At 38.2% G+C, this 144,179-nt stretch overlaps 9 protein-coding genes and 3 long non-coding RNA genes across 17 annotated transcripts; 5 read left to right on the top strand and 7 right to left on the bottom strand.

The window, feature by feature from the left end:
- Positions 1-11,307: 11,307 nt before the first annotated feature.
- LOC121763811 lies at positions 11,308-13,553 on the bottom strand. The gene is made up of 4 exons (XM_042159896.1): positions 13,397-13,553; positions 13,246-13,323; positions 11,910-11,972; positions 11,308-11,350 (listed from the first exon to the last, which is right to left on the bottom strand). Exons 1-4 carry the CDS (start codon positions 13,551-13,553, stop codon positions 11,346-11,348), a joined length of 303 nt encoding a protein of 100 aa, XP_042015830.1. The 3' UTR covers positions 11,308-11,345.
- On the top strand, positions 12,135-13,969 carry LOC121763813. Its single transcript, XR_006042502.1, has 2 exons — positions 12,135-13,365; positions 13,473-13,969. It is a non-coding gene; the product is annotated as an uncharacterized LOC121763813 (long non-coding RNA).
- A 3,567-nt stretch (positions 13,970-17,536) lies between these two features.
- LOC121763812 lies at positions 17,537-28,883 on the bottom strand. Its single transcript, XM_042159897.1, has 4 exons — positions 28,727-28,883; positions 28,576-28,653; positions 27,240-27,302; positions 17,537-17,595 (listed from the first exon to the last, which is right to left on the bottom strand). The coding sequence occupies exons 1-4, from the start codon at positions 28,881-28,883 to the stop codon at positions 17,591-17,593; spliced, it is 303 nt and encodes a 100-aa protein (XP_042015831.1). The 3' UTR covers positions 17,537-17,590.
- Positions 27,465-29,317, top strand: LOC121763814. Its single transcript, XR_006042503.1, has 2 exons — positions 27,465-28,695; positions 28,803-29,317. It is a non-coding gene; the product is annotated as an uncharacterized LOC121763814 (long non-coding RNA).
- Positions 29,318-33,990: 4,673 nt separating this feature from the next.
- Positions 33,991-36,922, bottom strand: LOC121765868 (root phototropism protein 2-like). Its single transcript, XM_042162143.1, has 5 exons — positions 36,823-36,922; positions 36,663-36,732; positions 36,012-36,389; positions 34,949-35,653; positions 33,991-34,589 (listed from the first exon to the last, which is right to left on the bottom strand). The coding sequence occupies exons 1-5, from the start codon at positions 36,864-36,866 to the stop codon at positions 34,116-34,118; spliced, it is 1,671 nt and encodes a 556-aa protein (XP_042018077.1). The 5' UTR covers positions 36,867-36,922; the 3' UTR covers positions 33,991-34,115.
- An 18,877-nt stretch (positions 36,923-55,799) lies between these two features.
- LOC121765491 (probable LRR receptor-like serine/threonine-protein kinase At1g06840) lies at positions 55,800-62,188 on the top strand. Of its 4 annotated transcripts, none has more exons than XM_042161669.1 (21): positions 55,800-56,226; positions 56,508-56,671; positions 56,868-57,018; positions 57,350-57,421; positions 57,511-57,582; positions 57,846-57,989; positions 58,090-58,161; positions 58,242-58,313; positions 58,455-58,529; positions 58,647-58,715; positions 58,845-58,913; positions 59,020-59,091; positions 59,216-59,302; positions 59,429-59,497; positions 59,580-60,079; positions 60,159-60,317; positions 60,462-60,745; positions 60,845-60,896; positions 60,978-61,228; positions 61,316-61,450; positions 61,589-62,188. In XM_042161669.1, exons 2-21 carry the CDS (start codon positions 56,551-56,553, stop codon positions 61,931-61,933), a joined length of 2,871 nt encoding a protein of 956 aa, XP_042017603.1. In that variant the 5' UTR covers positions 55,800-56,226; positions 56,508-56,550; the 3' UTR covers positions 61,934-62,188. The 4 variants fall into 4 exon arrangements, with proteins under 4 accessions (XP_042017603.1, XP_042017601.1, XP_042017604.1 ...); XM_042161667.1 differs by having other exon boundaries at positions 55,800-56,239; XM_042161670.1 differs by having other exon boundaries at positions 55,800-56,243.
- Positions 62,189-74,720: 12,532 nt separating this feature from the next.
- Positions 74,721-79,869, bottom strand: LOC121766096 (sister chromatid cohesion protein SCC4-like). 2 transcript variants are annotated; one of them, XM_042162436.1, is made up of 13 exons: positions 79,563-79,868; positions 79,144-79,295; positions 78,854-78,995; positions 78,590-78,706; positions 77,414-77,915; positions 77,117-77,155; positions 76,814-76,935; positions 76,370-76,516; positions 76,156-76,245; positions 75,950-76,074; positions 75,478-75,683; positions 75,237-75,361; positions 74,721-75,126 (listed from the first exon to the last, which is right to left on the bottom strand). In XM_042162436.1, the coding sequence occupies exons 1-13, from the start codon at positions 79,773-79,775 to the stop codon at positions 74,938-74,940; spliced, it is 2,169 nt and encodes a 722-aa protein (XP_042018370.1). In that variant the 5' UTR covers positions 79,776-79,868; the 3' UTR covers positions 74,721-74,937. The 2 variants fall into 2 exon arrangements, with proteins under 2 accessions (XP_042018370.1, XP_042018371.1); XM_042162437.1 differs by lacking the exon at positions 77,117-77,155 and having other exon boundaries at positions 79,563-79,869.
- A 631-nt stretch (positions 79,870-80,500) lies between these two features.
- Positions 80,501-82,176, top strand: LOC121764920 (reticulon-like protein B5). Its single transcript, XM_042160951.1, has 6 exons — positions 80,501-80,580; positions 80,752-80,984; positions 81,079-81,259; positions 81,508-81,649; positions 81,722-81,791; positions 81,874-82,176. Exons 2-6 carry the CDS (start codon positions 80,756-80,758, stop codon positions 82,044-82,046), a joined length of 795 nt encoding a protein of 264 aa, XP_042016885.1. The 5' UTR covers positions 80,501-80,580; positions 80,752-80,755; the 3' UTR covers positions 82,047-82,176.
- Positions 82,177-85,856: 3,680 nt separating this feature from the next.
- Positions 85,857-87,599, bottom strand: LOC121763329 (calcium uniporter protein 5, mitochondrial-like). Its single transcript, XM_042159328.1, has 2 exons — positions 87,018-87,599; positions 85,857-86,641 (listed from the first exon to the last, which is right to left on the bottom strand). Exons 1-2 carry the CDS (start codon positions 87,396-87,398, stop codon positions 86,156-86,158), a joined length of 867 nt encoding a protein of 288 aa, XP_042015262.1. The 5' UTR covers positions 87,399-87,599; the 3' UTR covers positions 85,857-86,155.
- Positions 87,600-90,657: 3,058 nt separating this feature from the next.
- On the bottom strand, positions 90,658-93,857 carry LOC121765862 (TLC domain-containing protein 4-B-like). 2 transcript variants are annotated; one of them, XM_042162136.1, is made up of 9 exons: positions 93,644-93,857; positions 93,330-93,454; positions 92,674-92,762; positions 92,462-92,597; positions 92,112-92,186; positions 91,792-91,913; positions 91,626-91,701; positions 91,142-91,201; positions 90,658-91,026 (listed from the first exon to the last, which is right to left on the bottom strand). In XM_042162136.1, the coding sequence occupies exons 2-9, from the start codon at positions 93,426-93,428 to the stop codon at positions 90,892-90,894; spliced, it is 792 nt and encodes a 263-aa protein (XP_042018070.1). In that variant the 5' UTR covers positions 93,429-93,454; positions 93,644-93,857; the 3' UTR covers positions 90,658-90,891. The 2 variants fall into 2 exon arrangements, with proteins under 2 accessions (XP_042018070.1, XP_042018071.1); XM_042162137.1 differs by lacking the exon at positions 93,644-93,857 and adding an exon at positions 93,532-93,609.
- A 26,592-nt stretch (positions 93,858-120,449) lies between these two features.
- Positions 120,450-127,597, top strand: LOC121765040 (auxilin-related protein 2-like). Its single transcript, XM_042161084.1, has 8 exons — positions 120,450-121,384; positions 123,511-125,137; positions 125,244-125,388; positions 125,485-125,582; positions 125,679-125,744; positions 126,467-126,556; positions 126,734-126,910; positions 127,102-127,597. The coding sequence occupies exons 1-8, from the start codon at positions 120,828-120,830 to the stop codon at positions 127,138-127,140; spliced, it is 2,799 nt and encodes a 932-aa protein (XP_042017018.1). The 5' UTR covers positions 120,450-120,827; the 3' UTR covers positions 127,141-127,597.
- Positions 127,598-128,410: 813 nt separating this feature from the next.
- Positions 128,411-142,538, bottom strand: LOC121764834. Its single transcript, XR_006042636.1, has 3 exons — positions 142,398-142,538; positions 141,665-141,669; positions 128,411-128,488 (listed from the first exon to the last, which is right to left on the bottom strand). It is a non-coding gene; the product is annotated as an uncharacterized LOC121764834 (long non-coding RNA).
- Positions 142,539-144,179: the final 1,641 nt, after the last annotated feature.

Raw genomic sequence — 144,179 nt, 5'->3', positions numbered from 1 at the left:
CAAAAAAAAACAAGTGGTCCGGGCAAACAAAAAAGGAGTGTAATACAAAAAGGTCTACGTTAAGGCAACAAAGAAATAAACAAAAAAATTCAAGAGATGCATCATATACAAACACAAGAACCCAATTTTTTATTTGCCAGTTTCTCATTAGTCTGTAAATAAAAATAATGCAATTGACCATATAATATGGACCTACTATATATATTAAAAATATTTAACATCCACCAAATTGAGCGCAGCGGAAATTGCAGACAAGAATAACAGATCTAGATTCATAATTACATTGTAAGTTGAGCACGTAACACACAACGGAACTAAATCTTACTTGTTGTTGTGTTTTCTTCTACGATTGTGTCCTGCAAGTTGAATCCACTACTATCGAGGTCCACGTGTATTCTGATCCGATGCAGGAACAATTCCTCGGTACAATCGCTCTATAGAGAAAGCTAGGAATTCTCTACAAAGCTTTACGTATTTTCTCTCTAATGTTACGATATTTCTCATCTCCCACAATGGAGAATAAATAACCATTATATAGACAAAGAGTCATTAGGGTTTCATGATTGTTGGGCTTATGGACTAATTATAATTGTAGCCCAACTATAATTATTTAATCCATATTAATCTAATCTAGCCCATATCCTTTCAATCTCCCACTTGGACTAGCATTAGATATAATACGCAGTTCCTTTGTACCCTTGAGCGGATCAAAATACACTTATAGTGTGACCCTTTAGGCCCTCATTATCGACGGCGATCTAATCGAAGTCTGCACAAAACTCCTAGACTGCGTTGGCAGCGTAGCTCGATATATGACGGACGTTTACGTGAATTCGGTAAACAAGCCTTTACACAAAGTTTATAGTAATATCCTTTCATTCACGAACCACCCGATTGAGCCTAAGATTTGTCATGTGTCATCCAAATAGCTCAATCACTTTATCTCATCTTTATTAAATGACCCATTCGATCATATTCAATTACTTTAATTGAATATATCTTTGCATTGGCCAATGAATTAATGGTCAAGTAATATAGAGAATTTGAGTGTTCTCTCGAAATTCTAATCGAGGAATGAATCTCATTCTTGGCTCAACTACCATTTCCATTTATCTTATGATGTACCCAACACAAGTCCGTATCTTAATCCTCCGAGGGGAGGCAAAGCGTTGGACAAGATCAAAGCACACCACTCAACAAACAAAATGTGTAATGACCTCAGATCCAAGGACTATTACATACTTCATGCACTAATAAACTGTAGACACTTAACAAAACAGTTTAATAGTAGGGTATACCAATACTCTCCAAAGTATACCATGTGTCCATCACGAGTATCTAATATCTCATAGTTGTGAGAACAACTACATTCTCGAAGAATGTGATGCAAACCACATGCTAACCTATAACATATCATCAATATCCCATTCTTGATGATCATTGGTTAGGGCTATTTTAGAATTATACTATATCATTAATATCTCACACCATTAACGACAGTCATAATTCAAGGGAACAAATATTTAGAATAAAATCAAACATTTAAAACAATTATTCCAATAAGTGCACAAAACCCATAGAAAATGAAATTTTCATATAATGTGATCAAGTAATATTGTCTCAACACAAAATGTTTCTAAGACATATAAAACTGTAACTCCCACTGATTCAAAGCCATCTACCAACATGCATAACACCTAAGCTCTCAAAGTGCTTGTTGTGTTTTGCTATACATAACGGTTTGGTGAAAGGATCAGCCAAGTTATCATCAGTGGGTACTCTTTCTAATTTTATGTCGCCTCTTTCAATTATTTCTCTGATTAGATGATATCTTCTGGGAACATGCTTGTTCCTGTTCGTAGCTCTGGGTTCTTTTGCTTGCGCAACAGCACCAGTGTTGTCACAATACAAAGGTATTGCACTATTGGCACTCGGAATGACACCCAGTTCTTTAACGAACTCTAACAAAGCAACAGCTTCTTTGGCAGCTTCAGATGCAGCAATATACTCGGCTTCGGTGGTGGAATCGGCAGTTGTACCTTGTTTGGAACTATTCCAACTCACTGCTCCACCATTGAGGACAAAAACATATCCAGACTGAGACTTATAGTCGTCATGGTCTGTTTGGAAACTAGCATCAGTGTACCCAGTAACTGATAACTCTGGTTGTCCACCATAGACTAAGAAATATTCTTTAGTCCTTCTAAGGTACTTAAGAATAGTCTTAACGGTTTTCCAATGTTCCTCACCGGGATTTTGCTGAAATCTGCCTGTCATGCTAAGCGCATAGGCCACATCTGGCCTAGTAGAAATCATGACATACATAATAGATCCTATAGCCGAAGCATACGGGATCCTTTTCATGTTGTCTCTTTCTTTGTCATTAGAAGGACAATCCTTCTTTGACAATACAATGCCAAGTCCCATAGGAAGAAAACCTTTCTTAGAATTCTCCATTGAGAAGCGCCTTAGCAACTTATCTATGTAAGTGGATTGTGATAATCCCAACATCCTATTCGGTCTATCTCGATAGATCTTGATTCCAAGGATGTAGGAAGCATCACCCAGATCCTTCATCATAAAGGAACTAGACAACCATTCTTTCACGGATTGCATCATGGAACGATCGCTTCCCATAATCAAGATGTCATCAACATATATGATAAGGAAGACAACGTTACCATTCTCGCGTTTACTATAAACACATGGGTCCTCTTTGCTTCTGACAAAACCAAACGATTTGATTGTTCTGTCAAAACAAATATTCCAACTCCTCGAAGCTTGCTTAAGTCCATAGATGGACTTCTTTAGCTTGCACACTGCATTCAGCCTTTCTTTCGATACAAAACCTTCTGGCTGTGTCATATAGACATCGCCTTCTAATTCTCCATTGAGAAATGCGGTTTTGACATCCATTTGCCAAAAGTCGAAATTGTAGTATGCAGCAATTGCAAGTAATATCCTAATGGACTTGATCTTAGCAACTGGCGAAAAGGTTTCATCATAGTCAATGCCTTCGCGCTGACTATAACCCTTTGCCACTAACCTAGCCTTGTAGGTTTGTACTTTGCCATCTGCATCTCTCTTCTTTTTGAAGATCCATTTGCAACCTATGGGGTAAACCCCATCTGGCAAGTCAACTAGTTCCCAGACTAAGTTGAAGTACATCGAGTCCATTTCAGATATCAAGGCTTCAAGCCACTTCTCTCGATCGGTGTCCGACACCGCCTCGGTATAGGTCTTAGGCTCATCATCATCTAAATCAACTTCATCATCTTGGTTCTCAACCATTAGATTCAGTCTCTCAGGTGCACGACGAATCCTTCTAGGCCTATTGAGTTGGTTTTCTTCTGGCTCGGGCTGTTCATTCTGATTGTGAGTATGCCCAGGAATATCACTATGATCTTCTTGAGGTAGAGGTGATGCAACTATTGTATCATCTTGTATTTGATGCATCTCATTGTCTTGAGGAGGTTCTTCGAGAGTCCCTCTAAGGTCTCCTCTAATAGTATTTTCCCCTCCCAATAGATCATCAAAAACTCCCACTGAGTTATTGTTCAAACCATTTGACAATACATCATCCTCATTGTTAACTTGTGGTTCTTGAATTTCTTCAAGATCTACTGTATTTTCACCTTGTTCCTTGCAGACATAACTGTCTTCAAGGAACGTCACATTCCTTGATGTTATCACCTTGTGATTTTCAGGACAGTAGAAATCGTATCCCCTAGTTTGTTTAGGATATCCCACAAAGTAACACTTCTCACTTTTAGATTCCAACTTATCAGTCATTTGTTTCTTAACAAAAGCTGGACAACCCCAGGTCTGCATATAGTTAAGACAAGGCTTTTTGCCATACCATAACTCATATGGTGTTTTCTCAACTGATTTAGATGGAACTCTATTCAGAATGTAAATAGCAGTCAATAAAGCATGACCCCAGAGAAATAAAGGAAGACTAGCTAAACTCATCATGGATCGAACCATATCTAATAATGTTCGGTTTCTCCTTTCAGATACTCCATTCATTTGTGGTGTACCAGGAGGTGTCCAGTCCGACTGAATTCCATGCGATTTCAAGTAATCAAGAAATTCTCGGCTCAAGTATTCCCCTCATCGATCTGATCAAAGAGTTTTTATACTTTTCCCAAGTTGTTTCTCAACTTCACACTTAAACTCTATAAATTTCTCAAAGGCCTCAGATTTGTGTTTCATAAGATACACATATCCATACCTTGTCAAATCATCAGTGAAAGTAATGAAGTACGAATAACCACCTTTTGCTTGAGTTGGAAACGGTCCGCACACATCTGTGTGGATCAACTCTAGCACATCATTAGCACACACCCCTTTCCCAGAAAGTGACTTATTAGTCATCTTTCCTTTGAGACAGAATTCACAAGCACCATATGATTCAAAATCAAATGAATTTAGATAGTCTAACTTTCTCAATCTCGCTATCCTTTTCTCATTGATATGACCAAGTCTACAATGCCAGAGATAAGTAGCATTATCCGTATTACATAGCTTAAGTCTTTTATTTTGCACATTGAGAATATCCCGTTTGCATTCAAGCATATATAATCCATTCTCTAAAGAGGCATTTCCATAAAACAATCCATTATTAGAAAACGAGCACCTGCTGTTTGCAAAATGGAAGGAAAAACCTTCGATGTCCAACATCGGAATGGAAATAATATTCTTTGAAATAACTGGAACGAAATAACAATTATGTAAATCTAGTCTATGTCCTGAGGGAAGATCTAATCTATAAGTTCCCACGCGTTCGGCAGCAACTTTTGCTCCATTTCCTACACGTAGGTCTACTTCCCCAGGCCTCACTTTCCTGCTGTCAATTAAACCTTGCACATTATTACAAATGTGTGAACCACAAGCGGTATCCAATACCCAGGATTGTGAGTTATTCATAGACATATTTATCTCAATGACAAACATAGCTGAGCTCCCACTCATTGCACCTTGTGCCTTGAGTTTTGGGCAGTCTCTCTGCCACTCCGTGAAATTTGACCTAGTCAATTTGTTTGTTTCCATCATACACTCATAAGATAAGTTTGACATATTATCTGAACAGAAAATAAAACGAAAAGCGAATTAGAAAAGCATACAAAGATCACAATCGCATCACTAATCAAACAAGGGTTTATTGTATTGATTAGCTCCCACTAATTTTAACATATATTATGTCCCCCAAACATAAAATACGAATTTATATCTAATATAAATTTTAGTGGTCCAAGATCCAAGTCTATATTATTGCAGCCTCTGCGAGGGCTGATGACTACAATAATATCACCAGGTAGGCCTCCAAGCCAATTGTAACAACAATTTTACAATTCTTGGTTTATTAATCTAATTAATATACGTCCATAAATTATTCTGGTTGCGAGGGCTACTCAAAATAATTTAAGCAAGTCAACCCCATCACACGATGCCAACCATGCATCTATGAATGAGCCTAAACCTTGTAGATTTAGAGTAAACGCGAGGGCGTAAAACTCGTGGTCGAAAAGACTAGGAACATCAAACAATTGTGATGGACGACGCGTTTGTTTCAAAACAAGACTTATATTTTGTGGGGAAAAGTGTGATACTAGTTCTGTGAATATAATATCCAATATTAAATTTCAAACAATTACTGGGCGCCGCCTACCCAGACATAGTATAACACGGACTACACATACTGGGCGCCGCCTACCCAGACATAGTATAACACGGACTACACATACTGGGCGCCGCCTACCCAGACAATAAACGGTCTCTAACTACTATAGTTGAAATAAATAAGCATAAAATCAAATAGCATGCTTATCACATAAGATATCAAATAATGCTCAACAAATAAAATCAAATTTTATTCTCTAATTAAATGTGGATTTCATTATATTAATTCTAAATTAATATAATTATACATATTTAATATTAATTCCAAATTAATATTGTGATGTGGAGTATATATTATCATTTCCAGATGATAACTATGTCCCAATTTGTTAATCAAATTAACGAAATTAATTCAATCTGTATTAATTCTAAATTAATAAATTTGTAAATCAAGTAATAACTCCAAATCATCATCAAGCACATATATTATTTATTATTCCAAAATAATAATATTAACAAATTCTTGCTCATTAATCCATTAATCCAATTAATAAATTTATCATCTAATCTATATCAATTCCCAACTAATATAAATAGATATTTAATATTAATTCTAAACTAATATTAAAAGCACATTTAGGGTACTTAATATTAATTCTAAATTAATAGATACCCTAAACTGGCACTATTAATAAATAATAATTTCTCGGCATGGATTTATCGGCGGAAGCATGATTTTCTTTTCCAAACGATTCAAAATTGTTTGAAGTCAAACTCCAAAATCAATTTGCAATTTTCGGTAATATCACAAAATTCTTTTGAAGGAATTGAAATCTAATTTCAATTACGGAACCAGTTCTTAAATTTTGAAATCAAATTCAAAACAGACCAAATACGCAACAGTCATGTTTAATACAATATGATACCCATGTAATCATTACTCCAATTCAAAGGTTACAAAATCAAATTGATATACATCCATTAAAGGATTGGAGTCAGCGTACATAAGTAAACAATACACATAATTAATATGTCATAAATTAGGAAACAAAATCCACAAAATACGCATTTACATGATTCGGCCTTCGATGTTGTATATACAATTGAAATCAAATTTTAATTCATTAAATTCCAAATTCAAGTTGCAAGATGTTGTATATACAATTGAGATCAAATTTCAATTAATTGAATTCCAAATTCAAGTTCCAATATCCAAAACCACTCATTGAAAATTGACGTAATTGAAATTCAATTTCAACTTTTTGTCGTTTCGTTAATTTTGGATTCCAAAATCATTCTTTGAAAAGTGATTGAAATTTCAATTCTAATTTCTCGTCGGCGGCTAAGATTGGATTCCAAAACCAATATTTTAAGCATAGTGGATGAAAACAATTTTCAACCTAATTTCCTTTCGAAATCCAATTTCAAAATTCTGATTTCGAAAATCAATCCACGTATAATTAAATTACAAAATAAATATGAATAAGCCCCGGGCTCTGATACCACTGTTAGGAATTCTTGTATTCATCTAATGAGCGCAGCGGAAATTGCAGACAAGAATAACAGATCTAGATTCATAATTACATTGTAAGTTGAGCACGTAACACACAACGGAACTAAATCTTACTTGTTGTTGTGTTTTCTTCTACGATTGTGTCCTGCAAGTTGAATCCACTACTATCGAGGTCCACGTGTATTCTGATCCGATGCAGGAACAATTCCTCGGTACAATCGCTCTATAGAGAAAGCTAGGAATTCTCTACAAAGCTTTACGTATTTTCTCTCTAATGTTACGATATTTCTCATCTCCCACAATGGAGAATAAATAACCATTATATAGACAAAGAGTCATTAGGGTTTCATGATTGTTGGGCTTATGGACTAATTATAATTGTAGCCCAACTATAATTATTTAATCCATATTAATCTAATCTAGCCCATATCCTTTCACCCACCATGTGTCAATGTTTCTTTATATAATATGAAAGAATATAACAATGTAGGAAAATGTAGAAAGCAAGGAATATAGTATGAAAGAATACTCTCCTACCACAAAATAACAATGGAGTTGAAACAGAATGAAATTTAATGTCCAACTACCAAGCTCAACCAAAAAAAACAAGTGGTCCGGGCAAACAAAAAAGGAGTGTAATACAAAAAGGTCTACGTTAAGGCAACAAAGAAATAAACAAAAAAATTCAAGAGATGCATCATATACAAACACAAGAACCCAATTTTTTATTTGCCAGTTTCTCATTAGTCTGTAAATAAAAATAATGCAATTGACCATATAATATGGACCTACTATATATATTAAAAATATTTAACATCCACCAAATTGACATGTCACAAAATATGGTCTTATCAGTACCTACTATGCTTTACATGAAACGTTACACATCATTATTATTTATGGATGAGAACATAATTCACGATCTGCAATTCTGCATCATGCACCTAAACTCTACTTATATATATATATGTAGGGGGCGCACTACGTCAATAAGTGAAATTCTATCAAAATCAAAGTGAATATCAGCTATTGGATTCTGGATGATTGTGATAAGCTATATTATTAGACTAAAATGCTACATTATTTTGCTAAAATAGTACATTATTAGTCAAGATACATTATTAGACTAATAATTACGTTATTAGATCATGTGGTATTAATCTGACTGTTAGATCACAAGATCCAATAGACTATAATTTTTTTGATTTTGAACACTATTTAGCTTATGAGTCTGAATACATCCCTCTCGTCCCTATTTATGTATATGCAAAATTCATTGTTGTTAGGATTATTTTTTAAAATGCGAATATTGGGGTATACAAGAACTAGATTCCAAAAAAACATCGAGAAAATATAAAATAGAAAACAGTCATCCATATACTCGTGAACTCACCATCTCTAACCCAATTCAATAGTAGAAAATTGGCGTCTGATTATTTGTTCCATTAAGTCGTGGGAGCAATATTATGGAAAAGTGGAAAATGGTTTGTCATTGCTATTTCTACTATGAAAGTTGAATATGGCATGCTTTGAGGCCAACGTTCATGAAAAGTGATTGCGAAATTTAATCTCGGGCTTGGGGTTGTTAACATTATAGCCAAGCGCTGAGAATTTATGGGATTATTTTCGCGGATACTTCTTTATAAAGAAAGATAAGTACATGTAAGGTAACAAACACATTAAGTTTAAGTACTTGTCTACAGAGGAAGAAGTATAGAAACATAAAGTGTCCGTTGAGCATATTAGGACAAGTATAATTGGAGCGGATCCGTTAAATAAAGGATTATCACCCAAATGTTTATTGGCCATGAAAAACATATGAGTATATAGAGAAAGTCTTGCTATGCAGTTATATTGTGCTCATAAGGTATAAGACATTTGGAATTCAATTAGAGTTATGTTTCTGTTTATTGAATATGTTATCATTAAAGTATGTGTATACACTTATGGTTTATGGATAACATATGATGATTGAGAATAAATGTTTTCTCAATGAAAAGATAAAATATAAAGTTGGAATTGGTTTGTGATACATGGAAGGGATCATATCGCATAATGATGTGTGACCGCCATGATTAAATCGATTCTAATTTTATTATGGTATTTAAAGGATTTATGAACTTGATATAAAAGTGCGCATTTTGGTTATTATACCGTCAAGACGACACAAAGGTCAAGTGAGAGAATGTAAGAATATTTATATTCTTATATGAACTATGTGTCTATCGGTTTAATTATAAGGATCAAATTTATATTAAATGATAAGGATTCTAATGTTAAAGACGATTCCGTGATGGATCGGTTTCGATTAGAGAATTAGAATCGGGTGTATTGATAACCCTCCTCTATTACTTTAATTATGATAATATATATGTACATTAGTGTAAGTTATATGTATATTCTATATGTATACGAGAGGACAGAGTATACATTTAAATTGATTATACATGTAAATATATATATGTGTGCTTACGTACATGAAAAGAAAATGCATTAGGATTAGCATTTCATGTGACGGTTACTTAAATATTAAAGTAACAGTTATATTTGTATACGCACACATTAAAGAAATGATTGTACATATAAATAACTGTAAGCGCGGTGAATATATGATATGGAGTATTTTATAAGCGGTTGGCTTTAATAAGAGAATGCAGTTCTCGATTTTAAGCAATCAGCGTATTTCATAAGTAAATGAACCGGCGTGACTTTTGGTTCATACCGTTTACGTGTGTATAAATATGTGCATATGGTACTGGCAAATACACACTGAAAATATACAGGATACTCCCATAAAAGATAGTCACGGCTATTATATATTCAGCATTTACAAATATAGTTTTAGATTCTTTGTCCCAATTTAAAGAGAATTAAATGCGTTACTGATTATGCTTATGGAGTTAATTAGCATATGATGATATGATGGAATAAAAATATGAATAACTACCAACTGGCAGCTGGAAAGATAATCAAGGCGTATGGAATTTTAATTTGACAGAATTAATTTTGTCATCTTGCCCTAAGAGCATCCACAATAGCAAGGACTTCCCCACGAACTAGTACTAGGACGTTTCAAAAACACTTTCTGCCACGTCATAAGGACTTTCCATCCCACTGCCACATCATTAAGACTTCCCACTGCACAATAGTGGACTAGCACTAGGACAAGCACTAGGACTTCCAAACAACACAATTTCACATTTTATATACGAAATTTAAATACAAAATTAAAATTTCTACACGAATACGGAGAAAATGCGAATATTTTATATAAATAAAAAAATACATAATTAAAAAAAATACATAGTGAAATAAAAAAAATACATAGTTCAAAGAGAAAAATTAAAAAAAAAACATCCCCAAGCTTCGACACACGCGGCCCCCCTCTCACTCCTCGTCGTCCCCTAGGCCAGTCGCGGCGGCGTCGGAGTCCCCAGATGCTCCCCCACTGCTGATGGGTGGGAGCCCAACATCACGCCTCATCAAGTCGATGACCCCTGTAGCATCTCCTTGTGTATGGGGTCATCGGTCGCTCTCCACTCCTTGATGGTTTCTATCATGTTCGTATGATGTTGGATATGGGCAATACGGGTGAACTCGGGGGTCGGCTGGAATGTTGTAGGGCTGCCGATTGGACCTCCTGGGACCCGCTGCTGGCGGCTCCCCTAGACGCCCGCATCGCCCTCTTTTGCTCAATCGGGCGGTGACGGCGGCGGTTAAACGAGGGAGGACTCGGGATATCTTCGGCATCGTCGGGGAGGTTGGTGGAGCCGGCGCTGCTGCTGTAGTCGCCGCTGGAGTTGATCTTCTGCCACTTCGGTGTCACGACCGCATTTTCTAAGGATAGAAAACACGGTTGATCTCGACTAGGGGAGGATTAAAGAAGCGGGGAAGAAAGGGGAAAACACAAATCGACCATAGCTCGAAACAAATGAGAATAGCTCGAAATAAAATCAGACATTGGTTGCGAGACATGACTAATTAAGTGCTGATACATAGAAGAAAGATACTCGATCATGAAGACTCGAGTAATTATTTAAAAAAAATTCAAAATATCAGAGTTTTGAACAAAATAGACCTGAGTCTTTTAAGATGCACAACGGAAGCAAATGAACGCGGTTCCATGTATGAAGACATGAACCTCCGAGAGTCAAAAGCTGACTGAATTAAATGTCTTGTCTCAATAGCACTTCCTCCACCACTTCGCTGCTCAACCTGCACATTTAGAAATATATGCAGGGCTGAGTACAAGTACTCAGTGAACACATTGCCGAAAATTACACATATACATTTGAAAATATTGTCAAGCCATCATCACAGTAACACTCGGGGTGTTGTTGAAAAGACCCAAGCTTACTAAAAATATCACATTGGGTTGCAACCCCTTTTTCCGGTACTTAGCCATATCTGATCACATTGTGCCGTCGAGATTGTGTTCTCGCGCGATCACCTTCTCCGCCCATCATGTCAGAGGTATTCTTGTGCCGGGAAGGTGGCCACCTTCCACGGTCACCTGCTCTGCCGTTCACGGTCAGAGGTAGCTTGTGTACACTAGTCCGAGCGGGGACACCACCCTCACTGGGACCCGAATTCGACTTATATCATCATTCATAATTCCTTTGGCCTTAGCCAAACAGATAGGCATCGTACTAAAACATTTATAGCAAGACAACATTTTTAAGAGTCACAAACATGTGTTCGTGTTTTCATAAAATATCACCTCAAAATAATTTGCTTTTTTATCCACATTAGTATGTAGGATAGGAAAGTTCACCTTGTTCGTTTAGTTTCTTTAACTTGAATTTTCCTGACTCCACCCTTAACTCACGAAGATAGCCTTTTGAAAACAAACAACGTACTAATAAGATTCGAGAAATTCACATACTTATAGGAATGCATGCCCCTACTTTATTTCTTTTATCATTTGTTCACTGTTAGAAAATTTTAGAAACTTGCATATTAATTAAATTGGGAAATTTAATCAATAGCACTTCTTTACTAAACTTAATTATTTCTGTGACTTGAGAACGTCGTCTCCCTCTTTCTTTCCATTTCCTTAGCGGCCGCCCGAGGCGTCGCGGGGCGATGCCGGTCGGCCCTTAGCATCGCCAACTTTAACATCTTCCATCTTTGGAAATTTAATACTTTATTCGGCAATTATTTAAATGAGCTCCAACTCATTCCTTGAATAAATTCCAACATATTCAATTCCAAGCTCTACAAAATAAATCTCGGCCCAACGATTAAAACCTTGACCCATACTAATTAATTTCTTGGCTCACATTCCAACATATGATTAGTGTAGTCCATAAGGTAATCGGCAAATTTTTTCCTTAACAACTCCTTTGAGTCCACCTTATTCCATTTTTAAAATACTAAGGTCCAACAACTTAAAATGGCCCCAAACTAAAATAATTCCTTGGCCCAAATTCTTCATTATTTAGTGTGGCCCAACTAAAATGAATAAGGACCCAATATACTCCTTCCCCCATACGTGACTTTCCCCCATTTCACTTCCTTCTCCAATTCCAATCCCTAATTGAAGAAGCGGGCATTGTCTCCTCTCCCTCATTCTCACGCCTCCTCTCGCTCGTCTCTCTCTCTTCTCTTCTCTCTTCACCGTCGCGCCGCCATCCTCACCGTCTTTCTCCCGTTCCGCCGCCACCGCTGTGCATGTGCAGCCGTCCCGGAAGCCCGCTGGTCTGCACGCTCCGTCCCTCTCTCTCCCAGTCGGCCTCTCTCTCTCGGTCGGTCTCTCTCTTTCCCTCGATTCGCCGCACCGCCACCGCCGCTGCGGATCCACCGCCGTCGCCGAGAACCGCTGCTGTAGCCGCTGTTGTCCCAGCCTGCCGGTCAGCCTCCGATTGACTCCGAGTCCACCCCGAACCGACACCGCGCAGCCCCGAACAACTCCGAACAGCCCCGAAACGTCCCGGAACTAACCCGTTCAGCCCCGAAAGATAAGTTCCCTTTACCAAGTTCTTTCGCATTTCGATTTAATCGTGGGAGTGTTCAATTGTGTTAATTGCTTGAGTTATGCGATTAGTTCGGATGATGGTATGTTTATGCATAAACTGATGATTAAAACTCGAAATTTGGAGGGAGTATACCTTCAATTGACAGATCGTGAAAACGAAGCAACTTGATGAATCCCTCTGTATCTATTTCAATTGCCAGTTCCTCCTCAACTGTGAATTCAAGAATTGGTATCATGGAATTAAAATATGGAGGTTCGTATTCATGGAATTGTGAAGAAATTACCTTTGTTGAATAGATAACCACAGATCAAAACCGGAGTCTTGAACTCACGGTTCCTCTCTATTTCTTTTCTTTCCAGATTGTTGGTAGAATTAGGAAACTGATTTGTGAAGGGCAGATTATAAAGGGAAGGTAGTTGATAGATTTGGGGAAGATTCATGGAGTGGTGGTGAAAAAGATTGTATATCTACATATATGTATAAAAGATGGCTGTGAAAGTGGCGTGGGTAGCAAGTTGTGCAGCAAGTTGCTAACATTCTTATCCCATCTTTCTTCTTCTTTTTATTTTATTTTATTTTATTTTATTATTTAAGTATTATATTTATTTACTTATTTGTTTAATTTGGTGTAGGAAAAACCCAGTTTAAGCTCGTGGCTTTGGTGTAGGAAAACAAATAACATCCATAGTCTTCCCTGACGATGTACCAGACTTTCTTGGAGTACGAGCACGACCGTTGAACGGGCTGCGTGAACTTTTCCCTAATTGTAATAGATAAGGATTTGATAAATTTGTATAATAGTAATTTAGCGGACTTCGGAGATATGTCGGACATTATAAATTTTTATTTGGTGTTACTTTTTTTTTTACTTGAAATATTCGTTCGAGAACGAAGCAACGATTATTTATAATTCCAAGATCAATTATTATACATGAAAATGGCAGATTTCGAATACTACAACGATCACTTATTATTTATCTTTAGGCTAATAATAATAATAAGGTACGAAAGTTCGGGTTGTTACATTCTACCCCCCTTAAAAGAAATTTCGTCCCGAAATTTAGGAAGTATTTTGACAAAAAGCTCGGGATATTTCTCGTTCATTTTCTTTTCTAGCTCCCATGTTGCTTCTTCTGGTCCGTGGTTTTTTTTCCACAAAACCTTCATTGTAGTAATCGACTTGTTCCTAAGCTGTTGCACCCTTCGGTCTAGTATTTCTACCGGCTTTTCTTCGTAACTCAGGTCAGGTTCTAAAGCGATTTCTTCGTGACGGATCACATGTTTCGGGTCGAACACGTACCTCCGAAGTTGGGAGACGTGGAACACGTTGTGCACATTCCAAAAATTGGGTGGTAATGCTAAACGATATGCTACCGGGCCCACTTCTTCCAGAATTTCATAGGGTCCAATAAATCGTGGTTTTAGATTACCCTTGAGTCCAAATCTGGTTATTCCTTTGGAAGGGGATACTTTCAAGAAGACCTTCTCCCCGATGTTAAATTTCAATTCCGTTCGACGCTCATCGGCGTAGGATTTTTACCGGTCTTGCGCTTCCTTGAGGGTCTCACGCGAGGAAATTTAGAGGTGGTCTAATAGTTTTTACTTTGATATGAACTGAATTTGGGACCCAAGAGAAATATTCGAATCGTTTTTGCTTTGGGTAGGCTCCAAGGTAACCATGAAAATAAAACGATTATAATTATTTCAATTACGTGTGTATTTGGTTCACCACAAACTCTCACCAGTTGCTTGCAACAAAGGTTTTCATGAAGTGCAAAGACTAGGCTCAATTGAGCTCATTATGCTCACTCCTAGAAAAGAAAAGATACAACTTCAAAGGGCTTGAGCTATACCCATAGAACTTGAGAATTTCATTGTGGGAAGAGCTTGCCAGATGGACTAAATAGCGAAAGTGAGGGTATGATGAATAGAATGTAGATGTCAACAATAGGTTGCCAATAATATAATCGAAATGAACAGTGAAGTAGAAAAGTTTCAAGTATCCCTAGATGATAACAGGAAGAACTGAGATGGTTGGTTACAAATGAATTTAAAAAGAATAGTAAAAACAAACAATTGCAATTTGTTCAACAACACTGTGATAGAAGATCATATCAACAAAATTTTTTTAGAGTTTATAAGAAATTCAGGGAAACTAACTAATAAAGAGGGCAACAAGAGGAAACTAGCAAAGGGAGACGCAAGGTGCCAGCTTTAACATGGAGCTTGCAGAAAAGTTCAAATCAAGAGACAACAGTCATATTTGAATTCAGAAGATGAGATTACTCATGTAAAACAAAGAGCTTGTCAATATGTCTGAAAACACAAAGGGTCGAATTAAAAGGTTTAAGGTCTCACCAGATGGCGACTCCAATATAGTAAGACTGAAAATGATTAGGCTCAAGTGGATTTGAGAAGAGGAATAACAAGCAACTACCCTTTTGGGTCAACAATATCGTGATACTATATCACGTAAATGAATTCACAAAGTTTATAACCAAATCACGGAAATTAACTAGTAGAGAAGACAACCAAAGCAAACTAGTTTGGGAAGAGAGCAAACTAGTTTGGGAAGAGAGCAAACTAGTTTGCACTTGGAGTTGCTAGAGCTCAAAGCATGATGGAATAATTATAGTGGGATTAAAAAGAAGTGGCTATTCTTTATAAATTAATGAGTGTCAGCAAGTACCTTTGAAAACACCAAAGGTCTACTAATGATATTTGAAGAATATTATCATTGAAGAGACAATAGTTTAGGAAAACATGTTCATTCTGATGGCTATAAATAAAGTAACTCCTAGTATAGGAGTTTGGTGGTAAGAATTCAGAGAGTCTAAATATTGCTTCTTCATAGAACGAGTAGAAACTGAAAACATGAGGGAGCAAGCTCAAAACTGAAAGTGATTCACAACCCTAACATAGGAGAAGGAAAATAATGGCACATTACCTTGCAAAAGGAGTCATTTATGGTCTTAATTCAACAAAAGTATTTTGATCAAGGGAGATGCGAGAAAATGAAATTCATGGGAATCCAAGTAAGCGTTGCCGATGAATCTTCCTGGTTAACTACGATGGTGATACTCTGTTGTTTAACTCTTTATAGAGGATGGTAAATGAGTTATGGGAAACTTTGGTCACAAGCTACTTTCACTTTATGATCACGTCAGATGACCATATGTTGGGATTACGACTCTTTGGTACTCTCCATTCGTCATAACGCTCATCTTCGTAACACGTCGTTTCTTTTTACTTATATTGTAGAGCTAGGTTCTTTCTTTACATTGTAATCATATTCTCTTGCTATGTATGTGTACATCGTTTAGTTGGATCAAAGGTATGATCATTTGGAGTGATTGGATTGTCCAGAAAGACAATGGCTGGCCCAGATTATTCGTGTCATTGGAACGTAGAAAATGGCATCCAACCTCTATCATCTTTCTACAAACATCGTTTTGTTCTATGTTGGATTGCTTTTCTCGAAGTTTTTTTCTTATCGCGCCCTTTTCCTTTCGTCGCTCGGGAAAGCGAGAAATGTTCATACTGTACTTCTAAGTTCGAGTTCATATTGTGTTCTAGAAGGAACGCATAACTAAGTAATCTAAATTCTTTGGAAATTTTGATTTCCCCATACTGGCAACATGATTAAATGACTAACTCAAAAAGATGTGTCATTTCACCAATTGGTACCAGACTCGTACACTTTATACTTTCACATTTCAGTACATTTTTCCATTTAGGAAAGTTATTTCTTTTATTCATACATTTTGTCTTTAGCCACGAAAAGACATACTAACTCTTTCTTTAAGCACGCTACCAAATCAAGAAACATCAACTCTTTCTTTTAAACTTGGTATTTTCATCTGTTCACTCAAATTAACTGCATGAGTTATTCCTCCATTTCAAACTTTTAAACATCTTGACTTTCTTTTGAAAAAGAACAAGTTACCTTTTTCCTTGTTGAGTGCGATTGGTGGGAGTGCTAAGAGCATTTTCATCGATTAGACAGTCTAGTGGAACAAGGCTAGACCAAAGATTTTCAAAGAAGACTCTCGGGTTCAGAGCGAGAAAGAATGCTCTGATACCACTCTGTCACGACCGCATTTTCTAAGGATAGAAAACACGGTTGATCGCGACTAGGGGAGGATTAAAGAAGCGGGGAAAAAAGGGGAAAACACAAATCGACCATAGCTCGAAACAAATGAGAATAGCTCGAAATAAAATCAGACATTGGTTGCGAGACATGACTAATTAAGTGCTGATACATAGAAGAAAGATACTCGATCATGAAGACTCGAGTAATTATTTAAAAAAAATTCAAAATATCAGAGTTTTGAACAAAATAGACCTGAGTCTTTTAAGATGCACAACGGAAGCAAATGAACGCGGTTCTATGTATGAAGACATGAACCTCCGAGAGTCAAAAGCTGACTGAATCAAATGTCTTGTCTCAATAGCACTTCCTCCACCACTTCGCTGCTCAACCTGCACATTTAGAAATATATGCAGGGCTGAGTACAAGTACTCAGTGAACACATTGCCGAAAATTACACATATACATTTGAAAATATTGTCAAGCCATCATCACAGTAACACTCGGGGTGTTGTTGAAAAGACCCGAGCTTACTAAAAATATCACATTGGGTTGCAACCCCTTTTTCCGGTACTTAGCCATATCTGATCACATTGTGCCGTCGAGATGGTGTTCTCGCACGGTCACCTTCTCCGCCCATCATGTCAGAGGTATTCTTGTGTCGGGAAGGTGGCCACCTTCCACGGTCACCTGCTCTGCCGTTCACGGTCAGAGGTAGCTTGTGTACACTAGTCTGAGCGGGGACACCTGTTAGGATTGGTATACTGAAAAGCATATTTCGAGCATGTTGCACGGATAGAATTGCTTGTATATAATTAACTCTACAATCCACTTTTAACCTAAGGCGAGAAGAAGTAATTTTATCGCATTGGTGTTTGCTTAAGCATTTATAAGATGTTTCTCAAACATTTAAATGTATAAGAAGCAAACAAGTCTAATTCTTCAGCATAGTAGACTGGTCGTGAACGACGTTCACAGAATGTGACGCAGTCGGTCCTTTGTAGAAGAGAAATAGAATTTCACAACCTAGATAGGCTTTGGCTACCTATCGTGAAAGGTTGCAGTGTCAGTCCGCATGTTTCCTTACCTTAGGAAATAAACGACACGGGTGTTGTATAGCACTGAAGGATCTAACAGTTGAGATAAGTCTTTCTTGCTATTTACTGAAAGACGAGGTCTCGGTGATTGTTATTTCTTAATCATTGTTGACATAACATTGAGCATACGATATTGATTATGCACTACTTTGATTTATCAAATGGTGCGGATTTTTCGTAATCCAAGAATCCTGGTATCTTGGGTAGTGGTGATCAATGTCTAGAGGTGCTAGTATTGTTATTGCAATGAATCGTGTGCTGGGTGAGTCCAGTTTGATAATATCCTCAAGAGGTGATCGAAAAAGGTTTTATTATTCAGAAACCCGGCCGGTTGGAATTTATTCCAGAATAATAAATAAAGATTTTGAACTAGACAACTCTTGGAAAAAGATATTAATTAATTAAAGTCAAATAGCAGACTTAAATTAATTAATGGATATTTATATCTTAAACACGGGAAATAATAAATTAAAGAGGTAAAGCCCGGATTACTCGTAATTTGGGATTGGACGGGCAGTCAATATTATTATTCTATAGTGGATGATAATAATATTCTATTGGACTTGTATTAAATTGGGGCTCAATTTAAGTAGTAAAAGTCCAACAGGTTTGGCTCAAGTCCAACCTCCATGGATCCCTAATCTGGCCCATCATAACTCTATATAAAGGAGACTAAATAGAAGACAAAATCAGTGATTTTTACTCTTAATTTTCGTGCTCCCCAGTGGGAGTGGACGAAAAATCGGTTTTTGCGAAAATTGATATTCTGTCTTCTTTCTAGTCAAACCCTTTTCGATTCTGATAAGCTTTGCCCACCCAAAGGTCAGATTCTGAGTTCGGGATACAGATTAGAAGATTCGTGGTTGAGTACAAAGAACATCACGTGGAGAAGGCGCAAGCAATCGTCGATTCTTTGGAGAATCAGATCGGTAATTCTAATCCGTAGGAAATTCATGTTTTAGGTTTTAATTCCTTTTACATGATTTATGTGCGTTCTAGCATGCATTTTTTATTGTTTAACATGTAATTAATTAATCCCATAATCGGTCAAATAGATCTGTATGTATGATTTATTTGTGAATGCATGTCTTCCGCTGTGCAAGGGGCACCAAACCCCAGCAATTGGTATCAGAGCCAATTTTTGGCTCTGATTATGTGGATTAATTTCATGTTATGTGAATTGTATGATCGCATATGTGTTTCGTTTTGTGTTCGCTGTTTATATGATAAATCATATGGAAGCAAATCGCGTACATTATGAACGAATTATAGCCATGTTTCGTTTGACCCTCTTGTGCGTGATTTTTGGGAATATTGTATATGTTGTTTTGATTAATGAATATCCTTTGATCGGTAATCAATGTTGACAATTGTTTAATTAATTCCCAAAATGAATCACTTCATACGCACGGTACGAGATTGTCATTGATTTGGCGGTGGGTGCTTTTAACGGCTGATCATGAGTGACTCCTCCACATTCCCGGACTGCTGCAACGAAGGACTCTCGAAGGAGAACGGGCAGCGGCGGGTGCAGCGACGGTATCCCGCAGCGCAGCGCCGGTGGCAGCAAGGCGACAGTTCGATCGACGGCAGGCTGGCCAAGCTGCGTCGGCAGCCCAAGCTCTCGAGCTGGGCAGCTTGCGTGACGCAGAACGACAGCTGTTCGTGAATCGAGTGGGAGCCCTTCGTGGGAAGATCCCGGACTCGACGGACGACGGAGACGATGCAGAGGCAGGCGCGCTCAGTGGGAGTCTGCCGACGGCGGCTTCCGGAACACTTGCGGCGTCGCCGATCATCACTCGGTTATGCTTGTTTCCAAGATTAGTTAGGGTTATCCTAATCCCTAGGAAGTAGTTTTGGAGATAATTCAAAATTAGTTAGGATTCCCTAAATCCTTGGAACTAATTTTGGATTGGATAAATTCAAGATTGGTTTTTGAATAATATTTGAATATATCAAAGTGGATTATCTACAATTTAATTTTTAATTAAATAATGGATTAGTTGAATTTATCCTTATTTTATGGATTTTTGGATAGATTTAATTCTATCTAGATAAATCCTAGATAAATTAGGATAATTATAATTAATTTTACTTTGTCTTATATGGCTTTATATAGATTTAATTCTATGTGAATAAATCCTAGATAGACTAAATAATGAATTAATTATATTTGGATGTTATCCTTATTTTATGGATTTAGATATATTTAATTATATCTAGAGAAATCCTAGATAAATTTGGATGAATAATTAAATCTATTTATGTCGTATGGATTTAGATAGATTTTATTCTATCTTGTTGAATCCTTGATTGACTAAGATAAATATTAATTAAGTTTATGCATATTTTGTAGGTATTGATAGATTTATATCTATCTAGAATATATCTTAGTAGATATGGATAATTAAAATCCATGTTTATCTTTATCTTGTGGATATTTATAGAATTAATTCTATTTAGAAAATATTCTAGTAGATTAAGATAATTAAATTTATCTATATCTTATAGATATTGATAGATTTATATATATCTAGAATATATCTTAGTAGATTTAGATAATTGTTAATCCTGTATTGTAATTATCTTTTTGGATTTAAGATAGATTCAGTTTATCTAGTTAAATCCTAGTTGAATTAATTAATATTAATTCTAGTTTATCCTAATTTTATGGATACAGATAGATTTATTTCTATTTAGAAAATATCCTAGATAAATTTGGATAAAGATAATACAAGATAATCCTTATCTAATTGGATTTTGATAAAATTAATTTTATCTAGTATGAATCCTAATAGATATGATCATTCTAGTTTCTTATTCTAAATAATCTAAGATTGTTTAAATCTTAGAATGATTGGATTTTATCTTCGTCTTATGGATTTGGAGAAATTTGTTTTTATCCTGAAATATCCTGGTAAGATTTAGATAATGATAATCCAAGGTCAGTTTTATCTTGAATTTTAGGATTTGATTTTATCCATGTAAAATCTAGAATAATCCTAAGAGGATTTAGATAGATTCAACTCTATCTAGATAAATCCTAAATTAATTTGGATAACCATTATCCAAGATAAATCTTATCAAATCCGAGATTCCTATTTTGGATAAGATAAGCACTTAATTATTTAATTAAATCTTCCTAGATTTGTTAAATAATTTAAATAATTATCCAATGATTAATCACCATGAATTAAATGGATTTATCTGTTTATTTGGTGTTAATCTATTTTAAGTGGGTTATCTGCCTTATCTACTTATGTGATAATATTGCAAAAACCATGTTTAAAATTACTAAGCGATAATTACAACAATGCGTTGTATATGGTCTCCATAAATTGGTCCATATATGAAGCAGTTTCTAATATTATCGCGACCCACCTTAGTGGGAGCAATAATCCTATGAAATAGCAAGTTCATAAGATTAGACTTCTTAATGGTAAATTGTTTAATCTGGAAGCATGTTTCTAATATTATCGTGACCCACCCTAGTGGGAGCCATAATCCTACGAAATTGCAAGTTCATATGTTTAAACATATTTATAAGATAGCTATGGAATTTTGTTAGTGGCGTGCGACCTTCCCTAGAAGGAGTATCAAAACAGAAATGAAATTCCTAGATGCTAATATTTATGGTTAAAGCTTAGGCAATATTTGGCGGCCATGCCACCTTAGTGGTCTCTGGACTATTCGTCGGTATTGTGACCAGGAAATTGTTGGAATCCAAATTTGTATGACCTCCCTAGAGGCGTACTTATTTTGTTTTTCACGGTTGCGAGATACATAAATTGTTTTGTGGTTGTTTGCGATTATGTATTAAGCATAGTATGCGATAAATAGTTTTATTTCTTCTTAGCCAAATTCTTAATAATGTCTGCGAACCTTAATGAAATCAAACTCGAAGGCCAAAATTATGTAGACTGGAAATGTAAATGGATAAGATTCTCATTGCTGAAAACTTAAAGTTTGTACTCGCCAATTCATGTCCTCCATTTCCTCGACAAAATTCCACAAAGAAAGTTTGAGAATGCATTTTATGCATGTACTTGACAAGTTCTTTGAGGAAGAAGATCAAACTACTTTCTTTTAAGTAGTGAGACAAGTCTTGGTTTTTATTGATGATAAAGAGATATCCAATAAGGACGTTGTCCAGATTCTATTGGACTATCCACAAGAGATAGAATGTTTTGAGGAATCTTCTGATTCAGTTACTCAAATATTTTCTACACTCAGTTCATCGCCAAATGTAATAGGAAGTGATTATATGAAGGTTGTTACTGAAAAGTTGGAAACCTTAAGCATTATATTCACTTAATTACTATTGGAGGAAGTTAACATGATAGTTGACGAATTCATTAAGGCTGCATCTTTCCTATGTCTTAGTTCAATCGAACAGAAGACTAGCAATGGAAAGAGGGAAGAGCTGAATTGTCATCAATGTCTGCTGAAAGCAAGAAAGACAAGATAAATTAGGTGAAAAAGCAAAGAGAAGATGCATTGTAAGTCGGATTGACCTCTTCTATAGAAGGACAATGACTTAGATAACAATGCAATTTCTAAAAGAGAGATCTAGATCCAGTTGGGCAGTTGTTGCAGTGGGAGCAATTTTTTATGCTCACTTTATTATATTGTTTTGATGTATAAGACTTTGTTTTATTGGTACAGTTTAGTTTGGAAAGAATTCAGTTTCAGTTTCTAAACTTGTTAATAATTAAATGATGTTCGATGTCATTTGATAATGCGTGCATTATTGAGAATTGTGGATCGAATATCTATCATAGTACCATAGAAAAACAAATTATACATCATAGTATCTAAACAATATAATTGCAAAAAGATTGAGTTTAACGCCACAGTTCAAATTCTTAAACAATGAATGATAAAGTATTTATGGTACTTAATCATAAGGCCAAGAAAGTACTTAGTAATTGTTCAAACTAATTTTTCCTAACTCAAGTGACTATCAAGATTTTAACAACTTGATTGTTAAATAGCTTAAAGGTCAAGTAAGTCTGGTTGATGCACTATAAGTTAGAATCCTTTGGTGGTTCAAGGGATTCAGAATACTTATAGAGATGCAACATAGAAAGACTAGTAAGTCTCAATGGTTTACACCATAGGAGACGAGCAAATGAGTTAAGATCACTAGTGGGAGTTAAATCCCAGTTGACTACTCCAAGCATTCTTCTAAAGAATGGGATAGTCATATAAGAAGATATCGAAGTCTCTCGAAGACAAGTTCGATAAGTGAACAGTTTTACTCAATAACACCTTATCATTGATGGGATATACGTTGGAAACAACGAGTTATACCTTAAAGAAACTACCATAACATCAGTACCTTCTACAACACACGAGTTGTGGACTAGAGGTAAGTTTAGTCCAGCACATCTCAAGGTGTGGAGTTATTCCAAGACATGTTTTGGAAAAGGTATCCAAGTAATTGGAGTTGTGTACTGAGGTATGTTTTAAGGTTGTCCCAAATGATAGAAAAGATACAGGTTCTATAATCTTCACGGCAAGATATGTGTTTGTTTACACGAATACTAGATTCTTTGATGAAGATTATGAGGAGAACTACAAGCCTAACAAACATGATAATTCTCAAGATAATGAGAATATCTATTTTCCATCTTAATCAAGAAGTCATACCATTAGAAACTTATGCACTAAGAAAATCAACGTTTGTACCTAAGATTGTAAGAGTAGTGTCGTAGTGGGAGCGTTCTTTGCAAACATAATAAGTTCATGGGTCTAAAAGAGTCTTAAGACTCAGTCTTAGATCAACTTGAACATAATCCCTGTAACTACAAGGACACAATGACTTATTCAGATAATCATTCTTGATAAGATGATAGATTCTGAATAACAATCTTAAATAGACAAGAATGTTTGCAAGACTTGCGATACTACCCATAGACTATGTCAGTCAGTGGGAGCTAGTGGACCTGCAAGTGTAAGCATGGATCTCAAAAGGCTAGAATAATGGCAAAGGGTTATACCCAGAGGGAATTATAATCTCGCCTGCCATTTTTTTCCTAAGTCGATCTGTATATTGTCTATTGTAGCCTACATAAATTAGGATGTGTGTACTATGATTGTCAAGACGGTTTTCTTTAAGTAGAAGTCTTGAGGAGATCATCTGCATGGAACATCTTAATGGTTATGTAATACAGGGCAAGAAAGTTGAAAGTGCACTATATTTGGTATTCTTGGTACTCTACGATGATGACATCTAAAAAAGTTGATAAACAACTAAGAGGGTTATCTAGCGTAGGAAACTGGTCGTCTACCCAGTTTAAGGATGATGGATTTAAGATAATCTAGTTACATTCTAAGCATCTGTGTCATTAGATTGCTAGAAAAAGAATGTATGTTTTCTTAAAGAATCCTACGTCTACACAATACTTAGACACTTTAGCATTGAAAATTCCAAGAAAAAGTTTTTCTTTTTCTAGACGGAATTATTTTGTCTCTAGTCAAGTGCTTTTCAACATTGAATGAGATCAAGAAGAATGAGACAAGTTCCATAATTGGAAGTCTTATATATGCTATGAAGTGTATTAAGTTAGATATTAGCTTTGCCGTTGGCATAGAAGCATGATATCATTTTAACCATGGCCAAGGACATTGGATTGGGTAAAGAATATACTATAGTACTTGAAGAAGACTAAACGGTATGCTCTAGTTTACCAGACATCCATGTTATGTCCTTTAGGTTACATCGACTTGATTTTATAGTTGATTGATGATCGAGTCATCCTCTGACTATGTGTTCTTTTTAGGAGTTGAATACTGAGACATGAAGAAGTGTTGATCAAATCATAGACTCCATCATGAAAATTACAAGTGTGGTTTCATCAGAAACTACTAAGGTAGTTGTTAATCTCAGTAACTTCCTAATAGCTTTGACCGTGATTCCGAGTATGTGTATGAGTATTATATTTTGTTATAATTACTCTAGTCATATGTCTAACACAAGGGAAACACGATCTGATAAAGCTAAGCAATCACATAGAGATGAAGTATGAAATTAATTAAGGATTAAGTGCGCAACAAGATGTTATGGTTTCCAAGATATCATCAGAGAACAACCTGGCAGAACTTTTCACAAAATGCCTATATGGCAACATGTTTTACACATGAGGTGAAAAGTACGGTAGTTCGATGTATCATGGCCCGAGACCTGCTTAGAGTATAAGTGGGAGAGTTTTGGCAGTGGGTATACTCGAAAGCATGATTTTGAGTATAAGTGGGAGATTGTTAGGATTGGTATACTGAAAAGCATATTTCGAGCATGTTGCACGGATAGAATTGCTTGTATATAATTAACTCTACAATCCACTTTTAACCTAAGGCGAGAAGAAGTAATTTTATCGCATTGGTGTTTGCTTAAGCATTTATAAGATGTTTCTCAAACATTTAAATGTATAAGAAGCAAACAAGTCTAATTCTTCAGCATAGTAGACTGGTCGTGAACGACGTTCACAGAAGGTGACGCAGTCGGTCCTTTGTAGAAGAGAAATAGAATTTCACAACCTAGATAGGCTTTGGCTACCTATCGTGAAAGGTTGCAGTGTCAGTCCGCATGTTTCCTTACCTTAGGAAATAAACGACACGGGTGTGGTATAGCACTGAAGGATCTAACAGTTGAGATAAGTCTTTCTTGCTATTTACTGAAAGACGAGGTCTCGGTGATTGTTATTTCTTAATCATTGTTGACATAACATTGAGCATACGATATTGATTATGCACTACTTTGATTTATCAAATGGTGCGGATTTTTCGCAATCCAAGAATCCTGGTATCTTGGGTAGTGGTGATCAATGTCTAGAGGTGCTAGTATTGTTATTGCAATGAATCGTGTGCTGGGTGAGTCCAGTTTGATAATATCCTCAAGAGGTGATCGAAAAAGGTTTTATTATTCAGAATCCCGGCCGGTTGGAATTTATTCCAGAATAATAAATAAAGATTTTGAACTAGACAACTCTTGGAAAAAGATATTAATTAATTAAAGTCAAATAGCAGACTTAAATTAATTAATGGATATTTATATCTTAAACACGGGAAATAATAAATTAAAGAGGTAAAGCCCGGATTACTCGTAATTTGGGATTGGACGGGCAGTCAATATTATTATTCTATAGCGGATGATAATAATATTCTATTGGACTTGTATTAAATTGGGGCTCAATTTAATTAGTAAAAGTCCAACAGGTTTGGCTCAAGTCCAACCTCCATGGATCCCTAATCTGGCCCATCATAACTCTATATAAAGGAGACTAAATAGAAGACAAAATCAGTGATTTTTACTCTTAATTTTCGTGCTCCCCAGTGGGAGTGGACGAAAAATCAGTTTTTGCGAAAATTGATATTCTGTCTTCTTTCTAGTCAAGCCCTTTTCGATTCTGATAAGCTTTGCCCACCCAAAGGTCAGATTCTGAGTTCGGGATACAGATTAGAAGATTCGTGGTTGAGTACAAAGAACATCACGTGGAGAAGGCGCAAGCAATCGTCGATTCTTTGGAGAATCAGATCGGTAATTCTAATCCGTAGGAAATTCATGTTTTAGGTTTTAATTCCTTTTACATGATTTATGTGCGTTCTAGCATGCATTTTTTATTGTTTAACATGTAGTTAATTAATCCCATAATCGGTCAAATAGATCTGTATGTATGATTTATTTGTGAATGCATGACTTCCGCTGTGCAAGGGGCACCAAACCCCAGCAACACCACCCTCACTGGGACCCGAATTCGACTTATATCATCATTCATAATTCCTTTGGCCTTAGCCAAACAGATAGGCGTCGTACTAAAACATTTATAGCAAGACAACATTTTTAAGAGTCACAAACATGTGTTCGTGTTTTCATAAAATATCACCTCAAAATAATTTGCTTTTTTATCCACATTAGTATGTAGGATAGGAAAGTTCACCTTGTTCGTTTAGTTTCTTTAACTTGAATTTTCCTGACTCCACCCTTAACTCACGAAGATAGCCTTTTGAAAACAAACAACGTACTAATAAGATTCGAGAAATTCACATACTTATAGGAATGCATGCCCCTACTTTATTTCTTTTATCATTTGTTCACTGTTAGAAAATTTTAGAAACTTGCATATTAATTAAATTGGGAAATTTAATCAATAGCACTTCTTTACTAAACTTAATTATTTCTGTGACTTGAGAACGTCGTCTCCCTCTTTCTTTCCATTTCCTTAGCGGCCGCCCGAGGCGTCGCGGGGCGATGCCGGTCGGCCCTTAGCATCGCCAACTTTAACATCTTCCATCTTTGGAAATTTAATACTTTATTCGGCAATTATTTAAATGAGCTCCAACTCATTCCTTGAATAAATTCCAACATATTCAATTCCAAGCTCTACAAAATAAATCTCGGCCCAACGATTAAAACCTTGACCCATACTAATTAATTTCTTGGCTCACATTCCAACATATGATTAGTGTAGTCCATAAGGTAATCGGCAAATTTTTTCCTTAACAACTCCTTTGAGTCCACCTTATTCCATTTTTAAAATACTAAGGTCCAACAACTTAAAATGGCCCCAAACTAAAATAATTCCTTGGCCCAAATTCTTCATTATTTAGTGTGGCCCAACTAAAATGAATAAGGACCCAATATACTCCTTCCCCCATACGTGACTTTCCCCCATTTCACTTCCTTCTCCAATTCCAATCCCTAATTGAAGAAGCGAGCATTGTCTCCTCTCCCTCATTCTCACGCTTCCTCTCGCTCGTCTCTCTCTCTTCTCTTCTCTCTTCACCGTCGCGCCGCCATCCTCACCGTCTTTCTCCCGTTCCGCCGCCACCGCTGTGCATGTGCAGCCGTCCCGGAAGTCCGCTGGTCTGCACGCTCCGTCCCTCTCTCTCCCAGTCGGCCTCTCTCTCTCGGTCGGTCTCTCTCTCTCCCTCGATTCGCCGCACCGCCACCGCCGCTGCGGATCCACCGCCGTCGCCGAGAACCGCTGCTGTAGCCGCTGTTGTCCCAGCCTGCCGGTCAGCCTCCGATTGACTCCGAGTCCACCCCGAACCGACACCGCGCAGCCCCGAACAACTCCGAACAGCCCCGAAACGTCCCGGAACTTACCCGTTCAGCCCCGAAAGATAAGTTCCCTTTACCAAGTTCTTTCGCATTTCGATTTAATCGTGGGAGTGTTCAATTGTGTTAATTGCTTGAGTTATGCGATTAGTTCGGATGATGGTATGTTTATGCATAAACTGATGATTAAAACTCGAAATTTGGAGGGAGTATACCTTCAATTGACAGATCGTGAAAACGAAGCAACTTGATGAATCCCTCTGTATCTATTTCAATTGCCAGTTCCTCCTCAACTGTGAATTCAAGAATTGGTATCATGGAATTAAAATATGGAGGTTCGTATTCATGGAATTGTGAAGAAATTACCTTTGTTGAATAGATAACCACAGATCAAAACCGGAGTCTCGAACTCACGGTTCCTCTCTATTTCTTTTCTTTCCAGATTGTTGGTAGAATTAGGAAACTGATTTGTGAAGGGCAGATTATAAAGGGAAGGTAGTTGATAGATTTGGGGAAGATTCATGGAGTGGTGGTGAAAAAGATTGTATATCTACATATATGTATAAAAGATGGCTGTGAAAGTGGCGTGGGTAGCAAGTTGTGCAGCAAGTTGCTAACATTCTTATCCCATCTTTCTTCTTCTTTTTATTTTATTTTATTTTATTTAATTATTTAAGTATTATATTTATTTACTTATTTGTTTAATTTGGTGTAGGAAAAACCCAGTTTAAGCTCGTGGCTTTGGTGTAGGAAAACAAATAACATCCATAGTCTTCCCTGACGATGTACCAGACTTTCTTGGAGTACGAGCACGACCGTTGAACGGGCTGCGTGAACTTTTCCCTAATTGTAATAGATAAGGATTTGATAAATTTGTATAATAGTAATTTAGCGGACTTCGGAGATATGTCGGACATTATAAATTCTTATTTGGTGTTACTTTTTTTTTACTTGAAATATTCGTTCGAGAACGAAGCAACGATTATTTATAATTCCAAGATCAATTATTATACATGAAAATGGCAGATTTCGAATACTACAACGATCACTTATTATTTATCTTTAGGCTAATAATAATAATAAGGTACGTAAGTTCGGGTTGTTACATTCAGCCAGCCAGCGACGACACCCGCCCAAAACTTTGCCGACTCCATCAGCACCACATAGGAGTCCCCGTGGTTAAACGTGTCGTGCTTGCCACGCTAGGGGAACTCCGCCATCGCCATCCGTTTCGCATCCTCCATAGTCTGGCCGAAGGTAAGCATGCAGCCGTTGTTCTCGTATAGGCCGGTAAATCAGGAGACAACGGTCTTTAGTCGGTCCCATGTCTTCCAGCACTCTTCAGCCGTGTGATACCTTCCACCCGCCGGTTTAAACGAACAGTAGGCTTGGGAGATGCGTTTCCACATGTAGTCGATCCTCTGGTTGCTCGAGCGAATGGGATCATCGCAAACATTGATCCAGGCTTTAGACAAAGCCACACACTCCTCCTCACTCCACACGGTCCGCCGTGTCTCCTCGTAGTCGTCATCCGCCTCAGCCCCCGCCTCATCCGCCCCAGCCCTCGACTGCGAGGACTCACCCGCCACCCCCTTGCCCTTGTCGCGGCCCCTGCTCTGCCCTTGCCCTTCTTCAAACCACCCCGACGGCCTGCAGCAGGTGGACTCTCAGTGGGAGGCACCCTAACTGGAGATAGTCCCAACTCTTCCAGTGAAAAAGTCTCAGCAGAAGTGTATTGAGACTCCAGTGGAGTACAGGTCTGGGATGCCCCTGTAAAGAAATCAATAGTGGGGCGATAGACATTGTCCCCGGGCTACCCAGCAGTGGCCGACTGCCCCTGCATCATCCCGCTCATCTGGGTCATCATCTTGGGCATCATCCCACTCATCTGGGTCATGCCAACACTCATCTGGGCATCATCCCTGCCATCTGGGGCCAAGCGTACATGTTATAGTACTGTGGCTGCATCACCCTCGACATCTGGGGCATCATCCCCGACATCTGGACGCCCGTTCCACTTCCAACCGGGAACGAGGGTGTTTGTGTTTCGCTAGTGGCTGGGGAGTCGCTGTCGTGGTGCTCCATTTATCTTGAATAGAAATGAGAGTATAGAGATAGAAACTCGCTAATACAAGTGGTGCAAATGAAAACGACCTGAAATGAGCCGTATATATATAGTTTTTTTTTAATTAAAATTTGCTCTTTTCCGTGCGGTCGTCCGTCGGGCGTCACAATAGCGGATGATACGGTGACACCGCGACGGACGAGCGCAAAAACCGACGGACGAGGGGTCGTCCGTCTAGCTCGTCAGTGAGCGGGACGCCGGTCTCAATAGTGGACGAGCGCGACGGACGAGCGGCTCGCCGATCGCTCGTCTACCGGCTCGTCCACTATTGTGGATGCTCTAAAAAGCCCTAATTAATGTCAACAAGCCGTTTCGAGAATCTTCTAGACTAGGCCCCCGTTTTTTCGACCCATTGATCATGAAGATAGCGATGAATAATTTATCCAAAATTTGATACAAATCAAATTAAAAATTTTAATTCCGTTCAAAATTTTAAATTTGACATATGAAAAACTAACATAATTTTATAAAATTTTTTTATTTATTTATACTATCATATACTCCCTCCGTCCCCAAAGAATATGCACTTTGGGTTCGACATGAGTTTTAATGTAAAATTGATAAAATAAGAGAAATGTAGAGAGCAAAAATAATTAAAGTATTGTTAGTGGAGAATTGGTCCCACTTTAATAGAGAGATAGAAAATTTTAAAAGTAGAAAGTGCATATTCTTATGGGACGGATTAAAAAGGAAAGATTATATATTTTTGTAGAACAGAGGGAGTATAAATTATATAAGTATAGTATGAATAAATTATACAAGTATAGTATGAATCTAAACTTAACTCTGAAGCACCAAAACAACAAAACTAAACTCTCCTCTCGACCTCGCCGACTACCAAGTGTGGCACCTCCCCACATATCTAAGTATACATAAGAGTTAAGAGAGGTAAACTGAAGTAATAGATATACTTTCGAAAAAATAATAAACTTTAAGAAGAAATGTAAACTGAAAAATGTATAAAAAATAACTAGCATATTTTCTTTATAACTAGCATATTTTCTTTTTGTGTGTTAGAAAGGTAAATATACCTCTTCAAAATTAAGAAGGTATAATATCTTTTAAATACCTTCTAATTAAGAAATTTTTATATAAGAAAAAGTAACTTCCATAGTCATATAGATGAGATATAGGAGTGTAATTAAATGATAACATACTCATGTCATTATAACTTTTTTAATATAATGGGTTGATTATTTATCAAAGTTATCACATTATGCTTGTTTTTAATAAAAATTCAAAAACGGTATTTGAGAAAGAAGTAAATATACCTTTTTAAAGTTGAAAAAGATATAATACATGTTCAAATATATTTTTTCCGTCTGAAAATGAGTTTTTATAAGAAAAGAAATATATATAGTACTATTATTTCTCTATACTTTTCCATATACCTCTGTACTTCGAGTTGATTTAATTGACTGATCTAATTTAGCCCATTACTCAACAAGCGAAATGTGAATGATCACACACTCCCTACTGACAACAGGGCAATGGAGAACCTAGGCGTTGTGGTGAAAAAATGCAAACTGAAATCCGTATGTTCACCCACTCCCAAATGACAATATCAATATGCCCTAAATAATTTGATATTCGAATTTTAAACTGAGACATTGCCGAAGAGATGCTATTTTGAATAGAGTGAACTACAAATTTAGAACCTATACTTTCACTGATATACATATGTTTATCGTTCATATACTATACCTTGTGCACGTTTCAAGATTCTATTAACTTTTTCTCATTTTTTTCGGAATAATACGCCCTCAATGGGTAATGGAAAAATTTGTACACTCAAGAATCTCTTTCTCTCTAGTCTATGTATCTTTCTCTGTCATCATAGAAAGTATACAGAGTATAGAGAAAGATATTCTTGAATGTATAAATTTGCAATCTACCAATTTAAGGGTGTATTAGTCCAAAAATATGAGAAAAAATCAATAGAATCTTGAAACATGAGATCGCAAATAATATTTTGAAAGTATAAATACCACAAATGTGCATCAGTGAAAGTATAGATCCTAAATATGTAGTTCACTCCTTTTAATATTATCGGCTCCAACTTGGATCTGGATGATGAGCGTTCTTTCTTGCCTTATATTCTATTTTACCTATATATAAAGAAATACTCGTAGCTGACACTACAAAAAAAGTGCAAAATAGTGACGGAGTTAGTGACGGCATCCAATAGCTAAACTATTAATGACAGAATTAGTGACCGAAATTGTCAGTTACTAATTAGTGACAGATATATCCGTCACGAATGCGAAGCAGTTCCCTATTGTTTCCGTCATGATAGCTTTAGTGACGGAAATATCAGTCACTAAAACTTTTTACTGACAAGTTTATTACTGACAGATCTGTCAAAACTTGATTCGTCACTAATCTGTTCCCGTCACTAGTAGTGTGATAATCTGAGATGGTCTTTAACACCTAATCTCCACCATTTAAAAATCAAACTATATCTTTCGATGAAGAAATGTATGTCAAAAGAGCAAGAGCTAAAAACTTACTACATTAAAGAGCAATTTCTCTCATCCCACGTCACTAAACAGACATAGTAAGACAATAATATATCAGCCAAGCAAGACCAAGATATTACTTCCATTTACAATATGTGGTCCAAAAATAAAAAAATAAAAAATAACGCAAGATTCCTATTGTGCAAAAACAATCAAACACAAAAGGCAAAGTCGAGATAATGATATATGCTTTTGCATGCAAATATTTTATTGACTTCATATGTGGAAGTCTTATTTAGTACTACTTTGGATGCAAATACTGTAACATAATAAGGCCCCGAATGGGCCAAAATAGACAGAATTACAGAATCAGCCGGGTTCATATATATTAGTACAGTTTTTTGAAATTAAATTATACTCCTAGTTTTTAGAAAAAAGTGGTTAATTAGAATTAACATTTTTGTCCATCATTAATTTTTGTTAAGCAGAAAATCATTATTTAGATGTACTAATAATGTGTGTATATACCTTACACGTGAGGGAATTATGGATAACAATTAAATAGTGCACAATACATATGGAAATATAATCTAATTGGGCCTGGTTAATCATCCAACAAAAAAGCACACTATCTGTTTAACGTGTGTGAATACAATCAAAAAGTTATGTCCATTTAATTATATGGCTGTGGTCTTCTATTAGGAGTACTTTCTTAGTATTGTCAATTCATCTTATCCATCTCTGTGACTCTGTTAATTTCCCACAACAATTTCGTTTTTTTCTCACCTAATTGGTTGAGGATGAACATTTGAACATCGCATCAACCACTTACCTGTAAAACTTGAACACGTTTGTTACCAATTATAACAAATCGATTATCATTCGATACACGTGTGTATATGGAATTATGAAATATAACAAAACCAAAAAACGGAGAACCTACACTAATTTTCAATCCATACCAAGTATAGCAAACGAAGATCCATATTATTACACTACAATCTATGCAAATAAATCTATAAACTGAATTTTCATATAAAAAACACTAAGATGGTCAAACCACGCATCACAATAGTTTATCATAAAACTAAAACAAACATAAACATCAAACTCTTTACAAGATTAATCAATCACACCAATATAGCAAAAAAAAAAAATACAATCACAAAACTTAGGAAATGGAGAATCGTCTCCTTCTAGGTTTAGTCAAATCCGGCATACCATCATCAATATTCAATGTGTCTTTGGATCCATTCTTAAACGGATTCAATTTCCCCAAAGTCTTGGACATGGATGAGAAGAATGTAAGCTTTTTCCCACTCGATTTCGACGACGTGCCCTGCCCTTTTTTGATGTCTTGAATGTACATTTTCATCTTCAACAACTCCGTCCTCAGCTCCTCGTTCTCCTTCACGAGGGACGTGTCCGCTTGCACTTGCTTCCTCATCGTCACGGCATCCGCATCCTTGTGATCATCCCCTCCACTTCTCAGCTTGAGCTCGTCGTAGTATAGCGCGTGGAGGACTATTTGCGCTGGGAGCCGCTTATTTTGGGAAGCGTGAACCCTAGCCTCGTACGATAGCTTGAGCGGGTCCATCACACTGCACACCTTTTCCCGCTCGATCTCATCTAGATTCGGGTGCGCCTATACCATCATAGACAACACTTCATACTTAAATAAGGCTAAATTTAATACCAAGGTGCACCCATTGCAAAAAACACAATTTAGACGACTTAAATACATGATGGGAGATCACATTTTTCAAGAGACAAAATTCAGAAGACTTAAAACACATGAAATGAGACGAGTAGCAAACACAATCAAGAATCAACCCAAGTGCAAAAAACACAACTAAAACAACAAAAATATAAAAACAAGGCTAAATTAAAATCAAGGTGCGCCCGAACAAGATCTAGGTGCACCTACGACAGTTTAGACAACTTAAACACACGACAGGAGATGCATAGCACATACAATCAAGAATGATTGTCTATGTTACATACCTTGAGATAGATATCAATCGCGCGATAAAGATCATCATCGACCTTCCTAGCGGCCTTAGGCACCAAATTGGCAATCCCATTGAACTTAGAAATGGTTAGATCAGCATAGGTTGCTATCTCCCCAAGATAAGCATCAATAGTTTTCCCAACTCTAAACATAGCGTTGGAGCAAACCTCCCCTGCATTGAAAATCGCCACGTTCTTCTCCCTCTCCACGAATCCAGATATGACCTTCCTCACACTCTCAAGATCAAACAGCCTCGCACCATCAACGGTGAACGACAAAACCAACAAATCATCAAGGGTCACATGCTCAAGAATCGTAGAAATCCTCTTCTCCAGCTCACTCTTGCACCGGTTATCGGCCCTCAGGAAAATGGCTGTCCGGAGCAGACAGCACAGGAAGTGTATTGGAAAGGCCGACTTCTCCGGTGGGAGGAGGGCCACGATGGACTCGAGGATGTCGCGCTGCTGGAGGCGGACGTCCGGGTCGCTGGAGTCCAGCGACAGGGCGCCCTTGCCAGAGTGATCGCGCAGCGATCGCTCTGTGTAGGTTATGATCGCGCTGGCTAGAGTTAGTCCCTTTGCGCCTCTTCCTTTCATTGATGCGATGATCCTCTCGAAGAAGGCTATGTCCAAGATCGTCAGCTCCTCCGTCCACCAATTTGGAGGCGAACGGCTCGGGAAATTCGCCTCCACGCAAGCCTGCTCCGTTAAAAATAAACCTCTTAGAAATCTCGCATTTGAGGGAAATTATGATCTACTCCCTCCGGTCCCATTTGAAGTAATGATCGACTCAAGTTTTAAAAAATTATTTACTTTGTAAATGAAAACCGTAAAAAAGTTGGTGGAATATGGATAATAATTTTATATATTAATTTTATAATAAAATATAATTAAGTATAAAATGTAATTAAGTTGAATGAGCAAGTGGAAGGCGTTTAATACACTAGTTAGAAACGTATTTAATTTTTATACATTTATGAGTCATGTTAATAAATTCAGACCCATAATAATTTCTGAAAGTTGAAAAATTAATCAAAATTTGACCAAACTTTCGGACCTTTGCGGCGGTGATCTCGACGCAGCGTTGCACGATCCCGAGATCGGCAGCAATCGGGAGGAGATCCTCGCACGACTTGAGGACGACGAGGGCGCCGGAGAGGGTGGTGAGCGCCACCTGGGACAAGAAATCATCGGTTCTTAAGGCGAGATTGCCGTCGCAGTATTTATCAGTCATCTGGAGATACTCGGCGGCGCAGCGGAGGGCGGCGACGTTGTCCACCGTGATCTCGAAGTTAACACCGTAGCAGAACTTGGCCGCCTTCTCAAAGATCTCCGGCCCGCCGGGAATGTCAGACAGATTAATCCTCGTCAAATCCGTCTCCTTCGATTCCAGAATCAGCTTCCTTATATGGTTGCTCTTCGCCACCAACATGAACTGCACAACCGTCAAAAATCAAAACCATGATTACGAGCAGGGCTGACACAGAAATAATTTTCGATAGGGGCTGAGATTTCAAAATTTTATTTTAATGTAATTTTTTAGTAATTTATAGCAACTTTTCACATTATAACTTAGGCTAAGCTTGACTAAATTTTAAAAAAGAATTGATAGAAAAAGTAAAAAAAAAAAAATTCATCGAGGGCTTAAGCCCCTCACGACCCATCATCACGAGCCCTATTTATGCTGCTACGCCAAATTAAAGCTTACCTTGTGAAGGCAGAAATTGGCTTCTCCAACTTCGACGATTATATCAGTTGAGATTTCTTGGGAGAAAACCCTGATTAAATCAAGAGCAAGAATTAATGAATTATAGATGCAACATAGAAAAATTGAAGTACATGTGGAATTTGGAAGAGAGAAAAAGTACCATTGGCCAGTTCTTTCCATTGCAAGAGAGAATCTGTTGGCCATGAATGAGTGAGGGAGAAAAGGAGAGTTGGAGATGTCAAGTATAGTGGAATAAATGTGTTGTATATAAAGACCTTGATTTATCTTGTAATAAATCTAAGCTGTTTTTCCCATGCAAATAATTGCTTTTTTTCACTTATGTACTTTAACAACTTTTTAATGTAGTTTTCAAGTTCCAAATGATTCTGTTATCCATTCCGCCATGTAGATTCTGTTTTATCTTTTTAAATTCAAGAACTTCGCTATATATTTTCAATTTTTGTGGGATCTATTAAAATTTATTAGAATTTTGTTATTCTCAAGCTCAACTTTGATACTTGGTTTAAACTGTAGGAAATCAAGGATTTGTAAATAAAATCTACAAAAAAGTCAGAATTTAATCGAAATTTTAATCAAGATTATTCCCGACTCAATGTAAGTGTTTCACGTGTCAGTGTGCATTTTAAATTTAAATATCCAACAAAACATAAGTAACAAGACGATTAGTAATTAAACAAACTGATTTTGAATATTCTTCCTTTTTTTAATTTCTTTTATTCTGTCAACTGTAGGAAAAACGTGTGGAATTGTGAAAAGGCTAGACCTTTGGCCTTTCACTTCCATTTTTTTATGAGGTGTCTTGAAGGCTTTGCCTTTTGGAGTCCAATTTCCTATCCTATAAATAGGTAGGATTTGGAAGAAGAGATACACAACAAAAACAAATCACTCTCTCTTCTCTCTAGCTTAAGCTTTATAGCTCGCATTAGGAGCATTGCATTGCTCGGTTCTCGCCTCCAATTCAAGTTCGCCGGTGCCTACGAGTTTGAGGTGCTTCAACTCGATAGGAGGAAAATCGTTTCATCTTTGGGGACATTACGCCAATCCGTGAGCACTAGCCGGGGCGTATTTCGTCTTGCGGAGAGAGGGATACCTCAACTCGACTTGAAGAATACTATAGTTTGCATCTCTTTACTTTCGTTGTAATTTATATTATTATATTTACCTTCCAGTTTTGTTCTTTTGTAATAGCAAGAGTTTTCCCGTGTAAAGGCTACAATATTTTCCAACAATCGCAAGACGAAATATTGTACTCTTGTTGAAATCATGTCGACCGATGCTAGAGGAAAGATGAAATTCAAAGCTGGAATAAAGCAACGAACGGTCGCAATGACGATGCGCTATGGAGTGGTTAATTCCTTGAGATCTATTCTCTTGAGAATGATGTTTATCGTTTGTCATTTGACAAGCAAGACCAATTTAGAGTTGGCAGTAGTAATTGGGATGCATGGGTTGATGAATATACCAATGCACATTTGGTTCAATATAATTGTGTACTTATTGTTGGAAACAATACTGTACAAATTATTTGAACGTGTTGTTATAAACAACAAAGATCACGAGGTGATCGCAATGGTCTCCGACGTGGACCATGGTAATAATCCAAATGAATGGTTTGTTGATACGGGTGTCACATGTCATGTGTGCTCCGAGAAAAGCGTTTTTTCTACTTACAAATCTGTTGGAGGTAGAAAAGTACGTATGGGAAACCAAGCCTCTTCCGAGGTGGTTGGTGTGGGTAATGTGTTCCTAAAATTAGGATCCGGAAAGGTTCTTACCCTCAAGGATGTGCTGCATGTCCCAGACATCCGAAATAATTTGGTGTCAGGCTCATTTCTAGTAAATCATGGATTTTCACTAGAATTTGAGTGTGAAAAGGTTATATTGACCAAGTATGAAAAGTTCATAGGTGAAGGTCACCTAGTGAATGGGATTTTTGAGCTGAATGTTACGGTCATTCACCGTGGAAAAGGATTAAGAAATAAGGAAGATGACACATCCTCTTATTTGCTTGAGTGCTCTGATTTATGGCATAAAAGATTGGGACATGTAAATCTAAATGCTATAAAAAGATTAGTAAATCTTAATTTACTAAAAGTAGATAAGTTTAACTCACAAGAAAAATGTGAAGTCTGTGTTGAAGCAAAAATGACCAAGCTACCGTTTCGCTCGGTAGAACGGAGCACAAAACCTCTAGAGTTAATCCATACAGACATATGTGATTTAAAATTTGTGCAAACTAGAGGTGGTAAAAAGTACTTCATCACATTTATAGATGATTGCACAAGGTATTGTTACCTTTACTTATTAGGAAGTAAAGATGAGGCAATTGAAGCGTTTAAAAACTTCAAAAATGAAGCCGAAAATCAACTTAATTGTCGAATTAAGTGTATTCGAAGTGATAGAGGTGGTGAGTATGTAGTGCCGTTTGCAAAATTATGTCATGCAAGTGGTATAATTCACCAAACCACAGCTCCATATTCTCCCCAGTCAAATAGAGTTGTTGAACGAAAAAATAGAACACTAAAAGAGATGATGAATGCTTTGTTGATTAATTCAGGATTACCCCAAAATATGTGGGGGGAGGCTGTGTTAACAGCCAATCATATCTTGAATAAAATTCCACTAAAAAATAGGGATGTGACTCCTTATGAGTTGTGCAAAGGGAAGAAACCTTCATATTCATACCTCAAAGTGTGGGGGTGTTTAGCGAAGGTAGAAGTGCCTCCTCCGAAACAAGTTGCAATAGGCCCTAAAACAGTCGATTGCATCTTTATTGGCCATGCACTTAATAGTAGTGCCTATCGTTTCCTAGTCCATAGGTCAGTTGTGCCTGGCGTGGCTGAAGGAACAACGATTAAGTCAAGGAATGCTATATTCTTTGAGAATGTATACCCTTGCAAGAGGCAAGAGGATCGTTCTAGTGAAAGAATGATGGATGAATCCACTAGTTCTAATCCTCCAAAAAGAACGAGGTCAAGTCCTGGGGATGTTAAACCAAGACGTGGTAAAAGAGTTAAAGTTGCTAAAACATTTGGTCCTGACTTCATAACTTTTATGTTGGATGACGAACCAAAGTCATTGGCGGAAGCTCTGTCTGGCCCAGACGCGGCGTGGTGGCAAGAAGCTATCAACAGTGAAATTGAATCCATCATGAGAAATAACACTTGGGTGTTAGTAGACTTGCCAGAAGGCTGTAAGCCTTTAGGGTGCAAGTGGATTCTGAAAAGGAAATATAAGCCTGATGGTACTATAGATAAGTACAAAGCTCGCCTAGTTGTCAAAGGCTTTAAGCAGAAAGAAGGGTATGACTTTTTTGATACCTATTCACCTGTTACGAGAATCACTTCCATTCGGGTGCTTCTAGCGATTGCTGCTTTGCACAATCTTGAGATTCACCAAATGGATGTGAAAACTGCGTTTCTGAATGGTGATCTGGAAGAAGAAATATATATGGAACAACCCGAAGTGTTTGTTGTGCCTGGGCAAGAGCGTAAAGTATGCAAACTGGTAAAGTCATTATATGGGTTGAAGCAAGCACCATTACAATGGCATTTAAAATTTGACAACGTGATGTTGGCAAATGGATTCTCTATCAATGAGTGCGATAAGTGTGTTTACATTAAGAACACAGATAACGGTTTTGTTATTGTGTGTCTGAATGTTGATGATATGTTGATAATGGGCAGCAATAGTGCCATTATTAACGAGACAAAAAACATGTTGAAAAGAAATTTCGATATGAAAGATATGGGTCTAGCTGATGTGATTCTTGGAATCAAAATATTGAGGACTAATGAGGGAATAGCTTTAACGCAATCTCATTATGTTGAGAAAATGCTTAAGAAATTCAATTCGTTTGATTGTAAGTCAGCAAAGACTCATTTGGAGCTCAATGTCCATCTAAGCAAGAATATGGGTGATTCCGTTGCTCAAGAAGAGTATGCAAAGATCATAGGAAGTTTGATGTTTATCACAAACTGTACTCGACCTGATCTTGCTTGTCCTGTAAATAAGTTGAGCCGATTTACGAGCAACCCAAGCAAGGAACATTGGAAAGCTCTGTGTAGAGTTTTGAGATACTTGAAGTATACTATTAACTTTAGGTTGCATTACACAAGATATCCCCAAGTACTTGAAGGATACTGTGACGCAAATTGGATCTCTGATTCAAAAGACTCATTTTCGACAAGTGGGTATGTGTTCACTGTGGAGGGTTGTGCTGTCTCGTGGAAATCAACAAAACAGACGTGTATTGCTCGTTCCACCATGGAATCTGAGTTTATCGCATTGGATAAAGCAGGGGAAGAAGCCGAGTGGCTTAGAAATTTCCTAGAATATATTCCATGTTGGAAGAAGCCAGTGCCCTCAGTATTGATACACTGTGATAGCAAAGCAGCTATAGGTAGAGCACAAAGTGGCTTTTATAATGGTAAGTCTCGACATATTCGTCGGAGACATAATACCGTAAGGCAGTTGATCACAAGTGGCATTATCTCAGTTGATTATGTAAAGTCAGTAGATAACTTAGCGGATCCGTTAACGAAAGGTTTAAAACGTGATCAAATGCATAAATTGCTAAAAGGAATGGGACTGAAAACCACATCTTAAAAGATGAGTATAGTGGTAACCCAACCATACGATTGGAGATCCCATGGGATTGGTTCAATGGGAAAACGAAGCTATACAAATCTAGCTGTAACACTCAGAAGATTTTAATCTTCGCCCATTCTTTAGAAAGCATTGAGTGTTTGTAACCTGCACGTGGTAAGAGGTTAAGTCTTTTGACTTTTAATGATTCTTGAAATCTCAAGGAGATGCAGTATGGCAGGATACTCATGAAAGAATCACCTATGTAAGTGAGAAGTGAGACCGTTTCGTGTGAGTGAATCACTTATGAATTCCAAAGAAGTGTTCCACGGCCGAAACGGACACAAACGTGAGAACTGATGGAGTTGAGACAATATTGTGTTAATGCTATTGACTAGGCATACACCAAGGAGGAATAGTTCAAGGCATCGCGTCCACTAGTCCGCCGGTATGTCCGATAGTGTTGACTATGGAAGCTTCAAAACCACAAGTTACCTCTCCAAATACAGTATCGTTTCCTGAGAACTGGGCAAAAGAGTCTGCATACATGCATTTGTGTCTGGTGTTGGTTTGAGCTTGCAGCGCTCTAACCAATGTGGGGGATTGTAGGAAAAACGTGTGGAATTGTGAAAAGGCTAGGCCTTTGGCCTTTCACTTCCATTTTTTTATGAGGTGTCTTGAAGGCTTTGCCTTTTGGAGTCCAATTTCCTATCCTATAAATAGGTAGGATTTGGAAGAAGAGATACACAACAAAAATAAATCACTCTCTCTTCTCTCTAGCTTAAGCTTTATAGTTCGCATTAGGAGCATTGCATTGCTCGGTTCTCGCCTCCAATTCAAGTTCGCCGGTGCCTACGAGTTTGAGGTGCTTCAACTCGATAGGAGGAAAGTCGTTTCATCTTTGGGGACATTACGCCAATCCGTGAGCACTAGCCGGGGCGTATTTCGTCTTGCGGAGAGAGGGATACCTCGACTCGACTTGAAGAATACTATAGTTTGCATCTCTTTACTTTCGTTGTAATTTATATTATTATATTTACCTTCCAGTTTTGTTCTTTTGTAATAGCAAGAGTTTTCCCGTATAAAGGCTATAATATTTTCCAACATCAACTTTGGTGTATTCTGATTTTATTTATCGAGAACAACATCCTAGCAAAAGCTTGTCTATGTAAATTAGATAGGAGTATTCGTTTTGATTTAGGGGAGTAGTGAAATTTGAATTTTAAGCTTTGCTGCTTGTGCACTGATAGTGTGAATTTGGTTTATAACATGATGTACTATAATGTAGTACTATCAGCAAATGTATTCTCAATCTCATCGAAACTACTAATATTAAGTACATTGAATACCTGAAAAGAGTTGTAATAGTAGCACCTAATTTGTTGGTCTAATGATTAAGAGGATTAAAAAGGGCAATTAATAAAATTTCTCCTCACCAATAATTAAAGGAGTGTTTGGCAGCGGACACAAAAAAAAAAAAACAGAAATCCGGGTCAAATCATGTGTGCTGTGTGGCCTTATAGAAAAGCTCGTTCATTTCTTACCACTCAAACAAGTGGTTCACAATTCATTCCGCTTCCCAGACTAAACTTGGATGGATTACTGCCACGTCACCCTGGCCCACTTCCTGCTATATTCGGACAGGATAAATATTGTCACGTTGTGGGCCACCACTGTATCTTGATTTCACTAGTCAGACGGTGGGAAGCCTTAAAATTCAAATTGCACTACTCCCGACCGCCGTCGCGCAATCTCCCATTGTGAATGTTCTAATAGTTTACCAGTGAAATTGTAGGCGTCGATAAATTCACATGCTCAATATTCTCGTTGTTAAACTTTTGTCTGTAAATCATTGTATCGCGTTCACCAACAGTTTGTCGATGGACATGCTTATATTTGGTGACGCCCTTTGCCACATACACAATCCGTCAAGAAACTGTTTATTTTGTCGATACACTATTAGTAATATTATATTTCAATTTATAGTTTCATTCGATTGTTTTTTTACATAGTTACGAGTTACGACACCATGTATCCATGTATTTAATTCTAACAAATCAACAATAATATTAGTATTCAACAAACCAACAATTAAAAAAAATAATAATAAAAAAATACATGACACACAAGCCAACTAATTATACAAAATTCCTATAATGGCTCTTTCTCTGTATGGTCCATCAAAAATTAAAAGACTTTTAATCGATGTATGTGTAATTATTTCATGTGGTATGAACAGTAATTAGCCCAATACTGTACAATAGCGATTTCATATTTACACTTTGACATTGACATATATGTGCAAGTCTCACGTCAACAAATTTATGCAATAATGTCATCAAATATTATTTTCAATTTAAGCATGTGTAGAGATAGCAAAGTCACCGATTAGGTCTGAAATATAACTTACCATAACTTTTCATCTCAAAGCTCAATCCAATTCAAAAATACTTTTATCAAGTCAGATTGATTCGTAGCTACAAACTCAATAATTGAAGCTAGAAACTATGACATGCGCGTAATGATTCCAAAGCAATACTCTGTGATGAATAACTAAAATCTGACGCAAAAAATTTAACAAACCCACAGATTATATTATATTTAGTGAATCTACCCCCCGAAAAGCGAAGTGAATCACTTCGGCGAAGCGAGTCACTTCGGCATTCTGGATAAAGGTACGGGGGAGGCTGACGTTAGGGGACGTGCCTTGCGCGTGACTGCATTAAATGCGATAGTAAAATCCGGCCGTTGAATCCTGAAAAGGTGGGATTCGAAACGGTGCGATGATTTTGAAATCTTCTCGGAATCTGATAAATACGTCCTTTCTTCATCATTTGAACACTTTTGCTATTGCTTCTTCTGCATTCTCTCTCTTTTGCGTAAAAATTTCCTTCCGCTTTCAAGAATTTCTTCAGAATTTCTTCAGACTTTCAAAGAGTAAGAACCATGTCTTCTTCTTCTTCTGAGTCAGGTAGCGGTAGGAAAGGGGGTAAGGGGTCTTCTAGCCGGAAAGAATCCGGGGAGAAGACCGTAGAGTATTTTCACAGCATCTTGAGTAAGGATACTGTGATATCCCTACACGAAAAATATTTTTTTCCTGGGGGGAAGGTTGCGATTCCCGACGACCTTCATAGGGCTGACTCGCCGCCGGAGGGTTACGCCACCGTTTATGAAGCCGGCTTGGAATGCGGGCTTCGTTTCCCTCTTCCCCCTGCCTTTGTAGAGCTGCTTGATTTTTTCCAACTCCCTTTAGGTCAGGTGACTCCGAATTCTTGGAGGCACTTATCGGCCTTTGCTGCCGAACTGCGTAGGCTAGATAAGGATCTGTCTCTGAGGGCAATCCTTAATTTCTTTCAGTTTAAGAGGAAGGGATCTTGGTTTTACCTGATCCCTTTACAGCCCTTTAGAGCCTTTTGTAAAACCAAATGGCCGAAATGGCAAAATCGTTTCTTTTTTTATAATAGGACTTCGGCTTCGGACTTTTCCTGGAGAGGGCCGAAGTCCGTTATTCCTCATCCTCGGGTAGAACCGTTGGACGAGCTCGAGGCCGAGCTCAATAAGATTCCTATGATTAGGAAGCAGTACCTGGAGTCTGAGCTCGTCAAGGGCGACTTCGTGTTCGACTCCTCGTCTTCGGACGAAGAGACTGAGGGTGAGGAATTCTTTTTTATGCATTACTGCATTGACGACGAAAACTAACCTTGTTTTCTTGCTTTTTGGCAGTGAACTTGCTAAACAAGCTCGGTCGCAAATCCTCCGAATCTAAGGAACCGGAGAGGCCGAAAACCACCAGCTCGGCGTCTGATGCCGAGAAGAATCCGAAGAGGCAAAAGACCTCTTCGGATCCAAAGAAGCCGGAGTCGACTTCGGCAAATAGGAAGGGGAAGACCCAGAAGCCCCCAAGAGCGCCGGAGAAAGACGTGGTCTTGGCGCCTCCTTCGGAACATATCTGTGAGCCCTTTTTATGGCCCACGGACTTCGCCGAGGTGAATTCTCTTCTTGATTTTCTGGCCTTGCTTTTTTCCTGTATTTTTTGTGGCCCCTCGGTTGACTTTTTCCTTTTTCCATTTTCAGAGGAACGATATGCTCTCCAAGCTCGTCGCCGTTGAACTCTCCAAAGCGTCCAACGATTATGCTGAGATGCAGAGGAAGTTGAATGCTGCTCGTCACCAGGCCGAACAGGCTCGGGCGGACTTTGAGAAGGCAAGGGCCGCTAGGATCTCGGCTCAGGATGAAGCACAGCGGGCAAAAAACGAGCTCATCATCCAGCGAGAGCAGACGAAACGGAGGGATGCTGCCGCCGTGGTTGCCCAAGGGGAGGTTCTCCGTGCTTTCGCGGAGAAACTCTTTCTGAGCCATCAATTTTCGGCCTTTGTCGGTGATCTGCTGAAACTGATGACTGATAATGCCGAGCAGGGGCCCGAAGTCGTCCTGCCGCTGTACGGCCGAGAGATAGCAGCTCGTCTCCAGAGTCTGCCGCTCCTTGAGGAGCTTGCTTCGTCCTCGGTCCTGCTTTCTGCTGACCGAGTTCGTAGTTGCCGAGCTGACCGGGACGAGAATATGGAGGCTATCTTTGCCTCCTTAGGGCCAGTTTCACCCGCTCCAATTTTCCACGGAGAGGGTGAGACCGAGCAGCTTGATCAGCAGACCGGAGACAGGCAGGCCGAGCAAGAGGTGCTGCTGATCGGTGATGGGGGCACCGAGCAGGCTGGGGGGAGCAAGGAGGCCGAGGCTGAAGCTGAGGCAGACAAGGAGAAGGAAGCTGAACCTCACCGAGGAGCCGGAGACGAAGCTGGCGGAGTATGATTTCGTCTCCCTTCTCTTAGTTTAGTTTCTTCCTTCTTGTAAAATGGCCTTGAAGCCCTCCTTGTGTAAAAAAAATTTTTTTTCTTATGAATGAAAAAATTCTTCTTTCTACACTTGTGTCTTCGTATAGCTTTTCGTACTCTCTTTTACTCCTGTTGTGGTTTACTACCTGCTCAGTAAACTGAAATGCCGAACTGACATAGCTGCTTTGTATTCTTAACTCTTAAGGAGCTGGAGGTACTTCACTGGAAGCGGCTGTACTCTTCCGCTTTAGACGAAGCTGAGAAAAAAGCCATAGCTGACCAGATGAAGAATGACGAACTCTTGGCTTGTTTAGTGAAGCTGGAGGCCGACAATAAGGACTTAGAGTCCGAAAAGAAGGATCTGGAGGCCGAGTTGAATACTGCCGTCGCTGAGAGGACTGCGTATGAGGATTTCATCTGCGGACGCGGGGGAATGAGCATATCTGAAGTTCAGAATCAAGTTGATGAACTGTGGGAGGAGCTTCATGTACTCCGGAGGAACAATGCGCTGGAGAGCTCGGCTTGCCAACAAGTTGTGAAATCATTGCGGCGCTGGGCTTCTCGGTACGACATCGTTCTTTCCCGGCGTCCTTCAATCGAGAGATTCCTTAGGCATTTCCCGCCAACAGATGCTCATACTCCAGCTCAAACCTCTGATCCACTTGCTCAAAATCCTACTCCAAATCAGCAACGAACTCAGGAGCAACCGGAAACGTCAAGACGAGAACGGACTCAGGAGCAACCGGAAACGTCAAGACAAGGACGGACTGAAGTTCGTAGAGGAGCTGTGATTATGAGTGAGCAAGATCAACAAATGCTTCGTGAAGAGACTCTTCGCCGCCGAGGTGCCAGAACTTCCCGGACTCAAGGAAGAGGCGGTAGGTCGATCAGAGCATCTCGTCGACCTGCTTATTCTTCAGCTGCCCGGAACGCCCGAACTCGGCTTCACGAGGATTTTTTGAATAGATGGCTCAACTTTAGCAACCATGGATAGTAGAATAGTCCTTTGTAATGGCGTAACGCCTTCTCGTAGGGCAGCAGAATTATATGCCGAACAAGTTTTAATAAATGAAATCTTCATTTCGCTTCTATCACTGCGTATTTACAGCTCAGCGAAAAAATTTCATCGTGCTCGTCCTCGGTCTTATGAAGTAAACTTCTTTGACCGGACTCGTCCTCGGTCTTATGAAGTAAGCTTCTTTGACCGGACTCGTCTTTGGTCTTATGAAGTAAACTTCTTTGACCGGACTTGGTCCTCGGTCTTATGAAATAAACTTCTTTGACCGGACTCGTCTTTGGTCTTATGAAGTAAACTTCTTTGACCGGACTTGGTCCTCGGTCTTATGAAATAAACTTCTTTGACCGGACTCGTCTTTGGTCTTATGAAGTAAACTTCTTTGACCGGACTCGTCTTTGGTCTTATGAAGTAAATTTCTTTGACCGGACTAAGCTTGTGTCCTAATTTGGCGAGTTTTATCGCTCGGATCGGACTTTCCCTTGTCCTAATTTGGGGATCGGACTTTCCCTTGTCCTAATTCGGCGAGTTTTATCGCGTGGATCGGACTTTCCCTTGTCCTAATTCGGCGAGTTTTATCGCGTGGATCGGACTTTCCCTTGTGGGTTCGAGTTTGCCCAGCTTTTCTGCTCGGCTTACTTCGTTGTTTCTCAAGACGAGATCTCCCACTTGAAATTGCAGCTTTTTCACCCTTTGGTTATAATACCGGGCTACTTGCTCCTTGTACTTGGCTGCTTTTATGCAGGCCAATTCTCTTCTTTCTTCGGCCAGATCTAGTTCGGCTCTCAGTCCGTCATCATTCATTTCTGAGGAGAAATTTAGAGTTCGGGGACTGGGTACGCCGATCTCAACCGGAATCACGGCTTCAGTGCCGTACACCAGACTGTACGGAGTTTCACCGTTGAAGGTTTTGGGTGTAGTTCGGTAGGACCATAGGACTTGAGGGAGATTTTCTACCCATTGTCCTTTGGCTTGTTCTAACCGAGCTGAGCGGGCGGCTTCTCAGGATTGAGACGTGGCCCCAATCGGTCTTGCACCGGAGTCCTTTGAATCCTTTCAAAAGGAGTTCGGCGAGGATGTCCCTGATCGCCAAAAGGAGTTCGGCGAGGATGTCCCTGATCGCTATGATCGGGCTTCCTCCCGTCTCCTCGGGATGAGCTGTCTAAAGACCGTTTGCGACGGTCTGCCTCATCGGCACGGGAGAACTGGTCCGCAATGTCCCACATCTCTTGAGCTGTTTGCGGACTGCATTCCACGAGCTTTCTGTAGAGAGCTCCGGGCAGGATTCCATTTTGGAACGCCGAAATGACAAGTAGATCATTGAGATCATCTACTTGTAGGCATTCCTTGTGGAACCTCGTCATAAAGTCGCTGATCTTTTCGTCGCGACCTTGACGTGTAGAAAGCAGCTGAGCCGAAGTGATTCGGGCTTCCGCTTTCTGAAAGAACCTCCTGTGGAAAGCATCCATTAGATCTCGGTAAGATCTAATGCTGCCTTGGGGGAGGCTATCGAACCACCTTCTTGCGTTCCCGATAAGCAGCTCGGGAAACAGCTTGCACATATGGACCTCATTGAGACCCTGGTTCGCCATGTTATACTGATAGCGTCCCAGGAAGTCATGAGGATTCACTAACCCGTCATAAGTCATTGACGGAGTTGGGTAGTTCTGTGGCAAGGGAGTTCGGGTGATATCGTCCGAGAACGGAGTCTTCAATGCTCCGTACATGGCGAACCCGACATCTCTTCGGTATGGAGGAGATGGAGTTCTCCTGTGATTCCGGTACCGAGGAGGAACAGGAACATGTCGGGGTTGAGGATTCTTCTTCCTGGAAGACACGGCACTACTGCGGTAGTGACTTTCATGTCTGGATGAGGAGGGAGAATCCACCGTTTTCGTCTCCGGCTTTTGGCCCTTTTGCAGGAAAATTAAGAACTCTTCCTGCTTCTCGGCCAAAAACAACTTGACAGCCTCGTTCAAATCGGGCTGCTGGGAAGACTCGGTGCGATGAGTCTTTGAGCGGCTTGTTCCTTCTCCGTGAGAACTGGAAGTAGATTTCTCCCGAGGCTGTTTTCCAGACCTGCGGGCTGGACTAGCTTCCTCATGGTTATCACGAACGGTATTATGGGTGTTACGTGATCTGGTATGCATTTTTTTGGTGGAAGAGGATCAAAAACTCGCTTTTATCACAGATTTGGTTCTCTGTTTCCCACAGACGGCGCCAGTGATGAATGGGCGAATTTTTGATGGTAATAAATGCGGGTAAAAAATATATAGATCACGACACAAGGAATTACGTGGTTCGATTTACTGAGGTAAATCTACGTCCACGGGAAGAAAGGAGGGCAAGATTGTATTGCTTGATCTGGTTTACAGCTTACAAATACAGACTTGCTATATGATATTTGATGTTTAGAGAGCTTCCTCCTGGTCTATCTGATCTAAGTTCTATTTATACATTGAACTAAGATCGTGGCTTGCATCACCACTAACTAGGTCGTGGCTTGCATCACCACTAACTAGGTAGTGGATGTCGTGGAGGTCATGAGATCCTGCATGGGTCCACTATCTCTTTGTTTGGTCCGCTATCCTGCCTGAGATCCTGCATGAGTTGACACCACTAAATAGATCGTGTAGTGGAGGTCGTGGAGGTTCTGCATGAGTCCACTATCTCCCAGTTCGGTCGAATACTGAGACCGAACTGCTGAACTATTGCCGAGCAGCTTTTGCCGATCTGAGAGTAGAGCTTGATTGGTCGGCTTTTACCGAGCTGTAGGCTGGAGCCGAACTCTTTGGTAATGCCGAACTGATACTCTTCCTTGGGCTTTGGGCTGATGGGCCGTCACTGCTATTGGACTTGTTTAGTACGTACCCCATCACGAATTAATTTGATTTTTTTTCACATACATAATACGTAATTAATGATATATGGAACATGATGATTTTCCAGAAACTCAGCGCTAATTGAGATATTGAAAATAAGCGTCTCTTTTGGTGGCGTAGTAGGTTTTTTTTTTCTTATTTAAAAGAAAAAAAGGTTTTAGAAGATTGGTGTTCCGTCTTTTCCTTTTTCACCTAATTAGGTTTTAGAAGATTTAAGCAATATTGTAAGGTGGAAAGAACCAAAGAACCAAGAAAATACATAACTCAACAATACTTTGTAGGTGGCTTTGGTATGTCGCTACTCTTTCTCCATTTTTTTTGATAGGGAAGCAACATATGCCTTGGCCCTGTGGTTTTGGAGGGTGTATGGTTTTTTGTTGTTCTTTTTGTTTGGATGTCGGTGGCAGCACGTAATGTTTTCTTGACTGATATTCTTGTTTTTTTTGCTTTGGTTTGGGTTTGGTTTTGTGAGGACCGTAGGTTGTTTGTGGCAACCCATGCCCTTTGCTTTTTTCTGCGTGGTAGTACCCGGTTCGTTTGTACTGTTGAGTTCTTTGCTTGCCATCGAGTCATGTCTTGAGCATGCAACATGTAATTAATGCAAAACCTTGCATGTTAGTTGTAACAATAGATTTAAATAAATTATATTTCATCCTTAGCATAAAAATAGGGATTTTGGAGATAACACAAATTTTAATGTTAAATTGGTAAATTATACATGAATATAGAAAGAAAAAATGATTAAAATATTATCAGCAGAATCATCTTGATAGATAGAAAAACTTGCCAAAAATAGAAAAAAATTACTTTTATTGGATAAATGAAAATAGAAAAAAGAGATTAGTTTTATGAGACTTCAATCACTCTATAAAAATTCAAAGGCGGCACTGATTGATCTAGAATACAATCATTTCGTCGAAGACGTTAGCTAAACCATCTAACGTCATTGCACACTTATTTTGATTAATATGGGAAGATCAACTTCTTCTCCAATCCTAACTAAGTATATACTACATTGTAAAATTTACGATCGAGAGAGTTTGATTTTTCATACTTATCTATTTACACTGTAAAATTTACGATTCAGAGAGCTTGATTTTTCATACTCTATCTATTTACTTTTACCTATTCGTTGCTGCAACAAACTTATCTTATTTCTCAATTCTCATACTTATTGCTATGTGTTGTTGCTTTATTTGTTCCAAGAAGATATGTACTCCCTCCATTCGTGAGGAGTCTCGTTTTTCCGTTTTAGTCCGTCCGTGAATAAGAGTTCCAGTTCCTCTTTTTTTACTATAAATGGTAATAGAGTGGCACATTTCACTAACTCATTTTATTCGCATTTAATTTAAAGCTACTAATATATATAAATGAGACTCATATTCTGACTTTTTTCCACCCAATTTTTAGCTTTATCCCTCCATATCAATATTTAGATCCATTTAATTGATTAGATTTTCGGCGTGTCATTTTTTTTGCTTTTATTAATTGGGCCTATGAATTTAAGAGCTTATTGACTTTTAAAAAATTAGTCGTACATGACTACATGTAGCCGATGGAGTTCTAAATCAGCTTATATGACATTTACTAATTTATGCCTTTTTAATTTATAGTATAAGAATCATTTGACTAATATATCCCCGTTACATCGAATATTTACATTTTCACCACAGCAGTTAATATTTTCTGAAAATGTAACATTTTGACTAACAACATCTAAAAACAATTGACTTATTATATGCATATCAATAAACAGTCTATCTTTCATTCTTATAAAAATTTATTATGCACATCACATCGACAGATATTATATAACAATATATTTTGTAAAAATTAATACTACTATATAATGTATGATGTTCCTTGTATCATTAAGAATATATTTGACCAATAAGCATATTATTATCTATTCAACCACGAATTCTACATCTTTATATATTTATTGCCACTGTGATTATTTAAATCTACTTATATCCTCATATTTGGTGAAATCCATCTTTAAGCCCTAAATCCCTAATAACTTGTGACTGAATAAGTCATTATATAAGATTTACTTTATTTTATTAAATGTGGTTAATTTATAATATCAAATGTGGTTAATTTATAATATCAAATACATATAAAAACTATATTGTACGGCTACTCAGCATCAATGGTCTATAGTCAATTCGATAAAATAAAAAAAAATGAGCCAATTTACTCATGTTATAGTTTGTAGAATGGTCTTACTCTATCCATTAATTAGGATAAATTTTTGCACAAGTTTTCTAATGATAAATTAGACCGTCAATTATGTGGAGGGAGGGAGGTTACTGAAGAGAATATTATATAGTAAAAATTATGTAAATTTTTTTAAATCTCTGACTGAATATACTATTATATAGAAATTTATATGAATTGGACCTTTTCCAAGTCTACTTTACAGGGTAAGACAAGTATTTAAACTATTTTAAATTTGATACTGTAGGCACATATATTGACCTTTTATTTGTCTTGCAATTGGATATGAATTTCTGGCTTTCTGGAAAATTAACCTGTCATATATCTGGGTGATGAATGGTAACCAATTTTAGACCATGTTTTTACTTAATTACCTTCATTTTTCATGTCTATGTCCTATATCATTTTATAAGCTTTACCCCTCACAAAGTTCAAATAACAAGTTTGGAAAACAGGTTAGAAGATCTGCGGTAAAGTACGAAAACATCACGAGGAGAAGTCGCAAGTCATCTTTGATTCTTTAGAGAATCATCAACGCTACCGTTAACTAACCGTAAAATTCATAATTTTTATTTATTTTCCTTTTCGTGAATTTATGTGCTCTAGTTAATTGTTGTAGCATGAGGATTGAATTAATCCTATAATCAATCAAATGGATTTGAGTTAAGGCCAAAATTAGTCATGAACATATGCCCATTTTACGATTTTGGTCCTAAACATTATGTTTTGAATTTTTGCATCCCAAACATATAAATTCGGATCACAATCGGTCCAAAATTGATGGATCCGTCAAATTATAATAGTCAACGTCTGTAAACCCGATTTTGACCAAATTAAGCTGCTAATTGTGAATTTTTAATTATTTTAAAATTAAAATTATATATTCTAAAAAAAATTAAAAATTATTTATTCTAAATAAATGAAATGATTCATTATTACTTTTATGTAATCTTCTTCCTTGGTACCGCCGCCGGAAATGTTGAGGTGGTTGCGAAATAACCTGGGTTGAGAATCATAAAAAATCGTAGCTCCAAATTGATTTTACGGTGGTTGAGTTTTGAATCACCTTGAAATTGCAATCGGAAGCATAAAACCGCCAAAACATCAGCTCCAATTCCGGCGCTGTGGAATATGCCACCAAGGCCAATTCCGTCTTTGAAAATCTTGTTGGTCACGTTGTAGACATGAAGTATTACCACTGTCATCTTCAATTCAGCTTCTTCCTTTGCAAAGCTTTTCAATTTAAATATGTGAATGTAATAAAGAGAGTGATGGGATTTGGGAGCAGATGGCAGTACGAATGTATATAAAAGATTTGATTCCATTTTTAATTAAGTTTTGCTTAATGTTCTTTTCATAAATAATATAAAATCTGAGGTTAGGCGATTGTGGGAGGTGGATGATGTTTGTCGGGTGTTTCCATGAGATTGCACTGCAGCAGGTGGTGTTGAAGCCGGTGAAGTAATTAGCTCCAAAATAGTAATTTTTAGTTAATAAAAATACTTAATTTGGTCAAAATCGGGTTTAAAGATGTTGACTGTTATAATTTGACGGAACCGTCAATTTTGGGCCAGTTGTGTTCCGAGTTGATAAAAAAGTTACTATGTTTTAATTATTTTTTATATCTCATGTTTAATTTTAACGGATTTAATTAGACAGTCAAATTTTCTGTTGATTAAAATCCACATAACTATTATTGACTTATAATCTACATCAGATTCTAACAAAGCAATTCTTTTATGTTCTCAATTAATAATCTAGAAAATTTTAATGTAATATATTATCAATAAAATTTAATTAAGGAATATTAATTTAATTATTATGTAATTTAATCACTTCAATTATTATGTCAATTAGTTAAATAAATTTAACTGATTAATAAACATTTAAAATCCTATCAGTTTTACTTGATATTTTCAATTAGAATAAGAGTAAGTGTAATAATTCAGATACAATTTCAAAGTTCACTATTTCAATTAAACTCTTTTTTAGGTCCTTCTAGTCCAATAGGAATCAATATGTTGAACAATCTTCTTTTTTCAGTTTCTTGTCGTATGATTCTTTTATCATTTTTTCCGAGTTTTATCTTCATGATTTAACTCACAAAATTGGAATTGAATATGTTAGCCATGTATTAGAAATTTTCATAAGAAATTCTCCCAAAATTTAACTGGGATCAACATGGAATTTAATTGAATAAAAGTAGACAATGCGAAATACTATAACGGAATATTAATGGTTTGATTATGAACCTTTAAATAAGGATGATATTGCGGACTATAGAAATAGGACTTGATAAACTGAATATTTTATACAACGAGGACTCATTAAAACAAAAATTCTTTGTACCTTTGGCCCCTTATATTTTTATTATTTATCACACGTACCATATAGTCTAATGCAACATTTATTATTTCCCATTTGGTGAGTTTGATGTTACATTGACTTGTATTAAATGGACTACTACAACATTGAAAAGTATACCATGCTATTTAGAAAAGGTTAATATAAATAGAAAAACTCAGCTATAAGGATATAACATTTCTCTTTCATGATTGTGTTGTTTGCCAATTTACTCATGTATAATCCTCCATATTACGAGATAAAATTGAATAGATTAATTGATGAAGGAAAAACCACATTATTATGATCAACTTATCTTTTTAAAACAAAAAACAACCTGCACACATAATAATTTATTTTGAATGAATATATTTACACACTTCGCCTTTCCATTTTTGTATTAGTAGGTGATAAACTCCTTCCTAACATTTTGAAAGTTTTAGTTTTGTTCCGTTTCAATAATTTCATAGTAGTAGTATAAAACAAAAATACACCTTCATTTTACTCTTAGTGGATGCATTTTTTTTAATTGTTGAGAGGCTCAACTTAAAGATTTTTAAAACTAAAAATTCTACCCCCTCTCACTCTCTCCGTATGTAATTAGGACTCTCATTTCTTTATGGCACAAATTTTAAGAAATGTTAAGAAAAAATAGATGAAAAAAATAGATCATATATAAGTCCCACATATATATATAATAATTTTAAATAAAATATAAATAAAATTAATTAGTGGAATGTGAGTCTATTATCATTTGTAGTAAAAATGAATCAAGACTCTTATTCACGACGAATCGAAATGAAAAAAATGGGATTCCTATTCATGGACGGATGGAGTACTTTATTATCTCATGGTTTTTCACTAAACTCATAAGTAAAATAATACTGAAGTATATAAAATTTTGTGTCTTTATACTCTCATGTCCATTAAAAATAAAAAAATTCTAACAGTAAAAGTTTTAAATAATTGATAAAGCAAGAGAGATATAAAAATGAAAAGTAATTAAGTATTATTAGATGAGAAGGTTAGAGAAAAAAAGTTATTAAAAATAGAATTATAGTACATAAAATTAAAAAAATAGTTTCTACTTTTTTTTTATTACTATGATGCAAATAGCAGGAAATAAAATACGAAAATAAATCCACATTTAAATCTCATATGTCCAAACCAAACCTCCCACCGGAATCTAGGGTCCACTTTCTGGTAATATTCAAGAACCCACTCTTCCAACATTCTGAAATCTTGCTGCCAAATTTATCTCTGAATGTGAACTCGGAAGATTCCATCTCTCTCTCGTATTTTAATAATGATTGATCGAATCGAACAGTGGGAGTTACATGTTGAAGAAAGGGCAGTTGAACAACTACTACTCTTCAAAAAGTCAATAAAGCCAATCCCCATTAACCCCAATTAAAATATACCCTCAGCCAGCAAGGAAATTTGGTCTGTGTTTTGTGTGTATACCAATTCAATTATTTTACTGTTGAAAACGAAAAAGATGGCTGCTGCTCTCATCCTCATCACTATCACCAACATTTTTCATCAATGTAGCTACCCCTTCCATGGAGAATTGGTCAAAATCAAACCCACCCCTGTTTCCCTCTCTCTCTCTCCAGATTTCAAACCCCCCTTTTCCCTGCTCCGAAGAAACACCTGCACCACCTCCAGTTATGTATTCCCGTAGGTGTAAAAATGCAATCTTTATTATTTTTTAGCCCAATTGCCTACTTAATTTATATTGTTGCTGTTTAGTATTCTGTCTTTAGCTCTGTAATTATTGGATTGTGTTTCATCTTTCAGTTTTTTTTGTCTCTTGTTGGTTTACTTCTTTCATCTTTCAGTTTTGGTATCTTTATTTCTCTATTTTACTGCTTTATTTATTTTGGTGGAAATTATTGAGAGGTGGAATTGAGTCACAAGTGTTGATTCTTTTTTATTATTGTCTCAGGTGGGAGCTAGGTCTTTAGAGATCATAGAAAATATTCAAGAACATGGCAATTTTTGGGGTGGCCTGGCTGAGTTCTTGGAATGTTAGGTTGATTTTGGTTATGTGTTTATGCTGGTATTTGTTGCTTCTTGGTGCTCATAGCCAACGCACTGATCCAAATGAAGGTTTGTTTGTTGTTCTTGTTCAACATCTCTATGTATGTCTTCTGTTGTGATGAGGGAAATCTGCAGCGGCTAGCTTTGGACATCGTTCTAAATTAGACTTTAACGTCAAATGTAGCTTGAGTTTTTCCTTTTTTCCATTTATGAGTGTTTTCACAGTTGGGATTGTGATGGACTTTGTTGTTAATGGTGTGTGCAGTCAATTCATTGCGAGCTATCAAGAAGAGTTTGAATGATCCATTCAAACATCTTGACCGGTGGAACAGGGGGGATCCATGCCTCTCGAATTGGACAGGGATTATTTGCCATAATGTAACCTTTGCTGATGGTCACTTTCATGTTAGCGAAGTGTATGATCTCGTTCCTTTGGAATTCTCTTGACTTGTGGTTCTAGTTATGGGTTAGGAAAGTAGGTGTCGAAACAGTCGTGGTGTTTTAGTTTTGATACAGTTTAGATTGTTGTGGCATACTTCTACCATAGTATGTTAACAAGACTTGGTAAGAACAACTGCTATATTTATGTTCGAGACAACAAAACATTGCGTAAATTTGTAGCACTAGGCCGATGTAGATAAAAAAGAATCACAAACTGGGACCTTAAAGCCACTAATGTTTTTTCTGAACACAGTATTTGCAAGTTATATTCTAAATGATGCCTTCTCTAATTTAGTTTCTGAACAGGTCGGTTATGGGTAGGAACCTGACAGGAACTCTATCTCCGGAGCTTGGTCGTTTATCTTATTTGAAGATATTGTGAGTAACATATCATATTCAGATCCTTGTAAATGTGTTTGGGCCTGTTTGCCTCCTTTATAATCGACCCCCTGTTATTGTTTTGGCAGGGATTTCATGTGGAACAATATTACTGGGACTATACCAAAGGAAATTGGCAATATTACGACGCTAGAATTGTTGTGAGTGGAAAAGCTGCAGTAGTTTCAATGTTTTACGTGTTATTTTGCAGTATGTTGTAGTGTTTAAGAACTGTCGCGGATTGAGGAAATCACATGGAAAATGAGCAAATAAGATTTCAGTGCTCGACCATATATAAAGTGCCTCGAATAGCATCAAGAAATCTTCCCTTTATAATTTATACTTTAATGCTCTATTAGCTGAGATTTTTATGTTAATAAGGTGCATCAATTTTGCATTTCTTACCTTCTTCGTCTGATCACAGGCTTGTAAATGGAAATCAACTCACCGGTTCCTTGCCGGAGGAGCTTGGCAATCTCGTGAACCTGGACAGGATACAAATCGACCAGAACTTCATATCAGGGCCGATACCCCCGTCACTTGCAAACTTGGACAAAGCAAAGCACTTGTGAGAGATCTCACTCTCGATTCGGTTCTGATATATTTAAGCTAATACAGTTCTTTGCCTCATCATTGGCCATCTAATTCACTGTTTCTACTATGAACAGCCACATGAATAATAATTCACTCAGCGGCCAGATACCATCAGCGCTTGCTCGACTTCCTAATCTCGTTCATCTGTGAGTCGGACATTCTTACTTTCACTTCCGTGGTGTTTTGAAAGTTTTCGAGTTTAGTTACTCATGTAACTTTACTGCAGGTTGCTTGACAATAACAACTTATCCGGACCTCTTCCACTGGAACTATCTGAAATGCCAAATCTACTTATACTGTATGCAACTGTCTTTCCTCATTCAATACATTAACTCTATTTGGTGCTTTCTTTTTCTTGTTTCTTTCTGCAGAAAATTTTGGAAAATTCGAGCTTTTTGCAATCAACGCCTCATGTCATATGTTTCTTTTCTGTTTGCAGCCAGCTCGATAACAACAATTTTAATGGGAGCGAAATTCCATCTTCGTATGGGAACATACCTACGCTCTTGAAGCTGTGAGCAATTTTAAATTTCAACCTTGTTGTTGTTCTTCTTCTTCTTCTTTTTCAATAATTTCAGAATCGTTTTCGTGAAACTGTGTTCGTAATGGTTTGGTTTGTTTGGATAATCAGGAGTCTCAGGAACTGCAGTTTACGAGGAACACTTCCTGATTGGAGCAATTCTACGAACATTGCTTACATGTAAGTCGTCATCCTTTTTCACTGTGGCCTTTGCTATATCAGGAATTTTCTTGGTCGTGAAAGGATGCTCCGCCTTTCATCTATTTATTTGCCCTTCTGTGTGAGATAATTGGGATCTTGTCGTTTCAGAGATTTGAGCCTGAACCAGCTTACCGGGCCCATACCAACGGGTGCACTCTCAAGAAATATCACAACTATGTGAGCAACAACCAGTCTCTACTTTGTAATAAGGATGCTGCCATTTTATCTACTCGAGAGTGTGGCTATCACCTCTAAAACCTTAATGCTATATTCTATCCTGCAGTGATCTGTCGAGAAATGGCCTGACTGGATCTATTCCTGGTAGCTTCTCCGGGCTCCCACTTTTGCAAAAACTGTGAGCATCATCTACTTCAAATAAATGATGTGTCCTTACTAGAACTTATATGTGATGAGTTTCAGTTTAATTTCTTGATTTACACTTCCCATATCGAGTCAATCCAATTCTATTCTCCTTGCAGGTCAGTCGCGAACAATTCATTGAATGGTTCTATACCATCAGGCATATGGCAAAACAGAACTATGAATGCAACTGAGAAAGTTCTTCTGTAAGCATTATTAAAACAATAATTGTTTTTTTGAAATCTTAGCCTCCTTTATTCAAGATATATTCTCAAGTGAAAAACACAATCTTGTTATTGTAATTGTGTTTACGTGCTTGATGAACTCTGCAGGGATTTCGGGTTCAATTCGTTCTCGAACATTGGTGGTACCCTTCCTTCCCATGCCAATATCACCATTGGGTTCGTCCTTTAATCCATGAGACTCTCTTCACTCTCGATCATTTACTTGAACACTTTAACAATTTCCCTTCCTCGTTTTCAGGCTTGAAGGAAACCCAGTGTGCTTAAGTAATAATCTATTAGTCAAAGAGTGTGGGCCTCACGATGAAGATTTTAACAATATCTCAAATACCACAACTTTCTACGGCTGCACTCCTCAAGGATGCCCAGATGGTTATGAGTATGCCCCTCCAACTCCAACTGCGCGATGCATTTGCATGGCTCCCGTGTTTGTTGGATATCGGTTGAAGAGTCCTGGATTCTCTGATTTTCTTCCGTATGTGAATACTTTCAAGGAGTACCTCAGCACTGGTCTTGAAATGAATCTCTCACAACTTGAGATTCAGTCAGCGGAGTGGCAAGACGGGCCTCGTATCAAAATGGACCTCAAGGTATTCCCATCCAATGTTACTAGCAAGAAGTTCAATCGGAGCGAGGTTTTATGGATTCGTGAAATGTTTAGCGGATGGAGAATACCCGATAATCAAGTGTTCGGACCTTATGAATTTCTCAGTTTCACACTCTCGTCATCTTATGATGAAGGTATGTTCCAATCCTCACTCTTCATTTTTATACGTTTGTACATATAGGAAACAGCATTTGATTTCTAGTTATATTGCAGACATCTTCGGCAGTGGGTCGTCTGGTTTAAGCAAGGGAGCTCTGGCTGGCGTAATATTGGGAACGATTGCCGGATCAGTCACACTGTCTGCTATTGTTTCGATCCTTATCTTGAGACGGCACACCAAAAAACATCATAAATCCTCGAGACGACGTCCATGTTAGTACCTTGCGAGTTCTTATTTTCACTATTTTGTATCTTGTGAAACAAGAACATTCGATACTCTTGAAAACGAATTTTCCAGTTTCACGCTTGTTTCCTGGCTCTTGAAGTATTTAAAATCGCCTCTACATTATGTTTCAGCAACGAGGATCTCCATCCGGATCGATGGTGTCAAGGATTTCACTTACCGTGAGCTGGCGCTGGCAACCAACGATTTTGATGAGTCTACCGTGGTTGGCTCAGGAGGCTACGGGAAAGTCCACAGAGGCGTTCTAGCCAATGGGACCATTGTGGCCATAAAACGCGCCCAAGAGGGATCGTTGCAGGGAGAGAAGGAGTTTCTCACAGAGATAGAACTGTTATCGAGGTTGCACCATAGGAACTTGGTGTCCTTGATTGGTTACTGTGATGAAGAAGGCGAACAGGTACATTGTTTCACATGTTTTCAATATCACCAAACTATTCGACATTTTCAATCAAATTTCGAGTCATGTTTTAATTTCATGATGTTTCTCGGATTGCAGATGCTGGTTTACGAGTTCATGCCTAATGGTACCCTTAGGGATCACCTATCAAGTAATTTATCAAACCATCTTTGTGTTTTTATCGTCTCTCTCTCACTCTCTAAGACAGTTATGTAATCGTGGTAACGTGCAGCCAAGGCGAAAATGCCACTGACTTTTGCAAGGAGGGTGAAAATTGCATTGGGATCTGCGAGAGGCATCCTTTACCTTCACACAGAGGCGAATCCGCCTATATTTCATCGCGATATCAAGGCCACAAACATATTACTCGACTCCACATTTACTGCAAAGGTTGCTGACTTCGGACTATCGCGTCTAGCTCCACTTCCTGAGCTCGAAGGAGGCGTTCCCTCTCATGTATCGACAGTGGTCAAAGGGACACCGGTGAGCATTTTCACACCTTCAGAATTTCATTTCTTTGAAAGGAAAGAAATAGTAAAATTTTTGTGATGGGAAACTGGTTTATTGCAGGGATACCTCGACCCCGAGTACTTCTTGACGCATAAGCTTACGGACAAGAGCGACGTTTATAGCCTTGGAGTCGTGTTTCTAGAGATGCTGACCGGGATGCACCCGATCTCACACGGAAAAAACATCGTCCGTGAGGTACTTTTTTTCCAATTTTTGAAAATCTTGTCTCGTGCTAGCCTTTCTTTGTTCGTGGTTCGTAGTCTGGTCCCCTAGGGCTGTCAATCCCTGGCCCGTTAGTTAAACTCTAGTACTCACGATCGCTTGTTAATTTAGGTGAACATTGCACATCGATCGGGGATGATTTTTTCCATCATCGACGAGCAGATGGGATCGTACCCTTCGGAGTGCATCGAGAAGTTCATAAATCTGGCTCTGAAATGCTGCCAAGAAGAGACGGATTCGCGGCCTTCGATGGCTGAAGTGCATAGGGAGCTCGAAAACATATGGTTCTTGATGCCGGAGTCAGACACAAACATCTCGGAATCGTTGACCAGCGACTCGGGAAAACTGGCAACGACCCCGACCTCGTCGTCGTCGACGAGGAACCCTTACCTTTCCCAAGATGTCTCAGGCAGTGACCTTATCAGCGGAGTCGTGCCAACCATTGCACCGAGATGATACAAGAGACTCTGCTTCTTGTTTTCGTTTCAGCTTAGTTTTGTACAGTCATTACTTTCTTTCTTTTAATCATGACCACGAAAATTCACTCCCACAAACTATAAGATTATAGTATTACATTTTTACACTATTTAATGATTTTTAAAGAGGTTTTTAGAATTTGTATTGTGTTTCTTAGCTGGGTTTGTAATTTGTTTGTTGCCTTGGAAAGGATACATTTTGCCATCGTGTACAAAAGCCATTAATTTCCTCCAATTTTATTCACATTTCAAAAGCCATTACTTATGGTATGGCCTATGATAGTCCAAGTTATATGTATTACGAGATCAAAAATAATGAAGAATAAATTAATTAGTTAGTACTTCCTTTTGCATACAAGTATTTTTGTTGGAATGTTCATTTAGGTGGTTCGCCAATTAAAAATACTTTTTTTTTCTTTCTAATTTTGGTAGATGAGATTTATATTTCATTAATTTTTTCACTTATTTCCTCTGTATAATCAAACAAATTCTTAAATTTGTGTCAAATCGAAACTGTGTTTAAATGACAAGAGGAAGGAATAGGAGTTTATATTTTTCATGTTCGCATTTGTACATGGTCTTTAATACTACTTTTTTACTACTAATATTTTGTATTTATATTAAATTTATATATCTCAAAACAATACTTCCCACTTGATTCTTAGTTAATTAATTAAATGCACTTATCGTGTTATCACCATTCATGAAGGGAAAAGCCTTAGATGAAAATGAAATTGTTTTTTTGGAGTTAAAATAATTGTATTTTTTTATTATACTATCAATGAAATTGTTCCCAAAAGCGTTTTACTTTTGAACATTTGAGAAAATTATGCCACTGCCCACTGATAGGCTATAACATTATGATTTGACTACATGATTTCTATTCATTTACCAATGTAGTATATGACACATGTCTATTATCTCCGTCCCCAAAAAAATATGCACTTTAGTTTTGACATATATTTTAATATAAAATTGATAAAGTAAGAAGATATATATAGAGTAATTAAAGTATACTCAGTGGAGAATGTGTCTCACCTTATTATAGAAAAAAAGTTTCTAAAATTGAAAAATGCATATTCTTTGTAGGACGGACTAAAAAAAATTGTATATTTTTAGAAGAGGAAGGGAGGGAGGTTAATATATAAACTACATGTTAATAACATCGTAAAAATACATCATATACTCCAAGAAAAACAAGAACTCTTTGTTAGTTGTACTTTGATTATCGATCCACACAAAGAACTCCACTTTTTTATTTCAAAAATCAGAGAATCCTCTACTTTTTATTCACACAGTCATGCACTAATCACCCGCATGTTTAAGGAGATTAATAATGCTTTCTTTGCACAAAAAATAATAAAATTTAATTAAATAAAGAGACTGCGACTTCCAAGAACATTATACAAACGTATTGTGAAGGCTGATTGGTGGAATATGCGGCAAATTAACTAATGATCTCATGTATTTTGGATTACATGTATGGTTAGTTTGTAAATCATAGTAATTCTTCAACCATTTCGTAATTTAAACCCTAGTAGTTAAAACAATTAATAAACTTGAAATGCTATCTTGAAAATGTGTTGGTTTTTGTAATTGTTCATTTTCATTAATTTTTCCATTTATACTCACAAGCACGCATGTCTATTTTTCTGTACTAAGCAACGACGCCCATTTTTACCGGAAAAGTTTCATTTATCATTTGTTTCATATGCAAGCTTAAATATATGCAAAATGCAAAACACTAGTCAGTCCATTGGATCTTGTAATCTAACTATTAAATTAATGTCACCTCTTATCTAATAATGTAGATCGGCTAGTATTGTAGCTTTTTAGTATAATAATGTAATCGGCTAGTATTGTAGCTTTTTAGTATAATAATGTAATTTTTTAGTCTAATAATTTAGTTCGGCTATTATTATCACAACTATCCAATTCGATGATTCAAGAGTGTGATTTGTGTTGTGTTTTATAATAAGAGCGTACTTCAGTACTTCAAAAGGATCCTAATACATCCCATGATTAACGTCATCATCTATTTAACAAAAATAAACATTAATAATATTTATAGATGTAGAGATCATGCATGTTATCCATGGAGTGATATTAAATGGCTACTAAAAGTAATTTAGCTTTAACTAATGTCCACATCATATGAATGGTAAATTGGATATGATAGAAATAAAAAGGGCCTAGCTTCGGAAAACATGAAGAAAAATTTTAATCGGTAAAAATGGAATTGTCAACGTAACAACTACTCCATATAAATGTCATACAAGAAGAGATTGAAATTTGAAGATAAGACTCAATACTCATAAGAGAGCTTGTTCCTGCTGCTCCCAATTATAAAAGTAGTAATAAATTAGCAAGCATTGGAATGTGGAGAAGTTGTTGAATTATTAATTAAATGTTTTAATTAGACCACCACTAGTTCGTAGATTAGCCAACAATGGTTAAAATAGTCATGTATTGACAATTTGATTAATTCAGCTTCAAGTTCCAATACAATTTAGGTTTTTTAGCTTAAATCCGGAGTTTATGAAATAGCTAGGCTACATTAGTTAAAATGTCATCTCAAATTCTAGCATATTAATTTGGAATGTTTATATCCTCTATATAAGGCTATATATATGCATAAATGTGAAATGGTTATGAAAACTATGCCAATTTTATTAAAATACTGTAATTGATTATATGATTATTGACGCTCAAAATGGATCGACTATATGCACTATCGATTTTGTAGGTGTATAAATAATAATAATAATAATAAATCTCGTATAAAATTAGCAATTAATTACGGCTTATTTATCAATCCTTTGATTTCCAAGAATATACTGTCATTGTCTGAGCAATCGAACCAATTAAAACATTGTAGAAGAAGAGTTAAGTTTCTTAATTCACAATTTTTATATAGCAGACATGGAAATTGACTTCATTCAAATGAAGAGGCAAAACAAAATGAGTTGCATTTTGGCAGTGTAATTCATCAACAGAATTAACAGGTAAATAAAAACAATAGATCGTTGAGACAAATGAATCAAAAGGTAAAAAAAACTAATGTGGATTCATGAATTAAGGCTTCTTCAACATTAAAGAAAACAGTAGCAAACAAAATGGGCATTGAAAACCCTTTTTTACAGGAAATGAAGAAAGAAATACACATGACTAACTAATCCTCAGCCACAAGAGAGATGAAATTGGAGGTCATAGTTGGTATCAATATCATCATCTTGTTGATCTTGAATATATAGAGATGAATGAAGAAAAAGAAAAAAAATAGAGTAAGTAGTAGTAGTAATTAGGTATAGGGAGCTCCCTTCAGTCCAATAATGAAAAAGAATTGGGTGAAATTTGACTCCCGCCTCATTCACACATTCATAATAGCAACATTAATTTCTTGTCTATTATGTTCGCGTCAATGAATCGGCAGCAAATTCAACCCTCTTCGCATCTCCGTGACTGGGCTGAAGGAAGCTCCCTTCAAATAACCAACAAATTTCACACAAAATCTGTTTATATGTGCCCTGAAAAGATGATTGATTTCCTAGAGTGGGACTACAAAATTTTATCAATTTAAAACATCTAAAAGGCTAGATCAAATCAATTTCAAGAGTGAATAATAACACTACCAATTAAATAATTTACGAAAAACTAGAGAAATTGTGTTTCCCTAAGGAAGAAATTCCTTGCATGAACCCTAACCCTAATCCGAATAAAAAGCTACCAACAACAGAATCATAACCATCAGTAAAAAAAACAAGGTGAGTTAGGCCAAAATTAATCAGATCCAAAATACACACAACTTTTCCATCTTCCAGAAATTGCAACATTTGAAATTTAAATAAATTATCTACCAACAGACAGATGAAATAAAAGCAAAGTAAATCTGATATAGAAAAAAAAAATAAAAAAAATCAAACCGTCCAGTGGAGTTGGGAAAATGATTGTTGCTTTGCTATGTGGGAAGTCAAATCAATGCTACTTCTTTATAAGAAGACGCAAAATGGGGATAGTGATGACAAAATCTCCTCAAAACTATATGCCAAAATTGATGGAAAATAGAAAGAAAAGGTAGCTAATTATGCTAATCTTGTGATATCATTCTACTCCTAAACTCTGAATTTATAAAGGGCAAAGAGGGGGTGGGGTATGGCAGAAGAAAAACTGGCAGTGTGTGCAGGAATGGGTAAACGAATATGATAGCATATCTCTCTCTCTCTCTATCTATCTATCTGTGTGAAAGAGCATTACATAAATTGGCAGTGTTGAAGAATTGTAGGGTTCAAAATTGCAGAAAGTCTGGTGATGGGACACCACCATATAACATTTTTAATATTTTATTCTCCTATGATCTTATTATTACAGACTATAGTATTTATTTTAAGAATGAATATCGACAGTTTGTGTAGATTATCAACTATGCAGAAATGAAGCACTTATTTGAGGTAGGAAATTCCATCAAAACGTTTACTTACCAAATAAAATTTTCAATTGAGGTAATATGGTTTCTTTATTTTAGTTATTTTACTAATAAATACTATTGACAATTCAAACCATTTTTGTGTATCATTACATAATCAAATTTAAAGTAAGTAATAGGAGTAGTATATTATATGAAAGTTATAAATTTAATTAATTAGTTCAAAAGGAGTACATCTCCTAAATTTGCGCTGTTTATAATATGACGATATATCAAATTTGATTTTATTTCCTTTAATAATTTGAATTTATTAAATACTAGGAGTATGAATTATCATACACTATATTGTTTCTACATTATTATTGGGGAGTGATCAATTGCTAACTCAATCTCTAATTGCTAACTAGAACTAACTCCTATATAAGAGAGGAAATTACAACTGATGTCAAGAGGGCTCGAACTCGGCACCTCATGCAATAATGTCTAAACTCCTTGCCGCTAGGACAAAGGCTCTGGACTGCTAACTACAACTAACTTAAAACCATAAGATTTCTAGAAATGGTCTATAAATTGTCATATGTAATTTTCTTTTATTATTATTTAAATTTAAAAAGATAAGAAAATTATCAAAATTAGGGTTTTTGATCGAAATGTCAATATAATGTATTAAACATATCAATATGATTTATTGAATATGTCAATGCAATTTAGTATTGACATTGTATATGTATTATATTGACATATTATGATAGCTACATTGACATTGAGTTGCTTCTTAAAAAATACGAAAATTAAAAAAATAATCAAAATTTGACATCGGACCATATGCAAGTGAGATCTTGTTAGAATCCTTATAAAATTACCTTTAATTTGATATAAGTTATGTAAAAAAATAATTTAAATTGAGATAGTTATAATCATTTAAAATTTGTAGATATTTTTTGAAAGTTAGTTATAACTAACTTTTGTTGAATTTATTAAATACTAGGAGTATGAATTATCATACACTATATTGTTTCTACATTATTATTGGGGAGTGATCCATTGCTAACTCAATCTCTAATTGCTAACTAGAACTAACTCCTATATAAGAGAGGAAATTACAACTGATGTCAAGAGGGCTCGAACTCGGCACCTCATGCAATAATGTCTAAACTCCTTGCCGCTAGGACAAAGGCTCTGGACTGCTAACTACAACTAACTTAAAACCATAAGATTTCTAGAAATGGTCTATAAATTGTCATATGTAATTTTCTTTTATTATTATTTAAATTTAAAAAGATAAGAAAATTATCAAAATTAGGGTTTTTGATCGAAATGTCAATATAATGTATTAAACATATCAATATGATTTATTGAATATGTCAATGCAATTTAGTATTGACATTGTATATGTATTATATTGACATATTATGATAGCTACATTGACATTGAGTTGCTTCTTAAAAAATACGAAAATTAAAAAAATAATCAAAATTTGACATCGGACCATATGCAAGTGAGATCTTGTTAGAATCCTTATAAAATTACCTTTAATTTGATATAAGTTATGTAAAAAAATAATTTAAATTGAGATAGTTATAATCATTTAAAATTTGTAGATATTTTTTGAAAGTTAGTTATAACTAACTTTTGTTCAATTGACATTAATACCCTTCATTGACATTTTATATGTATTGTATTGATACTCGTATGAATGATCTCATGCATTGATGTCATGATTCAATGTCTATCATTTAGTTGTAGTTAGCCATTTAAGAATCAGTTAGCAATATAACACAACTCGTATCTTTCATTAGTCATATTGAATTAGTCAAACACTGTTGAGCATAATGTTGATGATACAATAAGGCCGCGCCACAATAGACTCAAACCCGTGACCTTTGATTCGGACATTAACAATTCTGGCGCTAGGCGAACACGTGCACACGAAGAGCATCCACATCCATGCTGGCGTCCGGACCCACTTTTATTCATTTTTTACTCATTGCTCTTTCACAAGAGCACAACACCCACATCCATGCTCTTCCACAAGAGCACAACACCCACATCCATGCTCTTCCGCAAGAGCATGTTCAAGGGTCTCACCATTCTATTATTCAATTTAAATACTTCAATTACTAAAAACATTTCCACAATATTAAAATGCATTAAAAATACTCGAAATATGATTACAAATTACAAAAAATTAAAATCCTAAGGATTAAAAATTATATAATTAAATTCATAATAAAAAAATTGAAGTATGAATGAGAGATAATTTGATGTAAAGAATGGATGATAAATGTGGGTATTTATAGATGATTTTGGGATAAAAGTTGTTTTTTTTAAAATCAATTTTCTTTTTAAAAAAAGGTAAAAAACGGCTATATTTTTGGGAATCCGAAAATATTTTTTGTTTCTTTTTTCTGGATTATTTTTGATTTTTTATGATTTTTTTTAAAAAATAACTGAATAAAAACGAGCTCAATCAAGAGGCGCCACGTAGGCGTGCTCTTCGGCACAGCATGCTCTTGCTATCTAGCACGGCCGTGCCGTCGGCTAGAGCACAACAGCGAGCATGGTACGCGCCACGCCGACGGCACGGCGGCTGCTCTAAGAATATTTCGTTTTCTACAATTTGTCTACGGATACTATTGAAACATTGAACCTCCTACTGAGACTTTTTCTAGATAAATTATTCTCAATATGCACAATATTGAAGTTGTGGTCAAAGAATTATAAATTCCAAAGGAGATGAAGACGAACCACTATATGAAGTTTTTGGAATATTCATGAATAAACGAAAAAAGAAAAATATAGATTATGAGAATATGCAGGTATGAAACTGCATATACACTATGTATGTCTCAATAATATTAAAATTGTGCCTTAATTAATTTATATCTAAGATTCTTACCTTGCTGAATAGTTGGGATTTCATGACTTTTTCAAAAATAAAAAACTTTTTGCAGTGTTTTTATTTATTTTTATCTGAAGACAATTATGAATATCCATAATCCATGAAATAGTGGCATGAATCATGACCACTGCTACTCACATGATATGGTACTTGTGAACAAATATAAATTTAACTACTGATAAGCCAAAATTCTCATTAATGATAGCTAGTAGTATTTTTTAATTTATCAGCAGAAATAATTGTAGAAACATAAATTGGCATTGCCATGTGCTGATGTCGTCTGAATTATAACATCGATCGAGCCTAAACTTTTTTGTATGTTACACAACATGACACTTAACCCATATTTGTTTGTCTGTTAAAGTGCAGCCCATTTTGCCAAATAAGCTCACAATTTTGATTCTATATTGTCCATTTTACACAACAGTCGGATTCTTGTGTTCCCATTTTTATTAATTCAGTATATATATATATAGAGGGTTGTCTTGTATACAAAACAATCTAAAGTGTATAACCTAGAACTACATTTCATCCATTGGATGAAGAAAAAGGATGGTCAAGATCAAATTTCATACATAATCACAATGCATCGGTTATAACCACCCCACTAATCATGGTTTCAATCCAAATTTGGCATTGGTTCTACATTTAAGATTGGTTCTACATTTAAGATTGGTTCTACATTTAAGAATGGTTCTATATATATATATATAGAGTAGTGATCTATGGCAAACACATCTTAACCAAATAACTAGAGAACAAATAATAGCCACAAGATCAAAAAAATCAATGGCTAATATTAGTTTCCTCTCTCACAAATTTACTCCACAATAACCAAGCGGGGTATAATGGTCATTGACAATCCTCTTCCTCTCTTCTCCTCTTCCCTCTTCTCCAAAAGCAATTAGTATCGCATAAAATGGTGGTGAATTGCTGCTGCAGCTCTTCCTTCGCCGCCGCCGCCACCACCGCCATTTACGCCGCCGCCGGAGCTGGAGCTCCATCTTTCTGTCTCTTACGGCGACGATCTGTTGGTTTTTGTGGAGGAGGAGAGTATTTTCAGTTATACGGACTGTTGAAACAGAATCTTGTATAACAATGGCAAACATTTCACCTACACAGAGCAATTAGTTTCAAGAATATGGATTACAAAAAAGAATTACTATTATCTAAAAGGAGGTCATTGATTTCACAAACAATCATTCCGCGTGAAACATTAAATGCAGTTTAATTACGAAATGTGTTTCAATAATGGAGTATCGTAATTCATTAGTAGCCCTTAACCTCCAAAAAGAAAAAAAATCGGCACATATTTATCCCACACGTACTTGAAATTAAATTGAAACTTTTTTAGATTTCACCTGATGAGGATCGAGGTATTACCTTAAATGACAAAGCTAAGGTAACCAAAGATATGTAATTATTTTCATTTTAGAATTTTAGTGATTAAAACAACTTATAACCAAAGTAATGATTCAACTGTCCCTGAGATGAAAAATCAGAATAAGAGTGATGTGTTTTGTGAACAAGAGTGAAGTAAAATCAGAATAAGAGTGATGTGTTTTGTGAACAAGAGTGAAGTAAAATCCGAATAAGAGTGATGTGTTTTGTGAACAAGAGTGAAGTAAAATCAGAATAAGAGTGATGTGTTTTGTGAACAAGAGTGAAGTAAAATCAGAATAAGAGTGATGTGTTTTGTGAACAAGAGTGAAGTAAAATCATAATAAGAGTGATGTGTTTTGTAAACAACAGTGAAGTAAAATCATAATAAGAGTGATGTGTTTTGTGAAGTAAAATCATGTTAAGAGTGATTTGTTTTGTAAACAACAGTGAAGTAAAATCATAATAAGAGTGATGTGTTTTGTAAATCAATAAAAAAATATAATAAAATAAAGGAAAAATCTGCCATCAACATCATTGATCTCAGAAAGTCCGATTTTCATGAAATTACAAGGAAATTTCCTACTCGAATAATATAAAGCCACCAATTTTGTCTTGTAACATGATTCATAATAATTTCAATAATAAACATAGTCTGTATATATTAGTGTTGTGTGTACAAGCATTAATTTATAAAGATGGATTTGGCGGTGGTGGTTCTGCCGCTAACGAAGCTCGGCGGGGCAGCTCTGCTTCTGATGGTGTCTTTGCTTTGGCCATTCGCGGTGAAGTTTGGCTTCAGCTACGGGCCGCTCCGGGAGATCTGCTGGGACATGGCCGACGCACTGCGGCTGTTGATGTTTCGGGTGAGACCGGCTGTATGTTACCCCACCGTCATCGCCGTGAACTGCCCGGCGGAGGACGCCTTCAGGTGAAGAACTGGCGCATGTGCGGCGGCGGCGGAGAGGCCGGCCATGGCGGTGGCTGGAGACAATTCAGATTCAGATTGTACAAATTACGGAGAAGACAATTCACGTTGATACATTTGAGATTTTGAATTCCAAAAATGCCCTTTGACTATTATTTTTTATAAACATCTGCAAGATTATTTAAGCCATAAGATTAATTTGGAGTATTAAAATGTGTGGCTGAGATTTGTTCTCTAGTTATACACTTAAAATTAGTTATATCTTGATCACTAACATATATATATTATATATATATATATAGGATTGTGATCAATACCGAACCACTCTTAAACCTTAAACGCCGAACAACATCATTATATGATAACATGGAGTTCATTATAATGAACTAATAACAAACATATAATGAACTTCAGATTTCTAAATTATGCATGATGATGTCATTGTTTTTAAATCTTAGAATTCCCTATAATGAACTACAAATAAAGTTGTAATGAACTCCGCATTATTATATAATGATGTGTTTGGCGTTTAGTGTTTAAAACTAGTTTGGTATATAATACAACCCTATATATATATATATATATATATATATATATATATATATAGGAAAATGATCAATACAAAACTTGATCTCAATACAAAATCCAGACTAAATCCTGGCCATGAGATTTGACAATCCAATGGTCAATAATTAAACAAAAACACGGAGGGTCATTGTAAAGCAGTTTTAGGTCATATTATAAACTTTGGGTTTGAGGTCATGTTAAGATCATTTCATGTCATCCTTACTATAATGACGTAAAAATAAGCTTACAATGACCTAAAAATGACTTTTGTATGCTTGGTTCTGCATTTTTGTATTAAGAATGGTTTTGCATGGATCAAAACCCTATATATATATATATATATATATATATATATATGACTGTTTTAAATTTTACAATCTCGTGTTTTATTTTATAAACCTTATGTACACACTAAAAAAACTTACTAATTTTTAAGAACATAGAAATCGAGACGCAATTACTTGCATTGGAAAATTTTAAAAATTAACAAGAATTTAAGAAGTTAAAAGAAAATGTTCCTAAATTAAGAATAAGTTAACTTAATCTTTTACTTTTTTTAGGACACTTTTATTTGTTTTCTCTAATTTTAGTTGGGACACTATCAATAAGAACGCTTTTTAAAGTGTTGGTACTAGTATATTTGGAAACACATATTAGCATCCTTAATTACATCACAAAATGTCCTTAATGATTTTTTTTTGTTGCAGTGACATTGCTTTCATTGTATAAGTATGTACTCCCTCCATTCCCTTATAGTTGTGTCATTTTTCCATTTTCGAAAGTTCCCTCATAGTCGAGTCATTTTCATCTCTTTCTTACTTTACTCTCTTTTACTTTATTTTCTCTACTTTATTCACTTTTTACTTTATTCTCTCTACTTTATTCACTTTTTACTTTATTCTCTCTACTTTTTCCCCCTCTTACTTTTTTTTATCTATTTATTTAACACACTCAACATCTATTTCTTAAACTCCGTGCTGAAAAGTTTCGCCTCAACTATGAGGGAACGAAGGGAGTACTATATAACATCCACAATAACACAAATTTTCAACTAAAGCTACATGATATTAAGATTTGTCCCCAATATATGAGTGTAGGGATGCGATCAGATCAATAAGTGAAATTCTGTCACTAATCAAAGTAAATCTCAGCCATTGGATTTTGTAATGTAACCGTTAGATTAATGACACATGTCATCTAATAATGTAGATGGTATAGCTCGGCTAATAATGTAACGCGTTTTAGTCTAATAATGTAGCTCGGATAATAATGTAACGCTTTTAGTCGAATAATGTAGCTCGGATATTATTATCACAACCATCCAATCTAAGGATCCAAGGGCTGATATTTGCTTTGATTTTTGACAGAATTTCATTTATTAACCAAAGTGCGCTCCAGTGAGTATATTATTTATCGATATAAATTTATTAATATGTCAATAATATACGCCAGCATATATATGAATATAAATAACATTTGAGATCTATCTGCACAGTATTCATTCGCATGAGAAAATCATTCTTCATTATAAATTTATACTCCCTCCGTCCCATAAAAATATAGGCGGATGAGATGATATGGGAATTAAGACAAAATTGGTAAAGTAAGAGAGAAGAGGAGAATAGTAGTTAAAGTAGAGTTAGTGGATAGTGAGACTTACATTATTAAATTGATATAACTTTCTAAAAATGGAATGCATATATTTTTGTGGGACAGACGAAAATGGAAAGTGCACATATTTTTATGGGATGGAGGAAGTATTTTGCTTCTTGAAACAAATATGTGATGAAGGCGATAGAAAACCTAACTTTTATATTGTTGTACAGTTAGACTCTTTCCCATTGGCAACAAAATATTGAACTTCAAATTCTTTTTTTGTAAAATAATAAAGGTCAAGATTTATACACGATCCGATGTTTTTGAGCTTTACTTATTATGTCGACAGAGTTAATTTTGTAAATCTTTAAGACAGGGAAAGAAATATATGTCACATATGTGTGTTTGTCTACATTCACTTCATCATCTAGTTTATTTTTGTATTGATATCTGTTTATTTTATAATATAATCGAGAAAATCTCTCTTTTCACAAAATTATAGTGCTCTTAGATTGGCGTACTACTATCCAAAAAATGAAACAACTCTCTGCTAACGCGTAGAAGCATATCAAACCGACTAGGTATCAATAAACTTGACTAAGTTCCGAGAATCAGACAGACACGTAATGTTACAAATTTCTAATTAAATTTAATAAACTTAAATTAAGAATTAACAAACTTCATTGCAAATTGGTGCATCCTAACTAAAATCTTTATTAACTCCTAATTGAGCAATACAAGTCTAAAGTTGATGTACAAGTACAACACATTAAAAGTTTATGGGAAAAACATGAATTAACCAAAAATTGGTGTATTTTTTGGTTATTAACCATATTTAAATGATTAATTAATAGTGACTTATTATAGCCATCCACAAAAATGCATTCAAATCCAACGTATGCAAATTAATACTACTTGAACTTAATAGTACTTTAAGCACTTAATAGCAAATGGACCTAAAAAACCAATAATAAAATAAGCTCGCATATATTACACATAAAACGAAATTTACCTATAATACATTACCTACACTTCCTACAGATTTTTTTGTCATATTAAAAAGAAAAAGAAAGGAACACGCTACTACTCGAACTTGCACATTTAATTTAAACTTGAAGACATTTGGCCTTTCCTTATTTCCATAATTTGGAATGCTCAATCAAGTTCTCTATCTCACCTAGTGGGACACTATAATCTTCTCTTGCCAAGCCTCCCAATGTCCACATCCATCAGCCTAGCTGAAGACGGCATTGGCGACGGAGCCGCAAGGCCGATGGATTCCGGGATGTCGAGGTCGATAGTGTTGGAAGGGCCAGCCATCGCCCGCTTCATCTCGTGTTCGCTCAATTGATGAACTTGAAGTTTCACTCGGGCGATCTGTCCATTATAAGGATGCACATGTCAACAAGTGAGCAGCAAATGTATGTTTTTGAACTGTTTCTTGGTGATGAGAGGTAGTTGAAAGAGCAGGAATAGGTGTCCATTACCAGTTCGTCGTGATGACCTTTTGAACGCGCAGCATTGAGTCTTTGCTGCAAGTCTTCTGCTTTCCTACTCTGGTACGCAGTGTTCTCCATTTCGCTTCCCCTCTCTCCTGTTTGCTGGTATAAAGCTGCACAAAGTAAGAGAACTCAACAATCATGACTCATACGAGGCAAACCTGATTCGTAGCATGTATTACATTTCCAGCACCACGGATAATTATAATTCTTGCATGTACATGTGTACCTGTCATATTTGACAGCACCCAGTTCTGTGTTGGAACGTCATTCAGCTTCTTTGCCAAAGTTAGAGCAGATCTTAAGATTTCTCTAGCTTGTCCAGTGTCATGTAGAGCCAGTGCCAAGTTCCCTAGCACTGTTAAATACTGCGAAACGAGTTGAAGATTCCCCAAATAAGTATGGGTGATCTGCAAGCCAGAGGCTAGTCGGATTCTGCAGAATTCAAGGCACACGACAAATAAGGTATGAGAGATTAGAGGAATCCATATTTCTATTTCAATTCAGTTTGGAGCTCTCTCTTGATAAACCACCATTGAGAATTAAATTAGGTAGAAACTGGTAGGGGCAGCCAATGAAGGGAAATGTTATCTAATATGGAGATGAATTGACCAATAGTAGGGCAGGGCACGAGCAAAATGCAACTTGTGACTGGATGAATATACACAAAATGCAACAAGCGAAAATTATTCTATGATCACCTGGCTTCTTGAAAATTTTGTTGCCTCACGAGTAGAAATCCATAAGTGTACAGTGCAGTGGTTTTTTCTCGCACCCCTATAAAAGAATCTATCACATCAAAAACAGGTCCGATCAAAGCAACAGCCTGCATGAATAGTTTGGCCTAGTGAGTGGAACTTAACAGTGTCACTTGCAAAAGAATGCACATCTTAAAACATAAAGTTACCTTTGATGAAGATTCAGCATCCCCAATACAAATAAAGGAGACCGCTGCATAAATGTGGCTCATGGCTTGCAGTGATTTGCTCTGAGTCAACTACATATGCAAAACAACGGCAAAAATTTGATGTGTGGTTTTAATTCTAGAAATCACCTAGCTAAAGGATAGATACATGGTTTCCTAAAAGAGGGCTTAGTATTGATAACAAGTGTGAACTTACCTTTGATGCTTCAAGAAAATGAAAAGCAGCGTCATCATAACAGCCAGCTGAATGAGCATACTGGCCCCTTAGAATCTCCATGATACTCTCACAAGCCTGTAGGATAGTTGGAAATCTTATGAACCAACTTCTCATCTGCACCAGAGCCTGCAGATATACCAACATTAATAAATTCAATTAAATGATGACTGATCCGTCGCTTAAATTAGTCCACATGCTTATTGAAAATCATTGAACATATAATAAGTTCATTCCAAAACCATCTTTCTACACTTAATGATTTGAAGATGTATTTCGGCAATAACAAATGTAAGTATTTATGTCTAGACTTTGTACAAGTTTCAACAGCAGGAAGTCGTGCTTCTCAAATTGAAGCACATTTTAGTTCAAGAGTGAATCCAGTGCAAGTAATCAAAACTTCAACGGTTGGAGGTAATAACCAACCTCTTGTGCTTCTACAAATTCACTTCGTGTAAGCTCAATTGCTACTTTGTTCTCGAGGAACTGCATTAGAAGCATGAGATAGACACCGGCCATCCAAATTGCAGAGTGTTGCAACACGACTTCTGTAATCAGTTTGTGGCAGAAAACACATGGTAATAAACCCTCAAACACTGTTTCAGTTATTACATAGACGATCTATGAAATCTGGCTACTTACACAAATTATAACAGTGGCCATTTTCTTTTATGAGATCTTTCATAGTTGACCAGTATATTACAGACTCAATACAAATAGAACTCTCACCTGTAACCCCCTCAGTAATACCTAACTCCACCAGCTCCTCTGCAAGTGAAACACCGCAAATCAAATCTCACACACAAGTATCCATTTTTATGTGAAACCACAATGTTTAATTAGATTTTCAGTATCGGTCTTCTTCTAGATTCGTGAATTCCGGGACGAATAAACAGGTCATAAAACTCCAGTAATTTCAGTGAAGATACAAGTAATCATGAGCAACAGATTGGGATACTTTATAAAACATGTAATGCAAAAGGGAAGACAAACATGATCAATTTCTTATCCTTTTCGAAAACCAACCTTCTATGATTTGTATCCCAGATTCAATCCTCTTCTGACAGTCCTTAAAAAGCCCTTTTGGCCGGCTGAAAACAACCACCATAAGATCAACCAATGCATATACTGCACTTCTTGGCAACCATTCCCCATCGATAGGAGGCGGAGCCAGCTCCAGCTTTTCAGTCCATGCTCGCTTCACATTTCCAAAATATGCAGGTTCCAATGTTTCTTTCCCAGTTGAAGTCTCTCCTCTGTAATTACTAAGTTGTTCCTCAAGATTAGTTTGTTTTTCAGAAAGAGCAGACCTGTCTTTGTAGTTCAAGTCAGGGCGTGACAGAGTTTGATTTAACGCCTCAAGTTCATTGGTGAGGTCACGGATGTGTTGCATCCTTTGCAAGTCAGACTTCATAACAGCATCCAACTTATCAATATGTTGAGCAGCAGTCTTGTAGTCACATATCCGTAGCAGATAAAACAATTGCAGCAGCTCATGGTAAAACAGTAAACCGAGGCATTGTTGTTTCTTTTCAAAAGAAACAAGGAAAACATTTCAAATTCAGTTAATGGAACTGAAATCATCACAACTACTAAACTAAGGCAGTGTTGTTTCTTTGCGAAAGAAAACAGGGGAAAACATTTTAAATTCAGTTAATGGACCTGAAATCATCATAACTACAACATGTACTGATTGCTAGTTTTACTTGTTCAGGAAACAATCAATACGTTATCAGCAAGACAATAGAGTTATTTCTAGAGGATGCTTTCAATATTTATATATCAAAGAGTAACTTATACAACATCTCAGTTTCAAAGATACCATGCAGTTAAGAAGATTTGGGATGTGCATATGCATTTACGTGAAACATCAAAATGAAGCCAGCATGAAAACACTGTCTCACTTCACAGCAGAGAAAACAAATCAAACTCAACGTAGATAGATATGAAAGGGCTAATGTTTCCTTGGAGGTTAGCTAGATATGAAAAAGTATAATCATAGACGAACCAGATACTTACTCGACATAATCAATTTTACAAATTTAAATAACATAAGCACGCAGAAAGACAACCATGTTCAAAGTTATCCATTTTTCATGCCCAAAGGATTTTCATGTTTAACTGGTCTGGACTCCTCTGAAAGAAAAGAAAAACTGAAAAAAAAAACATAACAATATGAAAAAAGGTAAGGACATAACTTACTTTATCAGGCTCAATAGATTCCCATATAAGATTGCATCCATTCACAGACTCTTCTACCAGACTTGTACTGTCCCACTGAATCACATGCACATGCAATATCGAAGTAGCAAAAAACATCTGAGCCACAAAAGAAGAAAACAGAATCAGATTATATCTTCACACAAATTGATATACATTTGAGCACATTCAGCAGTTTTAAGTAGCAAGACAAACTTGCAATTCTGGATAAAACAGGTAAAAGCTTTCTAAACAAACAAGACAAACCTGCAATTCTGGATAAAACATCTCTGCTGCAATTGCAAGGCCTTGTTGCAAAGCCGAAACCGACCCATGGTAATCTCCCTCAATTATCAGGGCATTTGCAAGCTGAGAGTTGAAGTTGCAAGACCATAACTTCCCTGCAAACCTTCAAGACACGATCTTACACTTTATAACACGAACTTGTCAAATAGCAAAGCATTGCCCATAATATAACAGAAACTTGTAGAATCGACCAAATTAAACGACATGCTAAATCAACATGCCAATTTCCAAGTATTCTTAAGACGTCATACCCCTCTCCAGAAACGGCCGCAAGTTCTAAACCCTTGTTAAGCATTTGTTTTTGTGAAGGAATTGCTCCTACAAGATGGTAGCATTGGCTCAACAAACTATAAGCTCTGCACTTCAGCTCAAAGCAAGAAGGAATTGACTTCAACAGAAGTTGCTGCACCGAATTCGGATCAATTAGACAGCAGAATCGAAATTCCAATGAAAAAAAGGTTTAATTCACACACGCACACGGCAAAAACAGACACACACAAAATCACAGTCAATCAAAGTAAATTATAGGCTTAATTCACCGGCCAGCTACACAAATTCATACCAAATCTAATTTCTCACTAAGAAAAAGGGCACCGCATAAACTTTAGCAGATGTAAACGGGAAATGGTGGAATTTAGCAATAAAATAATAGAAGTAAGAGGAGACTTACGGAGCGCTCAAGGTGAGATTTCGCGTGGTTAACGTTGTGCGAATGCTTGAGAAGAAGAGCGGCGAGGCGGAGGCGCGTTTTGATTTCGACGATTGGGAGAAACGACACCGGGCTTTGGCAAATTGCTTCGAGGCATTTGACTGCCTCTCGTATCTCCCGCCGCTGCTCGTGCTGCTCCGCCAGCGACCACAGTCCTTCCGCCACCGCTTCCATCGCCGGAGCTGCTGCTAGATTCCTTAAGCCATGCTCAAACTCGAATTCGATGCAAAATATTTCGGGAAGTTTTTTCTTTTTTCCTTTTCTTTTCTCTTTCTATTTCTTTTTTAAATTTCCAACTTCAAAAAACGAAGCCAGTTTGGTTGGGCCGGTTGACTTAAATGGCCCACACAATCATAGGCTTTGGCCCTTGTTTAATAGTAATATATTAAAACTTAATTAATCCGTAATTACTGCTCCCTCCGTCCCTAATAATTTGTTACCATTTGATCCGACACGAGTTTTAAGAAAATATAATAGAAAGTGAATTAAAAAAATTGGTATATGTGGGTCTTACTTTTATATATTAGTTTTATAATAAAATGTGAGTGTGAATGAGTCAGTGGAATGTAGGGTCCACTACCAAAAATGGTAAAAATGAAAGATGACAAATTTTTAGGGACAGATGAAAATTGAAATAGGTAACAAATTTTCAGGGACGGAGGGAGTATTACCGTAATTACTATTAGTCTATTACACCTTGCTATAGATGATTTATTAGTGAAAAGTGAGCTATTTGAAGTCTATAATTTAACCACAATCGTCATCATTTTTTTATTTAGAGGGACAACTTCAATTTTACTAATTCTCCATTTTGAAGAAAAGAAAAATTATGAAAAAAAAGAAGAAAGAAATGGGCGAAAATTTAGGGTGAACATACGGCGAAGTTGGATGTCCACTAACATAATACGTTGAATATTTCAGTTACCCAAAACAAACACAAATCTCCTCAGATCTCTTCCACATCAAGAAATTTTCACAAGTAATTTTCTCATCATGTTTTGATTTATTCTTCATTCAAAATTGTTTGTTCAAATTTATGCTTCGAGTTTGCATTTAATTTGTATTTATCGACTCAATATGCATGTGGAACGTATGTCATGACGAAGAACATGTAAATTGCTTTATAAATTACTAAAAGTATTTGTTATAGGAAGATGGATCAAGAATTTGAGGAATCATCAGAGCAGAAGCTTAACAATGAAGATGAACAACAAGGCCTAGGCCTAGCCCAAAACCAAGAAGACCAAAGCCAAGGGCAAGACCAAGGCCGGGCTCTAGCGCAAGGGCTCGAAGATCACAGCCAAGAGCAAGGGGAAGGGCAAGGCAAAGGGCGTCTCTTTGGTCGAGAGACACCCGTGCACAGCGCTCTCGGGGGTGGAGCATGTATATTTTCACCTCCCATCTCTTTACAATTATTGTGAAAACTCATTAAGATGATACAATATTCATGATCTCAAACATTGGCTTACATGTCCAGCCGCGGACGTCATTCTATGGCGGAACAAGCAGATGTCTGCATCGCTGCTAGCAAGCTCGACCGTCATATGGCTCCTCTTCGAATGGATAGGCTACCATCTCATCCCTTTCATATGCCACTTCCTCATTCTCGCTTTGGCCACCCTCTTCTTGTGGTCCAACCTATCCTTCTACGTTCACAAGTTAGTCTCCTATGCTGAAAACATGCCAAAAATGTCATGTGTCGAAGAACACAATTCACTGTTTTAGTTTTAATTTCCTAGTTTTCATTTTATTTCCTTTTGAAAGTTTTCTAAATTGATTTTATGATATTATTCTCGTTCCAATGAGTTAGGGTTTCTTTGATAACCTCTCAGTTCAGTCATTCTTCTACGTCTTTTGCATCAAACACCCTAGATGGATTCCTCTAACATGGTTCATTCCTGACTAGGTCGCCTCTCAACTTGCCAGTCATCGAGTTGCCACAGGATTTTTGCACGGCCGTTGCTCTCCTACTATGCGACCGATGCAACCAAGCTATCACCATGCTATGGCAAGTCACTTCAGGGAAGGACTTGAAGAATTTTCTAACTGTAAGTCATCTCTCAATACTTTTACTACCTACAAGTTTACATCATAAGCTAATCTTTCATGTAAAAACACAGGCGATTTTCGCCCTATGGGTCGTCTCCATTGTCGGGAGCTGGTTCGACTTCCTGACTATCATCTACATCAGTAAGTCTTCCTTCCGATTCACGAGCTTTTAATACATCTTGCATTAGGCCAGAAAACCAATGTGTAAGCATGAAATGTGCAGTTAATGTGTTGATTCTGACGATGCCCCCGTTGTACGAGAAACACGAGGATCAAGTGGACTCGTACGCTCTAAAGGCGAAAGCCAGGCTGCAGAGACAATACAGTAAACTGGATGAAAATGTTCTTCAAAAGCTACCAAAAGTTCCATTCATCTCAGACAATAAGCAGCAATGATGGAAAATTTAAAAAAAATCTAAAATATGTTTAGTGCTGATAAAGATCCAAAACCTAGTGATGATTTCGGGCGAAGGACCTGGATTTACATTTGTTTTAGTTATCTTGGCTTAGTAATTTTATGATCACATTTCGGGATATCTGTTCATTTACATTACAGTGCGTTTATGTACAATCGTTATCTAGTGTAAGTGAAGAAACTATATTATTGTCCCTGAAAAGTATGAACAATTTCATTTTTAGTCCGTCTCTGAAAAGTATGAGTATTCGAACTTTGGAAAAACTTTTTTCTTTAAAGAGATAAGACTCATTATCCACTAACAAATACTTTAATTACTTTTTTCTCTAATCTCTCTCTTATCTTACCAATTATGCATTAAAATTCGTGTCAAACCAAATGTTCATACTTTAAGGATGGATGGAGTACATACGTGTTGACTTATTTCAATATAAATTGATGGTTTAGGGTGAATTATATTTGTAAAACACAAATTATTAGTAATTTGTTTGTACTCCATTTGTCCCCTCATTATGTGTCCCAGTTTACTATTTTAGTTCATCTCATATTAAATTATTAATTATCCCACTTTATTTTTACTACTTTTGATAGTGGACCTTACATTCCATTAACTCATTTTCACTTACATTTTATTTTAGAATTACTCCCTCCGTCCAATATGTTTACCTTTTCTTTTTAGTTTGTCTCACTCAAGATGTTCACTTTCTATATTTTGAAATAAATCATTCTTCATCTCTTCTCATTAAAATATTCAATTACATTTTTCCATCTACTTACTCCACCTAGCAACTCCTCCTATAATCTCGTGACATTCAAGAGTGTGGACATCTTGAGTTGGACGAAGGGACTCACATTCCACTAACCTTTTCAACACACTTTCTATATATTTCTTAACATACGTGCCTAATCAAAGTGGGACACATATTGGATTATGGAGGGAGTAATAAATAAGTATTTTCAATAAATTATACTCCCCTCATCTTCTAAAACTTGACAAGTTTTGCTTTTTCGGGTTGTCCGTTTAAAGACACAATTACCTTTTTTCACTTTTAATAAATGGATTTTTTTACTCCATTATCTCATTACACTCGCACTATTATATAAAATTAATAGTAATATATAAAAATAGGACTCATCCTCCACACTCATTCACTGTTGGTTAAAATATGTCTTTAAATGACGGAGGGATAAAGTAATTCGATATATTAATTATACTAATTCATCATTAAATTCATTTCTAATAAATTATCCCAAATTATCCAATTAAAAAATTTACCAACTTTAATGCAAAATTGGTAAAGTAAGAGAGAGGTAGAGAGAAGTAATTAAAGTATTGTTAGTGGAGAATGGACTCCACCTTATTAGAGTGAAAAGAGTTTCTAAAATTGAAAAGTGCATATTCTTGTGGGACGGACTAAAAAGGAAAGAGTGCGTATTCTTGTGGGACGGGGGTATTAATTATAAAAAAATATCAACCAATGAGATTGTGCCATTTGACACAATCTCATTAGATGAAGGGACGAAGACCAGGCGGTTAGTGGTTGGGGTGAAAGAGGTCACGGTCTTGGTGAGAGAGGGACCACTCAATTCAATTTTTCTTTTCCTTTTTTTTAATTCAAAATGAGGTGGCGGTCGGCCAACCTAATCGATAAACTTAGTCTTAGGGTTGGGATTTCAATTTTTTTTTGGTATGCATAGTATGTGTGTGAAGGGTTGGAAATGAATATTGTGTGTCTAACGGTAAGTCAAGATTTAGGTATTCAGTTGATCAGTTTGAATCATCATGCATACTCGCAAAGTACACACATACATTCTTTGTTAGTTTCAACTATATAAAAACATTTTTCAAGTAATTAATTATAAAATTTAAAAGAAATAAATAACGATTAGAATATTTTTTAATTTCAAATATAAACATAACAATTACACTTTAACAACATATATATTTAATACTAAAACACTATTTTAATGCAAAGCGTATAGAGAAAACAGACTGAGCGGAGAAGTAATCAAAGAAACCCTAGTTTCTGTGAAACATGAGAATAATAGTATAAAAAATAATCATCGTCCAAAACAAAAGCAACGCCATTTATAAGCGTCTAGAAAACCCAAGAAATTCAAAAGGAAATAAAACGCAAAATAGAAAATTAAAACTAAACCCGAAAAAATAGTAAATTGTCATTTTCACCCCCTAAACGATGTCAGATGGCCAAAATCCATCGTCCATCATCGCGACAATGTTGCGATGAGTTCGATTCCAAATTGCGATTCGCATGCACCGTGTGAATTTCAAGTCATTCTGACACTAAAGGTTTTAGCCCGATTTCTACGTTTGAACTGCATCATATTTGACCCGACACGGATTTTATGAAATACAATAGAAATACTTTCATTTTTTCTTTCTATTTCTCTCATACTTTATAAATTTCGCATAAAATCATGCCATCCTCAAAGTCCCTATTTCTAGAGGATAGGTGGAGTATGAACTTAAAAAAATATATATTCTAGCCTTCTTCTGCTTCCCATAGGTCTCTATAGCCATTGCTCTAGCATTGTCCATCTCGGCTAGATAAGCCAGAGGATCCACCTTATTTACCTTCCCATAGGTCTCTATAGCAATCTCTAGCATTGCCCATCTCGACTAGATAAGCCGGAGGATCCACCTTATTTACCGTTGGCCCTTTCATCAGTGCGGACACTAACTAAGCACTATCCTCCCTAACCGAATAATGTGTTGGTGATTTGTGAAATTGAGCCCAATATATACATACTACGAGCACTATCTATTTATGTTGTATTAGTAAATTTGATTTTTCCCACCAATTTTAATGAGTCATAATCGAATATCATCTTGTTGCAATACGTGCAAACTGCCTGAGTTCCTTGGGCAGTTGCTCCGGGAATCTCTGTAGGAGTGCTCAACTGGGTTTGAAACGTTTGTTGCTGGACGAACTTTACCATTTTCATCATCAGCAACAGAGCCTCAGCCATCCTTTCGTCACTGATTCCTAGCGGTTCCTTAAAGCTGTGAATTGCAGAATGTAGGGACGCGATACCTGTTTGAATCTCCTGGATGTTGCTCCTTATAGCGGCCATTTCCTCTGAAACGTCGCCTCTTATGGTCGCCAGTGCCTCCGTCACATTGGTTCCCATGGTCACCGTATTCTCTGTTATGGTGCTCCTTATGGCTGTCATTTCGTCCTTCAAGGCGCTCCCTAGTGCTGCCATGTCTTCTTTCCATTCTGTCGTCGTCCTTGATAACAAAATGGTGCGCCATATCCAACTCATTTCCTCACGTGTTCTTCTTCTAGAAGCCAGCGGTCCCCACCTAACTGTTTGATTGCTCCCCCTTGATCAACTCCCCCGATTCTTGGGCCCTTTTCGCCTTTTGTACTTGCTTGATCAGTTCGGCCTTGCTGCCTTGCTCAAGTAGCATTTCTGCACATTTTAATACTTGTTTTGCCCGATAAACCGATCAAGTAGTATATATTTTACCCTTAAACCGATGCATGAAATGAGCCTTATCACTGCACAAGTATGGTATGGTCTGCGAGCCACTGGTGCATAACTAGCATGCTTTTCAACCATGCTCGTTTCGTTCTCTGAAAACTAAACAACGATATACAGGGTGTCAATTGTAAACATTGTAAAAATACAAAGACATAGTTCATCTATAAATAGTTGTTGAGTTAATGAGCAACATAAGTTGCAAAGAGTTCATATTTTCATTTCAGTGTTACTAACAGCCACAATGAGATTTTTTAACACTAGCAATCATAGAAGCCAAGGTATAAATGTAAAGCACAAATTGAAATATCAGTAAGGTCAAGTTTGTATGCATAACAAAACTATATATGTCACCTCAAAATAGTCAGAAGCTAATACATAATACTAGGGTGAGCAGAGTTACTTTTCAAGTCCTCTGTGGTCTAGAGTTAAGAAGTATTGAAAATTCCAACCTCAAGTCCAAATATTGGCTGAGGCAGCACAAGAAAAATCATGGCAATTTATGGAGCTTTTGGTTAATTGTGAGACTTTTTTTTCCTTAAGTGATAAAAAGTGAAAGCAAGTAGTACTAGATAACAAGGTATCAACGATTGTGAAGAAGGTCCTCCGGTTCCAATTCCACCCCAGTCCGTTTCTTGATGGATGAACATGTATCATGAGGCACCCTGCATTTCTTCTGCAACTCCAACAGCCTCTGGATATCAAAATTGTGCCTCTTGATGAGCTTCCTCTGCCTGGAGAGGAAGAGCCTCTTCAGCAGATCTTGGTATGACGGATCTCTTGAAGTGATCAGGAAATAGGCGTAGCCTATGACTATCCCCGCTGTGGTTGTAAAGAAGGCAATTGGCTCCATGACGTCCCAAGAAAATTCCCAGAATGTGAGACGAAAGAAGAGCCCAACCTGGCACACAGCAAGCCCCAATCCAGTCCACAATATACGACGGACTTGCTTGTGTGCCAGCATATCAATTTGTTCCTTCTTCTCCTGCAGCTCCAGGAGCTTGACTTTGCTAGGGTCGTCTTCCGGCATAAGTGAAAGGGGCACTGCCTTCCTAACCAAATCTACCACCTAAAACACCCACATTTTATATCATCAGAATCAGAATATAGCCAACATTCTCTTAAACAATCCAGTTTCAATATCATTTTCCCTATCAATCAAGACATCTTCGAATACAATTCGATTCAAATCACAAATAAGCCATCACGAATCCAAAATCACAAAAAAGTGAGTATAATATAGCTAACTTTCTCAATCAATCACCTAATTTTCTCCTGTTCATGATCCCACACTCACAAAATCATGATTTGAAAATTAAATTAGGTTTACCCCACAAAATCGACAATCATCAATCACCACAGCTTTACCAACACATAAACACACACAAACACGATTCAACACGTGAAGCAGCAGAAAACCTAAATTTTTTTTCCAGCAATTAGACCTTATCGGGATGGAGATACACTCTGTCGCGGAACAGCAATACAACCCCGGCCTCATCCAGCACTCGAGCAAACTCCGCTGCCTCCGACGCCGACTTCGCGACGCCGATGCTCTCGCACGCTTCGAGAAGCTCGGCGTAGGGAATCACCTCCTTGTCCTCCATCCCTAGCTTCTCCTTCAGCGCCCCCACATTCACCAGCCTCATCAACCTCTTCGCCTCCACATACGTCATCGCATTCCCACCCCCATCCCCCTCTCCCTCGCCGGCGCCGGCGCTGTATCGGCGGAATGACGGCACCGATGACGATAATCGAGCGGCGTGAGACGAAACCGGGGATCTCAGCGCACGCCTCAACAAATTGGCAGCTGGATTTCTCCACATCTTCCTTTCTTCTTGGCGAAATCTCCAATTGCGCTTTGATTGTTGAGATGTCGTAACGTAATAACTGCTCTATTTCTGAAGACAATTATTACTATGCATAGGGCTCGGCCCGGCCCGAAAACCGCCCGCTTCTGTTTACAGTTTTTGGTAAACAAAATCTATTCCACATTTATCAAATACGGTGTAATATAATTTATTATTAACCTAATAATTTATAGATTTTGGCCTCTTTAAAAAATGAAATTAGGCAATTTTTAGAGCGCCACGTTTTCCCCGTTAGATCTGAGATCTGTAAGGTCGGATTTATTTTGGTATTTTGTTGTATTTTTGGGAAGTTTAAAAATATTTTCATAAATATGAAATTAATAAATCTTTGGAGTCAAAGTGGGTGTTGTTGTTTGACGTTTCAACTGCTATTATTCCGATTCACTATTAATTTATTGAATTTATTATAATGTAGCCTTTTTATGGTGGACACGACTCAAAGTGGTGTAGAAATTATTTTATTTATTGAATTCGGATTGCACTATCTAAGTTATATTCATACAACTTTTTAAATATTACACGAATATTTGGTACTCCCTCCGTCCTGCACTACTTGCACTTATTTCCTTTCTAGGCATTCCAAGTTATTTGCACTCTTTCCATTTTTAGTAACAATTTATACCTACGGCCGTAATTGTTGACTTTGTCTATCACTCATTCTTTAATCTCCGTGCCCAAAAGGAAATGTGCGAATAGTGCGGGACGGAGGGATTATATTTATTGCCACATCTCAGAGGCTCTAAAAAATAGTTACTTTTTGGAGGGAAAAGGCAATATTTTTGGAGTAAATTATTAGTTCACGAATTTGAAGACATTCCAAATCCACACACTACCCTTTTCTTTTTAACAGGAATTAGTTAGGTAATAGAAGTATGAATTGTACATTTTCAAGATGTCCACCTCAAACTCAATAATATACTAGTTTGTAAATAAGACGGGAAGCTTCCTTATATGAATGATGGACGGAAATTACTAAAATAGCCTTTTGTCCGGTTCAACACTGCCCAATAATATCCCCTAATATTCAATCTTTTGCCGACCATAAAAATTATATTTATTATACTCTTGGTCCCGTCTATCTTGATACTATGGCCCACAATTTAATGAGCAAGTGTCATTAGACTTTAATGTTTTATAGATAAAGTAGGTAAAATACTTATATCTAGAGATGCCCACCGGTTCCGGCGGTTAACCGCCGAACCGGAACCGTGGCAATTTTCCCGAACCGGAACCGTCGCAATTCGGGTCGCGGTCCTGTTCAGGTTCAAGATATTCCGAACTGGAACCGTCACCGAACCGGCGATTCGGGACGGTTCGGAACCGGCGGTTAACCGGCGGAACCGCCGGTTCGGGCGCGTATATCAAGGCATCGGGGATGGGGCCGACGGCGGCAGCTTTTCAGCTGCAAAACCGGCCGGTTTCGGCGGTTTTTTGGCGGTTAACCGGCGGTAAACCGTGAAAACCGGCGGTTTTGCCCAGAAACCGGCCGGTTCCGGCGGTTTTCGGCCAAAACCGCCGGTTTTCCGAAAATTCAATTTTTTTTTTTTCAAATTCGAATTCTTCCATAAGAGTTTCTCTCTTCAATCTCCCAATTCTCTCTCTTTGTCTCCAATTTCTCATTTGTGCTATCGTGCTTCCATTTAATTACGCAAGTGCTACTCTTATTACGCATTGTTATACACTTATACTTGTTCCCGTAGTTCTATAAGTTGTCTTTCTTTCTCAATTGCTAAAACAAAAAAATATATATTATTCCATATTTCTACATTTCTACATAGCAATATGTCATCATCCCGAGAACTACGTGGGCTTTGATTCCTCAATAAAATTGTGAATACGTAGGCAACTCAACTTAAATTTGAAAAGTTTAACTTTGAAAGTTTAAGTTGAGCTCAAGCCCTTTTCAATTTCCCCCCCCCCCCCCTCCCCATTTCATGTTTTTTTTAATTTACGTTCCCGAGTCCGACGACACTTGTAAATTATATTACATTGTTGTATGTTGTATACTTGTAGTTGTAGTTGTAGATGTATATGTATTGTAAATTGTAATGTATCGTTGTCCGTTACAACTCAAACTCAATAAAATTGATATCATTTTCTCCTTATTCGTCGTATTTCTATTTGAATTATACATTGTCTTGTACTCTTGTTCCAAATTGTTGTATAAATCCAAATTTCAAATTAAAAAAAAAAAAAAAAATCGAACCGCGAAACCGCCGGTTCCGAACCGGAACCGGAACCGCCGGTTTTCGAACCGGAACCGGAACCGTGAAATAGCCTCACGGTCCGGTTCCGGTTCCGCCTTCGACCAAACCGGAACCGGCGGTTCCGAACCGGAACCGTCCGGTTCCGAACCGTGGGCAACACTACTTATATCCTTCCTTCAAACTTTTATGAAAATAAATAAATTTACATATTTTAGTTATAATTTTAGAGTAGAATTTGTTGATTAATTTATCCTTAGCAGGAGTATATATTTTTGGTTATTTTTTAACACTACCATTTTAAAATAATAACATTAATTTAGATTATTAGTTAATTACGAAGTACTTCTTAGTTAACACACCACATAATTAAATTTCTATACTTAACTATAAAATAATTTAAAACTTAATAGTATAATACTATATAGTAGTAATAGCATTTCAAATAATTTTTTATATAATTATTTCGAATAATTTCAAACGACACGAGTTTTAATACACATTTGGTTAAGGTTAAGTAAAAGAGAGATTTAAAAAAAAAGTTTGTTAGTAGAAAATGGGAACCATCTCATAAAGAGACATAAGTATCCTAAATAGAAAGTTTATATTTTAGAAAACAAAGCAAAATAGAAAGAATTTATATTTTTATGGTACGAATTAAGTATTTTAGAAAACCACCATTAGAATGGGATTAGCACCAGAATAGCCTTCGCCGACATCAATGGACGAATACAAACGATGGAATTCAAGTCTCTAATTAAAACTAAAAAAATTTCTAACAAAGATTGGCATGAGCAATTTTTACCCTCTTTGGTGTCATAGTTGAATTGTGTACAATTCTTATTTATCATGTGATTCAAATCTGTGATTAAAGGAACAAAAATTTGTTTGGAGCTTCAAAATAGAAAGATCCATCAATTTTCCAAAAAATATATAAATACGACACAGATTCAACCAATTACCACAAAACAGATCAGGAATTTAACCTTATGGCACAAACAATGTTAAAGTGACACTGGCAAAAGCAGTAAACTTTCATAAGAACACAGAACCATCCCTGTACAAAGATTTCATCAAGAAAAGGGTCCGAGCCTCGCGTATTTAGCTCGGAAAATCCAGACTAAAGCGTGGGGAGAGGAGGAGGGCGACTTTACAGTTGGTTGCTAGCATATAGATTCTATAAACCGCAGTCTCAAAACGGCCAGCTTTAAAGAATTTAAGTCCTAGATAGTGTTATCACTATTTTAGGTCTGTTTCGACTTTCTCAAGGTTTTTATCATACCTCTCGCAATTTTCCAGAACCAGAACAAGTTCATCAGGGACAGCACTGGAGGTATTGCAATCAAGCTGTAGAACCCCAGCCAGTAGACTTTCTTCACCTGAGCGTATGAGCAGAAACCACAAAGCTAATTTCAAATTCTTGAATACTATTTACTACTAAATGGCAAATATGATAAAACGTAACTCAAGAAGAGTTAACCAGTAAACATGCACCTGATCAAAATGGACAAACATGTGGAAGAATAGGAACACAAACAAAATGATCCTTGCAACCTGAAAGTAACAATTACGACTGATGACTGTAAAAATATGACAGCCAAAGAAATAGAGTGAAGCGTTTTTATCTTCAAAAATAGTTTAGTCGGATTTACATATTAACTCCTGCACCATTGACAGTGCAGATCTACCACTGTACCTTAAACATAATCAAAGTTTCAGTGCTAATATACCATGGAATAAAATTGTCATCCAAAATCAACTATTTATGTAGTTAAAACCATTATGCATACAGATTCCTAGAGCAGTAATAAGATACTAGGTTGGTTGAGCACATATTTTGATGACTGATCTTTGGCTAAAAACAATTCAACTAATGATTTTCATCTAGCTGTTGCGACTTCATGAGTAGTAGCTAATTTTTAGACTAGAAATAAACTAATGAGTTTTCTGAAACTGAAACAAGTTTGATAGATCATACCAACCACCCAATGAACAACGCCACACCATTGTAAATGTAGAGTTTTGAATTCTTCAGTCCAGCAACATCAAGATGCCTGAATGTGTGTGAAAAGAATGAATAGATGTAGAGATTAAGAAAATGGAACTGAAAAATGGGTTGGCGAATTCATGTCTCCTAAGCTTACCATCTTAAATTAACAAACGGGGTAGTGATTTCTGTAAACAGGACAATGAATATGTAAAATTGTGCTTGACCACTCAAGAGGGACTGAACGATGGAAAACATGGATAGCCCATGATGTAGGATCTAGCAAAACGGACGAGCACATATGGTATATCAGCCAAAAAGTGAAGGATTAATTAAAATTAATAAGGCCCTTCAAAAGCTTGGGTCAGACCGAAGATACTACAGAAGCCATTTATGTACTTTAGAAAAAATACGATAGATAAAACAGGGATTCAGAAAAGAAATTTCTGATGAATTTGGGTGTGTTCCCATACTTACATACTCAATTCCACCTAAAGCTGGATAATTATAAATAATCATTGCCAGGTCAGACAGAAAGTAGCCAATTGATACCTGTGAAATTGAACGACAGGAAACATCTAAGTATCCCGAACGAAACCTCAAAATACAGAAGCAAAAGAGTTTATATTAGTAATTTACAAAAGGGGAAAGTTGTATTAAAGGAGCACATTGGACGATGGAATACCAATAGAGAAATATCTGAAGTGGCATTGAAATACAGAGGGGAATAAGATGTTCCCTCTCATTGGTCGTATAAAACCCACATAGTTTGTAAAATTTTCAAGAATGTTATAATGATTTACATTAGCTGAAAGCCTGAAACGTACCCCCATTATGGTTTCTGACAGAGTCGAGGACTTGTTGACAAACAACACATCTTCACTATCGACAAAGAGATCTGAAATCAGAAGCAGATACAGAGAACCAGCAGCTACGACAATGGAGTGGAAAGTGGAGAACCCCCTGCACAACCAGCCAATAGTAACACACCAAATCCAAGGTAGCAAACAATGAAACTTATACTAAGAATTAGTACTACCTATTGTTCCATTCGAGCTTTTCTTTGTTGCTAAGCTTGCTGTATCCCTTGAAAAATGAAGCACTTATTGCTCCTGTTAAGTCATATACCTTGAACAACAAAACAAGAAAGGGGATTCAGAAATAACTAACATGCTTGTTAACTGTGAGCATTTTAATGGTCGTTGTCGCATTTAGTGTCGAGAGGATGGTCAATATAGGAACCAACCACACAGTATCAACCTTAGACCGGACTAGGAGAAATTCTTGATTTGCAGCAGAACACAAATGGGAAAAAAAGCATTAAATTCGTCACCACACTCACTCACGCATGCGCATAACCCCTTATCACCAAATGCACACAATTTGACAATGGAAGAAACAAACAACTCGAGAAAAAACTGGTTGTAAATATAGAAAAAACACGGCCATATTCTTGAAATCGACTACATGATCATCCGTCCCATCCGAATTTCTTTTTACAACAACTCAACCTCTATTCCCATGATACTAATATAGACATACACAAACCAAATTAAGAAAAATAACACCAATTACCATAAGTCCACCACCTCTAAATTCCATCAACACAACTAATGAAATCAACACACAGCATTTACAACACAAAAATCATCAGAAAAAGGCATCCTTTAAACATATCAAGAAACACAAACTCACAATCTTGCACATAAAAATCCCACAAAAAACAGACGAGAGCCACTGCAGTTTCTTGATTGGAACAGCATGAACCGCCATATCCATCAGTTGAGTTTTCATTTGATCTTTTCCCCTTTTTCCTTCCCCTGCAGAATTGAGAGTTGCAGTAGGTGAAACAAGCTATCAAAATTCAACTGGAAGAAAGAGGAGTGTAGGATTCAACCAAATATATATATGTGGCGCTGACGAAAACAATTATTGGAATAACAATCAAATATATCAAAAATTGTGGAGCTGGTATATAGAGTGATCAAATTGTATGGCACATGATTTACCTGGGCAAGAGAAAAGTGTGTATAACCAACACGAGGGAAAATGACTGCTACGTATATCTATCTATATATATATTGATTGTTAGGCAAGAAAGAATTTACTCTTAATTCTGATTTTTATTCTCCATGAACAAAGTGTTGGAATTTTGAAACGATCAAAATTGGGTGGGAATTATTATTTCTTTGGATTCTCCTCGCCAAAAAAGTTCATCTTTGACCTAATTTTTAAAGAAAAATTAATCGACGAAATCATTGAGATTCGACCTTTAATTTCTGTTTATTTTTCATTCTCGTTTTTGTTTTTATGGCAAACGGGTTATCGGGTCTACCTGGACTTAGTAAAAATATGAATTAATCCTAAAAAACTATTCGACGATTTTGCAGAAAGATTTTGTAAATAAACTACGTATTCCAATTGTGAGGTCGTGGTTGGTCACTTTATTTTATAGAACAAACTTTGCTCCATTTGTATTCAGTTATATACTTGGATTCGTGTGTCTGTTTTCTATCAACGTTGAAATTTCTATTTTTTTGATGCCAAAATTAAAGAACTCTATCATATTTTCCTTTTTAGAACGTCGATGGCTAAGTAACACATTTTTAAATATAGAAATATTATTGTCTCTGCTTTTCCTTCTCTCTTATTTCATTCTTTTCACTTTACTAAAAAACAAAATTACATAATCATATACCCAATTTGAAAAGTAACGTGTCATATTAGTTGGAAAAAAAAGTGAATCATCTTAGGTGGAACATGAGTATATAAATTCTATACTTTTAATTATTTTAAAAAATTATCAAATAAATAAAAAAGTAAACAAAGTTCAAATAACATTAAAAAGATAAGATTATTTTACAAAATATATAAAATAAGATTGTCTTACAAAATTAAACTAAACATTTTTCATTTGTTCCGAGTTTTTCATTAAAAAGACGCATCATTCACTCTTCCATCTGTTGCTCCATCTTAGCCGCATCCTCCCGCACCATTGCAATTTTCCTATCTGGATCAGCTTGCGTTTGTTGTTCCCTCTTCTTCGCTTTATCCCGCATCATTGCAATTTTTCTATCTGAATCGGCCTACACTTTTTTAATTCGCAATTGCATTTGTTCGTGATGTTCTTAAACTCGTTGCTCAACCATTTCATCGACCTGGCTAGCATTGACGGGGGTGGAACCCACAAATGAGTAAGTAGCCAATGCGAAGTATATGCTTGTAGCTTGTCCCGCGAGCGTGAGGTCGATGAAATGGTTGAGCAACGAGTTCAAGAACATCGTGAACAAATGCAGTTGCAAATTGAAAAAGTGTTGGCCGATTCAGATAGGAAAATTGTAATGGTGTGGGAGGAAGAGAAGAAGAAGGAACAACATATGCAAGTTGATTCAAATAGGAAAATTGCAATGGTGCGGGAGGAAGCGGCTAAGAGGGAGCAGCAAATGAAAGAGCGAATGATGCGTCTTTTTAATGAAAAAATTGTTTTTTCTTCTTCACCTTCCTATAAAGTTCCATGAAGATGGCTCCATGATCCGGGTTCTCCATTTCTTGAGCCAGTTGTTCTTCGGCCCTTGCCATAACATCATCCTTCCATTAAACAAACACGAAAACATTCAAAATGTTCAAGAAAAGGGGGAGAACCTCACAAACAGACAAACCCATTATAGAATATCAATTAAACTTCACATTTCCAATCTATGTACAGGAAGTTGAGACTCAAACCTCAAGGTTAGTCAGTCTTATTTTATCACCCATTACCATCATGCAGTAACAAGACAGCTTTCTTGCTTGGGAATATTCGAAACAGAATTTGTGTTCTAACTCCCTCACACACCACGAATGCACCATAGCTCCAGTAATTTCATGTACTATATCTCTTTTTGCTTAATTGAATCATCTCCTTTTACCTTATAACAGAAACTCTTTACATTCAACAAAACTCATCCCCTTTCATGAACAAAAGCATTGAGCAAGAAAGAAATTGTGTCTTAGCAAGCAAGAAACAAGCATTCTGGCACATACACAACAATCAATCAAGCAGTACTGACTATGAATTGAGCTCAAACTTCAAAATCAGGATCGAGCACTTACTGAGATTGTAGACGAGATTGAATGTGGTAATAGGCTAATAGCATCAAACTAATCACTAGTACTCATTATATTAACTAACTTTGTGCATGCATAAATTGACAATCTATGTTCATGGTAAAATAACTTCGTACTCACATCAAATGATATATACCAAATTATCAAGCCATGTGTTTAGTGTTTACCTGCAAACTCAAAAAATTACCGTGGTAGTATTGCTGGAGCTAGTAGAGCTTGTAACTGAACACCAATCTTTATGTTTTAAACAGGCAAACAACTATCTGTTGAACAGTGAAACAGAAAGGGATGAGTCAAACATACCTCATGCTTTGGTAAGTGTATAAAGCTGCATATCAACTTTCTTACAACACAATATAACTGTTAAATGTGAATGTATCAAGAAAGAGATTTTCTACAGTCATCTCCTTCAGCCACTCACTTAGAAAAATCGTACAATAGCTGAGATGGATTAACTTATAGGTCTAAACTCCCAGTTTCTTAGGCCGTCCACAATAGGAATAGTCCAGCAATAGCTCAGCCATAGCCTAGCCACAAACTCCTCCTACCACATCATCAACACTAAAAATCCTCATGTCACATCATAAATAGCCCAGTCATAGCCTAGCCACATCATAAATAGCTCAGCCACATCAATAGCCACATCACTCAAAATTATATAAAACAAATAATTAACAATCACACAAAATACGCAATTTAATTTACGATACATATACGAGAAAATTCACAAAGACGGGCCACCTAGGGTATATCCCATCCGCCAAGTAGTAGCCCATATCATGTCGGTTGCCGTTGGCGACAAAACTGATGGCCGGACCGACACCCTGACACTGCTCGTTGAAAAGTGGCGACGAGTTGAGGACGTTGAGGTCGTTGTTCGAACCGGCTATCCCAAAATACGCATGCCAAATCCACAGCCGGTAATCAGCTACGGCCTCGAGGATCATCGTGGGATTCTTTCCCTTGTAGCCGGTAGTGTACATCCCCTTCCAGGCGGCGGGGCAGTTCTTCCACTCCCAATGCATACAATCTATGCTGCCTAACATCCCTGGGAACCCATGCTGTTCCCCGTGCATCCGCAGCAGATCCCGACAGTCATCGGGGTTAGGGCTTCGAAGGTACTGATCACCGAATATTTCAATCACGCCCTGACAGAAATACTTCATACACTCCAGGGCAGTCGTCTCACCGATGTGGAGGTACTCGTCCCACATGTCTGCAGCGCCTCCGTAGGCCAACTGCCGGATTGCCGCAGTGCACTTTTGAATAGGAGTGTGGCCGGGTCTGCCAGACGCATCGTGCCTAAAGCGGAAATACAGATATCGTTGCTCCAATCCGTTAACAATACGCATAAACAGGGACCTGCGCATCCTAAAACGGCGCCTGAAAAGGTTGGCGTTGAACCGCGGCTCCTGTGCGAAGTAGTCTTCGTATAGGCGCTGATGTGCAGCTACGTGATCACGATCAATCACCGCTCGGCGGTGTACCACTAGTCGAGGTCGAGGTACCGCCGGCTGCAAGGCCCTCTGCATCCATTGATCAATCTCACGGTTCGTATAGGCCTCTAGCGCTTCGTTCATTATACGCTCGTACTCCTCAGCATCCCCACCACTCCCACCACTACCACCGGCGTTACTCATTTCTAGGTGTTGATCTTGTACAGAAATTAAGATAGAGAGAGTACTCGTTAATACAAGTGGTGCGAATGAAAATGACGGACAAGTCGCGTATATATAGTGTTTCGGAAACAAAAAAAAATTAAAAATTCGCGCTAGGCGGTGCGCGTCCGGACGCTGCAATAGCGCCTAGTGGATCGCCTAGCGCACCGCCTAGCGCCACGGAACCGACGAGCGCTAGGCGGTTTTTTTTTGCGAAAATCGCTGGGCGGCTGCAATAGACCGCCTAGTGCCGGCGCTCGGCTAGGCGGTGCGCTAGGCGCTATTGTGGATGCTCTTAGAGCATCCACAGTAGGACGGACATCCCAATAGCCTAGTACTAGAACATCCCAAAAACACTTCATGTCACGTCACCAGAACATCTCACTGCACTGTCACATCACTAGGATATCCCAATGCACAATAATAGCCTAGCACTAGGACTACCCAATAGCCTAGCAAAATAATAACCAATAAAATAAATTCACAAATACGAAAGTAAAATTTCGACACGAATACAGGGAAAATGCAACCATTTTATTTCATAAAAAAAACATACATAGTTCAATAAAAAAATATATAGTTCAAAAAAAACCATCTCAAAGCTTCACCACACGCGGCCACTCGTCTCACTATTCGGAGTCCCCTTGGCCAGTCCCGGCGGCATCAGAGTCCCCAGAAGCTCCCCAGCGGTACCCCCGGTGAGGGGTGGGACCCCCAAATCGTGCCTCATACTTTGGACGAGGCCCTCCAGCATCTTGTGTAAGGGGTCATCCGTCGTTTTCCACTCCCGTATGACCTCGAACATGCTCATCTGTTGTTGCACGCGCGCGAGGTTGGTGAGAGCGGGACTGGGCTCGGCGCTAGGAGCTGCCGATTGGACCTCCTTGGACCCACTAGCGCCTCCCCTAGACATCCACATTGTCGTCTTTAGCCCTACCGGGCGACGGCGGCAAGAAACCGGTGGAGGGGTCTCTTTGGCATCGTCGGGGAGGTCGTGGGAACCGGCATTGCTGCTGTACTCGCAAGAGATGGTGAGCCTCGTCCGCTTCGGCCAGCCAGCGTCAACACCCGCACGAAACTTGGCGGAATCCATCAGCACCACATAGGCGTCCCAGTATTTAAACTGGCCGAACTTCCTGGGCTCGGCGAACTGCTGCAACGACAACCTCTTCACATCCTTCATGGTCTGGCCGTTGGTTATCGTGCGGGTGTTGTTTTCGTAGAAGCCGGAAAATTGGGTGACCGCGGTCCTTATTCGCTCCCATTGCTTCCGGCACTCCTCGGAAGTGTGAAACTTCCCATCCGTAGGCTTAAATATATCGTAGGATTCGGCGATGCGAGCCCACATCCTGTCGATTTGCTGATTACTCGACACAATAGGATCATCACAAACATTGATCCAAGCCTTGGACAGAGCCACACACTCCTCACTTCAGACAGTCCTCTGTCCCTCACCGGTTGCCTCCCCCTCATCCCCCGCCCCCCTCTCTCATCCCCCGCACGCGAGGACTCACCAGCCACCCCCTTGCCCTTGCCCCTGCCCTTCTTCTTCGACTTCCCTGTCGAAGCACTCCGACGCCCTACCGCCGGTGGACTCTGAGTGGAAGGCTCCCTCATCCCTGCCATCCCGGCACTTATACCGGGCATCATCCCGCCCATCATCCCGGGCGCCATCCACGTCATCGCGGCACTCATCCCCGCCATTTGAGGCATCATCCCGGCGGCTATCCAAGGGTACATATTATAGTACCCGGGCATCATCCCCGGCATCTGTGCACTTCCGTCGGCGTTTCCCCCACCTCCAACGGGAAATGTCGGCGTTTGAGATTCGCTCGTGGCGGAGAGTCACTGTCGTGCTTCATTTATCTTTAATAGAAATGAGAGTAGAGAGAGAAACTCGTTAATACAAGTGGTGCAAATGACATGAAGTGCAACGAGCCGTATGTATAGAGTTTAAAAAAAACCGAGAAATGCTCTCGTCCGTCGCCTAACCACAATAGCGGACGAGTGACCGGCTAACGCCTCCCCACCACGGACAACCTCTCGTCCGTCGCGCTCGGCCGTCATCCGTTCGTCGGTTCCAATAGTGGACGTCCGCGACGGACAAGCCGCTAGTTGGTCGCTCGTCAGCCCAGACGTCCGCTACTGTGGAACTCTTAAGCCAATAAAGTAAGAAATCTAAGAAATCTCACAACATTTGCTACACTACTAAGCTAGAGAAAAGTCATGCTCAGTACTAAATTTCAAAACTATCCAGCTAAACACAGAATAGGTAAACAAAGTTCAGCATTCGTGAATCTGAATGCAGAAAAAAATTCAGCTGACAAAACCTCAATGAAGCAAATATAGTGCAATAGCAATGCCAACACGATAAATACCAGCTAAAGATCAAATAATAAAAACACCTCGCAAAAATGTAGAAGAATTCCAGCTGTAAATCGAATATGTCCCTAACTGGAGCTCGAGTCGTGAAATCCTCAGTTCGTGCATCTCCTAGTACCAACCCCCCATAACATCTAATTACTCTCTCCGTCCACGATTGTGTGTCTCGGATTTCTTTTTTTGTCCGTCCACAATTAAGTGTCCCATAATAGATGTCATACTTTTCTTTTTAGTTTGTCCCACAAAAGATGTTACATTTCTTTTTTTTGGAAAAAACTTCCTTTCACATTAATATAAATATATTATTTTCTCAATACACCTAACACACAAAACAACATCTCTTAAAATTCCGTGTTATTTCTCAAGTGTGTCATCTATTATGGGACGGAAGGAGTACTATATACAAATAGGAGTATAGGACCCACACTCCACTAAGGTAAGATCCTCTGATGTGCTGAAATGCACAGCAACCCCGCTGCTCCTTTCAAACCATTAAAATAATACTATATTTATTTGATTATTTTATTTAATTTATTTGATTATTTTATTTTCTTGTGAGGGGCAGATGGGCTGCTGTGCATTTGAGCACAGCAGAGGATCCTCATCCCACTCCACTAACTTTTTTTACTCACTTTCCATTATATTCCTTAAACATGTACCAAGTCAACTTAGGACATTTAATCGTGGACGGAGGGAGTATCAGCTTAAATAACTGGTCACAAAAAAATGATCTCCCCACCATCAGCAACATCTACATCGATAGCCTTATGAGGAAGAAGGGAGATACTTAATGGCATATATATGTATTACAAAGGATAATAATGTGCTTAACAATGAAAATAATTCAAAATAGAATAACCAATTACACTAATACAAAAAAGAACATATAAAAACAATATTGAAATCAGCGATATTTAAAGAGAGAATGTGCATAGCTGACACATACAACAAGAGAAAGGAAAAGAAACTGTACATCCATTTTTATATTGGATGCACTGCACCACTTGTCACTCATTAAACATATAAAAAATATTATGCAAAAACAGATTTGCTGCAAACGAGAATGTTCATAAGATATCTGATAATTAGTGAAAATTCAGTTCTTTAAAATTACCAAAATCTAATAACAAACAGAAGGTTCTATATCAAAGTGAAACTATGGAAGTTCTCATTTAGACTAATGGGTAATGATTCCAAAAATTTAATCCTCAAAATCCAATTTTAATTGAAAAAAGGTGAGTCGATCAATAGAGAAGAGAAGAGTCATTCGGCTCACCCGAAGATCTCCACAAGGAAATAGGCACATATCGAACACGCCGAAGAGTTTAGCCGATGCAAAATACAAACACACAATAAATCACAAATGTACAAAAATAAATGTGATTCAGAACTTCACCGATCTCGGCTCGATGATCTTCTCCAACGAATGAAATGCTTAAACGCTACCCGACCGGTGCGACACTCGTTTGCAGATTCTAAACCAAATGAAATGCCTAAACGCCACCAAACCGGTCGAATCTCGCCGCCGAGAACTGTTTACCAACTTAGTGAGTGAGAAGGACGGTGAGGTTTTGAGAATTTTGAGAAGCAATTTGGTTCCTAAGAGCATCCCCAACGGTGCTCTTCTCTTGGGGAAGGACGATGTCAGCCGCTGCTGCTCGATGTATCGAGCACGTCCGTGCCGAGCAGGGCGACATGAAGCGTTTCTATTCGAAAATAATATTAAAAATTTAAAAAAAATCGGATTCCCAAAAATATAGCTTTTTTGAATTTTTTTTAAATTTTTTTAATCCCAAATTCATCTATAAATACACACATTCATCGTCCATTTTTCACATAAAATTATCTCTCATTCATATTTTTTCATACAACTCTCCTACATCTTCCTCTTTCACTCAAACACTCTCTAAATTCAAAAATGGATATGAACGATATCATTGCGGAAGCGGAGCGCGAAGAACAATAATACTGTAAACAATATCGTGCCGCCTATGAAGCCTATGTCGCCGCCGCTACCCTCGTCCCTCCTCCTCGGCCAACTAGATCAAATCACCGCTACATCTCTCGTGACCGGGAGGGAGCCCACGAAAGGCTCGTTGCCGACTATTTTTCCGACTAGCCGCGGTTTCTGGAAGATTACTTCCGGCGCCGTTTTCGCATGTCAAAACGGTTGTTTATGCGTATTGTCAACACATTGTCTGCCCGTGTTGAATACTTTCAATCACGTAGAGACGCAACCGGTCGGCAAAGTCTCTCGGCGTTGCAGAAGTGTACTTGTGCACTCCGACAACTTGCTACTGGACAAATGACTGACCACTTCGATGAGTATTTGCATGTGGGTGAGTCAACTTGAATCGAATGCCTCAAAAAATTTTGCGACGGCGTTCGTTCTGCTTTCGGTGAGGAATTTCTTCGGGCACCTACCACTGAAGATTGACAACGGTTGCTTCATCTTCACGAAACAGTCCACGGATTTCCCGGTATGCTTGGCAGCACTGACTGCATGCATTGGAAGTAGAAGAATTGCCCAAATGTTTGGCCCAACGCTTATCCTTGAAGCGGTCGCCGACTACCGCCTATAGATTTGGCATGCATATTTCGGTGTTGCCGGATCTAACAACGACTTGAACGTGCTCTATTCTTCACCACTCTTCAATGATGTTTTGAATGGTGTAGCACCGGTGATCGACTTCACCGTCAACGGAAATCCATACCACATGGGTTACTATCTCGCTGATGGTATCTACCCAAGGTGGTCCACTTTCGTGAAGACGTTCAATAATCCGCAAGACCCGAGACGGGTTCTTTATGCGCAGCGTCAAGAGGCTGCTCGGAAAAACACCAAAAGAGCTTTTGGGGTACTTCAAGGCAGATTCAACATTGTGAGGGCACCGTCTTGGCTGTGGTACGTTAAGAATATTGCCGACATCATGTACACGTGTATTATCTTGCACAACATGATTATAGCTGACGAAGGACCGATGGCGGCTAACTTTTACGACAAGGATGAAGCCGGAAGTTCAACCGCAAGGTCTCTCCCACGCCGAGTTGTGTATACGACGGTGCTCGAGAGGATCCAAACAAAACACACAATACGCGATACCAAAACCCACACTGAGCTACAAAAAGAACTAATCAAACACATTTGGGCGAAATTCGGCAACGAGTATTTAAATTATGTAATTTTTAATTTTTAGGATTTAAATTATGTAATTTTTATTTTTTAGACTTTAATTTTGAAGCTTTTAATTATGTAATTTTTATTTTTTTAGTAATTAGTAATAGTATTTTAGATATTTTTAATGCATTTTAATATCGTGAAAATATTTTTATTTAAATTGAATAATGCATGGTGAGACCCTTGAGCATGTCCTTGCCGAAGAGCATAGATGTGGGTGTTGTGCTCTTGGGGAAGAGGAGGGAGTGAAAAATTAATAAATGTGGGTTCGGGCCAACATTCATGCTCTTTGACAAGAGCATGGATGGGGATGCTCTAAATGCCTAAGACCAATTACCTATCCCATTTTAGGTTTTAGTGTACCCTTGGAGATGGTCTTAGCTCCAATAGTACTCGGGAAAAAATACCTATATTTAGGTTTATACTAAACTCAAACCCAAAATATTTTCAATTTTTTTGTGTAAAAAAAGCATAATATAGGTGTGTCAAAAAAACATAACATAGAGAATATTCTTTTAAGGTTGAGTTTAGTGTAAATGGTTGGAGTAAAATCATATTTGATGTGATATTTACACTAAAATGAGTTTAAGTTTAGAGTAAATGGTGGGAGATACTCTAAACGCAGCAAATTTCTCTCAAAACGCAACTCACCCCTCTTTTATCACTACTATTCAGGTTAAAAACAACACCCAAATTAATTTGTCTTTCGATATATATCAATATTATACTACTACTCCCTTCGTCCCACTTAAGATGATACGTTTTCCTTTTTAGTTAGTCCCAAGTAAAATGACACATTTCCTTTTTTGGAAACTTTCTCTCTCCAATTAATACACCAACTACTTTTTTCACTACAATTAGAATATTCATCTCTTTTTCTCTCTCTATTTTAATACTTACACCCACATTTTTTCTTTCCAATTAAATACATTAACCAACAACTCCTAAAATTCTGTGACGGCTAAGAAACGTGTCATCTTAGCCGGGATGGAGGGAGTATATGTTTAGAGCATCAGGCTAGTAGTAGTCTAGTCAAAAACTCCTTGTGCCACATCATCATGTCCTTTCTATAGTTTAGCCATTGCTCTAGCCAAATAACAACCTAGTAATAGCCCTAGCCCAACAAATAAATTGATAAATACAATTTAATTTATTTTAATTATTGGTATTTATCTAATATTAAAAAATTAAATGCAATGAGTTGTAAATATAGAGTATAAATAAAAAAATTAAAAAGTAATAATAATAATTCGGCTAGCCTATTGCTCGTAGCACAATAGGTGGTCAACGATCGGCTAGCTGGTTAGTTCACATCCGACCTCTAGTCCGCTCCGCGCTCATCCTTACCGTCGGCCGATTGCAATAGTGGACTTGCCGCCCGCCCTAGCCGCTAACCTGTGGTTGGTGTCACAACTCAACCCCTCTGACGTATACTCTTTTAATAAATAAATCTCTTATCATAAAAGCAATCAATACAGGTGTCTAATTCATAGAACACCCATATAATATAAGTTCAAACCAACACTTATCCGATACATATTTCAAAATATCTTGTAAAGTAGTGGAACCCTCTCACCACTCTATATACTATACATTTATCTACATGCAAAAATATGAGGAGGAGAAGGTTGCCAATATGCGTCAGCCGCCGAACCTGATAACACGTGGAGTTCCTATGACCCACGTCAGTCAAAACTTTACTGCTATCTTATTCCTGAAAAATTTAATGGTTTATATGAGCCACAACTCAGTATGTATAAATATTTCCACCTTTAATCTCACGTAATACAAACATCAAGCATATTCTTTTATCAAAACATATAATCAGAAACAATATATAACATAATTTAAAAATAAACCATTTCATATTCATATGCATATGCCACTCTATTCAGTTTATTATTCTGTAACAGTCAAGCCTGGTATCTGCCCGGGATTCCTCTATGACCCGAAGGTCTCTCTGTAATTGGACTCATAGGTCCCTCTGTATTTGACCTGAATGTCCCTCTGTAATTGGACTCATAGGTCCCTCTGTATTTGACCTGAAGGCCTCTCTGTAATTGGACTCATAGGTCCCTCTAAAATTTCAGATCCAGTACAAGGCTGTCACAGATCCTCTTTAATCCAATGATTCACATAATCGATATCATAAACATATCCTTTGCACCAATAACATATTCATATTATATTCCATCAAATTATCCAATATATCTAAACAAACATGTCCATTTTAGCAATCAAATATTCATATCATATTCGATCATCAAAATCAAACAATTCATAATCATATCAATTTCACACCATATAATCCAATAATTCACTCCAATTCAATATATAACAATCAACCACATAACACATGTAAAACTAAAAGTGTGATTTATACACACCTTTACGATAATTAATCTAGTCGGGAACTTGTTCCTGCTTCTTGCTCCACAACACGTGATGTTATTTGCCTAAAGCTTTCTTCCCTTTCTCGTTCTTTTTGTTATTTTTTTTCCTTCCACTGAAATCTCCTTAAAATCTCCTTTCTTTTTATATATATTTATGCATAAATATGAATAATAATTTACAAACATTCACGTCGGTCACTTGCCGACTCATGCATATAAGTTTGATAGTTTAACTCCAAATGGCATGTTCTTAGTTAAGTACTAGTGCTACGCGTCACTTATATAATTAGTGATGAGGTGAAGATTACTAAAAAAAATATCATTTCATATATTATATATAAATATATAAACATAGCTTAGTAATTAGAAAAGTACTCCTAGTCTAACACGTACATATACATTATGTAATAAAATCTCATACTATAAAATAAGCTTGTACTCGTACATATAGATCCATGCACACACATATATGTAATTACACTCTCTTTTGATACATACACTGATACACATATTTAATTATACACTGTATACACATCCCTTTTAACAATTCCCGTAAATCAAAACTATCCATATATTCGACTATATTAAGTTGTCATAACAATAAGTATATTTTCTATGACACACTTAATATCTATGTAGTAAAAATGACAATTTAATATGCAATGACAATATAATATGATAATATGCAAAATAATGCATGTTTCGGGTTAGGGATGTCACAATTCTTCCCCTCTTTAAAAATTTTGTCCGCAAAATTCATTTCGTTCTAAGTTTATCTACTTAATGAAATTGCTAACCCGTAAACAGATGTAGATAATTCTTTCTCATCTTTTCCTCTGTTTCCCAATTCGCTTCTCCGACTCCGTGATTTTGCCAAATGACTTTTACCATTGGAATATCTTTTCTTCGCAATCGCTTTATCTGGTGGTCCACTATATTAACAGGTTCTTCTATATAACTCAATTTCTCAGAAATCTGTATATCAGTATCTTTCAAAATATGTGAAGGATCAGATCGATAACGTCGAAGCATACTGACGTGGAAAACATTATGAATCTGCTCTAACTCTGGAGGTAATGCTAACATGTACGCTAACGGTCCAACTCTTTCGACAATATCATATGGCCCAATGTAATGAGGACTCGGCTTACCTTTATAACTCTTCTTTCTACCCCATGTCGCTTTCAATCTGCTTTTAATAATGTCAATCTTGGACACTTTCTCGAATAATCTCTGACATCTCTAAAATTTCTATATAGAACTTCTACATTTTCTACTATACAATGTCTCATACATTGTCATAAATGAAACTGGTTACTATACGCAAACTTTATCAACAGAATATACTCATCCCCTGAACCTAAAATTCAATAACACAAACACAAAACATTTCTTCCAACGTCTTTATAGTTCTCTCTGACTTACCATCTTTCTGATGGTAAAAAACATTACTAAAATATAATCATGTCTCCATATATAGTAAATTGCAGACCTCTGCCAGACATAAAAGATAGAATACCATATAATCGTGTTGCATCTTTCGCGTACTTTTCAGCTAAGTGATATAACGAAGAAATCCAACGTATAGATAAGAAATGTGCTAACTTACTCAGTTTTTCTACAATTATCTAAATAATATCATTCCTCTTTTGTGTTATTGGAGACCTTGTACCAAAATCTATCGTAATGCATTTTCATTTTGAGACTAGAATAGTTAAAGGCTTCAACAAACCTGTAGGTACATACTGTTCTGCTTTAACCTTTTGACGTGTCAATTCCTTGAAACAAACTATACGACTTTCTTCTTCATCTTCGGCCACCAATAATACTTAAATAATGATGTTATTTGTATATGTGTAATTACTCTGTTTGACTTGTAACTCAAAGCATATGTAACAACATTCGCCTTCTTAACATGGTGTTTCGATGGTGCAATCATAATATTTAAGACACTCCCTCCGATGTCTTTTCCTCATATTCAACTCCTTCTAACTCATCAAATATTTCAATCTGTCATGATCGGCCGAAATTAAAAAAGTCTCTCCATGCAGATAAGGATGCCAAATCTTCGAAGGAAAACAACACTGCTAAATCCAGATCAGAAATAGAATAAGAACCTTCATATACTAGTGATTGTCCTGACGCATAAGCAATAAACTTTCCATTTTTTTAATAGAAGAAAACCAAATCCACGTAGCAGTGCATTACTGTAAATAACATAATATCATATACCTATGGAAATAACCAATATAGACGACATAGTCAATCAATGTTTCAACTCATCAAAACTGTTTTGACATGCTTCACTCCATATAAGAGGAGAACTCTTCCGTAATAACTTCTCCATCAATTCAACCATAATCGAGAATCCTTTTCAGTTGACAAATACTTCAGTATTCTGTATATCCATTTCTATTCTTCAACCTAATACCATGTGTCCCAATAATACCATATGATCTAGCTAGACTCACACTTACCCAACCTTGCAATAAGATGTTTATCTCGCAAAACTTGTAATGCTTACTGCAAGTGATTAACATGCTCATCTGTACTTCGTGAAATATAATCGTAAGTCAATAAAAATAATCACTAAGTGATATAGGAATGGTTGAGAGACTTCGTTCATCAATGCCATAAATAATTGTAGGTGCAATAGTTAATTTGAAAGGCATAACCAAAACTCATAATGGTCGTACTGAGTTTAAAATGGTGTTTCTGCAATATTCTCTTTAGCTATCTTCAACTGATGGTATCTTGATCGAAAACCAGTACTCGAAAACAGTTGCATACCCTGGTAGTAACTCAATAGTGAAGTTTGTCTCTTGATAAGGTGATACTCTAGAGAGATTTCCACTTCGAATAAATCAAAAAGCCGGTGTAGCTAATATAAAACAAGTTGCAATTAAATATCACTCGATCTCGTCTCGATGATTATATTACCATTTCTTTACATGATAAGCTACCTTAGTTCGATGAAGCGACAACCAATCTATACTCATGATAATATCAAATTTGTGTATGAACAAAGGGAATCAATATCCGCTGGCAGCTCAACTGAATTAACTCGCACCACGTAGTCTAGATAAACCGTGTATATTGAAACAATGTCAGCTCGTAATCAACAACAAACATAGTTCCTTGTTTAAAGACAGAATCTTTCTTTACTTCATCATCACAGTACACTTCTTGCATATATTTATCATTAAATTCTCTAGGAAAATCATCTGAACTTAGTACCAAAGATTATATAATAGCTTGTGGGACTGTTTCTGCCCAATAGTAATATTGCTTCAAAGAAGAGACACTGTATAATCAAAACGTTCTTCTGACATACAACTCATCTGATTGAACACATGTTCTCTATCCTTTTCAACCATATCTCAGCCTCGGCCGGATCAGTATTCTCATAAAGTTAACAATTCCATTTTTCGGTGCTATATAATGTTTCTACCTCTTTGATTCATCCTTGGTCCATGTAATTTTTGTTCCAAAAGCCTAGGTAATCCCCATATGATGCAACATGTATATGAAATATTTCCATAATTAATTGACGATGCAGGGCGGCTGACCCTTCTCTCCTTAGTGAGATATGTTCATGACAATACAAATGCAAATGAAACTTATAACATAATGTATCATATGATATACACGAATACTATGTCCCAGCGGGATTCTATCCCCGCTCTGATACCACCTAAACTGTCACACCTCAACCCCTCTGACGTATACTCTTTTAATAAATAAATCCCTTATCATAAAAGCAATCAATAGACGTGTCTAATTCATAGAACACTCATATAATATAAGTTCAAACCAACACTTATCCGATACATATTTCAAAATATCTTGTAAAGTAGTGGAACCCTCTCACCACTCTATATACTATACATTTATCTACATGCAAAAAGATGAGGAGGAGAAGGTTGCCAATATGCGTCAGCCGCCGAACCTGATAACACGTAGAGTTCCTATGACCCACGTCAGTCAAAACTTTACTGCTATCTTATTCCTGAAAAATTTAGTGGTTTATATGAGCCACAACTCAGTATGTATAAATATTTCCACCTTTAATCTCACGTAATACAAACATCAAGCATATTCTTTTATCAAAACACATAATCAGAAACAATATATAACATAATTTAAAAAAAAACCATTTCATATTCATATGCATATGCCACTCTATTCAGTTTATTATTCTGTAACAGTCAAGCCTAGTATCTGTCCGGGATTCCTCTATGACCCGAAGGTCTCTCTGTAATTGGACTCATAGGTCCCTCTGTATTTGACCTGAAGGTCCCTCTGTAATTGGACTCATAGGTCCCTCTGTATTTGACCCGAAGGCCTCTCTGTAATTGGACACATAGGTCCCTCTAAAATTTCAGATCCAGTACAAGGCTGTCACAGATCCTCTTTAATCTAATGATTCACATAATCGGTATCATAAACATATCCTTTGCACCAATAACATATTCATATTATATTCCATCAAATTATCCAATATATCTAAATAAACATGTCCATTTCAGCAATCAAATATTCATATCATATTCGATCATCAAAATCAAACAATTTATAATCATATCAATTTCACACCATATAATCCAATAATTCACTCCAATTCAATATATAACAATCAACCACATAACACATGTAAAACTAAAAGTGTGATTTATACACACCTTTACGATAATTAATCTAGTCGGGAACTTGTTCCTGCTTCTTGCTCCACAACACGTGATGTTATTTGCCTAAAGCTTTCTTCCCTTTCTCGTTCTTTTTGTTATTTTTTTTTCCTTCCACTGAAATCTCCTAAAAATCTCCTTTCTTTTTATACATATTTATGCATAAATATGAATAATAATTTACAAACATTCACGTCGGTCACTTGCCGACTCATGCATATAAGTTTGATAGTTTCACTCCAAATGGCATGTTCTTAGTTAAGTACTAGTGCTACGCGTCACTTATATAATTAGTGATGAGGTGAAGATTACTAAAAAAAATATCATTTCATATATTATATATAAATATATAAACATAGCTCAGTAATTAGAGAAGTACTCCTAGTCTAACACGTACATATACATTATGTAATAAAATCTCATACTATAAAATAAGCTTGTACTCGTACATATAGATCCATGCACACACATATATGTAATTACACTCTCTTTTGATACATACACTGATACACATATTTAATTATACACTATATACACATCCCTTTTAACAATTCCTGTAAATCAAAACTATCCATATATTCGACTATATTGAGTTGTCATAACAATAAATATATTTTCTATGACACACTTAATATCTATGTAGTAAAAATGACAATTTAATATGCAATGACAATATAATATGATAATATGCAAAATAATGCATGTTTCGGGTTAGGGATGTCACAGTTGGGTCGGGCGCTAGTCCGCTATTATGGATGCTCTTATTGTATTGAATACTCTATGTGTTATACTATGAGATCAACTTTTTATTTTGGACTACCCCACCATAAATGATTGATTTTTCTTTTTTACAAAATAATACTTTTATCTCTCTTACTTTTTCTTTTCTCATACTTTATTCTCTCCACCTAATAATAATAATAATATTATTATTCATGTTTTTAAAATTGAAAAAAAGTACTGCTATCTGGCCACAAGACTGGTGTATCATTTTTTCCTTTATATTAGGGTTTTTGTATTGAATATTAGTATAATAATTTTATTACTATGCATATTTTTAAATAGGGGTGAAGTTGCAATTTGAAAGAAATTTGTTGTGTTTAGCTCCACGGCACCGAAGGGACCAAAGGAAGTAAAGAACAACTGAATCAGCTACAGCGATGCGGTAAGCGAATGTGTAGTAGCAACTATTTATTCTCCTGTTACTCAAACTCAGGGCGTTGGGGTTTTCAAATTCAAAGAGACAACTGAGGCATAATAGAACCAATAGTTTTCTTAAATATTGTAATTTCACAAATATAAAGGTTTACATGATTTCATAAATCCTACTTAATCACACAAAATCATATAATTGTGCAAAATATAATGTCACACTTTATATTCTGGGGTTTTCATAACATTATGTATACTTAATAATAATAAAATGGCTATTTATAAAGTTGGCAATATTATTAAATTCAATGAAATTAAAGAAGAAGGCACTAAAATGAAATGAGACTGACATGGATCGAAAACTTTATTCTTCATCATCATCGTCCTCCTCCTCCTCCTCTTTTTCTTTTTCTTCTTCATTTTTTGCAATTGTTGAAATAATTAAATGAACAATTACATAAAGCTCTCTATGATGATTAATCAAGAACGACGGAGAATGAGCATAAACTGTAGAGCGGAAGCATACCTTGATCCATATGGAATAGAATAGCGGAATTGTTCTGCAGCGGCTATGGATCTTCCAAAACAATCAGAGACGTCCTTTCACAATAGTCTGCCGAGAGAATACAGAAATATTGAACGTTCTTCTGACGTCTGGGGACCATAACCCTAACTTATATTTATGCATAATATAAGTCCCTTTATTTTCTATTCGATCCCTCATCAAATAGAAAATCACATATGGTATCTACACTTATTTCCATAACAAATTAATACACTTTAACCCAAACTTTAATCTTTAATAGATCACTTTAATTGGGCAACTGAAAGATAGTCATACACATTAAATTAGTCATGTGGAAGCCCAAATTTCTAACAACAATCTCTCTCAAAATTGGAATCATTGCACCACTAGGTTCATGACAGGGAGGTTCTACAAATTCCATAACATCAGAAATGTCATTAACATGCACTACATCTTCTTGGAAAGTTGTGTCTTCATTTGCATCTTTTTGTGATGGTATAGCTGCCATCAAATTTCATTGCTCGAACTTTCAACAATGCTCATCAGTTTACCTTATCTTTTTTCTTGCTCGGAAAAGATACAAAGTAAATCTGAGATGCTTGTTGAGCTAAGACGAATGAATCATAGTTTGGATACTCTTTCTAAATATTAACATTTACAATTTTGTACTTCAGATGAACATTTATACCACCACGTACGGGCGAAGTCGGATTATACCATGTACAGTTGAACAATACAACTTTCTTTATCGGTGATGCACGATAACCTCCACAACTTCTTTCAAAATGCCAAGAAGTCATTGTTGGGGTTTGATTCCCCTTGCACAGCGGAAGACTTGTACAAAACAAATAAATCAGATAAGGATCTATTTGACCGATTATACGATTAATCAATTCACATGTTAAACAGATAATTGCATGCTAGAACGCAAATAATTCATGCTCAACGAAATTAGAGTGAATTGCACCAAAGGGCCCTAACTTTTCGTCTTGTAACATCAGAGGCCCCTAACTTTTAAAAATACCACCACAGGGATCTGACAAAACATATAATCACAAATCGTGTTTTTTCGGACCATTAGACCCTCAGGGCCTGTAAGGGTAAAATCGGGCTTTTGCATGGCCGTCACTGCTGTGTCAGCTGCAGCACTGTTGACGGGACATCGAATTGCAATAGATGTGACAGGATATCATGCGTGTTGTCCCCTAATATTTTCACACGCGTGAAAATAGTTTTCGGACCTGCATTGAAATTTCACAAATTTTGCCTTTCCAAAACATTTAGCCGGTTCAACTCTATATTTTTTCCCTCCAATTCCACTTTCACTTCATCATTTTGCCATTTCGCCAAAATAATTAGCCTCTGCCTATCGCCTCTGCCTTGCACGCCATTTTCATCCTTTTCATCAATGCCTCCAAAACGGAGACGAAGTGCCGCTGGAGCGTCCTCCGCTCGTAGTTCTTCAAGGCGCAAAAAGAAGCCGGCAACGCCATCGCCATCGTCTTCGTCACAATCACCTCCGGCATCACCTAGACACAGTAGAAGGGGTCGAGGGCCGGAGATAATCAACGTAGACCCAGAAACGTGGAGCATTCGCGATCCTCTGCTTGATTTCTTCTATCCGGAAGAAGAATATAGTACGTTCAAATTTAAAATTCCTAGCAAGGATTTTGATTGTGATTTAGGGCTCCGAAAATTGGTTATTTTGTGAAATTATTTTGACTGTGTTGTAGGACTTTATATGTGAAATAAGTTTGGTTTAAATTTGGATGTTTGCTAACTCTTTACAAACCCTAACAGGGGACCATCCCGGGATGTTTTCCGTCGGTTTTCATCACAGAAGGTCAATCTTCGAAATCAATGGACATAAGAAGTATGTTGGGGGGCAATTGACATTCTTTGACTATTGCTGAATTCGTCAGTTCGAGCTCGTAGATCTTTCCAGCATGGTATTGCGGTTGGGTTACAATAGGCAACTCATATGTGAGTTCTATTACGTTCATCCAACGTACAATGATGGTTGTAGGGGCGTGGAAATAGGAGGCCCATTGCTGCCCATAACTGACTATGTACATCTGGGTCCTTTTCTCGAAGTCGCGGCTACTACCACAAAGCTAGTTCACATTTATGTTGTGGAGATAACACAGACGACTGCCTTGCTGAAGAAGCGAAAGGAAGAAGCGGAAGAGTTGCTAAAATTTGTGAATGCTAGTAAAAAACCCACTGTGGTCATTGAAGAACTTGACGAACCGAACCCAATTGTGCCGAAGAGTAAACCAAAAAGGAAGAAACAACAACACGAGGAGCAGAGGAAACCATCGGCACCATTATTGTTGCTTGAGTGGTACCATAGGGATGTTGAGTTTGAAGAGTATTTGACCAAAAGTTTAGAAGACAAACGTCGCAAATGGAAGAGTGAAGAGGAGGCTGCCTATAAGAATTTGATGGATGCATTTGCATCATGTAGTGCAGAGCAAGCAGAAGCTGTTGTGGTGGATGTTGAAGAGAATGAAGCAGTCGTTGGTGTTGTTGGACAAGGAGATATCCATGCATGCGAATGTGGAGTTGAGGTTGAACACGGTATACAACCTGAGGTTGAGGTTGAAGCAGTTATTGACCATGCAGAGGTTAGTACACCACTGTGGTATATGTTTGTGATTTGTTGTTTATTGTTTGGTATTCATATGTGATTCATCATTTGTTCAGATTGAGCATCATGAAAACGAAGCAATTGTAGACCCTGTTGATAGCGTGGCAGAGGTTAGTGCACACCTTTTGTAAAAGAGTTGTGATTTATGATTGTATGCATGGTGTTAATTTGTGATTTTATGTTAAAGCAGATGAGACAATCTTCTCATAGTGAAGATGTTCAACATGTTGACGATAATGTGTACAAACCGACCTTGGATTTTTCAGCCGAACCTCAACATCAAGTGCAGTCGGAAGTACCCATTATCGAGGAGATTCCAGATGAATTGCTAATGTCCGGACTTGAACCTCCGTCCATGGAATACGCTGGGAGATTGCCTCGAGTACCACCGTCGAACAGTACGTGGCTTTGATGGATGCTTTGCAGACCGAGTATCCCAGTGCACACCAGTGGCTTTCTGGAGTAGCTCCCAAAGAAAAGTGGGTCAAGGCATTTTTCTCTCCATACACCTGTTGAGATGTGATCCTGAACAACACCTATGAGACATTCAATTCGAAGATTGCATTGGCTCAAGAGAAAGCAATTATCAGCATGTTGGAGGACATTCGAACAAGTCAAATGGAAAGAATTCAGATCAGAGGCCAGTGGATCAAAAGCTACGATCACGTAGTCCCTCCTGTTATCAAGGAGCTTGTTGATAAGTGGTACGCAAGGGCTTCATCGTGGAGGGCTACATGGAACGGACAGTCTTCGTACCAAGTGTCTGGGCCGTCTGGCCAATATGTAGTCAACATGCGCGATTTTACTTGTTCATGCAGATTGTGGCAGCTAACCGGAATCCCGTGCACGCATGCTATCGCAACAATCAACAAGAATGGCGACGACGTGACGCGATTCGTTTCCCGATATTATTTGGAGTCAACAATGATCATGCTGTACGAGAATGTCCTCAACCCCATCAATGGGGTAGCCAGTTGGCCGAAGAGTACTGCGGATGGTTTAGTGGAATTGGTGCCCCCGAGGTCAAAGCGACAGCGTGGTAGGCCGAAGAAACTGAGACGTGAGGAGCCCCAGATTCGTCTTCATGCAGATGGAGGTGAGTCATTGCGTTGCACCTTCGTGATGAAATGTCGTCGGTGCGGTCAAGAAGGTCATAATAGGAGGACATGCAGCAATGATCCTCGGACATATGCCCGTTCTCAGGTTGGGGAGACTTCGCGTGAACATGGTGACAGTACTTTACCTGAATCGTCAAACAATCCCCAACGCCAAGAGGTACTATGCAATAAGCATATGCAACTATATTATGTAATTGTACACAGTGCTTGAGCATGTATACTTACTATACTATTAATTGTTGCAGCCTAATGTTTCGAATCCGAGACCAAGCACTCGGAAAAGGACTCAGCCTCAGAGATGCGGCCGCCGCAGTGATCAAGATTGGTGGCCTTTACTTAATCTTAAAACGTTGTGTTTGTTTGGGATGGGTGAACAATTTGTGGCAGTGATGATGATATGATATGTATGTTTTGTATGGTACAGACTATTTTGTAACAGACTAGTATTTTGGTGGAAGTATAGTTCGGTGGAAAAATATCAGGAAAAATTTTGGTGGTATTTTTGTGGATAGCGTACTTCGTCGGTTTGTAATTTCAATCATATTTCAGTAACTTCATTCGTGTTTTCAGGCATAGATAAAAACAAAACGCTTTCATTCAATCAACATCAGGCGTTTGTGATTTCAATCATAGTCGGGTAGTATTCATTTGTGTACATGGTTTGTGATTTCAGTCATAGTTGTGTAACCTCATGCGTGATTTCAGACATAAATGAAAAACAACAAAGCAAAGCGTAGTCGATTAGGATCAGAAATGAACGACGGAGCGAACACGACATATCATTGTTATAACAGTAGAAAAATTACAATACATTACAACAAGATTGTGATTTTTAAGCGTCGGAGAGTTGTTTCCATCTGACCAATTTTCACCGCCAATGTGTCACACTCTTCAGTTTTCATACCCAGTTGTAGCTTCAAGTCTTCAAACTCCACGGTTTTCAAGCGCAATTTCTCGTGCAGCACACCTTCGAGTAGAGATTTGCTTCGAAGTTCAGCTTCGAATTGGTCTCGCTCAAGTTTCACTCTCTGAAAATAACTGTCTTGACTTGGGAATAGACTCGCATCAAACCATCGAAAAAACTTGCATTCATCGTCCTGCATAATAATTTCTCATTAATCTTTATGCCAACAAAATTAATGGACAACACGATCAAAATACATGGTTTTAACCTTCCATATAGGGCAGCGATAGTAACGTCTACCCGGGTTAGCAGCCGTCCTAGATGTCACGAGCTCAGCCTCAAGATAGTGATTACACTTCACAATTTCGGGACGAGGCCAATTCCAATTGAAGCTTGAGCCGAACGATTGAGAAGAAGAAGACATTGCGTAACGACCTGAATTCAATTCGACAGTACAAAATTCAAATCAGCAATGCAATTTCGCCGAAATATAGCAGATAGAACCTAGCACATTGCACAAAAACTAAAATCATTCTTCCGCCCAATTGCATACTTCAACCAAGTAGGCGCAAAATTTTCCACACTTAAAATTCCAGCTGAAATCGACCAAGAATTGCAAAATACTTTTTCAGATGTCCGACAGTAACCATACAACAAAAAAAACCAACCAACAATTGCAAAATCCTCGTTGATACCCTAAATTCAGCAAAATCCAGATGAAATCCCCTAAATTTTAGATCCCGAACAACTGGCGAAGATATGAAATCCCCTAAATTGCCCAATGCCGAAGAAGTCAAAATCGCCTATTATGTTTTGAGAGGGAAATATGAATCCAGTAGAAATTGAAAACGGTAGATGAAACGGAAAGGAGGGAAGAAATAATGAAACGGAATTGAAAACTATAAATGGAATTATGATTACAATTCTGCTTGACAAGACAGCACCTGCAAATGCAGGCATAGGGGTGCAGCCTAATGCAATCAAAAGGTCTAAACTGCCCTTCAGCCCATTTGGGCATTTTCGTCCGAAAAAGGCAAAATATACACGATTTGTGATTATATGTTTTGTCAGATCCCTGTGGTGGTATTTTTAAAAGTTAGTGGCCTCTGATGTTACAAGGCGAAAAGTTAGGGCCCTTTGGTGCAGTTCACTCAAGAAATTAAATCCTAAACATGAATACTACGGTTTAGAGTTACCGATTTGATTCTCCAAAGAATCGTCGATTGCTCGCTCATTCTCCACGATGATCTTCAATACTAGACCACAAATCTTCTGACTGGTTCCCGAACTGTATTCCGACATCAGTGTGGGCTGATCTTATCAAAATACTATGACTCGAATAAAGAAGACAGAAAATCCTCACGGAGGAGGAGCTGAAGAAATTTTCGTCCCCTACAGTATATGGGAGATGGAAGAAATTTTTCATTGGAAAATAAAGTAATTTATGTCTCATTTATTCTCCTATTTATAATAAGTTCATATTGGGCCCAGTCAGGGATCTATAGAATGTTTTGGATATGGCCTCCCCCAATTAGCTTTTTACTAATTAAATTGAACCCATAATTTAATACAAGTTTATATTGGAATATTAAGAGCAGCCATTACAGAAGTAATATTGCACTGCCCATCCAAATATGAAATTATAAGTAATCCGGGCTTCCGTTTTGTTTGTCGTTTATTTCACGCGCTTAAGATAGAAATGTCCATTAATTAATTAATGTCTGCTATGGACTTAATTAATTAACATCTTATTAATTCCAAGAGTGGACTTAGAAAGAAACACTTATTTATTATTCATGGAATAATTAAATTCCAACTGGCCAGTTTCCGAATAATAAAAACTTGTTCGAGCTCCTCTTGGGGACATTATCAAACCAGACTCACCAGGCGCGTGATTCAACATAATAGCAATCCTAGCACCGCTAGATATTAATCACCACTACCCAATATATCAGGATTATTGGGTTGCGAAAAACCCGCACCATTTGATAAGTCAAAGTAGTGCATGAAGACATGTCTTGCTGTTAGATCCGTTCAGTGCTATACCACACCAATGTCATCTTATTTAAGTAAGTCTTAGAAATAATCGGACTGACATTGCAACCTTTCACGATAGGTAGCCAAAGCCTATCTAGGTTGTGAAATTCTTCTTTCTCTTTTGCAAAGCATTACATAGATTGACTGTAGTTACCTTAAAGTGGATGACGCAGATAACCAGTCTACTAAGCAAAAGACTTACAGTTTGTTTACTTCTTATGCATTTAAATGTTCGTAAAACATCTTATAAATGCACAAGCAAACACAATGTAATAATAATGGTGATTCTATTCGTGCGTAACTGCTCGAATAATATCGAATCGGGTTAAAAGTGGATTGTAGAGTTTTCCGTATACAAGCAAGATTCTATCCGTGATCATTCGTGCTCGAAACATGCTTTTCAGTATATCAATCCTAATAGTCATCCTTGTCATAGTTGCAATATTAAAAAAACCAACCAAAACCAACAAGAAATACTCCATCCATCCCGGAATAGGAGTCCTATTTAGTTATGCACGAGTTTTAAAAAAATATAAAGAAAAGTGAGTTGAATAAATTAGTAGAATATGAGTCTCACTTATATATATATGTGGATGTATTCATTTCCTTTTTGTATCTTTTGTTCTTTGTTCTTTTTAATCTCAGCCCCACGATTTTGTCATCCGACGGTTAGATTGGTGACATGTGTCATTTAATAATGCAGATTTTCAGTTGAATAATGCACACCAACTAATAATGCACCATTATAGTGTAAGAATGCAGATTTTCAGTTGAATAATGCACACCGATTATAGTGTAATAATGCAGATCATCTGGACCGTTGATGAATGAGATCTAACGGCCCATATTAAGAAGAATAAATGATCTAAGGGATGAATAGGAAAATAACGCTCCCCTATATATATATACATATATATATATATACATATATATATATATATACATATATATATGTATGTATATATAATGGTGCATTATTAGTCGGTGTGCATTATTCAACTGAAAATCTGCATTATTAAATGACACGTGGCACCAATCTAACCGTCGGATGACAAAATCGTGGGGTTGAGATTAAAAAGAACAAAGAACAAAAGATACAAAAAGGAAATGAATACATCTCTATATATATATATATTAGTTTTATAATAAAATGTGAGTGGAATAAGTTGGTGGAATATGAGGCCTAGTTACTATTTATGATAAAGTGAAATATGACTTTTATTATGGGGCATACCGAAATGACAAAATATAACTCTTATGAGAAATAGTAACCATGGATAAAGAAGGTGAAAGTGCTATAAATTAAATTATTGGTTTGAAACCGAGGAGCTTCTCCAAGACAATGAAATGATGACAACCTAAATTTTACTCACCAAACAAAAATCTGAATGACGTAACTAAACTAGCAACATAAGAACTAGTAAAACATACTTTAACAATAATTTTATCCCGACAAATGATTAAATGTAACCATAAGTGGATTTTGATAAATCTTCAAAGATGAATAGGAAGATCTTAGAGAGTTTCTAGGGTTTTACAATGCTCAAAAGTTGGTGTGGAAAAACTCTAAGATGACTATTTATATTAGTAGTAAAAACAAAACAAAAATAAAACAAGTCTGGATAAAAAAGAAGTATTCAGGCAAAATCAAACCCTTAGATTGCCCGAGCTGGAAGACTCTCTCTAGTGTGAATCGACGGAAACGCCTGGTCGGGCAATCTTCAGCCTTCAAAACGCTCGGCCCGAGCAAACTCTCTGGAATGCGAGACTTTCGTAAAACGGTCGTAACTTTTTCCACCGGACTCCAATTAAGGCGAAAACGTAGATTTAATCACCAATTGCGTTGTGAATAAATGATTGTATCCATTAATGAATCTAATTACATGTATAAATCAATCTAATTGTGTAGTGAATTTACAGTAAAATAGAAAGTCAAAGTCTACTTTTGCAAACACGGACATAAATTAAATGACGAAAATGAAACAAGAAAAACTTAAATTAAATTGGCAATGGAGAGAGTACGACAGCGAAGAACAAGGATATATAGAGAGAGAGAGAGAGAGAGAGAGATTTTATCCTTCACAGAAAAATTTGAAAACCCTAAATCGAATTTCGTCTCCTCTCTTTCCATTTCCAAAGTTGCAACAGTTAATTGCCCCACTGATCTCTGCCTATACATGCACCGTTTTCTGTGCGTATAGGTTCAGATTTCCCTGCGCTGAAGGCTCAACTGAGACCGCGATCATCACTCCAACGAGCATCCATTCACAATCAAGGAGGAATCCATCTGATTGGAGCATTTGACACATCCGATCGCTCTCGATTTTCTCCGGATCCAGCCAATTTTGGTTGCTGGCTGGGGCCGATTTCCAGATTAGATCTGCCGCTTTTTTATTTATTCGGATGGACGATCTGGATGTGCTCGCCCGCGATTTTGGATTGGGAGCTCGGGGGAAATCCAATCCGATGAGGTCTAATGCGCCGGAGCGTCGATCGATGGACGATCCATTGTTCAGCGACGTCTTCGGTGGCCAGCCAAAGTACACCTCCAGCTCAAACTTCGGCGGGATTAACAAGCAGAGCGATTTCGACTATGATTCGATCTTCAAGTCATCTGCTGCGGCTGAAACGCCGAAGAATGGCAATAGCAATAAATCGTCGATGCCGGTGTATGATAAGCCAGTATATGACGAGGATATATTCGATGGACTCCCCGGATTGAAGAGCAAATCCCCGCCGCCTTCCGTGAAATTTGACGATGATGTGTTTGTGTCCATGTCCTCGCCTCCAATGGGAAATGGTCCAAATAGGGAATATGATGATTTGTTGGGGAATTTGGGGAGGAAGGAGAAAGTGGGGGGTGAAAACATTAGTAGTGGTGCTAAAAGCAGCTCAAGTTCGAAGGGCTATGATGATTTATTTTCTGGGTTTGCGAGTAGCAATTCCCCTGTTAGAGAGAGGTAAATTCTGAAGATCAGATTATGTGTTTGCCCTTGCACTCTGATTTGTCTTCACATTATTTTGTTGCATGTGTTGGTCCAAGTATGCAATATGTGGCGCATTAAATAAGTGTCTGATTGATATTGCTATGGCCTGGAAACATAACGAGTTTCTTTGTTGTTGGTTTCTGATATTATGCCTCATATTTGGTTGATTGCAAATTTCTGTATTATTAATACGTGTCACCTGTAAATGCCGTAGAATTTTTGTTGATGCTAGTTAATATGAACATGTGATTGCAGTATTTTCCAGCATTAATTTACTTGTTTGGTGTATGTCATCTTGAAGTTTCTGTATTACAGTAAGAAAGACCAAGGCTTTAAAGATTACCTTGCAATTGTGGAAAATTATTGCTGTTTGAATTATATATGATGTTACAAAATTAGTAATTCTTGCTTACAACATTCCTGTTAGCTGAAATATCCATTATGGTTTCACAAATATGGAGTCTTGGTTGGTTTTAGTAATGTACAATGTCCTTCTAGCTTGATGTACACATCAATGGTTTTAAAGGGAAGGAGAGTTATGATAGAAATCAATTTGCTTCTTTATGGGTCTGAATGAAGGACAAGATTCATGTCTACAACTGATACAGTTTCAATCTTTCTTGTGCTTTGCCTCTGATTTCATATGGCTGGATACAGTGTAGTTAGGGTCGAGGGTCGCACCGGATCGATGATGTGAAAATTCGGGTCGCCGGTCGGCAGGTCGACTGGGTCGAGAGACCCACTATTCTAGGCTAATTTTTTTGCCTTTTAATATTAAATCAAATAAATATATTACTCTAATGTTTACAATATATCAAATAAAGTTTCAATACATATAGCCTATAGGTAGATAAAGTGGTACAAGCTGCTTGTAGAGGCCGAATTAGAATTAAAATCTGCACACAAAATTCAAAAAGAAGATGAAAGTTAGAACAATACCTTGATTAAACAAAGGAAGGAATAGATGAAGGGTGGCTCTGTATATTTGTTTAGGAATGAAGAGGATGAATTTAGGGTTTGAAAAGCTTGATGTGGTTCATGCATATATATAGATAATTGAGATTGAGAAACAAAGGAGAACGTAGAAAAAATGTGTGCTGAGATTTTTGAAAATCAGAATAAAAGTGTGAGAGATCTGAGGAACAGAGGAGAAAAAACGTGTGCTGAGATTAGAGAAAATCAGAACAAAAGTGTGAAAGATTTGAGAAAATCAGCAGACTTTTAGGTAAGTTTTACTTTTATACTTATGTTTATTTTAGTAAAACCAAATCAGCATTAAAAAGGAAAAGATTCAGAGAATAAAGGTTTAGGAATTACATGTATCTCGACCCAGGCGACCCTCTCGACCCAGGCGGCCCGGCGGCGACCCCGTACCTCGATCAACCCACCCATGTTGGGGCGGTGACGGTCTCGACCCGGGCGACCCGAGCGCCATTTTGACAACACTGGCTGGATATCACTGCATTTTGTTTCTTCCGCAATAAAAAATTGATCATTAAGTAGTACTAGTAACTTAGAATCACCAACTGTTGAATAATCAGCAATCAGCTAAGAGCAGGCAGTTTATTTTGGGTGGTGATATGTCATGTGAATCAAGATCGATTGCCTGAAAGGGAACTAATCTGTCTGTTGCAGTTAAGGTTACTAGATTCCAGTAGTCCGCTCTTGCAAAAGAAATACTTTCATAATCTGTAGTCATCTTACTAGTTGTAGGAAAGAATTTGGAGTAAGGAGAATTGAATGACAACTTGACACAATGAACTCCCATTTTTTTGCACAATTGACACATCAAGGTTAGATTTGGATTTACTTTTGGGTACCTTATTGTGGGTTTTAATTGAATTATGTAACCTAAATTGAGAGAATTCCTTGAACTGCTCCTTCTCTGACCACACACAGAATTACACTTATGTAATTTCTCTCATATCAAGTGATACACCGTTACTCTTTATGCTTTTTCCCAATATATTTATCACTGTCGGGGCTGATAATGCTGTTTCATTCTGGCTAATTTATGTTTACTAAGATTCTATGAAATAAGGTTTAGAATAAATAAATTACTACCAGGCGCCATTGAAACTTCTTTGCTTTCCTTGTAGAACCAGACCAGTACCAGAGTCAGGATGGAGTTCTATGCCAAATTCTGGCTTAAAGAATGGCTTGGATGATCCTTTTGTAGTTCTGGAGTCAAGTTCGACACAACACTCATCGTTCACAGTACCTAAAGATCCTCTTGAAGAAATTAGTAAATTTAATAAATCTAGGAGCACGAGGGCCGAAGTTTCATCTGGTAGTGGAGGAGCATTTGATTACATAGATCCCCTCAGCACTTTCACAAAACCTGCATCATTTTCCTCTGGAAAGGATAAAAGAGAGAAGGGTGGGAGTCCTTCTCGATCTGAAACACCCAAACCTGCTACTGCCAGGGAACTGATGGAGAACTCTTATTTTGGATTTTCGGAGAGCAACAACATGAACAATGTTCCTGTAGATCAGGAACCTCCCTTGTTTGACGTACCAAATGTTTCTTCAGATTTTCAAAAACCTTCTGGTCAAACTTCTCCTCCCCAATATTATGAAACAGTCTCAGAGGCTGATATGTCTCCTACATCTGGACAAGGAAATAAGTCTGATGAAGTATGGCTGACTGTATCAGAGATTCCTCTTTTTACACAACCCACTGCTGCTCCACCACCATCACGACCACCTCCACCCATACCTCGACAAGCTTCAATGTCAGAAACAAGTTCCTTTTCTTCCAGTTTTCAAAAGCAGAGTGATGGGTTTGTATCATCATCAAATTATAATCAACACCCCCAACCCAGGCCTTCTGCCAAGGGCCCTCCCGTCTCACAGTTTGATGAGCTTGAGGACTTTGCCAGTGGTAGGTCACATAACAGTTTCGACGAAAGTGCCAATCATCATCACGGTACAGAGACCAATGATTTCTCTACCGCTGCTGCATCAGCTGCTGCTATGAAGGATGCTATGGACAAAGCGGAGGCTAAATTCAGACATGCTAAGGAAGTCCGTGAAAGAGAATATGCAAAAGCTTCCAGAAATAGAGAGCCTGGGCCAATTGAGAATGATGAACAAGATAGCCAGGAGGAATATAGGGAAAGTCAAGAGAGATTAAATCGTGAAAGGAGACAGAAGGAAGAGGAAGAAAGGGAGCAAAGGAGACTTGAAAGGGAGAAATTAAGGGAGACTGAGAGGGAGAAGGCTAGGCAAGCTGTAGAAAGGGCAACCAGGGAAGCTCGTGAAAGAGCAGCAGCCGAGGCACGTGAAAGAGCGACTGCTGAAGCTCGATTAAAAGCTGAAAGGGCTGCTGTTGAGAAAGCGAATGCTGAAGCCCGAGGACGCGCGGAAAGAGCTGCAGTTCAGAGGGCACAAGCTGAAGCCCGCGAAAGAGCTGCAGCAGAAGCTAAAGGAAGGGCGGAGAAGGCTGCTGCAGAAGCTAGGGAAAGGGCTGCTGCAGAAACAAAGGAGAAAGAAGCACGGGAAAGATCTGCAGCAGTAAGGGCAGAAGCAGATTCAAGGCGCCAAGCTGAACGAGCTGCTGTTCAAAGGGCTGCAGCAGAGGCTCGGGAGAGAGCTGCTGCAGAAGCCCGAGAAAAGGCTGCCTCAGCTGCAAAGATGAATCAACAAAAGGACGACAATGATTTAGAATCATTTTTCAGCATGAATCGAGCAAGCAGTGTACCAAGAGCAAGAACAAGCTCAACTGTATGGGCTAATGCATGAATATCAGATACATATTACAATTATTGATCCTGTTCATTAGGTTTTGCATTCACACTAAGTCGTATTCTTCTCTTTGTTTATGTTTTAGGATCCTTTCTTCGACCAACAATTTCAGAGCAAGGGTGAGTCTGAAGCTGCAAGGAGGACTCCGTCATCAACTGGGGCATCATCTAACTTAAAGAAAGCTTCTTCCACTAGCAACTTTGTTGATGACCTATCTTCTATTTTTGGAGGTATATCACCTTATCATGTCATTTTAACATCAAAATGCTGTTTAGCATTTGTTTGTCACTGACTGTTATCCCATGGGAATTACTTTGCTTCCAAAGCTACTACAGCATCTGGAGAATTTCCGGAAGTTGAAGGAGAAAATGAAGAGAGAAGACGAGCCAGAATGGAACGCCATCAACGCACTCAAGAGAGAGCGGTATACGCTATGTTACTTTAGAATTTTCTTCATCTTCTATTTGTTATTCTTCATTCTATGATTTCTATCATTGAGTTGTTGATCTTGTGGTCTTAGGCCAAAGCATTGGCCGAAAAAAATCAGCGGGACCTTCAAGCTCAGAGGGAACAAGAAGAAAGACATGTGAGTTTCCGAAACAAAAGTAGATATTTACTCGTGAATACAAAGCTAATGGGTTGTGTACAATCAAAGGATGCTGTGTATTATAGAAGGCCTATGGTGTACTGCTGGAACAAGAATTAAAAATATTGAAAAAGGAAGAACCAAGAGAAGGAAACCAAAAGGCAGAAAATAAACAAAGATAAAGATAACTCTCCTCCTTTGACTAAGAGGCCATCCTCTGAAAAGGCCACTGCTATAAAGCTGAAATCTCAATATAATTCTGAACAATTAAACTGAAGAATATAAAGCCCTATTTATAAGAACTAATGTAGACTCCTAACTATTCATAATTATCTGAAGGATAAGCATGAATAAAATATTTCTAACAAATTATAATATCTAAACAAGAAATTCACAGATTTCATCTCTATCAAGTATCAATATGCTTATACTTTTCCCCCTTATAAGTTCTCATCTTGTGAAGAGGAATACATCTGCACTTGATGAAGTATGAGTTTTAGTTGAAAACCAAGTAAATAACCATTTGTTCCTATCAGTGTTTGTGAGAAGATGATTTTTTACTTTGAAATTCGTGCACTCTTTTTTATCGAAAAGTATTGCTAGTACTTTTTAGTTTTTTTTTTCTCGAGAGTCTGATTGCAAACTCAAGCTGCTCCTTCGATATGTCTTTTGTGTGTGAAAAGGTGTTCCACCAATTTAACCACAATCTTATTTGGTTACAGAGGATTGCTGAGACCTTAGATTTTGAAATCAAGCGTTGGGCAGCTGGAAAGGAAACAAATTTGCGTGCGCTGCTATCAACATTGCAATATGTGTGTTTGATTATCTTCCTATCTTACATATGATCTGTATAAATTATAGTAGTATATATTGGCAGAATTCTTAACCCGGCTATAGTACTATTTTGGGTATACTTTATTTAGATCAATATGAAATTGGTATTTGCTAAATGGTTACAAAATGCAAACCGGGTATACCCTGGGTGACAGGTGCTTTGGCCTGAATGTGGCTGGCAGCCTGTGTCGTTGACAGACCTGATCACTGGTGCCTCTGTTAAAAAGGTTTATAGGAAAGCCACTCTTTGCATTCATCCCGACAAGGTGCAGCAAAAGGGTGCTACTCTCCAACAGAAATACATTGCTGAAAAGGTGTTTGACCTTCTAAAGGTACTGTTCTTATGATGAAGTTTTACCGTTTCCTAAAACTCTTTATCTAATAAATCCACATGTTGCATGTTTGATTAATTATTGAGCACAAAACATGGTAAGGTGGGAAATAATTTTTGGTGTTCATCTTCGGACACTATTTACTTTCTGCTAGAAACTCCATTGATATCGAGTTTAATTTTCCCTAATAGGAAGCTTGGAATAAATTTAACTCAGAGGAGCTCTTCTAAATACTGCCAGTCATCTACCTCTCAACCTTGCCATTCGACGGATGAGATTCTCTCCCTGCTCTCAATCTACAGGTGTGTTTTTGATGCACCTACATTTTTGTGCTTTCTTTTGCTTGTTGCAAAGTGCTGATTGAGAAAAGAGACCTCCATGCTGCGGGTATGCTCGAATGGCGTGTACATGTATGCTCGATGTATATTGATGTCAACATCGAAGATCCAAGCAAAAGTTAAAATGGTTGTTTTTCAGTTCTTGTGGTGCTGTGGGACAATTTAAGTTACCTTTGATTGTTATATCATTCATCTTTTGCCTTTATATTTTTTTGCTGATTTCTTTAGCTATTCATTTGCATTATTATGTCTGAGCTGTTCAGTACTCAGAATATTAATGAATTCTCCTTGTATTATTGTTGTGTTGAGATTTATCTGAAGGTGCATATATATTTGGTTTGTTTTTGTATGATTTTGAATATAATGAGATTCTTGTTCAGTTGAGATTTTGAATGATTTTTTTGGATTCTACTTGCGACGTGCTTGCTGTATAAGGATTTAATAGTATTATTCATTTGACACTTCTACTTGGAGTCTAAGATAATGACCCAATGTTGTCACTATTATTCCAGTCGTCCACAAAATAAATGTTTTCCATTTTAGTTTGCTAGGATAAATAATTATCTTGAAGTTATACGACTAAAAATGACTTAAAATATGTGTTTTTATTATGTTTTATTTATTTATCTTCTATGTTGAATTGCCCCTAAAATAAGTCTATATCAATGTTGTCAAAGCAGTATAGCGGTTCATGGCGGTTCGCCCGAAAAATGCCACAGGGATATAACGTATCGGTATGGCGGGATATAGCGGTCATTAATTAAATATATAAAATAATATTTATATATTCATATATAATTCAAAAAATTAGAAAATAATAAAAATATAACATTAAAAACTCTAAAAACATGTAATAAAGCATAAAATAGAAAACAATTATATAAAAGTCTAGCAATTAAAGTCTTTAGTTCAAGTGTTCAACAAAACATAAAACCATGATAAGCTCAATAGACATCAATCATCAAGCTCAACATAGTCTTCTAGCTCATCATCATCACTATCATCGGCATCCATTTCATCTTCATCCTCCATTGCTTCATCCTCTTGATCTCCACTTACACTATCCTCAAATTCTTCCTCTTCCGATTCTTCATCTACAAGCACAAGCCTTTTCCTTTTCCCTTTCCCTTTCCCTTTTCTAGGTATGATAGGTTCTTTTTTCTTAGAAACTCTAAGACAACTTGAACTAGATGTAGAAGATTCTTTCCTCTTCTTTGACCTAGTATATGTCCTAGGCTCTCTGAAGTTCCCACTTTTTGGGTGGGCCTGCCTCTCGACTCTAATGTCGAATGACTAGACTCAGGAGTAAACAAGTGTGCACATTTGAGAATTAATGCAAGGCTCGGTCCAGACACAACGCTCCTTAAATCCACTGGATCACTGGGTCCAGGAACTCAAGAGAACTACAGTGTTTTTGTCGTTGGACACACTCGACTCCCCTTCAAAAATAAATCCCTCAACCCGAATACTATGAATTAGTATAGGGAAGTGGGGTCGATCCCACAGAGATGGATTCGCAGGGTAGTGCTAAGAGACTATGGAAACAAACGGCTGCTGCCACGCAAAGGGGTTGAGATTTTAACTAACACTAGATCTAGGCAAGAAATGTAAACGCTAGACCTAGGACACAGAAAACTTACTGGAATCAGACATCAAATCCGAAAGACACAATCACTTTCTTGACCGAGTAAATAACTAACTGATTGAGACTAGGCAGAAAGAATAAAACAGCGGGGAACATGATTCCAAATATAGCAAGTACGGTAAAAAGCTGCAGATAACAGATCAGCTCCAGCTAGCTTCGCATGCAAAGTTCCTAACAGATTCAGAAACGCAAATGCAGAAAACAGAGCATACTCCCAGATTCGATCAGAATATAGAAATTGAGATGCCGGAAACTTGCTACGAATCGGAAATAAACCAGATCTACGTAAACTAGGCGGAATGAAATGAAAACACGTAAGCTAGGCATGAAATTTAAACACTCCTGCTCAGAATCACGTCGGACGCTTAATCCACTCCGGATCCAAGCAATCCAAACTCAACAATCAACTAAATCAACTCCATAACTCCGATTCTAACAGATCTGCTCCGATCACCGCCAAATTCAATCAATCAAGAACAATCTGCAAACAAATCACAAACTCCAGCAAAACCCAACCTCCGATTCATCCAAAAATAGAACCATTCTTCAGACCCAAACGAAAAATATCAGCAAATAATCAGAAACCAACTGCAAAAAAATAAACAACTCCGACAATCCAACTCGACATCAAGCGAACTCAACCAGCAAACCAGAAATGAACACAATAGACATAAGCGAAAGTAAAAATCCGGAATAAAACAGGAAATATTGGTTAACAAAAGAAAACCGAGCTTCGAACAGCGAAGCTCGGTGGAATCAGTGTAAATAGCAACGGAAATGTAAATTGTTTCTTCGCCCTTGAACTAGGACGGTGTTACAACCCTCGAACCACTCTCGGAAAGCTAAAATGTGAACCCCAGCCAAGTGCTAACTGGAATCTCTCGCGAATTTGGAGTCAAGTGTGTGGAAAGGTGAATCGAGCAAGGGGCTGTTAGTGAGGCCTCCACCGAGAAGGTCCCTCCAGCCTGCATGCTTCTCCCTTTTATAGATGCGGACATAGCCTTCTAGAGTTTTCGTAGAAATCCCTATTCTACCCTTCAACTCCGAGGCTTCCTCCGTCTAGCAATTTTCTTCCAATTGTTCACCCTTTCGCCAGTTTCCTAGGACCATGCAAGCGTCCTCTTCTTTTCCTGGATCTGGCGAAAAACTTCACATACCTGACTTAATTCAATGCGTTAGACCCAGTAATTTCATGAAATGAACCCCTAGACCGATGCATGAAATTAGCCTTATCAAACTGCTCACACTTAAACCATGCTTGTCCTCAAGTATGAAAGACAAGAAAATAGGAATAAGGCGAATTTCAATGCATGGTTACCAAGTAAAACTTTTAAAAAAAATGAAAACAAAACAAACTCCTAGACCTAAGCAACTACGGACTTAGAAAAGAAAATAACACAAAGAACAGAAACACAACAAAACAAACAAGCATGAACTAGTTTCGAATTTTTAAGCTACTATCCCCACAAGTTTAAGTTCAATCTGATCGATTACAGTCTTCAAATCTTCCCCCTTCCTTCGTCTGCCTAAACGGTCTGTCAGTTAGTCAAGATAGCCTATTGATTTCCCATCTGTTAGGTTCGCTCGATCACTCATTCCTCACCAGGGATGTTAGGATAAAAAACGCTCCAAAAATAGAGTTATACCACTGATGCGTCGGGTTATGAGAGTTTTCTCCCTATTCTTCCTCCTTTCCTATGAATTTCCCTGGGCCAGACTACGATTTTTTTTTTCATTTTTCTGTATTACAACCCCTTTCCCCTGGACTTCGTCCAGCTTATTCCTCCTATTTTTTTTCCCTTGGACTTCGTCCAGCTTATTCCTCCTTAACCCATTTTTTTTCTCCTTCATACTCTACTCCCTAAGCATCAAGTGATAGCCCATTGTTTCATGTTAGCTCTAAAAGTGTTTAGGCTTATAACTCTCTTTATAGTAGGGCTGTACAACTAGGTTATCTAAGGCGTTTTCCATCGTCCTAACTTCATTCAGATCGCATTCGGCTTATTAAGGAAGAAAGTGTCAAAGTTGATCTGCTTTCTCTCTTCAATCACTCTTACTAAGGGGATCTTGCCTTATTATCTAGCTAGCTCATGCGAAGCACACATCCTAAGACACAAAAACGATACTTACTCCCCCCCTCCCGCTTCACTCAAGCTTGTCCCCAAGCCATCGTAGTGAAGGGGGGAAAAGGGAAGTACTAACAGCAGACTGATAAAGCAAACAACAACAAACACAAATACAGAGCAAAACTTCTCACACTTAGACCGAGCATCGGGCTAAGTGGGAGAAGACGCAACAAACAAACTAAGGCATGCAAAAAAAAAAACAAAACACCCCCTTCTCACACTTAGACCAAAAGTTGGGCTAAGTGTAAGAAAGGCAACACATATGTACAATTACAGAGCATGCTGACATATAAGAACACAAACAAAACGGAAAAAAAAAATAAGGGTTACTTGGCTCCGTGGGGGGTTCAATTCGGGGTCTGGCCCCCGCGAGGGCCAGACTTTGGTGGCGCTGTCTGGTGGGTCACCTTAGCTTTCTTTCTGGCTGGCAACTCCGGCTTCTCTTTTCGTTCTTCTGTCGGGCGGGGTACGGCTGTCTTCAATATCACGGGCCGAGAGGGAGATGGAGTAGTCTGGGGCCTCAGGGCATGCGGTGGCTTCTGCGCAGTCAGACTTCCTTGACCTGGCGTTGTAGAATCGCCGCTAGGCTTTGGAAGTTCCTTCGGTGTCTCTGGGAACCTTGCTCTAAGCCACTTTGTCATTGCCATCATCAACTCAACACCTTCCGTCATCTTTTCAGTACATCTGGTCGATGTCGCCACAAGATCAGACATGTGCCCCTTGAGGGCCACCATTTCCTCCCTAACCTTCCGAACTTCTACTCTTATTTCTTCCATCTCCGTTCGTACTCCGGCGACTTCCTTCCTCACTTTCTCAGCCTCACTACTATCTTTCCCTTTACCCCGCAGGGACACAATTTCATGCCGAACCATCTTCATTTCTGACCTCATCCAACCAACCTCCTTTCGCACTTCCTCTACTTCCATCCTGGCTCCTGCTTCCAAACCAGTAGTATTCTTCACTTCCACCACATCGGATTCCTGTTTCACCTGAGTCTCTGACTGCCCAACCTCGTAAAAGCATACTTCCCTTCCGCGTGCGATCAGCAACCCTTTATTGAAAAAATAATCCATGTTAAAAACCTCAGGGGGCGAACACATCTTTACCTCTCGGCATGCCTTATGGATCTTCATGATCACATTCCTCTGCAGATAAGCTCCGAGCAAGTGGCACGTGTATAGGTGCCGGGAAGGATTTGCAGTCACTTGATGGCAGGCTTGGGCTATCCAGTAGCCCAAGTGAACTCTTACCCCCGTAGCCATGCACCATGTGAAGTACAGATCGGCGGTAGTCAGAGCGTTGTTGGCTGTGCCCATTAAATTGTAACTAATAAAAGTCTGGGCAAACCTCAGGACCCTATTTTCGATGTGGTGTGCCTTCGAAAAGCTTGTTTTAAACTGACCCACCCTCGGGTGAGTCAAGAACTCCCATGCGCTTTGCGCTTTGAATCCCGGCCTCATTTTCGGGGGACCAATCATCCTCTCGCTCCACAGGCCATCATCGTCCTCCGTTCGCGTCTGCAAACCCATCCGCAAGGTCCATTCCCGGATGCTCATCGTATGTTCCTCACTGAAAAGTCTGAAATGAATGGAGTCGGCATCCAAATCGGTAGTGGACTTAAATCGGAAGGTGGAAAAGAATTCTCGGGCCAGGTCAATCAGAACCTCGGTAGTACTGTGCTTGAGCAACCAATCGAAGCCTATTGCGTCGATATAAGTCCGGAATTCATCGTTGCAAGCAATCGTTTTGAGCTCCGATGAGCTATACATCTTTCCGGACTTAGCGACCTTCCCCTCAGTACTCTTCTCCTTATAAATGGCTGTGCGCTTTGGGTCGTCAAACGTCCTCATTTCATCTAGCAAGTTGTTTGTTATCCACACTTCGGTTGGCTCAAAATTGAATTCCTCTTCTTGTTCCTCTTCCGAGTTGCTGGACTCAGAAGGGCTCTCGGTTTCTGCGGCATATGGCACCTTAGCTGCCGGCGGAAGTGTGGATTCAGTAGAGTTCCCTCTCGCCTTCTTGGTCGAGGAAGGAGCAATTTGTTTCCCCTTCCTTTTCTTCTCAGTCGCTTGGCGACGTTTCTCCTTATCACTCTCCCCCTTGCCAGGTCTGGGAGAGTTCACCTGTTCAGAAGCTGCGGTCTCGGGACCCAGCAATTCTTCCTCCGTCGGCTCCACAGTTTCATCAATCTCATCAATGAGGCTCCGGCGAGCCCGCCTCCTAGCATCTCTGGGGTTGACCGGCGAGTCGGTCTCCTCTGGGATCTCGGTCAGATCCACAATCAACTTCACCCCGGCGTCAGCGGGTTCCTGGCTAATTTCAGAATCGAGGGCTTCTCCCTCCTTGGACAACAATGGGGTTGCCCCCGAGATGTAAACAGGGGTCTCTACCCCATCAAATCCTTCTCCGACGTGGGCCTCAGCACCCACCGGTTTCTCAGGGGTATCCTCCTCCACATTTTGTTCAGAATTTAGGGCCTCGTCGCCCCCACCTTCACCAACTATAGGGGCTTCCCCCCCACAGATTCTTCCAAAACAGGGGTTTCCCCCTCAGTTGCAGAGTCTAATCTTGGTTCGCACATAGCCAACAATTCCAACCCTGTGACCAAATCTGAGTCGTCTTCACGATTCCCTGCGGTTCCGAGCTAGGGGTCGTGGATTCTTGAATGTCCTCCGGTTGTGTGGTGGTCTCCGGAGCAACTGTCTCCTCTGGTACGGCAGTGGGTTCCGGAATGGCGATGGCTTCTTGAACGGTTTCAGGTTCGGCGTCGGGTTCTGAGACGGTCTCCGGTTGTGGTACACTGGAAGACGGAGCAGCTTGTACGGACTTACCCATTGCGGTTGCAAACATGGCGAATGCCTCCATCGCCTTCTCCGCACCCCCAAATTTCTGGAATAGCTCGGCCATAAACGCCGCCGCCCCAGAGTCGGCGGACCCTGAGGTGCTTCCGGTTCCTTGTTTGTTTTCCATGGATGTTGTTTTGGGGAATTTTTGTAAAGAATTTGGGGCGGAATTAGCAAATTAGGGTTAGAGAGAGTAAAAGGGGAGAGGAAATTGGGGATTTTTGTGTTTGTGAATATTGGAGAGAAAATAGGTAACGAGAAATAAAAAGGCAAAACGATTATAGTGTAGGCATGAGAGAGGACGTTTTGACAGGCGGTTGCAGGTGATGACGCTTGCGACCGTACGCCTCCCCATAAAGTGCCTTTTGAAATCCGAACCGGTGCCAACTCCCTCCAAAATTTTTACTCCACAACTCCTTACCCTTGTGAATTCCTTCTGCAAAATCACACTTAGAGAAAAAACATTAAACTAAAAATTGAAACGCCAGACTCCCCGGGTCTAGGGTATGACAGTATCAAAAACATTCCTTAAGGAGTCTGGTATTTCGAAAATATTTTTGGAAGATTATTTTTTTCTGATTTGTTTGGTTTTTTCTTGATTTAAAGAAGACGATTGAATATTTTCAATTTATGTTCAAGTGTTCTCAAGATTCCCTAGGTCAGGTCATGCTAAAACTTCTTAGATGCTGGACCTAGGAAATTTCTAAGAACACTCACTTCCCAGATCTATTAGGCGATATCATGGAGTGCGCGTAGTGGCATTTCGTCCACTACACACATCTCCGAGCTATCCCTAAATACCTTTACCCTATGACCGTTGACAAGAAAAGGAGTAGAGTTTGAAGAACTTCCCTGAATTTCTACAGCTCCATTTGCACGCAGACTCACAACAGTGTATGGCCCAATCCATTTGGACTTTAACTTACCAGGCATTAGCTTGAGCCGGGATTGGAATAGAAGAACCTTCTGCCCGACTTGCAATTCCTTGACCCGGAGGTTCTTGTCATGCCAGAGTCTCGTTTTCTCTTTGTACCACATCGCCGATTCATATGACTCCAGCCTTAGCTCCTCCAACTCCTGCAGCTGCAATTTCCTCTCTTCCTCGCAGGATTCGGGTCTCATGTTTATCTCCTTGACCGCCCAATATGCTCGGTGTTCTACTCCCACGGGCAAGTGACACATTTTGCCGAACACAAGCCTATATGGTGACATCCCAATAGGCGTCTTGTATGCCGTCCGGTAAGCCCATAGTGCGTCTCCAAGCCTCTTACTCCAGTCTTTCCTGGACGGATTAACCGTCTTTTCCAGTATCGCCTTTATTTCTCTGTTGGATATTTCCGCCTGGCCGTTGGATTGAGGATGATAAGGTGTAGACAGTCTGTGGTGGACACCATATTTTCTCATCAGAGCTTCAATAGTCTGGTTGCGGAAGTGCGTCCCATTGTCAGATATTATAGCTCTGGGCACTCCCTACCTGTTGAAAATGTTAGCTCTAAGAAACTTTGTTACCTCCTTAGCTTCACACGAGGTGGTTGCTTTTGCCTCTATCCACTTTGACACATAATCCACTGCCACAAGTATGTAAGTGTTCTCGTATGAAGATGGAAATGGACCCATGAAGTCCATCCCCCAAACATCGAAGATCTCACACACAATCACTGGAACTTGCGGCATCTCATCCCTCCTGGATATTCCCCCGGTCTGTTGACACCTTTCACAATTCTGACAAAACTCGAACACATCCCTATGCAATGTAGGCCAGTAAAAACCACTGTCTAACACCTTCCTTGCGGTCTTCCTAGGTCCAAAGTGACCTTCACAAGCTAGGGCATGGCAATGATTCAGCACATCCCTCTGTTCCCACTCCGGGATACACCTCCGGATTACTTGGTCGGCTCCCATTCGCCACAAGTACGGGTCATCCCAGAAATAGTACTTGGCTTCGCTCTTCAATTTCATCTTCTGGGCCCGGGAGATTACTTGCGAACTGGGCACTTCTCCAGTGACTAAGTAATTCGCCAGGTCTGCGAACCATGGCTCAGCGTTTTGATGGCATTTCCCTTTTTCGACATCCCCTGGACCTGTTAACTCCATAACCTCCTCCCAGCTGATAGGTCGAGGAATTTTTTTCACGTAGTACAAATGTTCCTCAGGGAATGCGTCCGGTATTGCTTCCTCGGTCTCCCCTTGAAATATCCTGCTCAGATGATCGGCTACTTTATTTTCAGTTCCCTTTTTATCTCTAACTTCCCAATCGAATTCTTGCAAAAGCAACACCCAACGGATTAATCTCGGCTTGGATTCTTTCTTCGCCAGCAAGTACTTTATTGCAGCGTGATCAGTGAAGACTATCACCCTCGACCCAAGCAAATATGGTCGGAATTTTTCAAAAGAGTACACGACTGCCAACATTTCCTTCTCCGTGGTGTCATAGTTTTTCTGGGCCTGGTTGAGCGTTTTTGATGCATAGAAAATTACGTAACTTTTTCCGTCAACTCTTTGACCTAGCACCGCCCCTACTGCATAGTCACTCGCGTCGCACATTATTTCAAATGGCAAGCTCCAATCGGGTGCTCGGATAATGGGAGCCGATACTAGTATATCTTTCAGTAGTTGAAAAGCCTTTATGCACTCCTCATTGAAAACAAACTCAACATCATTGTGCAGCAAATGAGTGAGTGGCTGAGCAATCTTCGCAAAATCCTTTATGAATCTTCTATAAAATCCTGCGTGCCCTAGGAATCCTCTTACCTCCTTCTGGTTCGTCGGGTAAGGCAGTTTTGATATCACCTCAATCTTTGCCTGGTCTACCTGTATACCTTTTTCCGAGACTACGTGCCCTAGGACAATTCCCTCAGGGACCATAAAGTGGCATTTCTCGAAGTTCAAAACCAAATGTTTTTCCTGGCACCTTCTCAATACTCTATCCAAACTAGCCAAACATGAGTCAAATGAATTCCCGTACACAGTGAAGTCGTCCATAAAAATCTCGATGTAGTCCTCCAAAAGATCCGAGAAGATACTCATCATACACCGCTGAAAAGTGCCTGGCGCATTGCACAGGCCAAACGGCATCCTCCTGTAAGCGTACGTGCCGAAAGGACACGTGAAAATTGTCTTCTCCTGGTCCTCGGGATCCACATAGATTTGAAAATACCCACTATACCCGTCTAGGAAATAGAAATATTACTTGCCCGCCAGCCTTTCTAGCATCTGGTCAATGAAAGGTAGAGGGAAATGGTCTTTCTTGGTCGCTTCATTTAACTTCCTATAATCGATGCACATCCTTCACCCGGTGACTAGTCTGGTGGGCACCAATTCATTCTTGTCGTTCTTGACCACCTGTATTCCTGACTTCTTGGGTACCATATGGACTGGACTCACCCATTCACTGTCTGGTATGGAATAAATGATTCCTAGGGAGAGTAGTTTCAATACTTCCTTCAGCACTTCCTCCCTCATGTTAGGATTCAATTTGCGTTGAGGATCTCTGCAGGCTTTTGCTCCTTCCTCCAAACGGATGTGATGCATGCACAAATCTGGACTAATTCCTACCAGGTCAGAGAGTGTCCACCCAATAGCCTTCTTGTTTCTTCGGATTACCTTCAGCAGTTCCTCTTCTTGTCCTTCGGTCAAGCTGCTGTTGATAATAACAGGGAAAGTTTCGTTCTCCTCTATATAAGCATACTTTAGGCCTGGTGGAAGTGTTTTCAGCTCTTTCTTGGGAACATCTTTTTCCTGGGGCAAGGGATTTTTCTCTGTTTATTCCGTAGTTATTTCCTTCCTCGACCGAGCAGAACCTTCCACACTCGCCACATACGGTGTCTTTCTTGACCTAACTAGTTCCGGATTTGCACAGAATTCCAGAATTGCTTCAGCTAACTCCTCATCAGATAACTCACTTGTGTTCATTGCTTGACACCAACTGGCTACCTCTCTATCAATATCATGACTCATCTCGGAGTTCTCAACCTGTTCCTGCATTAATTCCGTCTCAAGTATTCCTGGACCAAGGGGTTAATAACATCTATAACATGCAGGTTTTCAACGTCAAGAGGTTTCTTCATTGCCTCATCTATACTGAATGTATATTTCTCCCCATTATAATCAAGGCAAATGGTTCCATCAAAAACATCAATGATAGTTTTAGCGGTACGTAGGAAAGGTCTCCCTAAAAGTACTCCGCCCGACTCAGCAGACTCATTATCACTCATCTTAATCACATGGAAATCAGCAGGGTACAAGAAGTCATGTACCCTGACTATATCACATTCTCAAGCACCCCTTCAGGACAGATGCATGACCTATCCGCCAATTGAATATCAACTTTCGTATCTACCATGCCTACCCCAACTAACTTCTTGTATATGGAAAGTGGTAACACGTTTATCGACGCATCTAAATCACACATAGCATGCTCGATTTTCACGTCACCAATAGAGATGGGTAAGGTGAACATACCTGGGTCATTGCATTTTGAAGGCATCCTCCTCTTCTGAATTACTGCGGAGACATTCTCGCCTATCAGAATTTTCCCACTGGGCCTAGCCTTCCCAGCTATAAATTCCTTGATGAACTTGCTAAAGACTGGCATCTTAGGGCCTGTAAAAATGGCAGATTGATTTCCAACTTCCCAAAAATGTCCATGAAGTCTACCGGTTCTTCCTTCTGTTTCTTGGCTTCCCCCCGACTTGGAAAAGGTTTCAGTCGCTTCCCTGCTCCGGTAGAACTTTCACCTGATAACTCTCCAGTTTCTTTTCCTACTACCTCATCTTCCAACTCCGGCTCTGGGTCGAGGAAGAATGGTTCGGTCGGTCTAGGCAATTGTTTCTCCAAATCTCTTTCCTCAAGATCATCCTTGGCCAAGGGACTTCCTCCCTCCAAGTGTCCGGGTCTGGGAGTTGTATCCTCTTTCTTCTTGCCTTCCTTAGGATCTGTCCCCTCCTTTATTCTCACCACTGGTCCCTCATATCCTTTCCCGGACCTCAAGGTAATCTGACTTATATTAGCTCTATCAGGTGGCCTTACTGAGGCCGGAATTTTTCCTTCGTTTCCCCGCATGTCACTCAAAGAAGTGGCTATTTGGGACAGTTGCTTAGCCAACATATCCATGGCTGCTTTCTGTTCTTGCTGAGCGTCTTGAAGCTTGTGCACTACGTCATTGTTCGATTGCAAGTTGTTTTGCATATGTTGCTGAGAACTGACGAGGTCGTGCACCATATCATCGATACTTTTTGGTGGTTTTGGGGGCTGACTGGGCCCTGGCCCTATACTCAGAGTTAGTCCACTCACTTGATTCTGACGAGCGTTTCCTTGACCGCCTGAAGAGTTATTGTATTGATTTCCTTGGCCCTGGTAATTGTTCTGAAAATTCCTTTGGTGTGGTGGTACATAAGAGTTCCCCTTATGGCTCTGATTTCTGTTTCCCCAGTTTGGGTGGTCTCCTTGGTTACGATTGATCCAGTTGCCCTGCCCTTCTTGATTCCTTCCTGACCAGTTACCTTGTCTTTCGGGCTGAGGTGCAAACTGCTGACTTTGTTGTGGTGCCAGCTGATTCTGTTCATTGTCAGTCCATCTGAAATTTGGATGGTTTCTCCAAGGCGCATCTCTCTGTCTCCCTGGATTCCAGCTCCCATCGGGATTCCAACTTCCCATTGCATTGACCTGGGCCTGATAATCTCCTTCCTGGGTCCCGTAATATTGTTGCATTTGATTATCTCCTGGACCAGGAGATTTTTCCTTCCCTTGTGAAGCCAGTGGAATCGTCTTTTCAATCGCGTTCAAAAGAGCCTTCTCGAGCCTATCAATCCTTGCTTCGACTTTGTCATCTTCTTGTTCTCTCACAGCATGCACCGATCCTCTTTTCACTGCATTCCTAGGGTTATCGTACGCCTTCTTAGCGTCAATCAACTTCCCTAGGATCTCTCTTGCCTCACTTCCCCTTTTTCTTGTGAAATTTCCCCCACTCGAGGAGTTCATTAAGTCCTTTGACTCGGGAGTTGCTCCTTCGTAAAACAGAGAGTAGGTCTCTGCCTCTATCATTCGGTGATTCGGGCATGCATCCAACAACCCCTTAAATCTCGACCAATACTGACTCAACGATTCATCGTAATCTTGCTTACACTCTAGTATTTCTTTCTTAAGTGCATTCGTCTTGTTGGATGGGAAGAAATAATCTAAGAATTCTAACTTGAAGTCCCTCCACGTGCGGGATAGAATCCGGAGGCAACCTCAATAGCCACGTATTAGCTTCCCCCTTCAAGGTAAACGGAATCGCTCGTAGGCGATAATCCTCCTCTGTTGCATCATTCGGCCTCTTCTGAATACCACATAACTTACTGAATTCATTTAAGAACTCATACGGGCACTCATTTCTACGCCCAGAGAACGTCGGCAAGATGCCGAGTACGTTTGTCTTGATCTCGATAGTCCTCTGGCGTGGATTCATCACTATAGCTTGAGCTGGTTCTTCATCTAAATGGGCAGTGAGAGAGCCGATTTCTGGATCTGGGTCTACCACCTGCGCCATGACTACTTCCTCTTCTTCCCCTGTTTCTGACTCTGTTTCTGATTCTGTTTCTGATTCGGGTGGTGATTCTGGATCTTCGCGTCCTGATGACGTCCAAGATTCGTCGCTAGTAAATTCACTCGGAAACGGGCCTCCCGTGGTGAACCCTGATCTGGTGGTCACAGTAGAGACTGTATCCTTAACTTGCCAATCAAACTGACCGTGTTTCCACCCCGATGAGTTGCTCCAGTAGGTAGACCTTGAGCCTCTGCTCATAAACTGCAAACAAAAGAGAAAGAAAACAAATCAAAACTATTTACACCACAGACTCTGAACACTAACACTAAGCACGCCATCCATCCCCGGCAATGGCGCCATTTGAAGTTCCCACTTTTTGGGTGGGCCTGCCTCTCGACTCTAATGTCGAATGACTAGACTCAGGAGTAAACAAGTGTGCACATTTGAGAATTAATGCAAGGCTCGGTCCAGACACAACGCTCCTTAAATCCACTGGATCACTGGGTCCAGGAACTCAAGAGAACTACAGTGTTTTTGTCGTTGGACACACTCGACTCCCCTTCAAAAATAAATCCCTCAACCCGAATACTATGAATTAGTATAGGGAAGTGGGGTCGATCCCACAGAGATGGATTCGCAGGGTAGTGCTAAGAGACTATGGAAACAAACGGCTGCTGCCACGCAAAGGGGTTGAGATTTTAACTAACACTAGATCTAGGCAAGAAATGTAAACGCTAGACCTAGGACACAGAAAACTTACTGGAATCAGACATCAAATCCGAAAGACACAATCACTTTCTTGACCGAGTAAATAACTAACTGATTGAGACTAGGCAGAAAGAATAAAACAGCGGGGAACATGATTCCAAATATAGCAAGTACGGTAAAAAGCTGCAGATAACAGATCAGCTCCAGCTAGCTTCGCATGCAAAGTTCCTAACAGATTCAGAAACGCAAATGCAGAAAACAGAGCATACTCCCAGATTCGATCAGAATATAGAAATTGAGATGCCGAAAACTTGCTACGAATCGGAAATAAACCAGATCTACGTAAACTAGGCGGAATGAAATGAAAACACGTAAGCTAGGCATGAAATTTAAACACTCCTGCTCAGAATCACGTCGGACGCTTAATCCACTCCGGATCCAAGCAATCCAAACTCAACAATCAACTAAATCAACTCCATAACTCCGATTCTAACAGATCTGCTCCGATCACCGCCAAATTCAATCAATCAAGAACAATCTGCAAACAAATCACAAACTCCAGCAAAACCCAACCTCCGATTCATCCAAAAACAGAACCATTCTTCAGATCCAAACGAAAAATATCAGCAAATAATCAGAAACCAACTGCAAAAAAATAAACAACTCCGACAATCCAACTCGACATCAAGCGAACTCAACCAGCAAACCAGAAATGAACACAATAGACATAAGCGAAAGTAAAAATCCGGAATAAAACAGGAAATATTGGTTAACAAAAGAAAACCGAGCTTCGAACAGCGAAGCTCGGTGGAATCAGTGTAAATAGCAACGAAAATGTAAATTGTTTCTTCGCCCTTGAACTAGGACGGTGTTACAACCCTCGAACCACTCTCGGAAAGCTAAAATGTGAACCCCAGCCAAGTGCTAACTGGAATCTCTCGCGAATTTGGAGTCAAGTGTGTGGAAAGGTGAATCGAGCAAGGGGCTGTTAGTGAGGCCTCCACCGAGAAGGTCCCTCCAGCCTGCATGCTTCTCCCTTTTATAGATGCGGACATAGCCTTCTAGAGTTTTCGTAGAAATCCCTATTCTACCCTTCAACTCCGAGGCTTCCTCCGTCTAGCAATTTTCTTCCAATTGTTCACCCTTTCGCCAGTTTCCTAGGACCATGCAAGCGTCCTCTTCTTTTCCTGGATCTGGCGAAAAACTTCACATACCTGACTTAATTCAATGCGTTAGACCCAGTAATTTCATGAAATGAACCCCTAGACCGATGCATGAAATTAGCCTTATCACTCTCAAACACCCGAAGCCTTATACACCATGTTCCAATCAAGTGTATCATCGTCATCATGAACCAAATGATTACCACCATCAATATCATCATCATCATCATCCAACTCCCCAACTAGCCACTCATTGCACTCATCAATATCATCGAGAATAATAGGAGGGGCTGTAGGGTGCAGATTGTGAATAGGAGGGGCTGTATGGCTGGGCGGTGGCTGGGTCACTGAGTGGGGCTGGAGGGTGCTGGCGGGTGCTGGCTAGGCGGCGGCGGCGGCGGCGCGACGGTGGGTGGCAGATTGTGGAAGGACTGAAGGAGTAGAGATGAAAAGCGGCAGATTGGGGTTGTGGAATTAGGGTTTAGAATTATTGGGGTTAGAATTATTGGGGTGGGCTGATTGGGCCTATGCAAAATTAAATTAAAAAATAAAAAGCCCAATAAAAGTCAAAATTTGCACCAAAAAGTCAAAATTGGGCTAAAATACCGCTATTGCGGGATATGGTAGCGCTATGGCGCCACGACCGCCACAGAAAAATGCTACGTATCGGTGTGGCGATAGCGTTTTCATTAAAAACTGATATGCTATAGTGCAATATCCCCGCTATAGCCGCTATTTGACAACATTGGTCTATATCTTTGTATGTTAAACTGTCTCTATAGTGAGATTGGGTGAATCTCATTTTCGTTTAAAAGCATCCCCAACTGTGCTTGATGGGACCGACGGCGTCCGTGCCGACGGCGCGACACAACCTCGTCCGCCACTGCACTCTTGTCGTCGGCACGGCGCTGCTCGATACATCGAGCACGTCCGTGTCGCTGAGCAAGGCGACATGGCAGCTCCCAATTGGCAAACGGCTTAGCCGTTGTCATTTTTTATTTTTTTTAAAAAAAATCGATTTTTAATTTAAAAATCTTTAAAAAATATATATTTTTTCCCACTTCCCAATAAAACATATCCGTTTTCTTACCACTTTTAATTTATTTTTCAATTTTTTTTCCTAAAGTTCAAATTTTTCATCTATAAATACTCTCATTTCCACACAAAAATTTGTATACCACATTATACAATTTTCATCTAAATTCTCTCATCAATTCTCAATCTTTCACTTCACTCTTGCAAAAAAAAAAATCTCTGGCTCCAGCGATCACCCCTCTGGTTCCCGTGGTTGGGACCACGATTGGTTCCCTAGCCTGGAAACAGAATTCTCGCCTCCTCCTCTAACTCAAGGTTCTCAAATTCCGGGTGGTTACCGCCCCTTACCCGGTGGATGAGCAAGATACCCCCGATGGGTGATACGGGTGGGCACCCGAACAAGGATCAGGAGGGAGCGGCGGCTCCCAAACTCCTCCTATTCCTCCCGTACACTCCGAGGGAGATGGATATGATGTTCAAAGCCTATATGGAAGTCTTTGAAGATCCGGAGGTTGGCACGAACCAAACCGGAGATAGGTTTTGGTTCCGCGTCTCTCGCCGGTACAATGCCTCCCGACCGGAGGGAACCATCGAGCGCAATGAGAGTATGGTGCGCAATGCCATCTTCAGAGCCAACGAAGAAATCCAAAAGTTCCAGGGTATTTACCTCCAAGAACAGGAGTCGGCGGGGAGCGGCAAGAGCGAGCTCGACATCATCACTGCCTCCATGGCGACCTACCAATCTTGTTATTACAAAGCATTCAAGTACCTCAGCGCTTGGCAGGAGGTGCGTACGCATCCGAAGTATAAGGGAGGCTTATCATCCTCCTCCAACAAACGGTTGAGGTCGTTTTCCGACACCGGCTCGGATGATGTGGCTACCCA

Source organism: Salvia splendens, chromosome 14 (genome assembly GCF_004379255.2).
Source record: "Salvia splendens isolate huo1 chromosome 14, SspV2, whole genome shotgun sequence".
Lineage (NCBI taxonomy): Eukaryota > Viridiplantae > Streptophyta > Magnoliopsida > Lamiales > Lamiaceae > Salvia > Salvia splendens.
Note: the sequence above shows the minus strand (reverse complement) of the source record. Positions and strands in the feature narration are given on the sequence as shown.

Bases quoted from the DNA above. Each gene is read 5' to 3' on its own strand.
- LOC121766096 (XM_042162436.1), bottom strand. From the start codon at position 79,775: ATGGAAGCGGTGGCGGAAGGACTGTGGTCGCTGGCGGAGCAGCACGAG. The intron at 76,936-77,116 runs GTGAGAGTTCTA...AACTGATTACAG, and splicing joins TATTACTGAGGGGGTTACAG to AAGTCGTGTTGCAACACTCT. The intron at 76,246-76,369 runs GTAAGTTCACAC...TTGCATATGTAG, and splicing joins ATTTTCTTGAAGCATCAAAG to TTGACTCAGAGCAAATCACT.
- LOC121763812 (XM_042159897.1), bottom strand. From the start codon at position 28,883: ATGAATCTTCCCCAAATCTATCAACTACCTTCCCTTTATAATCTGCCC. The intron at 28,654-28,726 runs GTAATTTCTTCA...TTGAATTCACAG, and splicing joins TGGTTATCTATTCAACAAAG to TTGAGGAGGAACTGGCAATT. The intron at 27,303-28,575 runs GTATACTCCCTC...TGTTTTCAAAAG, and splicing joins TCACGATCTGTCAATTGAAG to GCTATCTTCGTGAGTTAAGG.
- LOC121765862 (XM_042162136.1), bottom strand. From the start codon at position 93,428: ATGAAAACTCAACTGATGGATATGGCGGTTCATGCTGTTCCAATCAAG. The intron at 92,763-93,329 runs GTGAGTTTGTGT...TTGTTGTTCAAG, and splicing joins GGATTTTTATGTGCAAGATT to GTATATGACTTAACAGGAGC. The intron at 91,202-91,625 runs GTATGATCTATC...TGTTACTTTCAG, and splicing joins CGTTGTTCATTGGGTGGTTG to GTTGCAAGGATCATTTTGTT.
- LOC121765868 (XM_042162143.1), bottom strand. From the start codon at position 36,866: ATGGCCAACAGATTCTCTCTTGCAATGGAAAGAACTGGCCAATG. The intron at 35,654-36,011 runs GTCCGAAAGTTT...TTAACGGAGCAG, and splicing joins TCGAGATCACCGCCGCAAAG to GCTTGCGTGGAGGCGAATTT. The intron at 34,590-34,948 runs GTATGTAACATA...ATGATGGTATAG, and splicing joins CGATTGATATCTATCTCAAG to GCGCACCCGAATCTAGATGA.
- LOC121763811 (XM_042159896.1), bottom strand. From the start codon at position 13,553: ATGAATCTTCCCCAAATCTATCAACTACCTTCCCTTTATAATCTGCCC. The intron at 13,324-13,396 runs GTAATTTCTTCA...TTGAATTCACAG, and splicing joins TGGTTATCTATTCAACAAAG to TTGAGGAGGAACTGGCAATT. The intron at 11,973-13,245 runs GTATACTCCCTC...TGTTTTCAAAAG, and splicing joins TCACGATCTGTCAATTGAAG to GCTATCTTCGTGAGTTAAGG.
- LOC121764920 (XM_042160951.1), top strand. From the start codon at position 80,756: ATGGATCAAGAATTTGAGGAATCATCAGAGCAGAAGCTTAACAATGAA. The intron at 81,260-81,507 runs GTTAGTCTCCTA...ATTCCTGACTAG, and splicing joins CTATCCTTCTACGTTCACAA to GTCGCCTCTCAACTTGCCAG. The intron at 81,792-81,873 runs GTAAGTCTTCCT...TGAAATGTGCAG, and splicing joins CCTGACTATCATCTACATCA to TTAATGTGTTGATTCTGACG.
- LOC121763329 (XM_042159328.1), bottom strand. From the start codon at position 87,398: ATGTGGAGAAATCCAGCTGCCAATTTGTTGAGGCGTGCGCTGAGATCC. The intron at 86,642-87,017 runs GTCTAATTGCTG...TGGGTGTTTTAG, and splicing joins TGTATCTCCATCCCGATAAG to GTGGTAGATTTGGTTAGGAA.
- LOC121765040 (XM_042161084.1), top strand. From the start codon at position 120,828: ATGGACGATCTGGATGTGCTCGCCCGCGATTTTGGATTGGGAGCTCGG. The intron at 126,557-126,733 runs GTGTGTTTGATT...CCTGGGTGACAG, and splicing joins TGCTATCAACATTGCAATAT to GTGCTTTGGCCTGAATGTGG. The intron at 126,911-127,101 runs GTACTGTTCTTA...TTTCCCTAATAG, and splicing joins AGGTGTTTGACCTTCTAAAG to GAAGCTTGGAATAAATTTAA.
- LOC121765491 (XM_042161669.1), top strand. From the start codon at position 56,551: ATGGCAATTTTTGGGGTGGCCTGGCTGAGTTCTTGGAATGTTAGGTTG. The intron at 58,314-58,454 runs GTATGCAACTGT...TTCTGTTTGCAG, and splicing joins ATGCCAAATCTACTTATACT to CCAGCTCGATAACAACAATT. The intron at 59,303-59,428 runs GTAAGCATTATT...TGAACTCTGCAG, and splicing joins GCAACTGAGAAAGTTCTTCT to GGATTTCGGGTTCAATTCGT.